The sequence below is a fragment of the Numenius arquata genome, chromosome 2, assembly GCF_964106895.1.
Source record: "Numenius arquata chromosome 2, bNumArq3.hap1.1, whole genome shotgun sequence".
NCBI lineage: Eukaryota > Metazoa > Chordata > Aves > Charadriiformes > Scolopacidae > Numenius > Numenius arquata.
The window spans coordinates 103,092,752-103,236,930 of NC_133577.1; the positions used below are offsets into that span (position 1 = coordinate 103,092,752).

The 144,179-nt window shown below is 40.4% G+C and overlaps 2 protein-coding genes across 2 annotated transcripts; both read right to left on the minus strand.

Annotated features, from left to right (window-relative positions):
• Positions 1–19,006: 19,006 nt before the first annotated feature.
• Positions 19,007–43,282, minus strand: TMEM168 (transmembrane protein 168). Its single transcript, XM_074168517.1, has 4 exons — positions 42,015–43,282; positions 30,184–30,326; positions 27,728–28,002; positions 19,007–23,735 (listed from the first exon to the last, which is right to left on the minus strand). Exons 1-4 carry the CDS (start codon positions 43,149–43,151, stop codon positions 23,188–23,190), a joined length of 2,103 nt encoding a protein of 700 aa, XP_074024618.1. The 5' UTR covers positions 43,152–43,282; the 3' UTR covers positions 19,007–23,187.
• Positions 43,283–54,402: 11,120 nt separating this feature from the next.
• Positions 54,403–86,228, minus strand: SAMTOR (S-adenosylmethionine sensor upstream of mTORC1). Its single transcript, XM_074168518.1, is given in 6 exon segments — positions 54,403–55,032; positions 58,533–58,647; positions 64,902–65,075; positions 73,476–73,617; positions 85,980–86,171; positions 86,174–86,228. Coding segments are annotated over 6 exon segments (1,308 nt in total).
• Between the last annotated feature and the right edge of the window lie 57,951 nt (positions 86,229–144,179).

The window sequence follows — 144,179 nt, forward strand, 5'->3', positions numbered from 1 at the left end:
CTATATATGTAGAGTTCTTTTCTGTTTGAAATTTGTTTTAAAACATTTTCCATCTCGAAAGTGAAACTGTCTGCTTTCATATTCCTGATTCCAAACTGAGCTGAATGCCCCAGCTTTCTGCAGCTCTTAGGTCTTGTTGCTGGAGCAGGAAGAGCTCTGCTTCACTAGAATATTAAGCCCTGGCTGTGACCGAAGGCAGCGTGACTGTACCTTGGCTCAGGGCTTCAGCTGAGGACCTCCTGTGTAGTATTTGCAAGATACTTCGCATCTTAACTCACACCTGTATCAACATTTGCACCCCTAAAATGAGACTAGTAGTTGGGAGAAAAGACTATTTGGGGTGCTAGAGAGCTGATAGCAGCCAGCATCCTCTGGGAGGTGCTAGTGCTTTACGGTATTGCATTCCCAGCTTGTGCACTCTAGGGCGTAACTTCCTAAGGAGGCACTGCATGCTGTTTATTCCTATTGAACTTGGAGGAAGCTGAGGAGGAGCCGTCTTGAAAAACTGGTCTCTTAAAAGCACTGTACTGATTATATTCCAGGCCTTAAAACATTATATTTACTCATTTTAGATCTGTTATCCGTGTGGCACTCTTAGAGTATTTAGAATTACTGTTAATTAAAAAAAAGTATTCTAGCATCTGTTCAAATTTCCCTTTCCAGTACAGAATGAAAGATTTTAACCCAAAACCCAGAACATTATTTCTGCATTTAACAGTCCCTGTAACAGCATGTCCATCTAGGATGATACTAAACAGGAAAACCACTACAGTCCCTTGTTTTTATCCAAGCCTAGTCATACATACTTTGTTTTAACTGGCATAATTATGACCATAATGCAGCAAAATCTGGAGGTGATCCTCTGTTCCTTCAGAGGACAAACAATGTAAAGAGAAGAGATTTACCAAGGCCATATCAATAAAGTAGGTGTCTTCATATTTTTCTTGTCAGCCTTTCATATGCTTAGCAATTATTTAAGCCTGCTAAAAAGAGCCATTATTGTAGCACCATGGTATTTGATTTTAATTTTCTCAGTGTAAATACTTCAGATATAACTACTGTAGCTACCTTGGTACCTGCTTTAGATCCCGCAGGGACAGTTACTCTTTGCAGGTGTTGAGGACCAGTTGCTTCCTTCTGTGCTCTCCCTGCTTTTGCCCTGGAGAGCTCTCTTTGCTCCAGGAATGGCTGGAGTAGCTACGCTTAGACGTCTGTCACCTTTGCATTAAAAAGCTCCTGCTGCCTTTTGTGCACAGATTAGAAACCAGTTTTGTTTATATGGTAACCCTATAGTAGAAAAAAAAAAAAGAAACAGAGGTTAAATTGAATTTTGGCATAGTTCTGTTTTTCATGCTTTTTTAATACTTAAAAAAATTAGCAGACCTATTGTATCACCCCAATCCATTTCAAGTATTTAGTTGCTTTTTTAAGCAGCACTAAAACTTTATAGTAAAAGAACTTTATCTTAGTATTGTATTTGAGTTTCAGGCTTTAATCCGACTTGCCATAGAATAATATTGTACTTGATAAACATTCTCAAAAGACATTTCTAGTTTACATTGAAGTTCGTTTTATCTTTTAATTGTATGACATATTAATGCCAAAGTTTGGGAGATATTTTTTTTTAAAACTATGGTTATCTAAAGACAAGCTACTGAATCTATGATCTGATTCTTAACATTGCTAGGTAGCTGCAGCGCCCAGAAAACACAGGACTGCAGAGTTTGGTTCAAAACCTAAATTTAACAGATCTATTAGCTAGGAAGCTTCCAAAGCTCTTGAGGTGAAGATGAGCTCTTTTTTTTTTTTTATGTAAACAAAGCACAGGAGGCAACTCTTGGGCCAACTAAGTGTCTGCATGCCGGCTTTCAGTCTGGGAATATATAAATAGCAGTCGAAGTAGGAAGAAGCATTTGACTGGCTGCATAGCTTCGTGCAATTGCACAACGCTGCATTACTGAACCTTCTCAGCAAAGCAAATTGCTTCAGACAGAGGCATTGTGCAAATTCTGAAGGTCTTGGTCCTGATGTCTAATTATGTGGCTTTGCACCGTCCCCTTCACTTTACTGCCCTGGTCACTGCATCACTAGCGTCTGGTACAGATAATATGGCATTTTACCTGTTCGGGCCTGCCAAGCAGACATTTCTGAGTTTAGACATCTACATCTTGTCAGCTTCTAAGACTCACCTAAAACCATTTCAGCCATGCCCTCCTGCAGCATGCCCCGATTAACCTGTAATAAAATCCCCTCTGATCTCCTGCTGATTTGCTCAGATTATGGGATTTGTACACTAAGGATTTCTTGCTCTGCTCCCTGAATGTATAGAAATCCCATTTGCACTGGGGTATTCCCAAAACCAACAGTAATACAGGAAGAGCTGGCATCTACTGTAGAGGTCAGGTTTTTGTAACTCGCAGACCACAGCCCTTGATTCTAAAAAGGATCAGTTTCCTGAATGGTAAGACTGGGGACAAGATAAAATGTTACTCTGCCAGAATCAAATGCATCTTGGTATATGAACTGTATTTCAGACAATATTACTAAAACAACTGAGGTCTGAATCCTCCCAAGAATCTAAGTTAAAAATAAAGAGAATAAAGATGATCTTGCAGCACTTGGTTTTTGGCACCGTATAGCAGAATCCACAGCCTGAAACCCTGACTTGCCCTAGGTCTGAGAAGGAATTTATGTGCCAGCAACCTTGTTGAGCCTGAAGTTTGCTGTCTTGTCCCCCAAAAGCTTAATCCTGACTCTTGTAGCTATGAGCCCTGGCTCCCCAGACAACGCATACGTAGGTTACCCAGACCTACCCAGGAAAAACGAGGAGTTCTTGTGGTCCTGCAGGATCCCTGTCCTTCACTTCAGAGTCTCCCCACCTTCACTCAGGTTTTACAGTGTTTTCTCTTGGGTGCTGAGGGACCTGGGAAATAGCTACACTGTGCAGTGGAATTTGCTGCAGGAATATTTGAAGTCTTTCAGGCAAGAGAAATAAAAAATATAGGCTTTACAGAGAGATTTTGAAGCAGTTATTCTATATTCTTACAGAAGTCACAAAGGGCACCTGGAGCTTTGCGAAACAGTAGAATTTATGCACCTGATTTCCTCTTGAGTGTTTTGGGGGGATTTGATCTAGACCTGGACTCTTTTGACAATCAAGATGGTTCTTCTACCTGAGAAAGCATGTCCTTTAAACCTGTCGTCTGGAGGTCTAAATCCCAGCTCTGACACTTGTTTTCACCCTCTCAGCTCTTTAATTTCCCTCTTTTATATCTCTACAGACAACGTAAGGAGAAGCAATTTCCCAACCTAAACTCCCTGCACAACTTTTTCAGTTATTGATTGTCTCATAAGGAGAAGAGCTGATTTCCAATTTCCTGTCCTGAAACATGCCAGTTCTGACTTTAAAAACACTCCAGAAAGCAAAAATGGACGATCTTAGGATTGCATATATAACAGAGAGTTCCTAACATGCAGTTTTCAGAGCTTTTAACATGGAAACAGCACACCTGACTTTCGCTGTAGATAAAACAACTCTATTCAGTACTGGATAGATCAAACCAAACTAGAAAACAAATTTATTTCCTTTTTGTGCATCATTAGTCTGGTTTGGCGAGATCAGGAGGAGAAAGGCCTAAGTCTGTCAGAGGACATGGGGATCAGGGTATGAAGTAAGTCTCACTGGGTTTTTCGCATGTGCTGGTTAATGCTTAAGCGTTCTACCAGGATATGTCCTGCTGGTTGACACGTAAACTCCTATTCAGCTTCACCTGCTCCAGAGGGGATCTCAGAGATACAGCTTGGAAATTTTAAACTATATCACAGAAATTTTGGATGTAATCCTAAGTCAGCCTGTTTTCAAAAAATGCAGCCAGAGAAGGCAGTCTTAAGACAGTAGCTCTGTACTTGGCTTGCCTAGTATAAGAAGGTAAAATTTCATGGCTAATTTAAGTTCAACCGAAGATTTGCATTCTTAAATTGTCACTAAAACATGTGGCCTATTTTCAGCGTCTCTTTTCAGAGACTCTGCAGACCCAATTGGATTTTTTTATTAAGAAAATACTGGTTACATTTGTAATATAGAAGAGGCATTTAAAGGAACACTGATGTGTTTCTTCCCTCTTCAACGCAAAATCCATGTTTCAACTTAGATGATTTGTATAGCCATAACAGGAGACTTGCCTGCCTCATGCGCTGAGTCCTTACAGGAAAGTTGCCTATTGAAAAGGTTGTGGGGGGATGTTACTGATAGCCAAAAAAAAAAAAAAAAAAAAAGGTATAGACAGAAGAGGACAGCAAAATCCCATTTAGTCTGATACAGCAGGGAGAAATTAAGAGACCCCTTGTGACTAATGAGTTCAGGAGCAGCTTTGACTCGGTGCAATTACTAAAAACTCATTTTAATCCAAGGTATCGAAGACTTAATAGGAGTGCAATTCACCTTATCAGCTTTAACAGATAGTGGTGTGTACTCCAGAAAAGTCCGTGACTGTTATTTACTTCACTGTGGTGATTTGTTGTACCTTTAAACAAAAAGAAAATGCAGAGTATGATGAGGCCAAGCAGAATCTCTTGCAGTGCACCGTGTCAGCTTTACAAGAAGACCTCTTTGAAATGTATCTATCCCTTTGGGCAATATAATCCAGTTTTTCGTTGTAGTGCAGAGGAATTGTCATGTCCCTGTTTTGTGGCCTGCTGCTTCCATTTTTATTGCAGTCTCAGATGTGTGTGTATGGGTAGCGTATGGGTAATCTTGGTAAATCTTTGGCGTTTTAGCAGCTGCTGCATGAAAAGCAGAGGCATACCTGTAGCAGGGGTAGGATTTTCCAAGAGATTGAGGTCACCATAACAGGAGTTCTTCGGTAATCTCTGTGCGTTCATGAATCACAGCTTTCAGCTTCATCTGGGGATGATATTACAGTGCTGACTTTGCTAGAGTGACGTTGATATGCCCTTCAAATGTATAGATTGGCTCTTTTGGATGTCTGAATTACACACATGTACTCAAGATTACCATGAAATCTGGCATGTCCTGTGCTGATGTGGAATAGCACTTGTGACTCAAATTCAGGCAGGAGTCTTGAAATTCATTTTCCATTTCATAAAACAGGGCTTTTTTAGTGCTAGCAAGTGAAGGCCACCTCTTTTGGGAAGATGTGACCTGCAAATTATTAATCTGTTTGTATCTCAATTGTTCTTAGTTATTCGACATTTACCCTATCCAGAACAAAGCACCTTGTGCATCTCTGGGGGACCTGTGTGGAGAGCTTAATTCTCTCTTTAGGGAGACTGGAGGGGGTCTCCCGGGGCAATAAAATGAGGCCTTGTGAAGCTGCTATTTGAGTATGACTCTTGGTGGGGACACGCTGCGGCCACTGAACTGCAGTAAAGTTTATGCTTGTCATTGGCAGAAATCAGTGTTGAATTTAGAACCGACTGGTGGAGGAAACCGTGTTTCTCTTCCTTCTGCTTAAAGGAAATATCTTATGAAATTATCTGCTTTATATGGGTGATAGTTCAGAAAAGAAATGACGTATGTTTGTCAGGGGCAAAGACTACAGGATGAAAAGCTGGGGAGGTAAAAACTTGGGGTTGCAATGAAGAGAAAGGCAAATTACGGTAAAAAGTGAAGTATTGGGGCAACTGTGGGAAGAACGGCTGAGGGGGTTGAAACTGGAGAAGTAGGAGGAACTGAATTTATAGGGGATAGAGGTCAGGTGCCTCTTACTGTGTACCAGAATCTCAGAGAAACTCATCTCTCGTGAACCTGGGGTCCTTCTGCAAGACCTGAGGTTAGGCCTCTAAGCTAGAGGCGAGGAGAGCCACTTACCCTCTAGTCACCTCCGTCTTCTTGCCCCAGTCTCCATCCTGAGCAAGCTGAGGAGGACGTTCGACACCGCAAAGCAACCTTCAACTTTTGCCAGCCACTTTTTTTTGTTTTGTCAGTAAAGAATAATGCTGGCAGGCTCCAGCTTCCTGCTTCCCTTGCAGGTGCTTGGCACAAAAGCAGCCAGCCAGTTGGGGGGGCAGAGGGCAGGGGTCTGCTGTGGAGTTATGGGGGCTGTTCTGGGCTCTCCCCAGCTTGGCCTGTGATACTGCATTACCCGCTCTGTGAAAATTCCCCATCGGAGGTGGCCATTCTGTTCCAGCTGAGTCGTTTCACTGCCCTAACAAAAGTGTCTTGAAGGTTACTTTACAAAACGGATCCAGAAAGCGGTATAGAGAATGAATTAAAAATAGCTCTTTTCCTTTGACACTGCAGCAGTTTGGATGAGATGACAAGTCCAAAACTAAAGATGTGTCTTCACAGGGGTATTTATTTCACATTAAGCTTATCTACTGCTCATGAAAGCAGCTGCAGCTAACAACGAACAATGCAAAATAATTAGAGTGTGCTGACTGCCAAGACAGTGTTTGTTCCTTAGTCTGTTTTGAAGGTGCTTTAAGTTCACAGCTTATTGATGTAGTACAGACAAAGATATGCTTTTAATGTACGGCGGTCCCTCTGTTGTGTTTCCCACCAGGACCAAATAGACTTTTTGCCTTCAGGCCTTATCCAGCTGCGGAGAAAATTGTGAGCATTTTTACCTGCACATCCCTGGCATCATCATCATCAGAATACGGCTGTGGTACTCCAGGGCTATGGCAGCCAGCGAGGGGCAGATCTCCATGACTTTGGGGATGAAGGAAAGGCTCAGGATGGGCTTGAGAAGTGTCCCCTGAAGGGGTACCTGAACCAGGAGATATCTGGGCTAACCTGTTTTCTTAACATAGTGAGGTAAAAGCAAATTGTAGAAGACCCAAGGAACAAACAGCAGGCTTCATGAGTGGCAAAACCCAAAGGAAATTAATTACCTGTGGATTTGAATCTCGTTCACTATGTATTCGTTTCTGCATGCAGTAACTAGCACCTGGAGTGGGTTCAGCCGTTCATTCGAGAGGGACTCCTATGGGATACTCTGCATTCTTCCATGAAACTTGCAGGAACCTAACATCTTTAACATCTCTGGCGTGACATGAAATGAGATTTATATTGATCACTGCGTTCCAAAGTTACTGGGAACATACGCGTGCACACACAGGGTTATGTGTCATCTCCATAGGAAACTGGGCAAAACCCAGACCTCCAGCATTATTTTTATGGTATTCTTGTTCTGACAAGCTGGATGGCATTTCGTCAGAGAGCAGCCCGCAGAGAGCCTCTCCTGGCTGCTGACAAAGCCAGGCCCTCAGAGCTGAGGACAGCTTCTGGTTCACACAGCTGACGAGAGAGAGGTCCAAGAAGATTCTGGCATCAGCAACCAACCTGTCTACCTTGGTGGTGTTTTTAGTGTGCCACGTACTAGATTTAGGGCAATAAAACCTTACAGTGTAATAAGTTTCTGGAGCAGTCTAGAAGCGAGGCGTCATTTAAAGCAGTTTGATTCAGTTTTATCATTGGGTTGTTGAGATGACACTTATGACAGATGACTCACGGAATTATGTCATGGTGATAGAGCATTTAATTGCCTAACAAGGCAATTCTACAAGGAAATCCTACAGAAGTTATTATAACTGGTGGATGAACTTTGTACCTATCTGCAGGATACACTGAAGGTACAGCTGTAACGCTGCCAGGCAGCACTCCCTTCTCATCTGCTCCACTACATCAAGCTACGCTCTGCATGCCAGCAGCATTTTGTGAGGGAATCAATCTGCCTGTGTCTTGCTGGGTTTCCATTTACCTTCTTAAACAAGTACATCTGTGCTTTTTAATACTAGATGCAGCCTACCAGTGAAAACCGCTGTGTGTCTGTTAGCCTACTTCCTGCAGGTATCCAAAGCATGACATTTCTTCTATGGTTTTCCCAAGTATTTCCCTGTCAATGTCCTCTGAATGTTCTTCTTCCCTTTCCCACTGCAGTGATGGGAACCATTGCTGCTGAGAGGCAGCTCTTCTCCATCAATGGTCTGCAGCAAAAAAAATCACCCACCTACTCCCATCACAGGAGTATAGAGAGAGGACTCTTGACCACATGGTGTCATACTTGGGGAAAACCAGGCGGGGAAACAACTTTTGTCTCCAGTCTAGGGAAGATGCAAACATCTCTTAACTGAAGGCTGTGGGAAATTGCATCTTTTAAGTCATCCAAGTAAGAAGTTCATGTTAAACCTACCTGCCTTCCACAGTAATGGGATATGAGCCATTGGTGCTGTCAAGGACGATTTCCTCCTTCCTTGCAATTCTGAACCAGAAGGAGAGAAGAATCAAAGGAGGAAGGGCTTGAACAACATCTAGTAGTTTAAGAAGGCTGACAGCAAGCCTTTTCAAGACTGTTTTCAGGATTTCTCAAGGTTGGAAAAAGAAAGATGGGGGATTAGCCATGTTATAACTGAGGAAAAGCTCACCATAAGCAACAAGACTTGGGAAAACAGGGACGAGAGAGTATCATTCCTGCAGATAAAGAACAGGCAAATGGCTTCGCTGGAAAGCAGACTGAAACAAGGTGATTTATTTTTTTCCCCTTTTTTTGCTCTTATCACAGCTTATATTCTACATAGGTCATAGCATAGGGCATTAAGAACTGAAGGTTTGTTTTGATGGCCATATGAAAGAGGACATCCAGCTGAGGGTCATCCAGCTCCCACACAAGATCCTGGTCCTCAAGATACCTGAAACAAAGTGGGTAGCTAATTGTAAAGTTGGAAATTTGTGGTCTCTTGGACCTTGACAAATTCATGCAATAGTTTCCGTAAGCATCAAAATTTAATGACTTACTCGTTTTAAGTTTACAAGCTTTCCTCGTTGGTGTAATTTATTACAGCAAAATTATATATATATATATATATTTTTAATGAAGAAGTATTTGGTATCTGTATAATTGAAAAAAGTTCTATTAAAGCATAACTTTCAGCCAAAGAAGTTCTGCTTTCATATTCAGCAATTTTCATGAAATATCTAAAGTATTTTAAAAAGACTCCCTGATGTTTTCATGAAATATAGAAGCCAGTGTTTAAAGAAAATAAGTTCTCAGTGAAATGTCTTGTAAGTTAGGCAGACTTCAAGACAACACACGCCCAGTTTTCATTAAATTGTATGTTGCATTTCATGAATTGTTCAGACCCTGTATTTTACAATATTCATTAAGTTTCATAGCAATATTCATGACATTTAATAGCAATGTTCATACAATATTAAACAAAGCATAAAAAAACCATCACAGCCACAAGCTTAATAAATCACAGGAGTATAAACTTCTTTCCGAGCTGTAAGAGAACAGTCATCTTGCTTCATCTTTCTTACATTTCATTAAAGAAAGACAAGCAATGTTTCATGGTAGATTCACAAAATAGGTCTTAAAAATCTCACCAGCCATTCATAGGCCAGCCATTCAAAATTGCACAAAGCATGAAGACAGCACTGCCACAGTTTCACTAGAATTTATTTTAAATTATTAATAATAAAAAATAGCCTCCTCCTGTCATAGCAGGAATGCTGCTCTGACAGCCGTCATCAGAGGCTGCATAATGGACTTCTGGATAGAGTAGCTTTCCAGTTGCTCATGATTTCCACCTCTGTGTCTTGAAGTATAGAATCTTAACACTAAAAGGCTGTTAAATGGAAGACTCTTGCCTTGCAGCTTGCCCTTCAGTTTTCCAAATTCATACTTCTTCCTTACCTTGCAGCTAATTAGACGGTGGCTTAACAGCCATTCAGGAAAAGGCTTTGTTGATCAGGGAAGCGGAGGATAAAGTGGATCTCCGGGGAGAAGACCATCAATTCTACCAATTACAGTATCTGTGGGAAGAAGTGGATGCTTTACAGCGCGGGGCATTAACACTGACAAACATACTGCTGTGCTAAACCACACTTTGGAGCAAGGGACTCTACTAACAAAGACAGACACAGAATGTAACAGCAAGGAGGAGTAGATAAGGTCCTTTAATCACTTCCACCCTCTTGAAAAGATATCACGTCCTACCTGCACCAGCTGTACTTTCTTTACCTCAGCAGAGCACAACCCCTGTCACCAGCCCGCAAATAACCTGCTCAGGCCTCACTGATGGCTGATGAGCAGAGGCAGCAGGTTTTGGGGCAGTGCTGGTGACTGGCTTTTGCAGAGATGATGAGTCTGGCATTGGTGTGCTGCATCAAGGGCATCCAGGAAAACTTGTTACTGGACACAGGTCCACGGCTCTTCATCTATGATCTGGTGGAGCTGTTGGTGATGCTGCTTGTTGATAAGCAGAGCGGAGGTTACAAGGAGCAGGCTGTCAAGTGTGTCTCTGCAAGACTGTGTGGGTGCCAGCAGGGCTGTGGAGTGGCTCACTGTGTCTGACACACACACTGGTGACGACCTGGAGATGACTGGCTGCCTCAGGAGGAGAGAGGCCATGGAGATGTGTTAGCAGCTTTTGAAACCCACTGCTCGGTGCTAACTGGACCTTCATGTATCAAGCTCTCAATTAAGAAGGTAAGAGTTCTCTTCTGGGTTGCTTCTATTTTTTTTTTTTTTTTTCAATGTTTTGCTATACTGGGCTATCGGTGCCTGTACAAAACATATCAATGAATGTGTGTAACTACTCCCGAGTACCAAACACTCAGTACACCTGGACTGTTAAAGCACTCAGGCAGTATGTTTTGCTACGGCAGGGATGCGTTGTGTGTGCTGGGCAATGGGGAGAGACACTGAGATTTCTTCTGGAGTTTATTCAGCTACTTCTTAGGGAAAGCTTCCTCTAATGGGAGTTTGGAAGAAACTAGCTTATAATTTGGCTCATGATGATTAAATTAATAGATAGAAGGCAGTGCTTTGATCTAATTTTTTGGTTCCTCCTGAGAGGAACACGCTTATTTGTCAAGAGAGGCCTTAAAATATTCTCATATCCTCAGCTCCCGCTAGGCCAGTAAGTGAAACCTTCAGCTGCTCCACAGACAAAGAGCATTTGGGCTGAGCAAAGCCTTCAGGATAATTCATGTAAGCGCTTGAAGCAACTGAATCCCACATCAAGTTCTTCTCCTGTCTGTGTATGAATGAGAGGTCTATTGTTGACATTTGTCAGACTCCCAACACTGACCGCTTTCTCTATCAGCGACAGAACTCCTTTGCTGTATAAATATTTAGTAGTAATATTTCCAGACGTGACAGAGCTGAAGTACAATATACTGAAGTGACCTGCTTTTTTAATGTGTGTGATGGCTGAGAAAGGAAATTCTCATGCTTATTACTTGCAGAAGGGTAGAACAAACCGACAGCCACATGGGGAAAAAAATGGGTCATCATAAGGTACCGGTAATGCCTGGAAAGCACTGCTGACAGTAGGATGTTCCTGTGAAGCCATTTGGTGCCAGCTCATTAGAGCGCTTTGGCAAGAATATTTGGCATAAAATAGATTTTATTTAGAATTAGGGACTCTGCTGCCTTGCTCTTGGCACGGAACAAACTTGCAAATTAAGCTGTCTTGTAATATAATGACATTACCTTGTATTATGAATCATTTTAGAATTAGAAACATTGATCTGAATAAGAAATGAAGACTTCTTAAGAAGTGGAGAAACATGTAGAGCTGACGTTCAGGGCCTGCACGCTTATGCACGTGAAGAACGCGTTGCAGGCTGTCCCAGCACTGCAGGACTGTGACGCTTCAAGCCCGTGCCCAGCACCTGGGTCCTTTTTCACTAAGGTTTTCAGTTACTTCAGTGGTTATCTTTTTCTCTTATTCAATTTCTTTAAAAACTTTTATTCTTCACTGGACGTCTCAGGTGGCTTCATATTAAAATTTTATACTTGCCAGGGGCTTACTTTTCAATTAGGACAAGTTTGAAAAGTCTAGGTTAGGTGGAAGAAAGTTTTAAATACAGGGAGATGGTGGCTGGGCATGTGATGCCTCTCTAAATGTTTGATGAAGCGCAGGACGCAGTTCTGGCTGCCCATACTCTGCACGGGGCAAAAACCATGTAGAGACCATTGCCCATTTTTGGAGCAACTGACTAAGTATAAGTTTGGCCTGTTTCCTAAGGTGAATTCAATGCTTAGAAAACAAAACCAAGCAAAAAAAACCCTAGAACAGTCTTCAGCTTTGGTGTCCTCCTTATAAGTAATGGATATATTCGTGGTATGATCAGCTCATTTCCCTCAACATGCCTCAAACTCACAAAATTACAAGTGGAAAGAGCTTCCTTGGTATTTCCTTGCAAGTATTTCTCTCTCAGATCAAAGGCACCATCCAGTCCTCTGAAGAAAGCTAAGTTATGGAGCTCTACAGCTATTTTCCTCTAGCCTGAGCACACAAGAATGCAATATGCTTTCCTGCATGTATTGTGCTTTAGCATTCATGAGCATCCTCATGAAGGCAAGTTTTGAGTCACATGCTGTGTCACGCTACAGGGAAGAAGAATATCAATTATATAGCATGCTTAATCATGAGAGGAAATGGATTTGACTAACTGAATATGCAAACGCCATTTCAAAATAAAATTATGAGCTCTTCCTGATGTGCAAAATGCCACTGGTGAAAAACATTTTAATATATTAGTGCTTGACTTCAGGAGAGAGTGGTTTATGAAGGGAAGAAAGAAAAAACATAAGTAATTTAATTTCTTCTTGCATTGTATTATTCTTGAAGCTGCTGGTATTTTTCTAGCTTGGAAAAGCATAGTTGACATGAAGCTTTTAAAGCATATTTTGACATTTAAAATGCAGCTTCCTGTGCTTATGTTCACGCATGGTTTCCTGAGACGAAGGGTGGTAAGTAAATACTCACTGCTGGCTTTCCTGCATACACCATGAGGCTGTACAGGATGGGATTTGTTGTACACAAGGACAAGCTGCTTCTGGAACCTTACACCCCCTTGCTCTAATAAATCAACAGCTGTTTGGCAGGGAGACAGGAATTTTCTTATTTACCCAAAACTTGGTATTTACAGCTATTCCCCCATGGCGTGGGTGGTCACAGTTCACTTCCCGTGGCTGCTCAGTGAGAACAGCACCTCCCACGCCGTGTTGAAGTAGTCTCTGGTGGAGCACCTCTTCCAGTCCCCACCACAGAAGTGTTTCACTTCACGTGGTGTGGTGGGCTGGCTCGGAGAAAGGTGATGTGGTGTACTCCAAGGGTATCACACTCTCCTGAGCGGGGGAACCTGATCCCAGACAGCTTTAAATACCATTTAAAGTAGCTGGAGTGTTGGCAATCGGGGCCAGATTCCAATGTCCTCAGTAAGTTCTGGAACCAGCCGTCTAGTTAAATGGGAATGTCTCTTTCCAGCTCTTTCTTTAGAGCACGTTTGGGTGTCTTGTCTAATCATACCCACAAGGTCAAGCTCTGCAAGGAGATGAATAGGGAAAAAGTTGATGGACTTAGAGGTGCTCGTAACCCTGAGCTGGGTAGTTTGCTACACAGCCGCCTGTGGACTGCAGGCTTCCAGTCAGTTCCAGAAACAGAACTGGGGGGACACCGGCATTTCACTGAGAAATGCAGGCACTGGCACAGAGTTCAGACCCTGGGGCTTTGGGAAGATGAGGTATCAGCACTGAAATCACCTCAGGGATCTGAACCTTGTACCTGTTCACTGCAAACTGCTTCGACCTTAGTGCCAACAAACAGCCTTACTGCCGGGAGTGCCAGCTGGGCTTCTTGCCGCCTTCTCTTTCGCTCGGTATGTTTTTAAATTAGCATTTTGATGGTGAAACAAGAGTCCAGAAATTAACTTGAACTTTTAACTTCAGAACGGCTGTCACAATTCCCAGTCACAGTTCCCAGTTCTCCAGCTGCTCACCCATCTGCACCTGGGCTTTCAGCTGATATTACTGACAGTTCATCAATGACATCCTGCCTTGCTGGTGGCCTGGCAGGCCTGCTTGCACCCCTTGCCTTCTCCACCTATCTGGGGCTCGAAATCCTGGCTGTGGGGCAGCACCGCACCTTCACACCACACACCCATCGTAGATGGAGGCTGCCCCCCTGCCCCCCCCCCCCACCGCTGGCTTTCTCCAGGGGCAAGGGCCATGGCCAGCATGGTTTCTCACGAGGGTAGCTCTTCTGCAGTGTTGTGCACACCCAAAAAACGCACAAGCTTTCTAGCTGAGTGGTAGCTGATTCCTACTGTGTAGCCCCTAAAATCCCAAGGTTTAAAGGTATGTTACATCTGCCCTTTGACTTTCCAGTAAATACACCAGTGTTTCTTAGAGTGTAGGATACAATGGAGTGGCAGAAGCACCAGTGCAGGTGTCCAGAGTGGTGCAGATGCTCCCACGTGAGCGCTGGGATGCCTGTGTGCTCAGTGGTTATTCCCCAGCCCTTGGGTGGTACCATTCCCATGGTACCTGAGTGGGGTTTGGGGTAAAGCTGATGGCTTGAACAGGAGCTGTATCTGAGCTGTGGGACTCAAACTGGGGATTTCTGCTGTGGAAAAGACAACCCATAAATAAATGAAAAGCGAAAGATGGATGAGCTAGAATGAGCTGTGAACTGACAGCTTTGTGACCGGTTTTGACTTATCTCCCTTTTGCGGTCTAAAGCTGAGTGCCTCATAAATTCTGAAGACATCAAAACTGTAACTAACACAACTGAAACCATCCTAGGATCTCTGGAAATATAAAGAGCAGTGACTGTACCTAGAAGAGAAGAAACAGTGAACGGGGAATGAGTTCTCTCCTCTAAGTGGTAGTTTTGGGTATTTAACTTCAGTTTTGACATTATAGGTCAAATCAGCACACTGACACAATTGTGGGCATTCGGGGTCACACACTGGCTGTCCTACAATCTAATATTGAGATTGAGAAACCTAGAGATTAAAATAGTTTCACAGCTTATGGTTCTGGGATATTTTACCGACTAATCTTAAAGATCTTGAGATCCTCAAATCGATACCTACTAACCCTCTTGTGCTCTGTCAGCCACGAGGTGACACACAGTAGACACCATTTGGCAACCACAGGCCAGCGTGCTGTGCTCAGGGGGTAGAGAAGAGGCCTTTTTAGAGGGAGGAAAACATAACATCAGAGCAGCCTCATCTGGTCTGCTCAGAGCCCCATTCGGTCTGGCACCATGTTTCTGAGAGTGGCCAAAAATGGAATAAGCCATAAGAACGGGTCAAACAGTTTGTAGCCAAGAGAGTCCTGAACTTGGGTCTCAGAGCTTTGTGTCTCAGAGCCCACAGTGCAGCTATCTCCCCTGAGCCTGTCCTAGATCTCTTTATCCATGTAAGCATCTGCAACGCCCTCTGGCAGGACTCGCAGCTTAACTCTCTATTAAGGTTACTTAGTGAAGTGCTGGGGAAAAAAATAGAAAATTAATTAGGGTAACAGTATTCCAGCTGCAACTCGGTATCTAGCATCACGCAATGACCAACAAACCTCCTCTCCAGGGTATGCGCAGGCGAGAGCTCCAAAACTTTCCAGTGGCAACAGTTCACCGTGCAATTGTGCACAGCAATTTCCCGGCTGCCATCAATTCCTTTTCATATTTCCTCAGCAGAGCCACAGGGCAGCTGATGGCCTCGCCATAAATTCCAGAAAAGTAATAGCTTTTCAGATGGTTGGGTTCTGGGGTTTTTGCCCCTTCACAGAAATTGTCTCTAAATAATACGCTTTTGTAACATGCATTAGAAGCTTTGGAGTAGATTCCCAGGAGCCCTGCTCTTGCTAAGCCGGTCTGGCATCCCCAGCAGGACAAATTGCTTACCCAGAACTGGAGATGTCTGAAGACTCCGTATGTCCATTACAAGTCTCCTACAGCTAATTCTGCTGTTTACATGCACATTTTTGTCTATCAAGAGCAGGCTGGTCCAAAGGCTTACATCCTCCTGTCTGTGGGTGGAGCCAGTCTGTTCTGGCTTGTTCAGACAGGGGTGGGCTCCTGAGTGTTGGCCCCAAACGCACTTTCTGTATTTGTAGATTAGGTGGGTTGTAGCTCAGTCACCTGAATCCGTCTTGGTAGTTATCTTTGTTTTACTCTCTTTATACACCTATGCCAAACAAGCAGGGATTAGAAAATATTTGACGTCCTGCCCTCATCAAGCAGTCTTGTGGTACGCCTGGGTGCAAGACAAGCAGGACCTGGTTCCTTTCTAGGGCTTCCTGCTCCCCTTCCAGCCCTGCTTTCTGTCCTGTAGTTCAGTTACCTCGTCTGTGTATGCCAGCAATGTATTCTGACTGCATTCATCAACTCTCTTATCAGAACACGCTTGAAACAATCGATTTCCATGAGTAATTTTAGATAACAGAAACCTGCTTCAAATGTAGCAGGGAAAACAGCACATTTCCTCATCCAGAGAAGCATCTGGAACCTCACCTGAGGGTAAAAATGAATCAAAGACAGAGACCTGGCTGAAGTGGTGCGAGCCATCTTCCTCACCAGTGATGGCAGAAGACAGGGAACCTCGTTCAGTGCCACAGCAGATGTTTCATGCACAAACGCCACTGTGGCAACAGGCCTGAGGGTATGTAACGTCCATTATCGCCTCCATACTATAAAACCCCCACTACTCGGCCAGCTGTAGCTCTACAGCATTATCTGCTTTCAGGCACTGTATTAAAAATATAATAATCATAATTTTTTAGAAGCCATCTTTATAAGGGCACATTAAATGCTGCCAGGACATGAGCCCAGAATGGAAACCTGCCTGTCTATGCTGTCTGTTTTTCAGGATGGGCCACGTCCATCCTAATGGGTGTACGCCTGGCTGGGCTGACAGCTTTCCCTGGCAGGGCTTGGGAGGTGGTGTGGGATGCATTCGGTAGGCTGTTTGGATGCCGCTGCTCTGGTTTGGAAGATAAGACAGTCTGCTGGTAGACAAAGGCCCCCTCTGTAAGAAACAAACTGTTAAGTTCTAAGTTCTAGTTCTAGGTCTGTGAATCCCATTCTCCTGCACTCTCCTGGCCACAGCGCTGAATCTGACCCATCTGATCGTATTTCTTTTCCTCTTGGCTTCTTTTTTTTTTTTTCTTCCTTGTCTTTTGCCCTTTCCTTCCTGGGAAAAGGAGTAACCTTTCTTTAAGGATAAAAATCTTTATACTCTTTTTCAAGGCAAAAGAAATCTTTAGGACTTTCAGCCATATAAACCTAATTTGTCAGCTTTTTTCCCCCTCGTCATCTCTCTTAATGGATCTCTTATGCATTTACAATGTACTCAGTACCATGGTACCTAGAGACTCTTATACACAATTTATAAAGCAAACATTTTTTTTGCAAGAAGTTTCTGCTTCTCTCCTGGCTATCGCCAATCTCTGGATCAGGCTGTTCTCTCTGATTTGCAAAGGAAGCCAAGGTGTCTGTTTTATACTCCCGACACAGACTGTCTCACAGCATTCTGGCTTTGCATTTGTGGGATGGCAAAATCAGGCTCACGTTGATTTATTTTAGCAGCTATTAACTACAGAGCTGCCTGTAATCAACAGAGCTGGTCGTGTTTCTCCATCAGCACCAGCCCCGGCGTGACTCAGCACTGGCAGTTCCCCAGCTCCACGCAGAGTGGTATCCAAGGCAAGAGCCCGGAATGTTTCCATACACCTTGAAATGACTACATGAAAGAGAGAAAATAATTCAGTGCTGATGAGGAGCCAAGTTTTAAATTTCCATGTCGTCAGCTGTAAGCAGCTGGATGCTGCAGGCACCTGTTGGGAATAGTTTCCTATTCAGTATCCCGAGGAGTCTGACGGCTGCCTTGCAGGGTGACCATCGGGTGACCAACCCTTCACAAACGCCCAAGGTGTGTGTGCACCTGGTTGTGCAAGGCCGTTGTACTGAATCTCTAAAGGTGAACTCTATAAGACTGGATCCTTTATTGGATCCAGCTTTCCGGTCTCCAGTCTGATACGGTGGTAAGAGCGTATTTATATTTTACTCCACAGTGGTAGTGGGCAACGTATTCAAGAGCCGACGGAGACTGAGTGCAGTGCTGGAGCAGCAGGTAACACTGAGCAAAGCCTTCATGCACTCCTGGCTCCAAATCAACGTGCTCAAATTTTTTTCTGCTACAAAGTGTTGTGGACATTTTTTTTAAAGAGTAAAAAAAAATACTGGAATTCTGTATTTTCCTTCCAATATATTACTATATCTCATCCTACATACTAGTCAAGTGTAACCGAATACTGTATTTTCCATGAGTCTGTTACATCTTCTTTCCTAACTGACAGCTGCCTTATTTCAACAACAGAAGGCTTTTCAGAAGCAGGACAATTTTCAGTGAGAACTGAACTTGAAAAGCTTTTTTAAACTAACTCCTTACCACAGTAATACCATCAATAAAATCTCTTCACTAGGTGTGCTTAGGTTACACTTGTTTTCCAACAAGCACCTAAGAAGAAATTTTATTTGAACATTCATATGGCCATTTACACTGACTTCTACTTCCTGGGTCATCAAAAAAGTTAATAAAAGAATACCCAAGCCCTGTGCCGTGGCTGCAGACATACCTGGGGCTGCCCGATTCCGGTCGGAGAGACTTAGAATGGCTGCACTGGGGGCGAGCTGTGTTGCTCTCTAGGGTTTCCTCTGAATCTGAGACTGAGCAGAAAGTATCTACAGAACTTCAATAAAAAAAGGAACACCGATTTTAATAAGGGGCAAAAGTAACAAGTTCAATCATGAATTAGAAGGATAAGTCTAAATTAAATTTCTTCTGGTTAAAAAAGAAACAAAGAAAAGAAAAAAGTGCCAGTGCATCTTCACTGTGCTCAGCTAGTCGGTGTGTCACCAGCACTCCTAGGCTCGATCTAACTCAGACAGGGACCCACCGTTAACTTTACAGTCAGACCTTACTGGAGGTGACAAGTTCGACTAAATACAAATACTCGTGTAAATGAAGTCTTCAATTAAGTCTCTATAAAATAATTTCTCAAAGCAGAAACAACATTTTTACTCATGTGTTGACTGATAAAAAAATGACAAGGTGAAAAGTATGCTAATAATTTAAGCTAATATTTCTCATTTCTATTAAATTGTTAAACTACAGATAATCCTTATAGTATTTTCAGTAAACCCTGTTGCAGTTTCTAGCTGAAAAAAATACTCTGAAACAAGTGTACAGAAAAACCTCATGTAATTCAAGAGGGAGCACAGAAATTTTGGAAGTGATCAAGGTATAAACAAAAACATGAAATGGAAATTAGCATCCAAAACAGCAAAATATATTTAAGCAATATCACAAATACACGCAAAAAAAATCTATTTACAGATCTAAAATCGGTATGTCTGGTAAAAATCCTGCCACGAAAAAGTATTTATACACAAGAATTTTAACCCAGTTACACCGTCTACTGCTGGCAACAGAGCTGCTTTACAGCCAGCACAGCATTAATTATGCCTTTGCAAAGTAAAGGGAAAACTTAATAAAGGTGAAGAAATTGTTTCCAGGAAAAACTTGAAGGCTGGACAACAACAATGGCATAGGCATACAAAGCATAAGGAGCTGCAAATACGTAACTCTGGTAGTGCAAAAATGAAGAATGGCTTTTTTCCACAATACTTGTTCAGAGAAAAATACTACTCTGAATTTGCAATTCGAATTCCTTTTAAAGACTTAAATTTGTAGGACTTAGTGCATTTGCACGTTTCAGCAAGGCTGATATTATACAGGAGGTAAATGAAACAAAGTCAACATAAAATTACTGCAGTGATATAAATTTATAACAAGCTTTATAACGAAATGTCTGAATATACAGTACAGAGACAAGCCTCAGAAAAAAAAAAAGAGTTTAGATATTCGCCATCCAGACAATTCGCAGGCATGTTACCGCTAAAGAAAAACAACTTCTATGTAACAATAGCCCATGTAACATTCTTTGGAATTGGATTTACATATCTCTTTCAGGGAAGAGCAGAGGGATAACTCCTCACTCCCCACTGGGATTAGGAGCTCCTGGTGCGTTGTCCCTCGGGCACACACCTGGGGCTGGGCAGAGACCGGTTGAGGGTGTGCGAGTCCCAGGAGCCGGAGAAAAACTCCCACCTGGGAACAAGGGTCAGGTTAGGATGCCTTGGTATTAGTCGGTGTAGAAGCAGGGAATTAATACTGTTGAATTCCTGAGGCTCACCATCCCACACCCTGGGTTTTATGGTGTTTTGAAACACTCAAGACAGTGTCTTTGTCCAAAAAGGCCTCACAGTTTTGAATGGCTGTAAACATTTCTTTTAGTTTAAATCAGCATTTTCACCATGCCTTTGCCATTTAACAAAATAATAAAATCAAAAGCAGCAATACCTTAGCTCATGTTAAAACTATTCCAAATTCAGAAAACTAGACTACTTTGAGAAAACTGAAACAAATCTGCAAACATGGGATTAGTTTTGCAAATAATCTTTTTGCTGTATTTTTAGCTGACTCTTTATCTAACTTTCAGCAAACTGCTAAAGACCACCCGGTCTATCCTAGAGAAAATTCAACAGTTTGATCAGTAAGCTGAAAAATATTTAATAAACAGAGGAAAAAGATTAGCACCAACTGGTTTGCTCTGCCCAGATCCGGGCCCATCACTGCACTGCAGAGCGGACACGGCTCACACTGCCAGGACAGGTCAGGAATCCCCACACTTTTCCTCTTCTCCTTGATGTACAAAAAGAAAGATAACGATGATGTCCATAAAAATGTTAACAGTAACGGGTACAGAGTAAGATTTACCCGTTATAATTAGCGGGAAGTGCTACGGCTGATATTCAAAGCTTTTCCAAAACAGAAAGGACTAACTTCTTAACTTCCAAACGTTCGCAGGGTGACTACCGGGTATTACAGTGTTGCTTTACAGGGACTTTGTTGAAAATTTCCAGTGCTCAAGCTGGAACAGTTTATGATGTGATCAGATGAACTTTTACTGAAATAGCAGTCAAAATAACGGTGATTTTACAAACCAAATGTTTGCCTTTATGAAATCTTTTTTCTCTATACTCAAGGGCTGTTGACCAGAAATGGCTGAAAATGACTTCTGCAGAGGAGGCAGCACTGCTTTTCTACAACCTGACGGATGCTCATTCAGCCTAACTTCAAGTATCCAATGTACGAGCTTGAACGAGGAGCTTATGTACTCAGCCCAGGCTCCAGAGGACAACTTAGAAGTGCTCTAAGGTCATTCAACAGACATAAAGGATTTGCTTGCTTGACCTTTAGCATACGAAAGCAAAACCAAAACAAATCTAATAGGCACAATCACAGGAAAATTAATCCTAAAATAGAGATCAAGTTAGTCCTCCTCTGGAAATATTTATTTCTCTTTGTTAATGAGCAGTGGAGCAGTTCAGGTCACTGGTATGGACTCAGATGTCCAGCTTTCAGATATCTGAATTTAAAGGAGATGACTCCTTAAGGAACTTAAGTTGGATACCTGAAGTTAGACGGCGCGATTACCCTCTGTCCTTACTGAGAAGAGCCACCTCTCAAATCCATGACAGAGCTGCAATTACAGCATCTACTTCGAGACACCCCATGGACCTGAGTCATGGTAGGATACCTCATCTTATCTCTCATCTTTACCCTCTTTTCACTTTATGAAAGGGGATAAAGAAAAACAAAGTTGTGTAATATACACTAAAGAAGAAACTTAGTAGCTGTCACTTTTAAATCCTGCAAAGTCCCCATTTTGAAGTTGGTGGGCGCAAATTACTTTGGTTATTGCAGATCTCATAATTTAATCACACATTTTATTTTCAGGAGTTACTAACGGGTATCAGTATTAGCAGACTCTCTAACTTACCTGGCTAAAAAGTTCAAATGGAATTAGAAAAAACCTTGACGGCAAAGACTTAAAAAGCTCCTGAAGTCATTTCAGTTCTTTAAATAAAAAAATTAATAAGTTATATTTTAGGCAAATATCAGCTAACACCTAACATTTTTACTAAAATACTGATGGAAACAGAAAAAAGTAAACTCTAGGTCTACTGGATTGCACATACATATGCAAAAAAACCCACTATAAATGGAACTTAGTCGATTAGTTGTTTCACTCCTTATTTTCTGCACTTGAGAAAACAAGACCAGAAAGCGATGCAGCTTCTCTGACTGAAGAGGAAAGACGGGGGCAGGACTTCTAGAGTCCCATCCAGCTTTGTAAATTGAAGGATTAAGATTAGGACCTTGGGGCTGGGAGAAAAGAACTGAGGAATACTCAGGATTCACTCCAGTCCTAAGGGAATAATCTACTCTTTCTGACAAACTTTGCTCATGATTTTAATAGATAATGAACACAGCGGTCTGATCCTGTACTCAGCATTTTACAGAATCAAGGTCTTAGGCACAGCAAAGACTTCAGACAAACATGGAAGCAAGGCAACACTTGTATTTCCATCTTTTATGTATGGATTTTTTTCTTTGTTAAATTCCTTGGGGTTTGTTTTTTATTTTTTTCTTCAGGGTAGCTTTTCAGAATAGAAACTAGTAAACACCTGGAAAAGACAGAACCACCCTAACAGGTGAGGGAAAAACTCTCAGTGCACTTTTAATTCTATATATGAATTAACTACTGGGAATATTTACAAAAAAAAAAAAAAAGAAAAGATCACCAGCAAGATACTGAATTTTGAAAGTAACACTGAAAGTTTTTAAAACTGCACTTCAGAAAACATTGTGCAAGCAGCATCAGAACATTAAAGATTGGTCTGATTTCCTTGTTTTCTGTGGCAAATTTCCACTGATGGCAGTAGAGAACTGAAGCAGGGGCTGAAGATGTAAAAGGAAATAAAACTAAAGATTCTTGGTAGCTACTTACCTACAATTGGCTAGTCACTCGTCTTTTTTTTTTTTATTTATTTTTGGCTCAGTGCTGTTTTATAATACCCTTGACCCCACCATAAAATTTCATGGACATATACATTGATTTGAGTATTAACTTGGTTCCTTTCCTGTATTTGAACCTTATAGTGGCTATAAATGGCACGCTGTAACATTCACAGGAGCTGCTGTCCATCAAACTGCTGACTCTGAACAAAGACTGCTTTAAGTAACGCATGTGAACATGTCAACTGTCTCCAAAATGCATGGTCATATTAAATAAGTCTCTTACACAGGTACATACAGACCAGTAACAAAACTCATAGTCCTACCCTCTTCTGTTTACGACTGCAGTTTCTAACAGTTGCATATACCGTAGCTGCTCAAAGAGCTGAATAAAGTGAGTGTAGCAGACTTTTTCAGAGAAAAATAGTCATATAAAAAGTTGCAAGTATAGTGAAGTGAGAAAGTTCCCAAAGCTCTCACTTAATTTCCTCTTTGGTTCCTAATTAGGATTTGACGAGTTTGAAACCCTGTCCTGTGTCCAGCACTGTGGGAAGAAACCAACTCATTTTCAATCTTTTCAAGCACCTAAAGCAGGCTTTACAGACCCAGAAGAGATTGAGACCACAAAACCAGTTTGCCAAATGTACTAACGGATAGGTGATTCGTGGGAAGTATATCATCCAGTGCTTGGCAACATCGCTGCCCGTTGGCAAATGCAAAGTGTAGTCGCTCCAGCGTTTTGACACACCATACATCGCTTTCACCGTTCGGCCCTTTTCTGACCAGCTGATGTTGCTGTCGGGGTTACAGTTGTACTCAACCCACTGCCTGGTGAAGTCCCCAAGCTGTGGAGGGTCCGCTTCCTCGATGTCTACAACTCTGGCCATCTCTGCTCCTTGCACGGCAACATACTGGTCATTTACTTTTCTTACTTCTTTAACCCAAGGCTGAGAATTCTCACAGTCTAAAACGATGATGAGTCGAGAACAAAAAGTGCTGTTCTTTTCTCTCCACCACTCCAGAAGTGTGTCAAGTCGTAAAGCATCACCTCCTGCCACAAGGAAAAAGTATTTAAGATTAGCCAGAAGAAACAGAAACCTCTGTAGAATTTTGACTGCGGGTTCCAAAAATTCCTTATTTTAACAACCTGGACAGAGATAACAGAAGTTTTCAACTGATCCTCCCTGCTTGTAGATGTTGCAGATCTCCAGAGAGATATTAACTGATTCCACCTGACTTGCTGTGGCAGATGAGGCCTTTAACTCACCCTTGATTAAAAACAAAACCAAAACCCAACCCCCTCCCCCCGCCCAAAAAAGAACAAAAAATCAAACATCAAACCAACCAACCAACCAACAAAAACCCCTAAAAATCCCCCCCCAAAAAAAGAATTCCCTTACAGGGTGAAAGAAATCACAGCCTGGTGAAGGAATCTGGAAAGAGCTAAACAAGGGAAGAAAACCTGAAATAGAGTTTATTTTGTATTCAATTCTTAATAATTTTAATTGGAAAAAACCACTCTTTTTAATATGTTTTTATTAATATTAAAAAGGACTCCTCTTTTAAGGAAAATAGAGGACTTTTGAACACAGCACATGCTAACAGTTTTGAAGCACAATGAGAAAGTCACCTACAGGCATAACCATCGCTTTGGCTTGAAAAAGTCATGGGACCAGAAATGGAGAGATTCACTCTACAGACACAGATTCACTCTACAGACACAGCTGTCTTCAGAGCTTCAAGAAAATTTAAATTGGCATGGATTTACAACTCAATGAAACAAAAACCTCACAGGAATTTTTTCACAATATTTATTTCCTATCAGCTCAGAAAACACTTGCAACTAGAGTGCCAAACTTCTCACGTTCCATCTCAGCTCTTGCTCCAACAATGCTCTAAAAGAGGAGATTGTAATTAAACCAAGTTAACTGCAGCAGGGAGTATTTCTGCTTAAGTGTAATGGATAGCACAGGGTCTATGTAGCTTTGAAAAGCAGGCTACTTGCCCAAGTGCCTTGCAAACAAGCGAATAAATCTCCATTGGCTCCATAGTGACTCCTAATGTGAAGAACTGATATGGCCAGATGTTGGCAGGTTGGAGGTACGATACAGATTTACAACTAAAGCACTCTAGTTTGAAAATATCAACTTTTTTTTAAAAAAAAAACCATGAATTTTAGAAGAAATGTAGAAAAAAGTGATTAAAAATAACTGCATTTTAATTTTAATTTATTTTCATTGTGGAATATAAGTACATTTAGCAGTGTTTAAAATCCTGTTAGTAGGCATTTAACTGCACAGATGAATCTCAAATGGAACAGCTGCATATTTCAGCATTTATATTTTTACCTGTAATGGGTGACAAAAAAAAGTGCTTCAAATTAATAGCTCAGAGTTAAAGCTTTGAGCATGCTATCTCAGTCACAGTAAAAGCAAAATTACTTTCTCAAAAACAAAAAAAGCAAACTTGGAAAATTCAAAGAAATTCTTAATATACAAACCCACAGTAATGACTTGTCTTGGTACATGATCCCCAAATTGCTGTAGTTATTTACAAGCAGAGACTTACATAGAAGCAGTTTCCCTTTTGTAGGTAAGCCTTCTGTGCCAATTAGCATTAAAAATGTTTTTATTTGTTCATGTTTTAAAGGCTTATAAATAAACTTTATTTTAGTGTAACTATGCAGGGCTGCAGGCGATTTCAGAACAGTGGATAGAACTGCCCAAAGAAAACCATCTCATCCTTCACACACAAGCACATGCTCAGCTTCTAACCCTACTGACCTCAAACACATGGAGTCATCAGCTGGCGCAAGATTTACGCACCAAGCTGTGTCAGAAACCCATGCGTCTGGCCACAGCCGGCTCTTTGGCAGGTTTCGCAGGCAGCCAAACCCACCGTTTCAGCAACAAGAGACAAAGCTTCATCAGCCCAGCTCTTGCCTGTGCCTTCACTTGGAAAATGTGACCTCCCAGGTCGTTTGACTGCTCATACTTTATGCATGGCTAGTTAACAGTTTCTTTTATACACCACTGTGTTACATCTCAACTTCCCACAACAGAGAAACATCACTAGTGAACTCATAAATCCAGTAAGCCTCCTTTAAAAGATGTCATGACAAAGCAAAGATGACATTGCTACTGCTGTGTCACATCACTGCGTAAGCTGGGGGTGAGACACTACTTTTTCTATTAGACCCCAACGTTGTATTTCATTGTTACCATCTCGCTTCATCCTCTCCGGAAGTCAGAGGACGGTACACATTCATTACTGGAGCTGATGACCAGATGTTCCATCTGGCACAAAATGCCACCGTCCAATAAATTTGGTACAATTACACAATCACCTTTTCAGTTTATGCTCCAGGTTACATTCAGAAGCAGTGCTATCTGGACGGAGTATCAGGTTGCACTCCATGATTTATCTAAAATTAATCACAAAAAAGGATGCAAGACGTGTAGGACGTGTCAGCTGCCTGTTCCTCTCCTTTATGTGGCTATACATATCTCCAAGTAGAAGCTGAAGATGTGGTTGGACAGAGAACCAAAAGAGCTTTGTAAGATAGTTGAACACCATTGCATTTACACACTGTATCTTTTAGCACAGAAAGTTTCTTTTTATTTTAACAGTTACCTTGACCCTTATCCTAAAAGTGAACCAAACCAGGTAAACATCCTGCAGATGGAAGCTGACCTGTGCCCCAACATCTCAGCACGACCACACGCAAAGCTAACATCTCTCTGCGCTGCTGAAGAGCACATGCCACTGGAGAGAGACTCTTGACAAGTAGCCAGGAGCTGGCAGGCAGAATGCTATCCAAGAGAATTAACTCTGCCCCAGGAAGAAAAAAGGTTGCATCTTTTCAATGTATTTACTACAAGATTCACTTTCTGCACACAGCAACCTGGGAAGGTCAGCTCCATACAGCCGGAGAGGGAGGCTAAACCGACCAATGACTCGAAAACTTCAGTAGGTTTACCAAAGAATACAGTTGAGATAGGACTGCCCGTTATAGAGAGATCAAAAATGGGCCAAGAAAAGTGGAAATGGTGAAGTCTATGCCAAGCCTATGATGAGGCATTAAACCGGCCCTTTATACAGGGGGTCTGTAGCCTTGAGGCCACATGGTGACTCCCAAACTCTAGGATGTCAGCAAACCATAGCTGTTTTCATGATACAAAGTTTGCTGTATGTTTGAAGACCTGCTTTTCTAGTGTGGATCGTGTAGCTGTCTCCTGTTTCTTTTACTGATTCTATATTTTACCAAAAAAAACAGAGCACATGACACAGTGACACAGAACACTGTATAATTCACTCTGTCATGTCCAGGGAATGAGAAGAAACTATGCTTGTTCATTACAGTGAAAAAATATTCCTCAAAATACAGGGGAAATCTGTCTTTAGAGCAGGAGGGGATCATTTCCACTTTACTTTTCCAGAAAAAAAAAAAAAAAAAAAGTGATCTTTCAAGTTAACTTGTTGACTTGTAAGGGGAATATGAAACCATGTTTAAACTTGTTTAAACTTTAAACATTTGGGGTCAACAATATTCAGACAATTTTGAGGACAAGTGCAAGATTAGTTAGCTGGAAAAGGATTTTTATCAAAGTGACTAAATACTGAAATGAAACACAAGTTCATGAACACACCTGACTGTCATACAGAGCAAGGTAAGTAAAGAGCTGCTTCTTTACATCAAGTGAACTGGATACAAAAGGGTCCTCTGCGTTTCTCCGTTCTCTCCACGAGCAGAGGTAGTCAGCCAGCACCCTTGCCTATTTTGATGATTCCTTGTAGCCCCTGAATCTCCTCACAGCCATGCTCTTTATATTACCCTTTCCTTTCTTCCTTCCCTGCCAGGAGCTCGTATAAACCTGTTCGCCAAAGACTGGTGGTTCTTTGCCATTCTGGACTATCAGATAATAAATGCGACCAAAACTTCAAAGTTTTGCAAAACACCATGATTTTTTACAGAAAGAATTAATAGCTATGGAAAGTTTATCAATACCAAAACTATTAATAAAAAATTCCCCAAACAGTTACCTGCCAGTGCCCATTCACCAGTGCCATGTGAGTGACCACTGTAGTATAAAATGTAGGTATCATGCCTGGGTCCATCTGCCGTCCGAAGTTCAAGAAAAGACTTGATTTTGGAGTGGAGGGTATCAAAGGTCAGTCCGCTCGTAGAGTAATCACAACCATAGGTCTCAATCATGTGATAGGCAAAAAATCTTTGGATGGCGTTAAGCATGCCAGTAGACCTCAGATTTAACTCTTGTACGTGCTCAGGTGGAAGAAGAGTTGGCTGGCCATCGGGACTAAAGAAAAGGAAAACAGCTACAATTATGATTTGTAACTATTTCACGCGTAGTGGACTTCTAGCAGTTGATGATTATTTTTTTCCCCTGTGCATATTTCCTCTGCTATGAAGCAGCACTGTTATAAATTCAAATTTACTTGAAATTTAGTTTATAAACAATTCAAAATACTGTATTGGAGTGAGGGACCCTATCTCCCCCTTCCTTCTGTCACACTTCTTCACTTCAAAGGGTAGTCCTTACACAGCCCCGTGTTATTCCTGCAGCTGAGATGCAGAGGGAGAGAGGAGCTGTGATGTGAACGTGCTGGTGGGCTCCAACGATTTCATTAAGTCCCACTGAAAGAGCACTGCCTTCAGATGGGCATTTGTTCACACACAACTGGAAAGAAGCCCAGGGAGAATGAATGTTAGTCTGCACAAAACATCATGCCAACTGGTTTCCAATAATAGACTAAAGAGAAATCCAAGTAGCCGTTTTGCTCAGATATTTTGAATTAATTTCTCTCTATTCCAAACTAGCTGTTATTCGTTATGGTACTCAGACAAATACAGTAATTCTTACTTGCGTGTGCTGTTCAGATGCTGATCTTTCAGTATAAGAAATATGTTTCAAATGATGGTATTCCCTGCTTATAAAATGAAAGTGCTACGAAAATTACAAACTAGAATGGAACAAACCACGTACGTACAGATATGTGTGTGTGTATATATGAATATGCATATATAACAAAAGAGTCCCTGGGTTCCCTGGGCAATGGACAGATTTTCTGGATGAAAATACGGAGATGGTCTTACTCTACTAATACAAAACATGACTTCTGGTTTTTATATATATCTCTGTATGTATATATGTATGTATTCTTCATGTATTTTGTTTGCCAGTCAGAGTGTAAAGCTACCTGCTTTCTTTTTCGGTCTTGCTAATTAAATTTTGTACCTCCTCACCTGTCTAGTGCCTTCATGAAGGCTAACGTTCCACTACTACAATTGTATTGAATACATCCTCATTACTGTTTGTCAAGCAAGCGAAGACTGGGCCCATTACTGAAACAGTCAAGCTTTGTTAATAAGGAAGCTTAGTTCTGTCAGGTCCTAAATAGTTGCTCAAGGGTATCTCATTCACTCAGAAATTAGAGGGAACTGCCAGAGCCAGAGTAAGATAATACAATGAAATAATGAAATTATTGCCATGGAAACAAAAATAATTTATTTCTATTGTAATGTAAATTTGGAACATTTATTTTTTTTATCCCTAACAATAATTGACTACATAGATATATTTTTTGTAAAGAGTGCACAGCTGAAGACTGTAGATCAAAGCTGAGAAAATTTCTTTTTACATTATTTTACACTATTTAAGATACAGTGATCTAAGATCAGCATGCTACCTTCTGTTTCTTTGCCCATTAATTTTTTTTCCCTGTCCACCGAATCCATCACACATACTGCAAGCTGGGCAGTTTTCATAAAAAAGGCACTTCTGTTTTTAAGCCTCTCGTTTCAACTTACCACTCCGCTTCTCTTGTAACTCAAATAGATAACTTATACAGCTCTTGTTTTATCATTTAGCAAAAAAAAAGGCACACACACCATTTTCCTTATACCGCTGAAGTAGTATTTGCAAGATTAAAGCTTCTAGGAAAAACACACAAATGGGCAAATAATAATAGCATAATCCCTCCACCCCCAAGCATTTCTCACATGCTAACAACTATATTGCAACATAAATCAGCTGTAAATTCACTACCAATAACTGACATGTAGTCCACTCACAAATCCAAGTTCAATGTCTTAAATGTAGATATCATCTCATTTAATAGAAGTCAAAATTGTTTTAAACGGATCTGTCTGGTTTATTAAATCTGTTATAAGATATCTGCACTCCATCAAATGCCCCAGTCCTCCTTTGCATGAGATACGGAATGTGGAACATGCCTATGCATGATTGGTGCGTGAAGCATTCGTTGGCTTTCAAAAAGCAAATTAGATACATATAAAAAGGTGGAGCTGGAGTTACTCATTCCTTTTGGAAGGTGAGGAAAAGGAAAATTACAGTATCTGCCTACTATTAAAATCTGCATGTTAATTATTGAAAAATACAAGCAACAGCACTGCACTGCCTCTACGAGCTAACAGTACACTTACACTACCGTGAAGCTGAAATGGGCGGTAACTATACCTGCAAAAGTTGGTGGGAATGACGACAGCATACCCAACACATGTTCCGCCCAAGCAGTTTCCCAGCTCATGGAAAAGCCCATGAGCCATGGACTCCAGAGGTAAAACGATGAGAAACGCGCTCATGAAGATCCCATTGGTTGGCTAAAAAGAAAACAGGCAGATTTAGGTATTGCATGAAAAATCCCTTCTATCTGTTGGTTACAGTTTTATGAATAATTCCCTGTGTCTGATCAAACATAATTGGGTCCTGAAACATGCAAGTTATTATACTTAATGTATACTTATTTTTTCACATATTACACTGTGAAGTACTTTAAAGACACATGAAACGCCAATTTTTAGGGGTCTGGGTAAAAGGTGGCTGGTGAGCAGGGCTTACTCTTCTGAAAGGAATGCATTTGAAAACACCAACAGCACAGAAATTAGGCTTAAAAGCCCTGATCATAGCTTAGCTTTACCCATTTAAGCAGGAAAACTGAATGCCACAAAATTATTTACAGGCATAAAATAAGTGTATCTGCAAATATCTGCAGGATCAGGCCTTAATCAGTACGTACAACACAGAATATTACGTACCTAGCATCAGATGATAGCATACTATATTGAATCATTAAAATATAGATTTAACTATTCCTGCTTTTTAATGCCAGGAGTTTCTAAAATATTCTTTGCGGAATACTATGTATCACACAAAAGATGACTTGTGAGAACATTTATGAACATTACTGCAATTAAAGACAATTCTTTATCAGCTACATAAACATCAGATGAGAAGAGACATCCGCTACGTGACTCTGTAGCCTTCACGCAGCTTTGTGCACTGAGCTTTCCTGTTTTGTAGGTAAAAAGCAATTTTGGAAAGGATTACACTCACTGATACATAGATGATTTCTGTAAAAAAAAAAGTTTCAAAAGTTCAGTTTCAACCACTAGCACTACTATAATAAAAATGGACTTCTGAAATGCCAGCTGTCAGTGAGAGGCAGAACAGATACAGATTCATTTTAATTATTTTAACACGATGTGACTGGGTTTAATGAGGCATTGAATGCTTTAGGGAAGGTAGAAACAGTATTATAATATATAATTAACCAAGTATTTTAATATCCACGGTGCAGCTATTAAATATTAAAGTTTGTTACGTAGCAAATGAAATAAATTCACAGCTATGGATTTTGGTGTTGAGAAGAGTCCTGTGGCCTCTGACCACAAATGTATTTTATTTGCCTTCTTTGCATAAACCTATTATAATAATGTTTTTTTTAAATCTGGATATTGCCCTATTGTTTAGCACTCAGTGATTTGATGTGGACTAGTAGTTCGCTTAACACATAGACAAAGGTAAATAACTCATCTATATTCAGTTTTTAAACATGTAAATATTACACAATTTAGTCTGAAAGAACAGCTTTACCCATCTGATGTGCTTCCTGCCCTAAGGAAGAATACTGGTTGCCATTATACTTCTGCTAGAAGAATTTCACCTATGTGTCCCCGAAATGGTGACAGCAGTACTTTTAACCACAGTACTTTTAACCACAAATAAACACCAGGATATGATATTAAGTGATAACTATATTAACTGATAGCCCTATTGTCAAATAAGTGGTAACTGTTAACTGATAGCATTATTCTCAAATTCCAACATCTGAAACCACTATAAAACTGTATCTAGCTCCAATTATGCTTTATACAATTAATGACAAACAAAAAGTTTATTTATTTATTTAGTTTCTAGCTTTCAAGGACACGAGGATGTGACATTGATGCTGCAGGACATTCATGTTACAGAAGCAGCACGGAGAGTCTCCCCTTACCCACAGCCCCGCACGGCTTAGCACAAAAGTGCAATTAATACCCTCACTGACTTGCCAACATTTGAGCTACAAAACTGGTTCAGATATAACAAGTCCATCCAGAGGTGACAATGCCAGCCTTAATTTCATGTGGTATAACGTATTTTGATATTTTGTGCTAATAATCTGAATCTACAAGGAGCAAGGTGTGCCTATGAAGCGCAGATACATTATGGGAGATTCACAATCGCTTTTACACACATCATTTTCTCAGCCATCTCATTTTCTTAGCATCATTCCACATACATAGAATAGAATCACAGAATCATAGAATGGTTTGGGTTGGAAGGGACCTTAAAGATCATCGAGTTCCAACCCCCCTGCCATGGGCAGGGACACCTCCCACCAGACCAGGTTGCTCAAAGCCCCATCCAGCCTGGCCCTGAACACATGCCTTTCCCTGCCCAAGTGAGGACAAGCACAGAGAAGCATTCACACAGCGATTCTCCAGTTTTGTGTCAGAGAACAAGGATTTTCAGAATTAATTTCCCCAAAATCCACACAACTACCTGAAATCACCAGAAAACAAGAAAGCTTGAAACAGTGTAACAATTATGGTGCAGCCTCAACTTGTTTGTCCATAAGGAGAAAAAAACCATACAATTAGGACAATATAAATTTTGTTTCAAATGTATCAGCAGAAAGTGCTCATTTTTGTTGCTCAGTTTTTGAAATGCACTCTGAAAATGACAAGGACTCAAGAGCAGCAGCAATAAAAACTTTCAAAGATTTGGTTAGCTCCCCTTCTACAGAAACCTTGTAAAACATACAACTTCGATGAAATAGCAGAGCTCTCTAGCTAACTTAATTTCAAGATTTGGAGGCTTACTTTTGCAACGCTAGATACCAGAAGGATAATTTGCTTTAAATTAAAAAAAAAAAAAAAAAAAAAAAAAAAAAAAGGAAGACTTGGATCCTGCAGAAATTGGAGTGCTTGTCTGGAAAAAGCTTCTATTCGTGATTGGTTAGAGGATTTTCTAAACCTTGGAAAGACCGAACGCCTGGACCAGGAAGTATTATAATGCATTTTTATGACAAATTCAGCTTTTCCATCATATATAAATATGATTTTTCTTGGATGTTGTTAGAGCAAACTGCTCTTACATTGCATTAGTGTTTTGATCCCAGTGAACACATTACAAAATAAAAAACACTTGCCCATAAAAACTACAGCTATCATAATATCCTAATGAATACTACTATATTATTCCTTTATATAATTTTATTGTAAGAGTTTTCTACCAACATACCATGTTGTTCTAAACAGTCCCTGCATTTTCTTAATCCCCTAAAACACACACAAGTTATTAAGCCTACAGAGTGTTCTGCAATAACACAACTTGAGATCATCACAAAGACGAATACTTTTCACCAAGCTTCTGACTGAGTCTGACTTCCAAAGAAAAAAATAATTACATTTAATTGCTGAAATTACTCCTACTAATATGAAGATGCTGGCAAGAAAATTCATAAATACTTGCGAGATAGGACCCTACAGAGAAACTGTGAGGATCACCTCAGTGATGCATCTTGCTCTGTACCCTGCTTTTAGTTCATACCAAGTATTAAAGAGGAATGGGAAATATTATAGTGTTATGAATCAACTCAGCTCCATCTGAAAGGTTCAACTTCATTTAGTGACCATCTTACACTATGAAGTAGGAAAGTATTGTTAGTATGGATATTTCACATGTATAGACATCTATCTAATGTAAAGATGCCGGCACTTGCTGTCAGCACCTTTTCAGCAGCTTTGATTTAGAAGAAATACATCACTAACAAATATAAGAATGATTAACGATGTTTAGAGAAGCTCTTTAGTAAGACAATAAAGTATTTTAAATCTGTGCTGCAAAAATAATGGCTGGTGGCGCTTTAAAATACCTAAACTATAAGAACTTGAAATGGCAAAAAATAATATCTAATTAAATTAGTAATTACTGTAAATCTGCAGATTGGTCCCTCTTTTAAGATAACAGCTAAGATGCCAGGTGGAGACTGTCAGCGCTTCAGTAAATCCAAAAGATTTGGTGACTGGGCCCTACTGGAGCAGATGGCCACGGATGCATAGGTGAAGCCAGAAAGGGATTTTGTTCTTTCATCTGTTCAATTCATTTTCATTCTGGTTTTGCCTGCGCTGGCAATGTCAGCCTGCGGTACATCCCTGTCCTCTGAAGCGCCCGCCGATTCCAGACAGACCACTCAAAAAGCAAACAGAAGACGGAGACCATCTCAGCAAACCCACCCAAAACACGAGAAGCCGTTTCATCTCTTAGTCTTTGGGGTTTTCGCCTTTGTCTGTCTTCTAAATGAACAGAAAATACGCAGCGTGTTCTCATTTTAAACAATGTAGAAAAGGTAAAAAAAATCCACTTCTCGCCTCTGATGACTGAAATGACCGACAATAAAAGCTTGGTAAGATTCACTACTAGTATTATCTTTCCACTTTCTTTAGCTTTTCAAGCAACATTTATTGTTAAGTGTAACTGTTAAAACACCAGAAGAATTTAGAGGTATTTTACAGCCAAGATACATAATTTTATATTCACAGATAGGACAACTCCAGTCCTAAGGAGTAAACCACGACTGGAAGTGGAACCATTCTGGAACTGTATTTAAGAATGGAGCATTACTGATGTGTGACTGATGGAAATAACGAGGAGGAAGGAAAAAGAAAAAAAAAGAAATGCTAGTTTAAACTGGAAGCCAGTTACAAAGACCTATATAAATGCCCTTCTGATTAAAACAAATAAATTACTAAACATATGTCAACTAAGCTGATCACAGAATCACTGAATGGTTGAGGTTGGAAGGGGCCTCTGGAAATGGTCTGGCCCAACCCTCTGCTCCAGCAGGGCCACCCAGAGCCGGCCGCCCGGGATTATACGTAACAGACCAACCACTGAGGAGCCGTACAAGCATGTCTTTGTGTATTTCCAAGGAAAATTTCTGCTCTGCTTTCCATTATCCAAGCTCAATAATAGTTACCTGTTTTTATATATCCATATACACACAAAAGTAAATAGAAAATAAACAGTTTTGCTTAGCTCCTCTGCAGTTAATTCTGCAAAAGCAAAGAAGTACATGCTCCATGATGGAGAAGGCTCAGGAGAAAAAGGATAATGTGATAACTAATCTACAAGTATTTGATGGATAGTTTATTCCAAATGAAAACGAGGTATGTATATTACAGGTCAAAAGAAGCTTAAAGACAAAATTTGTAAAGTTACAATGTAGATCAACTAGCAGAGGAAAGAGTCTTACAACAAGCTATTGAATGAAAGAATAGTCTCTGGAGAACAATAAATAATCCATTACTCTGACTATTAAAACAGCACTGGGAAAATATAGAAAATAGTTCACAGAAAATAGTTGTCATGTTCACTGGCAGACGGATTTAATGTGTTACGTTTCCCATCCCTGACTCCTGTTCTAACCACGGGAAAGCCTGTGCTTTAGTCTACGTGCATTTGTCCCAGCAAAACCAGAAGTGGTTGTCAATTAAAAAACACACTAAAAGGTTTTCTGATTTTTTTTAATATAAAAATTTGAATTCTGAAATCAATGAGACTTTGACAACAAGCTCAATACATAAATCAGATACTTGAGACTAGCAATGAAGAACATTTTTCTCTTGTCACCTGCAATCCCCTTTGTGACCTTGGGCCCGGGGCAGGGGTGGTGACAGCAGCAAGGTGTGATGCCACTGGGGACGTGGGCAGGCAGCCAGAAACAGCCTCCGGCGGCGATGGGAGAGCCAGAGCCAGGGAGGGCTGAGCACTTACTGCAGAGAGAAAGATGGGCAGCAAAAATAAACAGGACAGGCGGCGAGTTTGAGAAAGAATGCTGAGCAGTGAGCAAGGGGGATTTAGGACCCGGCTTAAGAGATGATGAAACAGAGGGGAAAAAAGGGAATAGTAATATTATTGCAAAAGAAACTGAACAGTGTGGTTGGCGAAGAAATAGTGAGGCACAGATATGCAAGTCAAATCGGCAAGGAGGGGAAAACTGACAGTGAGGAAAAGAAAGGAGGGAATGAAAGATGACCAGGCAGTGAGGAGAAAAAAAAAAACAACAAAAGTGGCGACGGCTATTTGAGAAAATACAGAAAGAGACCAGAGGATGCAGCAGGGCCTCTGGGGGGAAAAAAGAACAACAAAAAAATAAACTGGACAAGCAAAGCTCGAGGGGGACTGGATTAAAAATATAAGTCAGGAAGAAAAGCAGGGGAAAATGAAGAAGAAAGACTGCATATGATTTTCATTCTAAAAGGTTATTTAATCTGTGATGTGTATGTGCAAGTAAATATAGATGTTACTTAGAAAACTCCTTACTATTCTGAAAATAATCTTGTTTTTAGAGAAATTAAAAAAACTCACCGTCTTCAATTTTATTAAGGCAATGTAAATTGATCTTTCAAGAAACACCAGGCAATCATACCACAATAAAGACTACAAAATCACTAACTCTCCCCAAAACAAGAAAAAACTCATACATACAACAAACTAACTGTCTGTTTAAGTACAAGTACTCCAGCATATCATGAATACTATTATTTTACTAACCGATAAAATTCACTAAAAACAAGAATAATGTACTGAAAGTACTTCATTCCATTACCTGCCGCTGACATAGTTCATTTTTCTCTTGGTAATATTAAATATAAGTCTTCCAGGGATAATAATTCTCTTTGGCCAGTAATTCGGAAAAACTGTACTGTTACTTTAACACAGAGCACTTAACAAAATCTGATTTTAAATTTCTGAGAAAAAGATTCCTACAAACCTTTCCAAAATCTTTGCTTGCAAATTCCAAGACTCCCATCTGCAAATTTTTCCTCATTTTATTGGCTTCTGAAAGAAGTAATGGCCAAATCATTTGCATGACTTCTGCTGGATCTTGTCCCATCCAAGAGCCTAATTATGGACAGGCACATGTGTAATCGCTGAAATGAGTAAGCTGGAGTTAAAGAGTCTATTGATCTGACTGAAATTACTCACACAAATGTAAAGGCAGGTGCAGAACACTTTTCTGCAGGAATTTTGCAAGGAAAATTTCAGTGTATTCCCACCAACAAGTCAAGGTGTTTTTCCATTCCAATTAAAGCAGGGATTATTCTCAGAGGCAGACAAAGCCCCAACTGAAACATGCCCCACTGAAAAGCTGTTACTCTACTTGTGAATGCAAACAGCTTTAACAAATTAATTTTACACTTCTCGTGCTTCCTGAGCTATCTTCCAGTTTCAGACAGACCTGATGATTCTATTCTCCATATTTAAAGCTTGATCTGTTGGAGAGAGACTTTGCTCTCAGGAGCCACAGATCTTCCCAAGCACATACTGAAGTACCAGGAATAAAGACTTTCAACCCATGGCTTATTACAAGGCCTAAGCTCCCTGTAAAGAAAGGTCTTTGGCCAACAGGGCTTCCAGCCTCGATAATTCTGCATGAGTCACAAAACTACTGTGTGTGCAACAGTGAGTTAATTGACCCCACATTAAAGGCCCTTCCACAAAAGGAGATTGGATGTTTTTCTGGCGATTTTAATCAAATAGGATACTTCTAGCCACCAATTAGTAGACAACTATCTCTTTAGGTCTTGACCTTCCAGACACTTGAGATTTCTACGATGCACAGATGTAACAGTTATTAAAAACATTAAAAGTGCATATATAATGTGCCTGTAACAAAGTTTTCCATGAAACAGAATCCCTCCCACCACTCCATTTCTGGCTGTAACGTTAACACACACAACTGAGCTAGACTTTTTAGGTGCTAGGGTGAATTATTTGTAGCTGACTGTTAGAAAGTACCTTTCCGAGGCTCGGGATTTTAGCCATTATATAGGAGGTCAAATGGCAGACCATGAAGTGATTTCAAGCCACCTCTCTTATCAAATGCAGCATCATTAAACAAGCTTTCAGTACATCCTCAGAGTTTGGAAAGGTATAAATAAAAAATGCTTTACCTTCCAGGTGACACTTAACAGATTTCACATATAATTGGCACTTAGTAAAATGACTACACAAATCCCAACCTGAAGTTGCAAAGACTGAAAACTGTTAATCTTACACATGCAAAAGATGTCTTAAACAAAAAATGTGAGCAAACACATTTTTAGGAACAGGTGACTGAGGAATACTTGGCATTCCTAAGAGAATGTAAGGAAAAAATATGGTGAAAATTTAAGTAAAAAATTTTTCCATAATACAAGAATGTAAGAGTGGCTGTATTAGGCTGCACCAAAGGTCCATCTAGAAGAATGTCTGGTCTCCAAAGAGGCCATATGGATACCTAGGAAAGACTGTTAAGGACAGGCCAAGCACATATTTCCCAAGTACTCCAGCCACTGGTGGCTCAAGGACTTCCTGAGCCAGACGCGGTTTCCATATAGTATGTAAACCTCAGTGAATTTGTTTCCATGACCTTGCCCAGCTTCCTCCTGAGCCTCTGCAACCGCTCAGCACACACAGCCATGACGTGCCATGATACACAGCCCCAGAGACAACTCAGCGCTGCTTGAGGAACTATTCCCACCTCTCCGGATCCAACCTGCTTCTTGCCAACCTGATTCTTCTCAACTTCTGCACTGGAACTGATCGTTTATTGTCTCTTACTGTTTACCTTTTCCCACATCACACATATGTTATATATTCATCATGTTCTCACTTAGTTTTCTCTTTCCCTGACCGAAATGTTTATTCATTCCCTCCACATAAACTGTTACTGTGTCTATAATGAATTTTGTCACCCTTCTCTGAACCTTTGCTTGTTTTCTTATCTATAGGATGGCAAGTAAGAATTGCACAGTTACTCAAAACGGGGAAGCTGTGGATTTATACAGTGGCATAATGATACCTCCAGTCCTTTCCTAATAATTCCCAATATATAATTTGCTTTTTTGGCCACTAAAAAACATTCAGCTGATGTTTTCAAGAAAAGGCATCTAGCACAGCCCAAAGATCTCCTTCTACCACGTACTGATGTCACCAGCTTTTTTCTGCAGCAAAGTTTTCTTAAAAACAAAATGAACCCAAACAAACCCCTGAAATCCCAACCCACTAAGTATTTAGCAATAACTATTGCTTTTTAAAGAGGAAAGGCAGAGAGTTGTCTCTAACAGTCTGTTTTGCTTCTTTAACTGTTACAATACATAATAAACCACCATAAAGAAAGTACACATTCACTGGAGAAACTTGCTTGCTGCATTACTGTTGAGCTTGTTAGATCTCCTGAAACAGCAGACTCAAAAATCCAGCAAAGGATTCTAAAATAGAGTCTTGAGGCCTTGAACTTCCCCTGAAAAGAAAAATAAACACTAGTTTCCTTAAGCCTCTAGAAAAAAAACCCAAATGCCCTGCAAGAGGGTAAATTATGTGCTCATGTACCATTGCTTTCTTCTAATTATTTTGAAACCTGACACTATCCAGAAAAATAAAGAAAAGGCCAGTTTCCTGCTATCACTATAATAAATGATACATCCATTTATTAAATTATATTCTGGCCAGGTCTGATAAAGTATTTCATCTTCTGACAGTAGATTATATAAGCACAGTGATCTGCAAGGCAAACATCACATCTTCTGAAGTAGGAATTATTTTAGCTGGAGACAACCGCATTCATAATCTTAATCTAATTGATTACTAGAAATACTTGATGAAAGAAATATAAATACAGTAAAAGAAATGTAAATGTAATTATCTACTAAAACTAAACTATTATAATAAAAACCTGAATTTCCTGACAATTGTAGGTATTTTGTCTGATGCCTTTCACTTTTTGCAACTACAATTACTCCTTTTCCCACTGAATAGGCAAATACACAAGCTATCAGACAGAGGTGATGAGCAACACCTTATCTTATTTGCACACAGGATGCCAGAAACTGAACTCAGCCAATAACAAATATTAAGATTTTAGATGCATTTCCAGTTTGCTTCTTTGTGAACGGTTCTGCACAAGGCATTCCACAGCACCCCAGCATTTCTTCAGAATTAGAGAGGACTGAAAATTATCAGACATGTTAACAGTTGCAGTTGTTTTGAGGCAGTGGACAGAGACAGAAAAAAATTACAAAAATTATCAACCAACATGAAGAGAAAAAAAGTAACAAGATGGGTGTGAATCCAGTCCTCCTTGCTTAGGGACACAACTTGCAGGAATGAAGCAGTCCTTCCGCAGGAAGTGCCCCTGTGCTTTAAGCAGATGGATGGAGAGAGTGAGTCCTTCTCCTGAAGATTCTGTCCAAGGCTGGTGGGTGTACCTCCCTGCAGACAGGTTCTGGGGGCCACCATAAGAAACTGCCTCTCTCCAGTGGCTCTCTGGGCAGCTTACCCACTCGATCTGTTCCGACCGCTTTGTTAGGAGCAACTATGTGGAGTGAATCCACGCAAGTAATTTTAAAACTATGTAATTATTAACTAATATGTCTCAGGACGTTAAAGGAGGAGAGCAAGGAGAGAGAAATTAATAAGGCTATCTGATAGAGATGGTAAAAAATTGCTTTTACTGGAAAAAATCATCTAGCATATAAAAACTAAAGACTAGCATTTTGATAAAATCACACATTTCTCGTAAGAGAAAGTATGGAAGTTAGCAATATTAGCATGTTGATATTCCATCTTTATTGTTTCTGTCTCCCAAACCACTTTCCCATTGCATTGGCACCTTCACTTTCTGTAAATACATTTTGGGGATTTTTCCTACCTACTTCTTTTTGGTTCTATTTCTTCCTTTTGTTCTTTCTGCAAGGCCACACACTATAGCTATGCATGCTGATATTTTTCCAAAGAAAGAGCAAAATTACTTAGTCTTCCTCCCATGCTTGTCTGTTAACCTCTAATGCTCTTCATGCAAAAAAACAAACCAAAACCCCAAACCAAAAAATCACAAATCTGAATCCATACCAAACAAAAAAACCAACACAGAAAACCTCATAAAATATTTGTAAATCTTCTTTTCCACCAAGTTCTGCAACACCTTTCATCCACAACGTTATTCAATCTAAGAAAACCTGCAGGAATGGGCAGTAAAATGTTTTGGAAACACTATGGAGACATCTCTGTAAACTGGATCTGCCATAAATAATATATAACTTTTATGTGTTATTATTTTATATATACATGTAATTCACATAAGAGATGCATGGGTGCAAAAACGATTGAAACGATTGCTGTCAGTTTTTAGATAAGCTTAAAAAAACCCGCATACACTAAACTCCCTTTTCACCCTACTGCAACTGTGACAGTACGCAATGTACTTTACCTTGGGCACCGAACAAACATTTTGAGAGAAACATATGTTTTCTGCTAAAGAAAAGACAACGTCCCTAATTCAGAAATGGAAATAAAAGTCAAAAACGTTGTGTGGTTTTAAGAACTGGTCTTTCAGAGGACATACCCTGCGGTACACTAACTAGATTTGAAAATAAGACACTTGGAGCACATACTAACAATTTACCACTTTATCACCTGACCTCTAACTCCACATTAATGGTTAAATGCAAAGCAAATTTATTGAAAATTACATTCTTAAAATGTGAATTTGCCTTGATTCAAATAAAATTGTCCATAAGAAAAGCCCTCAACATAGCGAGCATTACTAGGGTTCAACACAGTGATTTACTCTGAAGACAAGTTTTATGGCACAATGAATTCAAAAGCAAAATAATTTCCCAAGTTAGTAAACTTAAAATACTTTGCAAATACTTTGTAAAATACTTCTTTTGCCCCAGAAGCATTAATTCTTCCCGTTCTGCCCACATAAAGAAGCTGGTATGTTCCGGTTGCCTAACCAGCCACAGACAAGGCAGAACAAAGTGCTAGATTTGAAGAGCATGCTGGTGAAATCAAGGGATTTAACTTCAAATTGCTGAGCCACAGCACGCCATCAAATGTCGCAGGAATTTTAAGGAGCCAACAAGTCTCAGGAGCATTCTCAAGAGGGAGATTAAGATAAAGAGATTATTATTTACCTGCCAAGAAACGGCTCCCAAAACAGCGGTCGCGACAAGACTGAAAAATACGAGCTGTTCCGAAATTAAACAGAAGTGACGCATTCCTTTAGATGCCATAATTCTGTCAAGGCTGTTGTTTTCTGCGCGGTGGGTATAGTATACCTTGTGACAGTCATTTAGTTTTGTGTGAAATCCCCACAGGGTTATAAAAAAAATCACATGGCAGATCATCCAGAAAATTCCAAAAATAGAAAACCCAGGTATCACAAAATACCAGAGATCCAAATCACGTAGTTTAAAGGCTGCAAGAATGAAAAAGATTAGTTCAATGACTCCAACTGAGATGACAGAAAGCCTTCTGCAAATTTTACCACGGTACAAGTAGGGCTTCCATCGTTCGGTAACTGAGAGTCCACTGAAGTAAACGTCGAGAAGGGGATCTGTAATCAGGCAGCTGAAGAAACATGCCAAGGCGAATGGGTTTGTGGGGATCTGCAGTGATGGAAAAAAGAGTAAGGATACAATGGCTCCAAAAATTGCCAAATTTGGAATTGCCAAAAAAGACTTCATACGTAAGTCAATAATCAACATGGCCAAAGCCATGACCAACAGAATAATACTCATAGATTTTTCTACCAGCATAGTTGTGCTGGCAATTGCAAATCCAACTAGCTCCAAAAATTCAACTGTTGTCAGCAGAGTCGGTCGATGATGGATGCAACCACAAATCCTCTCAACCAAAGCACATAATATCCTTAAAACAATGGCGGAGAGGAGCAAATATTTAGTAGCTTCTTCTTTCACATCTGTTTTGAAGGCAGAATTATTAAGAAAACAGAGAAGGCCAAGCAAAAAACCAAACCAGAGATTGGAGAGACTCAAACTTGCCGTTTCCATTGAAAAATAGTAGTACAGTATGCTGGCAATTCCAAGAACAAAGAGCCCCAGAATAAATATTACCAAAATCAGTGCATCTGCAGTTTTTTCCCACCTGACGTAAAGGCCCATGCAAATGGCAACCAGTAGGTTGATTCTGGCAAGATAGCCAAGGTATCTGACGGATGAATGCATGTTCACTTCTCTGTTTGCTTCTTCCAGCCTTGTCATTGCTGCATAGAGACAATGACTAACACAGTAACGCAGTGACCTACACATGTAAACCGCAGTTCGGGGGTTCTACCCACTTGACTGAAAGTAAATATTTGGTTTCATCCAACAAACACACTGCAGTCGTCGCCTTCTGTAGTATCATTTCAGTAACAGTGGTCCAGAATTACCAAAGTCCTGGAAGAAGAATTAAAAAAAGCTTTAGTGGCAAATAATTCCTTTTAATCATATACAGCATAAACATGACACAGCCTTTCTCACCAAGGAGTTTAACATTTAAATTAAAAAACACATTGTAAAGACCAAGTAAGGGTGTTGTTAAAGGTCATTCAAATTGGGGTCATTATTAAAACCAATATAAAATGGGTTCTGCATAAATCTTATTTCATAATTTAAATGAGAGGAAAAGGTAAACCAAACCTGACCTGTGCAGTTTTTCCATAAAACCCATCCATTGGGTATTTATATTAGATATCTATGGGTATCCAAAATATTGCTATTATATCCATTACCTCCTAAAATAGTTTAATATTGTTTTAACACATTGTTTTACCTTGTTTTACCATTACATTTGGAACATTCTCACTTTATACTAAACCTTTTCAGTACGCTTTGCAAGACTTTTTTTTAGTAGTCAAACAGCTACAGGATTTACAAAAGAACTTAATAATCGGTTAACAAGCTTAACCCACAGTAAATAATGAAAAAGGTTATTATCATCATCTCCATTTCACAGAAGAAAAGTGGAGACACAGATGTATCAACTGCTCTGGTAACACTTTCAGAGAGTTTTCTTCATGTAAAATCGAAGCCTTCATTTTCAACCCTCCAAGCCACTTTTTCCCACCCTTCAAAAAAAACTCAAGCAAAATGACCAGGATAAATATTATATTTAACACAAAAGCACCTCCTACTCAAATCCATTTGACCAACATGCTTTGCTTTTTAATATAGTATAGGAGCAGATAGTCGTGTGTTTAGGGGAATTTTGTAAGAAAATGGGGCTAGGCAGATTGCACTGGAGATCATTACTATTTTACAGGATAAGCTTGTGTCCTGGTTTCAGCTGGGATAGAGTTAATTTTCTTACTAGCAGCTGGTATACTGCTATGTTTTGGATTTAGGATGAGAATAACGTTGATAGCAACAACTAAAATATTAGCGTGTTAAGTAGTCAAGGACTTTGCAGCTTCTCGTACTGGCCTGCTAACAAGAAAGTGTTCTTGGGGGGCACCCAAGAAGCTGGGAGGGGACACAGCCAGGACAGCTGATCCCAACTGACCAATGGGATATTCCATACCATATGATACCACACTCAGTATATAAACTTGGGGGAAGAGGAAGAAAGCCAGGGGGACATGTTCAACATGATTATGTTCAACATATTCATCAGCGACCTGGACGAGGGGACCGAGTGTATCCTCAGCAAGTTTTCTGATGATACCAAACTGGGAGGGGTGGCTGACACCCCAGAGGGCCGTGCTGCCTGGAGACCTGGACAGGCTGGAGAGCTGGGCAAGAAAGAACCTCATGAGGTTCAACAGGGAAAAGTGTAGGGTCCTGCACCTGGGGAAGAAGAATGTTAGGCACCAATACAGGTTAGGTGTGGACCTGCTGGAGTCAAGTTTTGAAGAGAAAGATCTGGAGGTCCTGGTAGACAGCAAAATGACAATGAGCAAGCAATGTGCTCTTGTGGCCAGGAAGGCCAACGGAATCCTGGGCTGCATAGGGAAGAGTGTGGCTAGTAGGTCAAGGGAAGTCATTCTCCCCCTCTACTCTGCACTGGTGAGGCCACAACTGGAATACTGCATCCAGTTCTGGGCTCCCCAATTCAAGAGAGACAGGGAACTACTGGAAAGAGTCCAGCGAAGGGCAACGAGGATGATTCAAGGACTGGAGCATCTCCCTTATGAAGAAAGGCTGAGAGCTGGGACTCTTTAGCCTGGAGAAGAGAAGGCTGAGGGGAGACCTTATCAACGCTTATAAGTATCTAAAGGGTGGGTTGAAGGAGGAGGGAGCCAGACTCTTTTCAGTGGTTGCCAGTGAGAGGACGAGGGGCAACGGGCACAAGCTGGAACATAGGAGGTTCCACTCAAATATGAGAAGAAACTTCTTTACGGTGAGGGTGACAGAGCACTGGAACAGGCTGCCCAGGGAGGTTGTGGAGTCCCCTTCTCTGGAGATTTTCAAGACCCACCTGGATGCAGTCCCGAGTAACATGCTCTGACATGCTCTGGGCAATCCTGCTTCGGCAGGGGAGTTGGACTAGATGATCTTTATGGTCCCTTCCAACTCTAAAAATTCAGTGAAATTCAGTGAAATTCAGTGACATTAGAAGTGATAGCGTTTGTCTTCCCACATAACCGTTAGGCGTGATGGAGCCCTGCTTTCCTGGAGATGGCTGAACACCTGCCTGCCCATGGGAAGCAGTGAATGAATTCCTTGTTTTACTTTGCTTGTGTGCACGGCTTTTGCCCTACCCATTAAACTGTCTTGATCTCAACCCACAAGTTTTCTCACTTTTACCTGTCTTATTCTCTCCCCCATCCCACCGGGGGGACTGAGCGAGCGGCCGCAGTGGCTTAGTTGCTGGCTGGGGTTAAACCAGGACAGCTTCTTCCTGGTCTGAACTCAAGTCTTGAAAGACAAGGACCATGGTATTTCTATTGGCATTTAATCTTACAGAGTTTACAAATAAACAATACTACTAATTGCTATAATCAGGAAAAAAAAGTTATTGAGGAAAATCTATTTTCACAAAAACCTCCATTTCACTGTATTTATATAATTTTCTACTTGTCACAAAGTTGTCACAGGCACACTTCAGAGCTCTCCAGTTAAAGGCAAAAAAGGTTTCTACTTTGAAGTCATAACCCTGCTCTGGATGCAAAACATGTTGTAAGTGACAAATTGATATGAATTACTCGAAGAACAAGCTTTCTGTGAAACTACATGTAAAGAGAACCACATGTACTTCTGATTTTTGATCCTTTTGTGCCTAGAAACTCTAAACTAGGAGACGCTGAAGGAACAAAACAGACCCTATACCTCCAGAGAAAATAAGGCAGAAAACAACAGGTGGATCACAAGAAAGTACAGAAACAAGAAAATCAGCAATGAGATTTTTTCGTCTCTAATTCTCTTAGGAAGTGTCACAAATTACAAAGAGCCCCAAAAGTTGTCCAAATTCCCTTACTTAAAACTTAACTGAAATCCTGTATACTATTTACATTTGCTTTTAAAGTTATTAATGAAAAGTTTATCTAAGAGTATGATTATAGAGGTTATGGGCAGAGTCCCCAGCGTGTAAGAAGACTCATAAGTAACCTCTAGCATTTTTTAAGTAATTACCTAATTGCCCATCTCACAGAAACTTCTGAAGAGTTACTGCTATGACAGGGCAACCAATGTGTCAAGAACACTCAGAGCTAGGTTATAGCTTACAGCTTTTATTTATAATGCCGGGGCAAGTATGAAAGGACACCTTGACTGAAACTCAAAATGCAGACTTTATTCTCTCTTGACTTTCAAATCCTCATTTTTTAAACCAGTGAACAACAAAAGAAAAAGTGAACTGATTCGCCCATAAGCTTTGCTGATTTGAAGACTGACACCCAGTGTAAAACCTGTTTAACTACTTGATGCAGAGACCAACTAGGCCTAAGAAATCCTATTGTTTAAATTACTTAAGTTTAGTGACACATATTTTCAAATTACGTGAAATAACTAACAACATGGCAGATACTACTTGGAAGAACTATGCATTAAAAATCTGTTTAATTGAAACAGAACGCATACCACATACTTAAAGCAAATGGTCATTACATGATGCTGTTGCAAGTTAAAAGTTGTTTGGGTTTCAACTGTGCATTTTCATAGTACTCATTGTTATAAATATTATACATATAAACTTAATTCTGATTTGCCTGGATGCTTAAGATCCCGTAATATTTCTCCCCTCACTTGGTAATATACTTACCGTTCCTCTCGACCTTTCATTTGTTTCTGCTTTATATAGATAACACAGCCCAAAGTTAGCTATCATATTCCAGGTCATGATATATCAGGTATCATAGCACTGTCCGCAGACTCACTGCTTCTTGTACTACAATTAACGTTCACTTTATGGACAACTTGAGCCATTTATTGCAACTCCTATACACGCACACACATACCAGTTATCGCTTGCTCAAACCATGAGCAGAATCAGAATCATTTAGGTTGGAAAAGACCTTTAAGATCATCAATTAGAGAGGGAGGATTTCACATCTTCTTCCAGCTCACAGCACTGACGTGTGACCAACTGCTACGCTGAAGCACATCTGCCATCCTGTCCTGTTATCTTGATTCCCGAGCCTTTCTGGATCCCCTCCAAGTCGAGGGGCTAATACCATACCTACTCCCTTGGACAACAGCCTGTTGGAAGCCGGCAGGCGGGCTCACACGCAAAGGGCGGAAGCTCCCACCTAACGTCCAGCTGAAAATTTTGCTATGGTGGCTAAATCATTGTCTGCTGGGATCATCACACCAGCAAATTCCCTTGGCAGGCAGAAAACTACCCTGGACTGGTGAAGCTCGTGACAAGCAGAGTTTTGCTGCCATCACATCATGAGAAGTAGGAAGGAAAAGCTCCTCTGCTGCCGCCCCACCTGCAGAGCCGGGTGTGGAACACTCCTATTCCTGGAGGAAAGACACAGAGTCTGCTCCAGCACCAAACGTCTGCAAAATGATACAGCCCGGACCGTGAACACAACCTCCTCTTCCTGATCCTCTAGCCAATTAGCAAAAAGGTGCACAACTAAACCACACTATTAATCAGTAGTATTTTTCTAACCCAAACACAGAGTCAGCTTTTTGGGGAAAAGAGGAAAAGGCGCATTTTCATGATTAATGTATCCCATCACGCAGCTATTGCCAACTAAATGTAACACAGCAATTCAGATAATTTTAATGAGAAATTGCTGATTTATTATCCGATTTATTCTTTAAAACATAGCTATTTGTTGCTCATTTCTGTTAAGACTTTGACTGTTCATAGGCTATTCCAAGTCAGGGAGGAGGATGTGGCATTTGTTTGTCTTTTAAACCAATGGCCTTAATGTTTCGGGGTTGCAACATCCGAATTGCATTTCTGAGCAAACCACGTTTAGATCCAAACCAAACAGAATGCGCATGCCCACTTCTCAACAGCCATCAACTTTTGCAAACACAACTTTATAAGCAAAGCCTGGAGTCTAAGTAGAGATTTAGAGACTGAACTACCCAAGAGCTTTCCTATCCGTAAAGGAACAGCATTCCCAAAATAGTTTTTAACCGAGTTTGTCTAAAAAAGTAGAAAAAAGAACCAAAACCCAAAGGTGGTTCAGTAGTTTAACTGCTGCTGATTTAATGCCTAGGTGAGGCCTATCAAAAGCACTAGTCCCTCTTTTCCTTCAGTTTTATTCTTTCAGTTTAGTGCATTCCTTTTTTTTTTTTTTTTTTTTTTTTAAAAAGCAACTCTGTGAGACTTTGTTTTTACAGGAAAAGCTGTATTTAGCTAATGCATTAATACAGCAGGCTCAGCCCTCGGGTGAGGCGCCCTGTGAGTCGGCAGCCCTGCACCCCTAGCCCGGATTTCGGCGGCCGCTGTCAGACACCCGGAGGGCAGCGCCCGAAGCCCCAGCTGCCGGGATGGCCCGGCCGGACAAGTTTAAGGCCGGCGTTTGGCTCGGCGGCGCGGGGGCTGCCAGCCGCGGGTCCGCCGCGGCCACGCCGCTCGCCACAACGCTGCCCTGCGCAGCCGGCCACGGGCCTGCGCGGGGAGGCCGCGTCCCCCCGGGACTGTCCGCCAGTGCCGGCTCCCCGAGCCCCCGCAAGTTCCACCCAAGCCTCCGGGGATGGCCGCCGTGCCCCCCGCCCGCGGGAGGCGGCCCGTCCGCGTCCCCGTCCCGCACTCACCTCAACAGGCGTCCCAGGAACTTCCCACCCCCTACGCAGAGCCGCCGCCATGTTGAGGCTGAGCCAGGCGTCCCGCCTACGGGCCGCGCCGAGGCTCAAAAGCCGCCGCAGCCGCCGCTGCCGGAGCCCAGCTGGCCGCGGTGGCCAGGCCGGGCCAGGAGTGGGACGGTGGCAACGTCGGTAGGGTTGTACCAGTGTTCCCATCGGCAGCTTCCAGCCCCGCTGCTGGCTCGCTCTCCGGGAATTCAGCAGCAGCTGGGTGACAGGCAAGAGCGAAGCCTTGGCCAGCAGGTCCAGGGAGGTGATTCTGTCCCGCTCTGGTGAGACCCCACCTGGAGCACTGCGTCCAGCTCTGGGGCCCCGCGTCCAGCTCTGGGGCCCCCGACATAAGGAGGACATGGACGTACTGGAGCGGATCCAGAGGCGGGCCAACAAGATGATCAGAGGGCTGGAGCACCTCTCCTGTGAGGACAGGCTGAGAGAGCTGGGGTTGTGCAGCCTGGAGAAGAGAAGGCTCCAGGGGGGACCTTATAGCAGCCTTCCAGTACCTCACGGGGCCTCAGGAGGGATGGGGACAGACTTTTTTAGCAGGGCCTGTTGCAATAGGACAAGGGGTAAGGGCTTTAAAGTAGAAGAGGGACGATTTAGACTGCATATAAGGAAGAAATTTTTTATTACGAGGGTGGTGAAACACTGAAACAGGTACCCCCGAGAGGCAGTAGGTGCCCCATGCCTGGACACACTCGGGGTCAGGCTGGATGGGGCTCTGAGCAACCTGATGCAGTTGAAGATGTCAGGGCTGGTCTAGATGTCCTTTAGAGGACCCTTTCAACCCAAACTATTCTATGAAAGTGCATTTTCCCCTCCACACACACACAAAAATATGCAAGGTCAATAGGCTGGAAGAACAAATTAAAAAAAAAGAAACCAAAACAACCAAACAAAAACCCTCCAGCCTTACAAATGTTGTCTACTGGTGCTTAGGACACAGAAGAGGGAAAGCTCTGTTTGAACCAGGACTGATGCCTCTCCAGCCTTTCCCATCATTTGTGAGCAGGAGCCTTCTGGGGAAGAGGACTCTTGTCCCGGACCGACTCCTGCTTCCCAAACAAAAGCTGTCACCACCCTGGCCTTCTGCAGAAGGCAGGCTTCCAGGCCCATCAGCGTGTCACAACGCTTGGCGTTGGAAATGTAGGTTTTGAACTGGCCCTTGCCGGCAGGTGGGCAAGAACAACAAGTTTCTGAATCTGAACAGCTTAGATGGGCAAAACGAGTAGTTTGAATGTGAATGAAGTTTAGACAGCTGCTGCGCAGGGGCTCTTTGAACTGCAAGAGGGCTGGGCTGCTGCGGGTTTATGTCCTTTGTCCCTGTAATCCCTTCACCACAACCAGCCCCTTCATCCCCTCAGTCAAGAAGCACCAGTGTGGACTGGCTGCAGCTGGATACTTGAACATCTGAACTTTGACTGTCTGTCCTTTCCTGCCTCAATCATTCAGACAACTGATTCACAAGAACCTCAGTCTTCTCCAAAATCCTTACCCCTCTTCAATTTCTAAATTAAACTGTCCAACTTGCCTAAAAGTTACTTTTTTAAAAAAACAAAACCAAGCTAAGAAGTTTTTCTTTAACAAGCAAAACAGCAGAAATCTCAGTTGCTTAAATGTCACTGGCTTCATATGCTTTACCAGCATCATGGACAACACTTGGTTGGTACTGTATCCATCCAACTGTGATTGAGGAATACTCTTCAAGCAACTATTTTTTGAACTTCTTGGAGAATATTTTATTTAAAAAAGTAAAAACCAACTAAGCTTCTGTGCAAGTTTGTGAAATGCATCCCTTCTAAAAAAAAAATAATCTATCTTCCTGCTATTCTACAGGTACAAAACAATGAATTGAGGAAAATTGAGGAAACAAGGAAAAGGGAGCCGAAAACCTGAATATATACATATCCCAACTGCAAGGAATCAAAGATATGCTGCTGATTCATGAAGATATGATTACAATGACTTAGAACGATCACACTTCTAAGGCAAGTCAGCAAGCCTCCCTGAAACAGAGAAGCGCAGAAAGATTCTGCAGGAAGCAATACTGAGAACAGCTGTGAAATCACGTTTTCTGATCTTCACTGTCAAGTACGAGACCAGAATACACCACCTGGGTCTGCCGTGCCAGGGACACACTTCAGTTCTGCTGAAATCTAATTTGCTTACAATCTGGATCTGAGTAGGAGCCTTGCATTTTCAGTTTCTGTGGTTTCTTTTCCCATTGCCATCCTTTCCCAACACCTCCAGTACTCAAAATCACTGTGTAGAAAAACACAGCTCAAAGCGCCAATGCACAACATGTGCTGCAAAGATATTTCAGGGAGATAGAGGACAAATTAAGAACATCTGGAAAGCGAAGAGAGGAACTGCATTAGAAAGTGGCCGCATCCAAATTGGGCAGGCAAAGAAACATCAAACAGAATCCACTGGAGGAACTCCAAAAAAACATTCTGTAAAGCAAAGACCACAACTGAGATGCAGAAGCTGAAATTGAAGTACCAAATTTAACATCTTTACTATAATGCAGTTGTTTATAAAATGAACCCAACACAACTATTTTCTTGACAATAAGGAAAGTAACTATGCATTGGTTTCACTGGATTTCAGCATAAACCGACTGCACAGGAAGAAAAAAGGACATGTCCACCCCAAAGAAACAATTATAAAAAAGGTTTTCATATTATTTTTTTTTTAATAAATGTGCTTTGTTCACAAAAAGTAGTGACATAAAGACAACACAAATGCAAATACACATTTTTTTCCTTTTCCTCTCCAGCACCTTAAGAACAAGAGATCTCTTGCACAGTCATAATTTTCAAATATTTCATAACCTAGAAACATTCTTCTTGCACCAAAGCCAAATATCCAACAACTCCTGATATCACCAGTTATTGTTCAGGGAGATATAAGTATTTATGTAAATCCCACTTTCCTCCTTCCCCAGAATCTACTGTCCCTTGTTAAAAAAAAAAAAAAAAAAAAAAAAAAGGAAAAAAATTAAAAAGAACACTTCAGGTATTTATAATGAGCAGCAAGAAAACCAAGCTGTTATGAATCTTGCGTCCCTAAACCACAAATACAGTTGTGTCACCAACCTGCCAAAAAGGCTTACATTTTAAATGTTAATATTTTAAACTATTTTGGGGGGGATAAACCAATTTCCGTTAACCAATACCAGCAGATGTGTTAGCTGGCATACAACTTTTTTTTTTCAAAAGGAATTGCAGTTAAAGTGAGAATAAGTTTCCATAAACAGCTGAATTTATAGCACCAATATTTTAACTTTAACATGAGCACTGCTGGAGCCAGTGGTTAACTGGGAAGAAGAAAGGCTTTGATTGACATTTTAGTGAAAGTGAAGTGGTAAAGCATTAGATGCAAATACTGACTAATAGCTGATTTTGAAGCCATTGTTTTATTTTATTAGACAAATATTTTCTGTAAAAAAAAATAAATTAAGAAGTCAACCATGATACTTGTATGTCTAAACTTAAATTTTTATTCAAATATCATTGTTTGGTTTATCATTCAGATTGGAACTGGTTATTATGGGATGCTTTAAATTTAAGAAGAGAGACACAAAAAGCTTATGTTAGAGAATAAAGCATTGCAGCCCAGAACATGTTTAGAGTCTAAGCTGGACCAATGTGGGATGACTCTATGTAGGAAACAGTATAAAAGAAAAACAGGTAGGTCAAACTGTGACACTTTCAAGTGCAAAACTTCAGTGGAAGGAGTAAGTTTGATTTTTGTAGCAACTGCTGTACAATCCACATTACAACTTCAGTTTATCTGGTTAACTTCTGTATTATAAATACAACATGGCAGGTTAATATGGTGTAAGGTATATTTCAGCACAACTACCTGTGAAACTAGTATTTTCTACCATTTTGCTGAAGTCAGTCTTAAAACCATGATGTGGCACCTAGTTCAAATCATTTATTATTAGGCACTTACATATAGATTTAACAGCCTAACATTAAAATCTGAAAATTCTGGCCATTATTTTTAAATGGAGGGGAATCTAAGCTAAACTAATACCAAATCCTCTATTTTTACCACTGAACAGAATTGTTCCTTCCTGCAAAAACTCACAAATTTATTACACAAGTGGTAAAAAACTTAATAGATGTAAACCACTTCTCTGTCATCTCCTAACAGTGCAGGTCAGTTTTCAGACAGGTATGGAGTTTTCATTTAACTAAACAGAAGATTTTTGGGTCCAAATAAGCAAACAAGCTGTGTGTGTTAACTTCATGTGTGTGGTCTGAATACACGGCTTTGTGCAAATACGTGTATTCTTGAAAAACTTGTAAAATTATGTTCCTTTTTAGAAAATCGGTCGGTAGTTACTGTATGACTTGGGAGGTCTACAAATAAGGACAATTAAAGAAAAAGTTGTTTGTTTTTAAAATGCATAAATAATTTACTTTAAAACATGACAAACCCCACCCTGTCCCCAAAAAACATATTTTGTAGAGAATACAGAACACCATCATTGGGGAAATACTGATATATGTTAGTGCTTGTACGCTCATAAAATTGCAAAACCATGTTCCAGCTTTGAAGTGAAACATAATTGTCTAGACGTACCATACTCCTCTGGGGGGGCAGGGAGGGGGATAACCTCTTCAGAACTTTTGTCTAACTACTATTTATGCAATGAAATTACACAGTATGTATAACTATGGATGAATATACTCCAGTGTTGTGGTGCTATCTCGATTTGGTGGCGTCTCAAGAGGGCTGCAATAAACATAAAATCAAACGTGCAAGCGTTATAGTTTCTCCAGCCCCAGGCTTAACCAGAGTGAAACAAATTTTGGAAAAAAGTTTTGTTCCATAATTAAGAAGGGACATGTGTAACCAAGTGTCTTAACCTATCTGCACATTTAATTAAAGTGCAAATTATTTCTTCCTACATATACTTCTCAGAAGCCCACCAACTCCAGTGCCTTAAGCTCAACCACATTGAGTTAAAATATTGAAACAACATTTAGCAAATTAAATAGAATTCACACTTCACAGCACTAAAGAAAAGAATGGTACCTTTCTGGAAAAAAAAAATTAGTGATACAAATCTAAAGAAAGTAACAGCAATTTATGCTATGACATGAGTCATTTGCATAAAACTTGTATTTTTTCACTTTCATACAAGAATAAATTTTAAAATTCAAAAGTAGAAAAAAATAGCAAACTCTGTAAACCTTTGCATTTTCTTTATGCAAACCATTTTTGTGTGTTGAGCCCATGTTAGTATAGCAAAATTAGTTAAGCGAGAGGTTTGACTTGAAAGGGCATTTCAACGACTACATTAACTTAGAAGCAATATAGGATCTTCTAGCTCGTAGAAAGGAATTGAACTAGACTGGCTTTCTCCAGAGTCCGAGTCATAAGGAGCATCAGGTAGCTCCATAAAACCATAAGCTAGCTGTTCATCTTCCATGTCTGATCGGACATAGCAGGAAGTGTTGGAATACTCCTCATCCTCTATACTGTTGAAATCCTGTGGGATGTACAACATTCCTGGGTAGTTCCTGCTAACCAAGTCACTTGTTGTTTGCAGGGAAGTTTTCCTAAACGCCATCAGGTGCATGTGAGAGAACTTGGAATACTTGAAGCGTTTAAAACCCAAGGACTCTATGGCAATTTTCCAGCTTTTCATCATCATAGCCCGGCGATTCTGATGAGATGAATCCGGAGTTATTACAAGCAATAAGCCATTTAGTACGAGAAGTTCATGTGCCTTCTTGCAGCATATCCATCGTTGATAAGGTGATGGAAAGTAAGAAAGGAGGAGTGAGAAAACAACGACATGGAACAGTTCTCCAGGGAGAGAATCAATGGGATTTTTCAGTTGCTTAAGAAAGGCATCTATAGCATCTTGTGCCAGTTGAAGAGGTTGCTGAATTTGAAGATTTAAGAAGTCACATTTGTATACGCTCTGGTGGAATAAGAAAAACAGAAAACCAAACAAACACCAAGATTAAAGAGAAAATACAATCCAAATGCACTGAAAATCAATAATAAACTCTCCATTCCCTTGAGATGTCAAACCTGTTGAACATTCCTCTTGCTATTAAATCAAACAATCTGAAATAACAATTTAACAAATATTTCCAGCTTTCAGAATGGCAAAGCAAAATTTTAGATGTGCAGTAATTTACTAGAGGTCTGATAGCTCAGGATTGTTAATTAAAAAAAAAATAAAATAGTTTATATGATACTTTGTTCTATTTGGGCTAAATTTCTATCTCACAAATGATTTAAGAAGAACTCAGATAAGCCTACATTGCTTTTGTTTCTCCAGATGCTGGAAGCCTTTTATAGGTTTTTATAAACCAGAAATCAGTAATTAGAAAACAAATTTGATACCTCAGTATTTCTACCAGTTCTTTGAAAAGAATCCAAGAAACTTAGTAGTTTGGTCACTTGGAAAAAAAGTGTCATTCTCTATTGGTACAGAAACAAAGAAACTCCAACGGGGCAATATATATTGGAAAGTTAGAGTACACCAACTGCTCTGCAGCAGTGATGCAGGTCTATATGCTAACCTTGCTGTAAATGCAAAGTGTGGTGGTACATATTTGGGTAGTTGTCAAAGTAAGGTAAGGGCTGTAAATTCATCTGTTGGTCGTTTGTACACTCAAGCTGTCAAAGGTGGGAAATGGCACCGCAATACAACATACAGAAGTTGTTCTTAACCTCCTTAATCAGGCAGTGTTCAAAAAATATGAATAGTATACTATTCACTACATTTAAGTTTTGACACTTTATATTAATCAAAACCTGGGACTGACTTCTTTCATAAAAAAAGGTATTAAGATACAAGGTTTTGACATGATAGCAACAAAAATTGTTATTAGTGCCTAGAGAAAGTGCAATGAACAACAGATACTCTAAACGGGTAAGTGAACGTGAAAGCAGACACAAAACATTCTGTGGAGCACATGTGAAAAGTGGAGTTAGATTTGTTGCTTTTTCATACCACAAAAATATTTCCAGTGTGTTTTATAAAACAATATTAAAAAAAAAAGATCACTAGAACACTAAAGGTATTCATAAAGCAACTGATATGCAAAAACCACATTCTCTTTCGAGAGCATGCCGTAAATGACATAAAATAATCAATGTTCAAAAAAAAATCTCTGATTTGTTTTTCAGTAGCTTTAATCTTGGCCTCCGATATGCAAAAAAAAAAAAAAAACCAAAAAAAAAATCAAGACAGATTTGCATTATGTGGCTATAATCAAAAAATTTTAATTGCAACCATTATACCTGTAGGGCTATATTCTGCTTCCTTGTAATATTTAGAACAGGAAATTAACAGTAGTAATTTCATGATATCCTCTAATAAGTTTTAAAAGAAAGAACTGCTTTGAAGAATAATTATTCATGGTAACATGCTAACTTTACTTAGAAGCAAGACTTAAGAAGTCAGAGGTTATACATACACAGTTGAAAAAACCATTTAGACTGCAAGTATTTCTCAGTAGTGCAAAAAAACTGATAAAACAGCTACGTATAACGTTAAAGACAATTTCAGGACTAAAGTATGTTTCAAGTGGAATCTGAACTGCACAGGCAGTTTTAGCACAAAAATGCTGCTAAACTGGAGATTGCTACTAAATTCTAGATATACAAATCTTGAACTGATGTTAAAGTCCTTCTAGACACTGAAACAGCAGTTATATTTTAATGCATCCACTGACATTTGAGAACACAATTGTACTTGTATATTCTAATTTTTAATTCCAGTACTTCTCCAGCCTCTTTTCTTTTTTTTTTGTCTCAGACTATATTTACTCCAATACAACATCTACTGCATATTCAGCGTTTCCCAGCAGTACATAATTGCATTGGGATCTTCCCAAAGTTCTCCCTTCATTCCAAATTTGCCATCTTTTTTTTTTTTAATTTCTTTTTTTGTTATGTAGACAAATTAAACTCCTCTAAGAAAATAACCATGGCTAATTATACTCTGGAATATCTGTGTTATAAGCAGAATGATTTGAAGAACGGGCCAGCAAAAACACCGGGTCAAGAAGAAACCTGTTCTGCTTATCCCAGTCTCAGTTTCTCTCCTAGTTTCATAGAATTGATTGGGTTGGGAGGGACCTTTAAAGGTCATCTAGTCCAGCCCCCCTGCACTCAACAGGGACCTCTTTAACTAGATCAGGTTGCTCAAAGCCCCATCCAACCTGACCTTGAATGTTTCCAGGGATGAGGCACTTTGCCACCTCTATGGGCAACCTGTTCCAGTGTTTCACCACCCTCGTTGTAAAAAATCTCTTCCTTTTATCTTCCCTCTTTTAGTTTGAAGCCTCTAAACACACCAAAGTATGGATGTAAGAGAATGGAATGGAAGTAAGAAGTGGAAAAGAATGGAAGTAAGAATGAAGAATGGAAGTAAGAGAAGCTGGTGGGCCCAAGACAGGCCTTACAGTAACTCTGTTGGTCTGTACAGTAGCACTCTGGGGAGTTCCTGTCGTCAAGCTATGGTACTATGTCAGATGACAAGAAATTATCTTATGATTCCCTTGTTCTGGGAGAGAGCCTGAAGAACTGGTTAGTACACAGAAAGTGCAGCTACCTGACTACTCCCTCTCCTGTTGCCTGGCCTGGATTACTCACATTCCTCCATTACATCCACTGAAGTAACCCTTCTGGGACTCTTACAATAATGGTTTTGGTCACTGTGCATTTAAATTGATTTTCATGAGAACAAAAGTAATTTTCTTATGAAAACAGCAGGACAGACTAGATAGCAAAATATCAACTATGCATATCCAAAATCTAATTGTTAGATTCAGCTCGTGTACCTTCAGATGCCCAGGCTCCCATTATAGTTACTGGAGAGGTAGTCAATATAGCCCATGAGGTCAAAACAGAGTTCACCTCCCAGCAGACATTTAGGATTCACTATTTTTTAACTGATCTCCATTGACTGCTGTTATTGGAACACAGAACCTCAGATGTAGACACCCGTGATCTGTGTAGCTTAGAGGGAAATTTACTTGCCTCGTATTAGCATTTTAGATGCCACAGGCTGCCTCTTCAGTGGCATGTGTCTCCTTTAGATCCTGTGTCATGCCCAACAGCTCTATGTAGATGTCCTACAGCCTCTTAACTGGTGGAAGGCAACCACGTTTGGGCAACTGATGCCTATTCTTCAAATTAGGCAAGATGGAGTCCACTCAAAGTTTCTTTGTGTTTTAGATGAAACTAACATTGAATTGCTTTAAAAAGCAATTTATCAGACTCAGATTTTTTTTCAAGAATGTTGTAGGAGGGCCACAGTTCCTATTAAAGTTCCTATTAAGCCTCCTAAAGATACTTAGGACACATACTTAAGTATTAAGCATACTTTTTTTACAGTCATTTTGAAGCATTCTAAAATATCTGAGAATCAAATTCATATTAACTTCAGCAAACATTACATACCTCAACAGCTGGAACAATATCTATGCCAACTGTCAGAAATTCTTCAAACTTCAGAAATGGATTAAAGCAGCTACCAACATCAAGTAATCTGATCTTCCCCAAGGAGTGGAGCAACCTAAGAAGCAGCAAGAATTCAGCTTTATCAAATGTTATTTTTGAAGCTATATTCTGAATTAAAATTTCAAATAACTAATGCAAAAACATTTTGTCATAGAACACCACAGTAGTGACTAACAGAAGTGAATGCCTTACTTGAATTGCTGAGATACCTAAAGAACCAAGCTCTATCAGTAAAGCAGACGGTCCTCAAGTGGAAGAGTTTATGTTCAGAGCAGCTGTAATACTATTAACTTGTGTACTTGTAGTAAGAAACTAAACTGGCAATTTGTATGCCCACTAAACAGGCTTTCTCTATAGCTCTGTTTCCCACTTACCTTTTTGTGGAATTTATTGGTGGTGAAGTCACACATCCATTTGTAACCAACTGCAAAACCAACCTGCAGTGCCTTTAAGAAGACATTGTTCCTCTTTCCTTTAAATTACACATATAGTTTAAAAAAGAAAACAAAAAATTATGCCTGGCATCTTTTGAGGCTAGTGACTGCTGCCTTGCGTCTGAAAGCACTCTTATCTTCCAAAGGATAATTGCCTTGACCAATGCCTGGAGGAGCATTTGTGGTCTTCGAGTTTGCAACCATAGTAATTTTCTTTATGACTAAGGCAGTTACCAGTAATGTAGCATCAGATAAGATCAATGCACCTACAGAAGTACTGGCAGTCAGCTATCTTGCCATCATTTAAAGGTTTTACCTCTTCCTGGCACTTAGTCTGTCTAACCTGATACGCTGCCCCTCTTAAAAGAATTAGAATTTGCATGTTGCAGTCAGTTGCCACTAATATCAAGGAATCAGCTGTTGAATACACCCTACAATCAAAGACATTGTTCTTTAGTTTTTTGGTTTCCTTGCATTCTGAATTTGGAGACCCCTGCTGTTTATTCTTTCTTTGCAATTGCAACAGACCAGTAAATGCTGGAGTTAAACAACTGTGTTCAAGTCCACTAGTACGGACTTTACATCTGCCTGTTCCTTAAAGCACAACTTGATGAGTGCATCCACATATCAAAAAAAATAAAAATACAGCACCACTAGCATCCAAGAGTTTGAACTCTTTCTATTGCATCCTTTACAGGGCTGCATCTAAAGATTTCCATCATGATTTGTAAGATCTTAGAATACTCCAAATCCATTAATAGAGGCAAACAAAGGCGAACTCACAGCTTTCACAGGGAGGAGAATGGTAACTTTCCAACAAGCAAACGTTGCTTTTTGCTTCAAGTTTCTGTAGCAAATTTTAATTGGCATCTCCAAAATATAATTTGTCATGTTTCTGGGAAAGATTCAGCCCTAGAGAGGCAGATAACTGCAAGAACTTTCAGAAATAGATCTGCAGGGCCAATGGAGTCCAACAAAACCATGGTCACACTCACAGCAACAACAAAGCAGTAAAAAATACTGCAGTAAAAAAAAAAAATATCTTTAAGCAGCAATCAAGAGAGCTGTGATTTCTGTGTTCCTCCTAAACTCCCAGTGATCTACCACAGAGAGGATGCTGGAGAAGCGAGAGAAGATTTCTTGTTGCATTCAGCAGACTAATAATGCCAAGTTCACGGATTTTGTTTCAGCATGGAATAGAAGATAGCCAGGGGATACTTCTGTCAAAATACCAGCATCACCAAGGCAAATAGTGCAACAATTATCTTTAAGTTAAAACCACACACATTACCAGGCAACTCTAAGTCAATCAGTACTGAGTGAGATTTCAGAACGAAGATGATAGCAACAATTTTTTCCCAGCTTGGATGCCAATCACAATGTGATCTGTACATCTGGAATTCGAACACTGCAGAGTGACCGTTCAGATCCTAGTGGCCATAAATCACAAACATGGGCTGAAGTAGTGTCTTTTTTTTTTCCACGTAAGGTTAGTATGAGATTGCTCAGACCAGCACATGTCCGTGTCGAGCAAATAGAGACACGAATGGCAGAGTCTCTCATTCAAACACAAAAACGTATGTCTGTACGTACAGTTGCATTCTATATGAGAGTCCAACGGTAACAGCAAAAGAATAGAAGACACGTGGGACCACAGGAAACACAACAAGAAGGAACACGACTTTATAATGCAGATAAAACTTCCTGTAAAGAAGAGTGACAGCCTCTAGAGATCTTGACATTTTCCATTTAAAATGTTCGATGAGATACTTGTACAGGTTAAAATTAAGCAGCACAACCCAGAACCCTCTAATCTCCACTTCACCTACGGTAGGGTGAAAAAAATCACTGGGATGTATTCTGTCTTCCTATCTTACAAAACCTGTGTTCTTGGCTGCAGCATAATTTTTGACTGGGTGAAGGGGGACACAACTTCAGACTAGTACAGCATTGGGGCACACCTCTGGAAAGCTACAACTTCGGATTCCAAGCTGAGCAGAAGCCAGAAACTCTCTTCTACACTAATGGACAACACATCTAAGGCATTTGATACAGGGCAAATTCAGTCTGATAAGTATGCCACATCTAAGGGGCCTTGTAGTCTAAATTCAATGCAAATGTACTTTGAAACCTTAAAAGTAGCAGAGATTCAGATGCTCACTTGTGTCTTGGCTTCCTGTTGCTTATCAGGTTTTGCTGTCTCTCAGAACACAGGTGCAATGAATCGCTTAGTAGCAATTCTCAGGCTGCCAGTTATCAGTAGGAACAGGATCCTAGTTCAGTGCTTGAAACAATTTTGGAGCTCTTCAGAAGCACTTAGATTCAGTCACTGTACATATACAGAGAGCACAGACCACTGTGCTCTGATGCCTACCGGAGACCACTGGTTCAGATGCCTACTTTTTCAGCACTGTAACTCTTAAGTCAGATTCCCCAGTGAGAATATAGCTGCGACAATCACTGATTCAGTGAGCCTATGACTTTGTTAGAACTACAGTCTTGCGGAATTCATTGACAATCACCTTCAACCCCCTGTTTCCTAGTGATTTTCAGTCAAGGCAACATTAAAAGCAAAGGAAGTACTTTGCCACCGCAAGCAATCTCCAAACACACCTTGAATCCACAGTTCTCCAACACATTAGTGTACATGTAGAAAAACAAAATGTGAATAGTTACAAGATCAGTAACTGGTAAAGAAGTGTACATAACCTGGGAAAAGAGTGCATTTTGAATATATCCCACACTTGTTTATTTCAAGAACTTTATTAAATGGACTGCAGCTCTTGATTATTTGCCACCTTACAAATGCACCTATTCAACTAGGTGTTGTACAGAGAAGTGACATTTTCTTTTGGAAGAGGATAGAAACAGAGCACAATTATATGACCATAAGGAAGGTCACTTTATCACTGAAATTAATCACTTCAAGTGCTGATCTCCTGGTTTACAGTCTTCAATTACTCTATAATTTATCAAGAATGGGAGCAGAAAAAAATTCAGAAGTCTTATGCTGTTGTCAGAAGAGCAGAACAAAACTACACATCTGGTTCTGAGTGGCAACACTGGTTTGCCTCAAATCTTTCATAACATCCAAGCGTAAAGATACCCACTAGGAAGGTCTAGCTTGCTGAGCTATATCAAAGAAGGAATGATAGGTTGAACTTTAAGAGACAAACCAACACATGAGAACCAACACATTAAGGATAAAAAGCAAGACTGCTCAATTTGACAGAAAAAGGAGAGAAACAACTCAAAAGAGAACAAAGGGGGGACTGATTTATTGAAGGGAGGAGCTGTTAAATAGCAGATAACAGCCGTTTTTATCTTGCAAGACTGAGCCACTTTGATGTCCAGCTTCACAACATGTGCAGTTTTAATGTTAGAGACTAAGAATGTTGTGGGATGGAATGTACTGTGGACAATACATTACTTTTCATACAGACAAAAGTAAAAAAAAGACTGTTCACGTTAGTTATTTCTGTAAGACTCATTAATTTTAACATGGCAAAGAGATGAGCAACTAGAAATGGGTTCATCAAAGTAGCTGAGGGATTTTCTGAGTTGCAGTAAACTTTGTCCTTCTGGTTCCTATGATGTTTCCTGACATCACCTTTAGGAGCTGGCTGAGTGCTTCCTACTTGCCTCTACATTTCCCAGTGTCTTTTTTACTACCTGTACTACCTTTTTATTCTTGAGCTAACTTTGCTCCTTACTAAGCAAAGTACAGTTTCTCTACAATGGCTTGTCAGTAAAGGTAAGCTCAGAAAGAGCTCCGGCATAAGCAACCTCTTTTTAATACTACTTGAGAGAGGATTGCATATGGGAAGAACAAAGTTATTGTCTTTACACTTACCAGAGTAAAATAAAAAGTCACAGGCTTACCTACACCTATAGACAAGCCCACAGTTCTTATTTGTAGCATTACATGACCAGCATGGAGTGACAGTATTTGAAGAAGTGTGTGTGTATGGGGAGGTTCCCCCATATCCCTGGTACCAAGACCTCACCAAGATTCAGAGTTCACTAATTGATCAGTGCAGACATGGTAGAAAAGCATTTCAGGAGGAAAGTATGCTTTGTGTAATACACAATCCATTTTCATTCTGATACTCTGTAATTTCCTCTATGAGGCACAGAGATAGAAACCGAATTTTGATCTCTCTGGGCAGTAACTTAAAACAGCTATGTCTTGTTGCTTTAAAGTCTGTACTGCTATGTATTTTTACAGTTTTGAGAAGGAAGATAAAAATCATCATCACTCACTGTATTAACAAATACTTTAAAAATTATTTAATAAAAACTTCTCTATTACCTGCTTTGTATACACACTAGTCAGAACAAAAGGTAAGGCTACAGACTACTGGTAGCAAGAAGAAACTCATGTGAAGTTAGCTCTGCAATGGCCATTATAAACTGTACGAAGTATGAAGACAGAGCACATGCAAAGACAGAGCTAATGCTTTATCATGACAAGGCCTCCCACTGGAAGGCAAATCAACTTTAAGTAGTGTATGATCATCAAACCTATTGATGTAAACAAACAAATACCAACAAACTGCTATTTATAGTAATGCTAAAATTATGTGTTAACAAATGCCAGAATTATTGAGATGTTATAAGGTATTAGTATCTTATCAGCCCTTTGTACAAAAGTGCCTGGCAGTTCTGTTTAAAAACAGGTATCCCATTTGAGGCTGACTTAGCGAAATAGGCACTAAAAAGAGGAGTCTGTGGGAGAAGCCAGCTTATAAGAAGCTACTACCTTCATTTCGGAAGCATCTGTTTTGTCTTGTCATAATAGAACAATAACAGGGAGAATGTTTTCATTTTGCATGTAACTATTGAACTACATCAGCATTTGGGATCTTTATGCCTTTTGCAAGATACTTTACAAACATGAGAAACCACAAAAGATACCAGCTGATAAGGACAGACACATCTGCTAAGAACATTAGTAACATGCTCATTCCTTTCCTAACTAACGCTACAACTTAAAGTAAGTTCTGATCACAGAAGACATGCTACAATAATGAGAAAAATCTCTTCACAGAACAAACACTATTGCAGATAGTTGTAAGAACTGGTCTATAAAGAATATGAAGCAAGTCATAAGTGTAATGTGCTTATGCATTCATCATTCCATTATACTTGCAAAATAATAAATTCTTTCCAACACATAGAATAGCCACAAACATGACCCATGTCATTTAGGAAAAAAAGGAGGGTGGGACTGTAACTGAAATAATGAAGCTACTCCTGAATGCCAAAAATAAAATTCTTACTTGAGTGAAGGTCAAAACCAAAATTAAAACTGTTGTTAGGAAAACACCTCAAGGATACTACAACTTTTGCAGAGCCAGTCATCAGAAAGCTAGCACATGTAAAATTAAGGGTTATAATTCAAAATTGCTTTTGAAGTGCATAATTGGAATCAAGAGTTTCTCTGCAATTATTTATGAAGAGAAAGTTTTAAGTACTGTGATATTTACATTTGGCACTTAGCACTTACATAAGCAATTGACTTTTCAACAATGCTGAACAGCCATTAGATTCTAACTTAATTAACGTCTCCCTTATTTCACCTCAAGGTTTAATATAAATTGCATTGCACACCAATGACATACAAAAGTTAAATTGACAACTTAGTCATCTTCATTTAAGAGTTAGAGCATTCTCAAGCAATTTTTTCATGGCATCCACCAAAATATACAACATAAATATTTCTTGAAACGCGTATATATTCACATGAAAATACCCTTTCTTAACTATTAAAAATACATCAGGCTGATCTAACATCTTATGGGGAAAAAATGCCCAGGTAAGTCTTGTCACACAGAGTGTGGGGAAAAAAGTCTGGAAAACAAGTAAAACTTACTCTTCTGTTATAGCTTCATGATTTGTCAAGCCAAGGTTTGGCAAAGGATCTTCAATCTTGGGAGCCTGGGGAACATTTAAAGCTGGAGTGGTCTTAGAATCAAGAAGTGCTCTTTTTTCATCTTTCTCAAGTGCTTTTCTTTTCCCACCGTTCTGAAAATATTCTCGGCATACACTGAAAAAACAAAAAGAAAAATTCCCCAGAAAAACAGAGTGCTATTTTTGGTCATTACTACAGATAAGACACAAGACAGAGGTTTAAGAGATACAAGTGATGTCAGCTTTTAAACTAATCTGGGTTTTACTGCAACTTCGGTAAATCAGCTTTAGGAAAGATGCAATACAGCCAAAGACACACTTGAAGTCGATTGGTGTTTTACTTCCAGAAATTAGGCTTTAAGTCACAGTTGAGTAAAGAGATTCAAAATAGTTTTATCTGGATAGACTTTGAGAGCAAAGACAGCAGGAGTCGTGTCAGAACATCACCAGAGCGTAGACTTCAGCTGTTACCTGAGCACCACAGTTCTCCACTAAGAGGCCAAGAGTTATTAACTAGCCACCCATAAATTAAAGGGCTTTTGAAACATCTATGTCTTGCAACACACGTAATGTTGGGGAAAAGAAACATAATCTAGGCTTATGGGCTAACTACATACACCAGTTTTTAATTTTAGTTGAGTTTGCCCGGGATGTTTTTTGCTTTTAAGTAACAGATATCTGCAGTAGCTGTGGAAGACTTACTTTAGTTTTCAATTTTTTCCCCAGACTTATTTTGCTGATAGGAACCAGAAAAAAAAATGATCTGGTCATACTAGAACAGAAATGTATACCAGTTTAAAGGAGTGAATGTTATAAAAAAAGTTAAATTGCACCTGCATGCTTCATCCAGTAGTCAGCATTAGGGTAAGAGAAGCAAGCATTATGTTCGAAAATAACTGAATTTTGTCCACAAAATAGAACTAGAATTGGAAACAATTTGTTGCTGTGAAATTAAAAAGCCTGACTCACCCTGAACAAAGCAGTATTTTTAATTAGATGTGCCAGCCAACTATTTGCACAGAAAGTTTAACAGAAATAGTACTTGTTTGAATGATATTTTCATAACAACCCATTTTTATGATGCTTTCTTGAAATTCACTCAATTTTCCTCTAATGAAGCTGCAGAGGTTTGAAGGAAAAATTTCAGAAAACATAAATTCACGTGTAGTTTAATAACACCTTATACAAAGCAGTATCAGGATAACATAGTATTTCACATCACAGATTCAGAAAAGTATATGTTGGTATCATGCTGCATTTAAATCACAAATAGAGACAAGGACTTTGAATACGCAGGCTTCATCTAAGGGCTGGTGATGATATTGTAGGCAACAAATCTCCATCATATAAAATATGAAGGAAAAAAAAAGTCATTGGAGTTTCTTAAAGGGAAATATACACAATCAAACAGGTACAGGTAGAAGTTTCTTTACTCTGAGATGGTAGGAAATGACCACCTTGAGTCAGTAAATCTGTAATTACAGGAGCACATTACGTCCAGGTTACTAATTCTTGCTACGAGGGGTGAAAAAAAAAAAATTATCCTGGACACATTTCTGTGCTGACATGCTTATCGGACCTCAAGATTAAAACTGACCTGTGTCTAACAGTTAAAGCATTTGAGCAAGTAAAACTTGCTTGTAGGCCCCAGGCGTTCTTGCACAAAATATAAAAAGTCTAAAATGAAGACAGTATCCTTAGAGCAGAAAACATGGCTATATAAGAAATAAACACACTAAACATTGTATTTATATAATCAACAAGTTTATAATTACAATTCCTCAGTAACCAAAACTATTTTCAGACCAAAGAAAAGCTTGGTGGAATAAAGAAATAAAATCCACCTCTTAACAATATGGAGCAAGATCACACGCAGATGCATGAAGAACAGTCCAGGCTGCAGTACTCCCAGATATATAGACTGTGAAACCACACCAACTCCATCCACTAGAGCTTGCATGCATGGAAAGACAACTCTAAAATTAACAAAGTTAAAGCAGAAGGAGCCAGTCATTTAGCTTAGCAGGAAAGAGATTAAAAACATCAGTAAACAAAAGAGAACCCTAGAAAAACACATGAATTATTGCTGGTGTGCTAATAAAACTGTATTTTACACTGAAGCATATTATTTGTTTATAAGCATATGATAAATTTACAGCTATTCAGTTCTGTATGTCATTAAGTCAAAGAAATTCAGAAAAAAAATGGTTTTCCTCACCGTTTATCAGCTACCTTACTACTTTGTGAGCATCTTGGAGTCTCTTTACTTTTATTGTCTTTTTCCTCATTATCTCTCCTAAGACAGCCAGAATCAGCGGTAGTTTAAATAGTGTTGCACTGCCATTGATGCTGACATGTAAGTCAGAACACATCAAAAAGTTCACAACTTTGGGAAAACATAGTGGTTTTTCTCAACTATTGATGTTATCAACCTTTTAACTCACTAGAATCACAGAATGATAGCAGCTGTGTTGCCCAGTTTAATACTTAATGAGCTGTTGCACAGAAGAACCATCTACTTGTAAAGTGTAGTATAAGCTCCTCTTGTGACTGAGATGTCATTTCTTCCTCATTCCTGGTACTAATCAGTATTTTTTCCATCCTTCTACCCCTGTCTATCATGTCAAGCCAGTTCTCGTAATTCTCTGTTCTTCTTAACTGACCTTCCTTGTCTGCACATAAGACACTATCGAAGACAACCATGAGGACAAGCATCTTCTTCTCCTGGGTTTTCGCTGGTGGACGAAGGGGCCAGAGCCACAGGATGGCCCAAGACTGGGTTAAATTCTTCACATTCAGATCCCAGTCTGCATACCTGTGCAGTACCACCAGAAAGCAAAAAAACCAACCCCAAACCAAATCCACCCATCCAAATACAAAACCCCAGGAAACACTGCACTTCATAACCACTGATGGGTTATTTTACACCTTTCTGAAGTTACAATAATTCTGGCAGGATTACTACATGTTGCCCTTTTGGCTCCTGTGGCCTCAGAAGAGCTGTCTGTGTACCCCTCCTCATGGAAGGGGACCTTACACCTACTGTGGGGTACAGGGAGCACCTGGGCAGTCACTGCACAGCAGCTAACCAGAGGTTACCCCGTGGCAACTTGATATAGCCACGTTTAACTTCACTGCCTTTAAAAGCTATCATTGATCACGCAGTGGTTCTGAGTATGCAGCTATATACAACTACATTTAACAATTGTCTCAAGTAATGAACAGAACATCCCTTAATTATCTACAAAGAGAAATAAAATTAAGGAATCTATTTTATAATTCTGAGAACTGACATGGCTCCATTTTGAACTGGCATTTAAGCTTTCAGACTTTGATGATACAATAATAGCTCTACAATTAATGTACTTGTTTGTGAAGAATTGTGCAATGTGAATGCTACATGAGCTAACACTTGCTATGGTTTACACAAACAGCAAAATAAACCTTTCAGGTCTAAACTGTTTAAGTTTGCTGGCAGAGAGACATGTGAAGTGTCCAGTTCGTGTCTTTGCTTTAAAAAAGCAACACAAAACCCCTAGGTATTTCCTCAGTGAAACTTGTTTTCCATACTTCAAATCTCAAAGTTGACCCCCTGTTCCGCCATTTAGGCTGGACACGTATAGGAAGTTTTAGTAAAAACCAATATGATATATATTCATTTGTTAATATGCTCCAGCAATGAAAGAGAAGCTTCATTTTCGAATACAGTCACCAAACCCAAGGTTTTCAATAGAATATATAATTTAAAGAAAAAGGCGAGAGGAATTGCTAAAGAAACACCTTATGAAGTTTAAAACCCATGAAAGAATCAGTAAGTAGTTCTTCTCATCAAGTATTAATGAACAACTAAATTAAAGCTGGTGTGGTCAGCTTTTATCATGGCCAAAAGCAGTTTCTGATAGCTGTTATCAATGCTCAACAGTTTCGAGCAGCCAGTTTTACAGGCTAAGAATTGACACAGTCCATCTCTTCTCTTCTGCTTTATAATGAAGAAGAGGTGAGCTTGACTATGTCCCTTACAGTATTTACTAACCAAAACCTAATACTGGAGATGAAGTTCAGTGAGGGTACAGAGAAATAACATACTTCCCTTCAGAGCTGAAGGGAACTCTGGACTTCTCATCATGGTTTCTGTCTGTAAAATATTTCTCCCCTCCTCCCACACATTGAGGAATAAATTTATTAATGTCAACTGACAGAGCCGCTGGCCTGAAAAAAACCCAGAAGTGTAAACTCTTCTACAGGTTTAACCCACCCACCTCCCAACCTCCAAAGAAAATCAAGGAACGGAGAATTCTCAATTTCCCTTGTAGACATTAATCATACCTAGAAGAGCAGAAAAGCTTCCTCTGGACTGGAAAATACTTTGCTATTGTCATGCACACCCAGCTTTAGGTTAAGGAAATCCTGTATTCAGTATAAGTGTGAGAAACCTAGCTCTCTAAAGTATCATAACTTTTTATTATCACAATTACATTTTGTTAAACTTCAACTTGAGAAACCTGTATACAATACATTTTTCCATTTTATTTTTTAATACTTGCTCTCAGTTCTAGGGTTTTGAGATATTTTTCTTTTGAGAAACACAATTAGGTCTGTAACCAGATGCTTCCCCGGTGTTGCATCCACCCCTCCAAGCCAGCTTCTGGAAGCAATATCCTTCATTACTGGAGGATTCCAAGAGCTTGAAAATAGCCAACAGTTATCATATGATCACTGCTCTAATTAGCTCTAGTGTTCAACAAACAGATAGGTTTTGTCAGAACAAAGTATTATTTAAGAGCAAAAATGAAGACTGTCATACAAACATGAACAATGAACATTAAGTCTTTTTTCTATTTTAAATGGTTTCCCTCCTCCCTAATTCCATTCTCCTGAAAGTGAATTGCTTGACTAACTGCATTCATCAAGGAAAGCTGCAAAACAGCGTTGAAAGGACTTCAAACATTCATTCATTCAATCTTCCAGACCCAAACAGGACCAGCTTTCCATTTCTAGCAGAGACCTGTTATTCTCAAAGATCCTGTGAGAGATCACTCTGCCTTCTCTTCTTTTGACAAGACAGTATCAGCCAGTTTCTAGGAACAATCATAAAGCTTTTGTGGAAAAAAAATATTTGAAGATTTTTGATCATTTCTTTATTTTTCTTGGAGCTGAGCTGCTATTTGTTATTTTTTGAGTGCAGTGGCCCAGGTGATGTTTTGGCTGAGAGCAACACTAAATAAAGTCAGAGGAGTACTTTGTGCATCTTGTGGATAATCTAATTAACGCACTCCAGTATGTTATTTGCCTTTATTGCAAAAGCATCCCATGACTGTTTCATATTCAGTTTGTGGCCTGCTACAGAATCCAAATGCTTTTCTAAAAGACTGACACAACCAATTACCCCATGGCCTCTATTTGTATAGTTGATAATATTTGGTATAGTTAACAACACTGTTAATTTTAATCCTGCTCTCAGAGTGACAATTCTTTTCTCTTTGATCTCATTTGCAAATTTAATAAATAGACTTTATTCTAGCAGATTGCTAATGAAAATATTGATTAGTAATGGATGCAGGGACAGACACTGACAGAGTCCTTCTCAGTAAGTCACATTTTTAAGATAAACTTCAAACATCTATTCTCTGAAAGTTTCTCCAAACAGTTCTGCCCTCACCTGACAGCAACTTCATCAAGTCCGTATTTCTTCAGTTTGCTCATAAAAGTCAAAAGACTTTATAAAAAGGTGCAGGTCTAAATAGTGCTTTATCATGATAGACATTTTTAGTTAGAAGAACAGATTTTGGCTTTTATTTTAAAAAATTGCCAAGTCAACACAAGTCTTCATACTGATGCAAAAGCAACAGGAAGAAGCAAACCTGCTGGGCTAGCTTATTTTGTTTTAACTAGAAGCAGAGCAGGCTGGCATTCATTGTCCATACAAAGGTTCACCAGCCTACCTATGCCAGCAAAAAAATCAAGAGACCAGACAATTATTCAGGGTAAACATCATCTTACCCCATTTTGGTTTAAGTACGTGTTGCAATATAAATGAAATGAAAGAGAAACAGAAATATTAGTTTCCAAGTACCATTTGCTACTGTATTCTGTTTTCTAAAGATATAAAAAGAACGTAAGGGAAGGACAGTTGAATGTTGCAGGCTTTTTACACCACCACTCAGGGGATCACTAAACTACATCTGGAAGGGACAAAGTTTTAATCCTTTTTCCCTTCCCTGCTCCAGCCCCAGCTAACAGTTGTCTAATGTTGCACTGAAACAATAAATAAAACTGACCCTATACAATGCAGCATATGATCACCAGTACAGCCTTCATGTACTGCTTTCCATCTTTTACAGTTTCTAAAGTCCGGATATGTGATTGTTTAAATCAACAAATAATGAAGTAGTAAAATAAAAATAAGTTTAATGTCATCTGGTTTAAGAATTAATGTCAGAATAAGCATTTTTCCAGTGGCTTCAACTAAATAGCTAGAAAGGCTTTCAAAAGGTGAATGCTGCAAGAAAAGTTTTATTCTCAATCCTGAGACATACACATGGCTTCTCTAGTGGTTATTCTGCATTCTCTGATTTTCTTTATCAGGTGCTGTTTATAAGAGAATATAGGAAAAAATGAAGAAAAGATTTTAAAAGAAACCAAAACCTTTTTTTAACTAATAGAAAAAAACAACTTCTCAGTTTCAGATCTTAAAAAAGATACTTATTCAAAGAAAAACATAAAAGCCTAGACTACCCTTTCTTCAGCAGGGATACATCAGTGGTTCCCAAGTATTTTCAGCATTCCACTCTTAAATTAAACTTCATCTAATACATCAGCTACTTTCCTGCTGTCATGGTGACACAGTTAAAGCATTGAGCAAAAGCTTTCAGTGAAGTCTCATGCAAGTCAAGTTCTCTTGCATGCAATTATGCACCCAGAGACAAGCAGCAGCAATGGGACCTGCCATCTGCCTGGCACACCTCACGGCTCTTTGAGAAGGAACATAAAATCGCAGAACACACAGTCAACCTGAAATGTTCTGGTATCTAGCTATCCAGGCTGGGGTTTAATCCAAGACACACAAGAGAAAAGCACCCCTCTTTTTCCACTGATGTAAAACTCCTGACTCCTTGGCTTTGCAAACTGAAAAGATACGTGCTTTAATTGAAACTTTATACTGAAACAGAGCATTTTAATGTCTCTTACCAGGTGAATTTTTTTCTTAATATGAGTTTATTCTGCAAAGCCCAAACTGGACACTTATTTAAATGTTTGCTTTCTAAGTCCTGTAGGAATTACAAACAGAAAACAAGTGAGACACAGAGCCAAATAACTTCAATGCAAAGGCCATCGACTGTCCACATGGAACGTTATCCTGTCTTACAGGGTAACAGATGAGCTTGCCACAAGCTAAGGAAATATCATTTAGCTGATGTTACTTTAAAGGAAGTGCATAACAGCTCTGTGGAAAAAATTTCACATATTCTTTGACAATCAAATTGTAAGAAAATATCGAGCAACGTTCTATTGGAGTCTGTCCTGGGTCCAGTACAATTAGTATTTTCACAGATAACCTGAACATTGGGAACAGTCAGTGCTCCTCTTAACTGATCTGCAAGCTATGCCAAGCTGGGACTGGGGGAAGGGGTAAAGATACTGCAAGAAATCACAGTATTAGAATTCAATATGATTCAAATAAATGCAATTTAGTAAAGAGAAGTACACATATCAGCAGTTCCATAGAAGTAATGAATAGCACAAATAGAAAAAAACAATTAGCAACTGAGGAAGCCTGTAAAAAAGAAACAGGCAGTTGGGGATCACACATGAGCATAAATCGATGCCCGCACCAACACAAAAAAAACCCACCACAGAACAGCCATCAAACAAGGTCAGGAGCATAAGAAGTTTACTACAACCTCAATAATATTTCTTCATTTTATTTATTCCTGAAAAGACCAGGGAACGCTGTGTCCTTTTTTGGGTGTAGTTCTTTCCAATTGATTTACCTCTCTCGTAACTGGGATAAGGATACATGAAACATGTCCAGAAAACAATCTACAGAGAAACACTTAACTATTTTGGGGTGGAGAGGGAGGGGTGTCACAGAGGTTAAAGTCAAGATTAAGACTTGAAAATTAAGCAGCAGAGATTTGCATTTAGACATCACACACTATTATACACACAAATCAAACCAAAGCCCTGAAAATTGAACTTGAGCTACACTGTTATTTGTTCAGTTTAGGTTCAAACATACAGAAAATTACTTCATAGGTTTATTTGCAAACAGCAAAATTTGAGGGGAAAAAAAAAAAGTTGTTTGTTGAAGATACTTTAAAAAAAAAAGGGCCACCTTATAACAAAACACTTCATAAGCTTTTTCTTAGTAAGCTGGAACAGTACAAAGGTACTTGTTTTAGGAAGCAATAAATCATTAACACGTTATAGAACAAATCCTAAAAATAGCAAAAAAGGCAAAACACACTTAAGCCTTGTATTATAAATAATTGTGAGTAGAAGTGTGCAATAGTCTTTCAAATACATTAAGATTTACCTGCAACACCATTCAATTCGGCCTTCCCCTTCACAAGTTTTTGCCCAGTGATTATCTGCAAGGTTTTTCATTGCCACAGCATATTCACACAGAGTTTCCTCATCCTCACAGTGCTCACGCCAGATCTTATCAAAGTCTCCCACTAAACAAAACAACAACAAAAAAAAATTGCACATTAGGTACAAAGTGTCTCATTATCTCCATGGCAAAATCCCCATCTTCCAATTAAAAGAAGTTACGTAACACACTCAGAGGTTACTTTACCTGCCTGTAACAAAACAAGGTCCCCTTTCCCTAGTCAAACACAAAATTTCAGGTCTTGGAGAAGGAAGGGAACTATCGGTACTTGAGAAACTAGCAATATTCTCAGTATACTGATTTTGTTCAGTTTGTCTTGTGAAATTCAAGTCCCTTGGAAGTTTTGCTTGCAGATTTCTGTCCAGGAGCATTAACATGACAAACATTTTCGAAATGAAAGAATGAAAGGTTTCCAAGTAGCATTCACGTTCATGGCAAATACTGTGGTTGATATTACATGTTGGAAAGAAAGTTTAACCCAGAATATAGATTTCTTTGGATACATTGGAAAAGAAATTCAAGCCGTCACTGAAGTCTGCCTAATCTAGCCAGTCTCAGTGAATTAGATTCCAGGCAAAAGAAAAGTACTGAAAAATCAAACCAACTACCGTCAGGAAATCACAGATAAGCTTGCCTACTGATCTCCAAGGACAGATTTATTTCCGCGCTTCTCACCCTGCTAGAAAGAAGTCTTGCGAGTTAAATTCTGGCACTTCTAAGTAATTAAACATGATGATTTGCCCTCTTTTGCTGCTAAGTATCCACTTCTTGTAGCTTGCTTTACATAATGTAGTGCTAAACGAAAACAAGATAAATGCTGATCATGGCTAGCCACAATTCCTGTTGTGGTTTCTACAGCATGCAAACCCTTGGTATATCTTACTAAAAGGACATTTCTGCCCTAAGAAAGAAAAATACATACTCACTGGTATGATCTTCACTAATTCCTTTTGTGTTTCTTAATCACAAATGTGTGCACGCATCTAATATCAATATATATATATAGAGAGAGAATAAAATTTATCTACTGATTTTGCACCTACAAGCCAATACAGCTAAGAAGTTTTCAAGGGCAGAGCTCTGACTTCAAGCTTTGACTCAGACAGCTAACACACTTTCACAACATGGTTCCAGAAACAGTTTTGTAGCACCTTCATATTACAAAGAAGTATTTTAAAAGTGTATCAAGCATAAGCTAACTCATGTCTGCTAAAGCCTTAAACTAGGCTACAGCATGACCTGTCCTCATATCAGTAAGAGATTTCTGTTTCTAACCCACTTAGGGCAAATTCTTTGATGTGCTTTGTTTTAATTAGCAGGAAATAACTAACAGATTTCTTCCAGTGGCAACTTAGTTTTTTTTCCTCCCCTCATGTGTGCAAAGCAGTAACAATCCCTCACCTCACCTGTCTTCCAATTACAGCAAGACTGGGTATGATGGACAAGTACAGATAGTTGTATGCTTAGAAGATTTAAACCAACCATCCAGGTTACTCCCTATGTAAGTTTGGTTTAGGGATGTCACAGCAATTTTCTCTTCAAAAATAATCATCTAGCACACTCGTACAATCACCAAAATGAGTCATGTTTAAAATTAGGTGTTTATATTCCCTTGTGCGAGATCACACTTGAGATGGCAGTAGGCATGGTTTAGTTTTAACAAAATAGGAAAGCTATGCAAGAAATCATGTACTCTGCTTGCTATTCAACAAGCATATATGAGAAAGTTATTAGACTGGACAAAAAAACCCCAGTATTATATTGGAATGGTATCCCTCATTATTTCCCAAATGACCTAATTTCAGAGGGATGTACTTGATAAGAAAAGGTGCTAGCGTAGTTGCCAACTGACCACTAGAGCAGACAAACACCCAACTCACAGGCAGGCACCCACAGGGGTTTCTGATAAAAACTGTGGGTCACTTTTCTGGAACTTTCAGGACAGTCTTACGTAGAAAAATTCATGCAGGACAGAACATACTCTGCTGACGAAGGAGAGCAAGAAATAGTATAGACAGTGTCCTACCAGCAAAGGGGGCAAAACGAGCAGAACTCTTACAAATATTTATTTCTTGTGTCAACAAAGTGCAGAACGCATAGAGCAGCAAGCCAGAAAGCTCTGTTTTGAGTGTGGTCTTCTGTTTTGAAGTGTATTCTCAAAGCAAATCAATTCTGGTGCAATTTAGATAAAGTTTCATAGTTTCTCTGCCACAATACTCTGAATCTAACTGCATGCTCCAGACAACGGAAATGTTAAAATGACATGCAGTTGCTAAATTTTTGTTTGAAGAATACACAGCTAATTAGAAAGGAAAAAAGTAAACACGTGAACGCGTACTGAGGGAAAACACCACAAATACAAAATCCCAAGTTTAATACTGTTCTTCTTTTAGTCCCATTACTTCATTTGGTCTATTCTTAAGCAACTACTCTATTTTCAAATACCACTTTTTCTTAAAACTTAAGAAATAAGACAGATGAGGAAGAAGAAATATGCAAAGAGCAGATGTTCTTAACTAGCCAGTCCTTTCTTATGGCAAAGTAGTGATGCCTCCTAACGCTGAATTTTGCTCTCATAGCAACTCTTCTTACTTCCTTCTGAACCAGGCAGATTTGTGCTTCTCCCTGAAAGTCAGAGGAGGGGCAAAAGAGTCCACAGATAAGGGATCCTAAATTTAGATACATAGCAATAGACCCAGAACTGACTACCAGCACTCTGAGACGTGAACTTTGGGTTACAACAGAGCTGCCTACAACAGTAACAGCTTCTTGGCACTGAACTCACAAGAAAATAAAGCAGAATGATACAGACGGGTAAGAGAGACATGTAGAACAACAGTGAAAAATTCATCACAAAGTAATTCTGTCACACATCCTATGTAAAATCAATTCTGTGTGTACCTCTGATTTGTTTTCATCTACCAATACTGACAGAGAAAATGGCAACACGGGACAGATACAGCACAACTTCTGTATGAGGAACACCTAAACACAGGTGAGAAAAAGTCAGATGAAAGCCAGAGAGGACAGACATCCACAAGGCCACAAGTGACAGAGTAAAGGTAAATACGGAACAATTTCTGGGTGTTCTAAGAGTAGGAGACATTCAGGAAAAGCATAAAGAGACAGCTTCAAAGCCAAAAAAAAAAAAAAAAAAGTTATTTCTTCACAAAAATGTATAATTAAGCTTAAAGTTCATGTAGCTGGGCAAACTAATGGAAGAAAATCCATGACAAATTCCATATCCGAAGATGCGATTTCTAACTCAGGAGCTCCTAGACCATGTAACCACTGAAAGACCAAATGATAAACAACCATATAGTGATACTCCAGCAGCACCTCTCATACATTCTTGTCTCAGCAACTGCTGTTGACCTACTCATCAATACTGGCTTTGATAGGATGTCTATTTATCTGCCCTTTCATTAACGTAAGCTCCAAAACAACTGCAGATGAAGGGTTTTCTTAAGACAGGGGCACCATTGTGCAGGGACTTTCAAAGAAGCGTCTGAGGTTCAGTTTCCCTTGAGCAAGTACCATGGTAATGAGTTGTCTGGGGTTTTTTCCTCCCATTCTTCTCCAGGGTGGGCTTTGAGAAGGCACAGATAGGCACATTAGATTTACAGGAACTGTAATGCTAGAATCATGCTCCAATACTTAGTTGAAAACGCAAATAATGCTTCCTACCTGTTGAGATTTTGAGGTAGTGACTACAACAGGTCTTTCAGCATCCAATTTCAAACTGATACCCAGAACACAGTAGAGATATGAATTAAATTTTTAAAGCAATACATTATAATCCACTGTGTATTAATTTTTCAAGCAATACATTATAATCTACGCACAAATACTGCATTAACTCCAATGGAGTTAAACATCTATTTATGAATCATTGCTTGTGTAACCAAAAAGTCAGCGAAATATGCAGAAAGGTTTTGCTGCAAAACTAATAGTTTAAACTAAAGAAATAAGATAAATAAAATCTTCTGTTAAGCAATCAATAATGCTGTAAATTAAACAGAAGTTTGTGGTAGGCTAATCTAAAGAATAAAAAAAATATCTTGCATGTCTGATCACATCTTAAAGTTAATATTTAATTTTGTGCATTAAACTTTTCATCTCACATACTCGTGACCATATCATAATATAAAGTTTAAGGCTACTGGATCACTTTTTATGGGATTTAAAACCTGGTTAGGGCACTGACTCTTCAGAGATCTTCATATACCTCAGATCTCCATCAAGGAACCAGTTATGACAACATCCAGCTGAAAAGTGTGATTGGCGAGACTGGCTCACAAGGATTTCACATACCTCTCAAATCACTACAGTGACATTATCTTAAAATGGTTTAATGTTTACTCTTCTACCTATCCAGAACTGCCTAGAAAATAAATAAATTACCTACTCTTCACCTTGAAGATTAACTATTCCTTTAAAAACAAAAAAGCCCAAAGCTCACCTCTTTCTAGCAATTCTGGCCAACTAGTTGGTTCTTCATAACAGTCTTTACTAATGCAGTAACAAAAATCCAATACCCTTTACCTAGAATAGATTAATCCCTCTAAATAGTTTCCACCCACATTAATATTGCCTGCAAAATAGCCAAATCATACCCCCAAACTCAACCACAAAGTAATCAGCAGGTGCTGAATCCTGTCACAGACAGAACAGGTCAGGCACGTAGAAGTTATTTTTAAATTATCCTAATTACAAGATAGTTTTAATTGTGGGTAAAAGCAGTAGAGACCTAGCGTTAGCTATAAGTTTCAACAACTGAAAACATTTTTAATAAAGAAAGAATCACACAAGCTCACTTCACATTTATTTACAAGCTGTCATCAAAGGTCCCCAGCACAGTGTGAGAAGACCAGGTTTGCCATTCTTGGTGAGACAATCCCACACCGTAACTGTTCTCTCCAGGAAGTCTATTTTTAAGAAAAAAATCCAACTTTCTTGCATCCTGTTTTTTGTCTTTTTTTTTTTTTTTTATAAAAGACATTTCTTCGTAGCGTGTTAAATGGAACTGGCATTTAAGGTATGTTTATGAAATAAATAGAAAAATTAATTAGTCAATTATTCTTCAACTTCTGACAGAACAAATCATATCAATTGGTACATTAAATAAAACACAACCCTCTATATATAAAAGAAACAGAGTTCAGTTTTGCTAAATGAAGTATTTTTCATTTTGGAATGGGATAAAACCCCAAACAACTTATTTGAATCATTCTGGTTTAACAAGCAACAAAATAGTGAAGTCATATAGAGTTAAAAATACTACAGCATCCACAAGACAAGTTTTGTAACTACTGTTTCCCTTAATTCCATCGGTGCTCTTCAGAAAGACAGTGCAGTCACCTCTGACAATCTCAAAACCAAGTATGAAATACTTCATTGATCACCAAACAAGATTTTGCATCCCAAAATTTATCTAATACCATCCACTTAAGCTTCACATAGATGCAAGATGGGTTTAGCTCTTAATCAACAGGTCCCCTCAAAAGAAACAGTTTTTAACATTTGAAGAAAAATGGAATTAGAACAGCCATTATTTCCCTTTGGAAAACCACAATTTTATGAAATCAAAGTAGCTGTAATTAGGAAAAAAAAAAAAAAAAGAGAGAGGGGAAAAAATAAGCAAGGGTTGAGAGTTTGAATTCTTGGCTACCTACATACCGGTATAAATTGCTAATGTAAAAAAAACAGATTAAATCCACTCTCCACTCCCTTTTCAATAGTTCTATTTAAGAGCTCATAGCCTTCCTATGTACACCTTTGATGGCTCTGGCAGAGGAGAAAATAAGCTCAATAAATTGACAAATAATGAAAGCCAGAAGCAAAAGTGACACATTCATATTTGTGCAATAGTTATTAATAAAGCTCTTTGAATTGCTCATTGTAAGAAGCAAACCTATCCCCACAATTAACAAGTGCCCATGACAATGCTGGGTAACTTCAGATGACAGGCTGCTGGCCATAGCAACGCCTAGCAAGACCTTTCAACTTTCTTTTTTTGTTGTTGATGGCAATGCACTGTGGAATGAAAAAAATCCATCTCATTTTTAGCCTCTTAAGACAGCCTCTCACTTACTTGCTCAAAACAGTAAGTCAGCTTCTACAACATGCTAAGCAGTAAATAGGAAAAGCAACTCTACATTGTCCACTAGGCTAAAGCTGAAATTAAATTTCTATGAATATGTGACAAAATTTCCTCAACAGTGACTTGTCAGCTGAAATTTAGCTGTACTACTAAATGTCTGGATAGTGTGACAATGATTAATAAAATTATATGAGGAATATTAGCTAATACTATGCTATCTACAGTTTTCAGTGTATACAAGATAAACTTGAGATTTACTGAACGTTGGTCTTACTAAAACAGCATATCCAGTATTTCTTGTGAAAGACATTAGGTATTTTTGGCTTCACTGTTTTCCAGTTTTATTTGTCTAAATACATAACATGAACTTCAACTCGGGCAAAGTTCAAGCAATCAGAGCTAATATTTTCCTTCCCTTGTCTGACTAGCATTTGCTTTATGGTTCTTGGGATTTATCTGAAATCTCTCACAATAAAAATCTTTTTTTAAAAAAAAACCAAGAAAACAAAACCCAACAAAGTGCAAGAATCTAGTTTTTCCTACTTATCTCAATATCAATGTTCCTCCCTTCTACTCACATAGAAAGGATCCATTTGACCAAACGCGGATTTCTACATCTGACCTGTCAGGTAAACTTCCTATCCATCTGTTTACACTAGACTCCCAGGGTACAATTCATCTGCTATTTAAAGCATCTACTGGGGGTCAGCTTACATCACCCTGAAGAGTGATCTGTGTCTCCAATCTGCTATAAATCTCTGATGACTGTCACGCAAACAGCGGGGAGCCTATTTGTGAGAGTTTAAGCAATTACTGCCCCCAGGTGTTGGACCTACTCTATTAGAAAGTATCACCCCTCTCTCCTCTTCCCCAAACCCGAATTTCTGGGACAGACTCTGTGCTGCACCTCAACACCACCAACACAGAGATTAACAGAAACTCCTGATTTTGGTAGATCTGTGCAAGCAGAGGGGCAAAAAAAAAAAAAAATAAAAAAAAAAAATCAGAAGCAGTCGAGGCACAGGTACAGGCAGCAACAATGTTATTAGTTAAATCCCCCAAACTGTAAAATGTTATGGGATTTCTAGTGGAAGTTTCACTGCAAAAGTGTGGTGTGCAAACTGTAAGGACAAGCATATCTTAATGCCTAGGTTATAAAATAGCATCAACTTTAATTTTTAATGAAATGGTATTTATTTTCTGTTGCTTGAAAATGTAACAGCTACTGTTACCCAACGTTTACCTCTTCCAAGAAATTAATGCAAGTGGGGAAAGACAAATAGAGATCTAAAATATTACTGGTTTACTGTGTAGAAATAAACCTAAGTTTTCAACAAAAAGCAGTAACAACTGTTACCTTATCACGTAGAGCTAGTGACAAAGTTTTCCTGTCCTGTGAAAAATGCCACTATTGCCAAATGTTTCCTGTTTCACATCAGGAAGAACTTAAACTCTCTCAAGGTTTTTCATGAAAAACATGAGAGAGGAAGAGACCATAAAGCAACTGACTTCAGAACGACTCGTCTCACATGAATGTCTAAACCACTTACCTACTCAGAATACTTGTTATTGTCAGGCAGTATTCTGTAAATTCTTCTTAATTTTATTAAGAGTTTTTTCAAATCCAGAAAGTTATTACCCATTTCTTTGAAGTTTCAACAAGTCTTTCTTTTAATGACTCAAACTACCATCTATCAACTTTTGTGATACAGTACCTAATATCAGGCCAAACATCAGTTGTGTGTGATTTTAAGCCTGAACAGTATGGAAGGAGAAACAAAACACACAGCAAAATATTTCATAAAATAGGTTTACAGATACCTCAGCAAATTTTTTCCACCGGTACTCAATACGGGACTTCCAGGGAGAAGTAGAGGGTCTTGCAAATCGTCTTTCCAGACTTGTATTTAAAACCATCTATATAACCAAGGGTTACACTGGATAGAAAATGTTTACTTGATAAATACATCTCTGCACAACTACAAAGGTAGCAAACAACTCGGAGGAAAAAAAAAAAGGGTCTCTCTGTACCAGGGGAGGGATTTTTATCACAATAAAAATTGACCCTACTTGGCTGCTACAAGCAACTGAAAACAAAAAACCAAATATTACACAGCAGATGTTCAATAGATCATGTCTATTTCCCTACGAACCACTAAATCTGCTTTAACAAGGCTGTCTGTCAGGCCCGACAGACACCAGCGTAGGTGCAATATATGCAACATACAGGCATATACACGACCAACACATGTTCCAGTCTTTGGCTGCAGGTGCCTAAAAGATGCCTAGTGGAAAATCCTGTAAAATCTGAGGTCACCTATTGTACCAGGCAACAGAATCAAGAGCAAGAGACTAAATTGGTTTTTTTCCCCTTCCCCATGCTGCAACAGGCCAGTAGAAGGCCAGACTCAGGTTTCATGATTTCCATACTTTCTAAGTGCTTGTGTCAAGCATGCAGAACCCTGAAGTTTCTTGTAAGCAAATAACTGAGCACTTGAGAGCTGCTGTTTCAGCTTTTGTATTTTACCCTGGTGTGAAAGGTAATTAAGAATAAACTAATCCATTTGAACAGGAAACAGAAGTAAAACTTCAGAAAAACATTAGTCTTATGCTAACAAGGTACACTCCTAAGTGAACACATTACAACTCAGTGTGTTTTGTTCTCACTTAAGAATGTTTTCTTCATAAAAACAAAGTTTATAGGCTAACCTGAGGAATGGAGTATCCCACAATAACAAAATACCAAATCTGCCATGGCATTTATGGTTACATACTACCCTTCTATATTTCCTAATTAACAACATGGAGGGCATAAGGGGAATGAAAGGAAATTGAAAAGAATGAAGAGAAAAGGAGATGAAAAAGGGAGGAAAATATAAATATTCCCACTAGGAAGTCACACTAGATTAGTAATATCCCAAAAATAGGAAAAGGTTAGTACTAGTCATATATTAAAAAGTTAAAATTGTTGAAGAAAACAAAAAAAGCCATTCAATGGTAAAGTTTAAGCCTAAACATTTTGAAGATGGCAAATACCTGTCATAAATACACTGGCATGCTCCGGGACTATAATATGACACGAGCTACAGTACAGAAGTAAAAACAAAATCCGTTCACCATACTTAAAAGTAAATGTGGTTCAAGAAATACAGAAATTAAAAAAGCCAAGATTCAGCTCTGATGAATCTCAAGAGTTACAGTTTTTCACCAAGAAAAAAAAATATAAATCAAACCCTTTAGATGACATCATGCTGACTAAACTTTACTCTAGTAATTCCTTCGTAACTGCAAAACATTTCTTGTGATGTGTCCCTAGTTAAGAAATACTGCTTTTGCACTTTGACAAGCGTGCAACTTCTTCAGAAACATGTTAGCTTGCAGTTTTGAAGCATATTGTCACTTTTCCACTGGCTCATCTTCAAAAAAGAGAGGAAGCATTGTGGGAAATGAAACAAAATGATAACAATGGTGCTAGTTATAAGCAAGTCAGATAATACACTGGCTTGCCTTTTACAATTGCTCATTGAAACTCAAGGCTTGCTAACATCAGCAAGGCAAATGAATTCTCAAAGAAATCAGCTTATTAAAATCAAGCCTGTATAACTTCTATCAACAAGCATCTAGGTGTCTCAAGGACGCATCTATTTCCCTGCAATAATTCTAACAGAAGAGAGTAACTTAAGATCATATTACAATACCAAAGGCTTTCTTAGACTTATTCACCCTGCGCAACAGAACCAGACAGCTTTCAGAAGGACACTCAACAGGCTTTTGCCTCTACCAACAAAATTAATAGCAATTCTATTTTAGTATCTACAAACAAAGCACTGAAGTCCATGCAACAGCAATTCTAGTACTGTTTGCTTATTTAGACAAAATGGAAAAGCTTTGTAGAATTCTAGTAAATGTGAGGAGAGGCAAAGTAAAAAAAAAATCCCCAAAAAATTTTAACGGACAATACAAGATTCTGGAATAATAGAGATAGCTCTGTTTCTGCATCATATGGAGGTAGGTGCACTGCACTGTGGAGACAAGAGGCTTGGCCTGTGTAGTAAGCTGTTAAGCACATAACCATAAGCTGTAAGCACAAAACCAAGGATGCATTTTTTACCTTTGCTTTTTCATAACCAATTCGATTTGTACTGAGGAATACCAGATGATTTGTTGGGTTTTTTACTTCTGTTTTGCGAACTGTCAACTTTGATTTTTTTCAGGGTAACATACTTGCCAGTCAGTGTCTCCAAGTATTTGAAAACAAAACAAACAAACAAACAAAAGATCCTTCACAGGTCAAGAACATACTAGTATTACAATTTCAGAATGAAATTAAAGGCATTTAGGAAGGAGATTCTCAAGTCTGCTTTTAGAAGCACAGAGAAATGTAGGGAGGAAAGACTCCAAAAATAAAATTCTCAAGTTGAAACAACCTAACACATGAAGTACTGTGAATACTAATCACTAGTAACTTGTAAAGACCACCTACTCATTACCGACCATGAGTAGGTAATGGGTGGAGCTCTCCTTGTTGCATAGATGTGATGAACTGTTCAGTTTTTAACTCTCTCCATGAAAACACATAAAAATGTTGCTAATTTAGAGTGACTAGAAAAATCACTGTAAAGTTTTCACTAACAAATGATTTACAGAACATACAAAGTAAGTTGAGTGCTATTTGCTGTTCTAACTGTTCAGTTACACTGAACTAGAGATTAAAACACAATTTACCCTTGCACACTGACTTTGGTTAGAAGTAGGCTTACATAGGCTTCCATGTAATTTAGGCTCTCATGTAAAAAAATTCAGTTGTTACATAGATTGGTCACATTTTTTCAAAGTTAACAGTGCCAGTGTTTGTGTGCCTTAATCTTCAAGCACTCCAAAAAGACAGAGAAATATGAACTGCTCAAAACTGGGCTCTTTTGGCAGGATCTCACTGCTAGAACATACAATGTTCCTTCACCTATGTCAGGAGAAGAAGGAAGATCCTCCCTTCAGTTTTGGCTCTGGCCAAAATAAGCAGTGACTCTTGATCATTGTCTACATCGGTAGATACCTGTGCCCAAATCCCATGGATAGGCTCCCATAGAGACTTCTTAAGTCCAGAAAGCAGAATGACCTTGTTACTTTAACAGAATTGTCATATGCAGACATAGAGGAGAGGCAAGAACTAGTGCCTACAACAGGAAGAGTTCCCATTCTATGGGTCCTTCTTGAGACACGCACCAGGTCAGAAAGAGCTGTGGACTCAATGAAAGAATTAATGGATGAATTTTTTTATAACCTGTGTTACACAGATTAGGCAGACCATTATAATCAACCTGAAGAGGCTACAAATTTCAGCAAACAAATCTCAACCCTGACACTCATCTGAAAGCATTTCTGGGAGGTTTTCAGCATTCCAATACCACCCATAAGAACCTTGCATAAGGGCATTAATACTGATGACGAAGTAGATTTTTTCAAGGACTCTGAGCGATTTATTTTACAACAGCTTTTCCCAACTCTTTTGCTTAGTGCTGCTGCCTGAACTATCCCTCCACAGCTGAAAGACAGGAGGCACAAACAGTTCACAAAGACCTGCGCCTCTCCAAATCACCATTCAATCTCTTGGTAATCATGACCTACTGTCCTCCCCACTCCCGCAGATTCCCAGTTTGGAAAACATCACCGTATGGCTTGGAAGCAGCCTGTGGTGAAAGGCCTCGCTGTAGTTATCGGCTATGAAGTGTCACACGGCGGTAAGGCAGGACCACCCGGACCCATGTCCATACACAGCACACCTTTAGTCAAGCACAGCATTATGCCTGCACACCAGTCCTCTTCTCCTACATCCCACGGGAAAAGCTACTGGAGATGCGCCACGAGCCCTCCTGAGCCACGAAAGGGTCTCCACTGCCAAGGGCCCCAGGAAAGGAACAGAATCTCGGCAGACCCCACCGGGGTTCCGCCGGCAGCCGACGGTAGCGGTGCCCCGGTGGCCCGGGGAGGAGCAGGAAGCGAGCCCGGCGCTTCTCCCAACCACCCCCCACAGCCGACACACCCCCTTCACCAGCGGTCCGCGGCCCAGCCGGCCCGCAGCCCTCCGCCAGCGGCTGGGGGCGACCGGGCCGCCCCGCCACACCTCGCCCGCGGGGGGGACACCCCGATCCGCACCGAGCCCCCTCGGGGGGCGGCTCCCCTCCTCCCGCCGCGGCACGGTCCGCCGCGGCGGCTCCCCGCCGGACCGCGCCCCCTCCCCGGTCCGGTCCGGTTCCCGCAGCGAGGGGAGCGAGGCGGCCCGGCCTGGGCGACCCGGAGGGGGCGGCCCCCTCCCCCGCGGTTACCTTCCCGGTACTTCTTGCGCAGCCGCCGGTGGACGCTCTTCACCACCCCCGACAGCTTCTCCTGCTCCAGCTTCCGCTCCTGCTCCGGGGGCGGGGGCGGCGGGGGCGGCAGGAGGGGGGCGGCGGTGGCCCCGCCAGGCCGGGACCGTGGCTGCGGAGCGGCCTCCATGGTGTTACCGCTGCTCCGCCGCGCAGCCCGGCTGAGGGGGAGGGAGGCGTGAGCGCCGGGCGCTGCGGCGGGGCGGGCATGCGCGCCGCGAGGCACCACGGGAAATGGAGTCCTCAGGGCCCCGGCGCAGCCGGCCTCGCCGCCCCGGGTGCCCGGCGCCCCGTCAGTGGCCTCCGTCGGCCCTGAGGGCAGGGGTTTGGCCGCACCCCGGAGGTGTGGGCTTGGTTATGCCCAGCAAAACTTCCTACCCCTCACACCTAGAGCAGGTCACCCTGCGGGGCTCAATAAACTCGTGGGAGAAATTAGGTGAGAAACAAAGGAAGGGTCCTGGGGCAGCACGACTTGCAGAGTCATAGAATGGTTAGGGTTGGAAGGGACCTTAAAGATCATCGAGTTCCAACCCCCCTGCCATGGGCAGGGACACCTCCCACCAGACCAGGTTGCTCAAAGCCCCACCCAGCCTGGCCTTGAGCACTTCCAGGGATGGGGCATCCACAACTTCTCTAGGCAATCTGTGCCAGTGCCTCACCACCCTCACAGTAAAGAATTTCTTCCAGATAGCTAATCTAAATCTCCCCTGTTTGAGTTTGAAGGGATTACTCCTCATCCCATCACTTCATGCCCTTGTAAAAAGTCCCTCTCCAGCTTTCTTGTAACCCCCCCTGCAGATACTGAAGGACTTCAGGGCAGCGCTGCAGCAGGGGTTCCGCTCTCCTCCCTGTGTCACCCCAGTTCACCTGCTGCCCCAGGGGACCCCATGACACATCTGGGTGTGAATTGCTTCACAGTCGGGTGGTAACACCCATTCCCCACCAACAAAAGACCTTGCGGAAACAAACTGAATTCAAAATAAGGTAAGGTGAACCTTGGTAGGTTGGTGTCTGTGGTGTGGATGCGGGCATTTGAAGAGCACAGTTTTGTACTGGCTTTTTTCTGTCTTCATGGAGCTGCTGCTGGGCCCGTTTCTCGGCAGAATACAGTTTCTGATGTTATTTGGGTGGAAATACACCACTGGAGCAGGAGCAATGCCTGCAGCCAGAAAAACTGCCCCTTTGAGGGGAAGACCTTAATCTGCAGCTCTGCTCAACTTCAACCTTCCCCCAAGCCCGAAGTGCTTCAGTTCTCTCTTTCAGTCATCGCTGGAAACAGGATGGACAAAACCACTCCTCCCGAGATCACGGCGGGGAAATCTGCCACGAAGCTGCTTGCTTGTTTGACTTGGCCAGAAGCAGCTAATTGCCTTCTCTGAAGTTGTTCAAAAACATTAAGGAGGTGATTGCGGCTGCAATTAAATCAGTGACAAATCCAACTTGGGTAGGGTCAAGATTTCATCTTAATGAGAAGTCAGTGACACACGCGGCTGTGTGCGGTGGGGTGTATAACAGGTCCTCATCAGCACTGTGTCAGTCCTGCCAACAAAGATTTCACAGCCGATCACGGAGGCTGGTGTTGCTCTGCTTTTCCCATAAACTTCTTTCTGAATGTGCCATTACCAAGATGAAACAGCAATGTCCGAACAAAAAGCTTTTCTTCAGTAGTGGACTGCAAAGACACCCCCTTTTCACTTCGCTCTGAGCTACGCAGGTGAATATTGCATCGCAGCCATTGCCCTGAAAGTGGGTTGCACATTATGGCTAAAGACCCAGCTTTCCGGGTACTGTTATTTTTCAGAAAGTGTTTAAAAAACCATCAATGTAGTTTGGATCTTCCGTCACTATATTTACACGCCACTATGTATTTTTATTGTCAGAATATTTCAGTTTGGTTTTTTCCTCAAAATACAGGAGAATGATGGAAGGAGAATTGACATTTTTGCTACTGACATCAGCACTAAGAAAGAAAAGAGAAGTGTAGTGATTGAGTCATTCTTTTAGCTACATTTTTCTTTTAATTTTGAAAAAAAATGAGCATGGGTCAATTAAAAAAATACCAGTATATATTAATTTTACTTTGACTTGGAAAACATCCAAAAATTAGCTTCTCATGTGGGTTATCGTATTTCATATTCACCAAAATGATCCAGGAAGTAAAATCTGAATTAGAAAGAAGACTTGGTGCTGGGGTTAATGACAGCTTTCTGAAACATTTCTGTTTCTAGTTTTATACGCAAGTCCACATAAGAAGAACTAAGATGTTCTAAAAAGAGATTACATTGATAACTACTAGGAACCTTTCGTTTAAGAGGCAGTTGACATAGTGGTTAATCTTCCTTCCACTTTTACATTGTGTAGGATTTGGGGAAGCACAGAAAGAAGAGGAAAAGCATGAGCCAGTCTTCTGTGTGCAGCGTGATACTGGGAGAGCACTGAGGGAGCTTTCTCAGAAGAGTAGGAGCAACCAGAGTGACAGAAAGGAGATGGAGGCATTTGGAGGATGCCTGGAAGATACTGCTGTGGCATCAACCCTCTGCCCCCAAGTCAGGAGCCTCCAGACTTGGAAGTGCAGGGTACACAGTCAAAATATGAGTATATCTATGGTTTGGAAAACTGGAAATCTAATTGTCTTTGTGAAATACACTCTCTCAAAATAATAATAAAATAATAAAGAAATAATAATAAAAACTTAGTATTTGAATGATGTTATAACTGTTGGGTTTCAGTTCTTAGGAATTCTTTCTAAAATGAACAAAGTGGTTTTAAACACAAAGTGGTTTTAATTCATCACAATTATTTCAAAACTTACAGTTATTTAGACATACTTTATTACTAAGACTACCCTGTACAGTTTTTACATGACTCTTCTTTTTTTATAAAAGTTAATGGTGATGTTGCTTTATATTTTCAATATTTTGATTATTTTCTGGTATTTTAGAAATACGTCAAGAAGGGAAAAAATCCAACTCAGTACATTAATGCACAGACTACTTTCATATCTAGGTGTACAAGCTATTATTAAAAAATAAGAAATAGAGAAGTATTGAATTTTTAACATAAGTGGTTCTATATGAAAATAGACCAAGATATAAAATACATTCTTAAAGAAGTAACTTAGAAGTTTAGTTTTCAATAAGCAAGTAAATGGCATTTACCAGTTGTCAAGTTTTTCTAGGAACAAAAATGAAAGAATACTCGAGGAAGAGGCTTTATGCTCTCAGGACACGCAGATACTTACCTCAGAATATGCGGTGAGAGTTGGCTCCCAGCAACAGACTCCCAATGCAAAGTGGTCGAAGGAGGTGCTTCCCCAGAGCGCTGCATGGAGATACCAGGGGGTGATGGGGCGGGTGAGTAAAGCAGGACCGGTTCTGGCGGGCACTGATGACGCAGTGCTCTGTCAAGGTAGAGAAAAAACATCTGTGCTCAGTACATTTCTTGAATGCAGTGCAGGAAGAGTCAAGGAACAAATGAAGATGAACATAAATCTTGTGATTGTCCCTGAGGCACGAGAGCAGAATGAGTGATACGGATGCAGGGGGATAAGACAATAAACTACCTGTGTCCTGGTGGGGACCGGGGAGCTTGATCATCTGCAAAGGAATCATTTTTAGCATTTGGGCTTTCTATCTCGGATGTAGAAAATGGCCAAATGATCCTCTGTGTATTAGTTACTTTCTGAAAAAAGACCAAAATGATTTAGGACAGACTAGAACACGTTCTTTTGACATTTCTGTAATAGTTCAGTGCCCAACACTTTTCATGAATAGCTTTAGAAACAAAAGTCTAGGTTCGCAGGCCAGGAGGACGAATAACCCCAGCCCTTTCCAGTACTTGGGTGGCTGGGACATCCACTGCGGATGTGGGAAAACCAGTTCACATCCCTGCTCTGCCCCAGGGGATCTGAACCCACATCTTCACTATGAGATTATACAAAGTGGAAGTGCTCTTCCTTCCTGAGGGAAGGGTGACAGCAGCATATATTTTCAGCCTTTCTCCGCAGGGAAACTGTGGAATAAAAGTAACATAAAAACTTTCTGAGCTGCGCAAATCTGCTTCCTTCTCTATTTCACTGGTACTTTTCAAAATTAAGTCTTCTCAGCCTCTTCATCCCTTCTATCTTATAGATGCTGGTTGTTTGAAAAGGAACCAAAAAGATGATACAGCATCAAAGAGAAGAAACCTTTCTAGACAACACTCTCTCTCCAGTGTGATGACATCATCGTAAGAGTCTCTAATGCAATGTAATCTGCAAAAATATCACCAGAAGCATGTCATGATTTTAATGGAATACTGAAACACTGCGGTAATTTAAAAGGAATAAAAGGTTAGATGCAGAACTGTTTTTGCTATATGTATTCAAAGGGAAGACAAACAGGCAGCAATACTATGGTTTGAATTTAAGGTTTTTCTTCTTCCTTAATTGTGGAGTGCTATAAGCCACGAAAAAAGATGATTTGATTTTAAAAGTGGGAGTCACATCCCTGAATTTGCACCGAGGTAATTATTAAGAGCTGGTCCATTATTACATTTCTCCAGACTACACACTTTAGTAATTTAGTAATTAAAATTACATAGTAATTAAATCTGCTACCCCATAACAATAATTTTATAACTACAGATGCTGGATTCCATTCCTGGAGGTTGATACCTTTAAAAATAAGTTTACATCAGCAGTTCCATTACTTAGTCCCCTGTGTATTTTCATGGAAAAATAGCCTTGATATTGACCTCGGTTTGCATTTGAAGTCCCAATATTTACAGAAATAAACAATTTCTTCTGGAAAACAGAGGATTCTTCTATTGAAGGACCAGTTAAAGTTGCTCCTCAAGGAGGCAGAGACACTCAGCTTGGAGAAGGCGGCTGGAAAATCCTTCATGCATGGGGGTTCATTAATTATTACTAATTATGTATCCTCAAGATCATGAGAATTAGATACTGATAGGAGACTTTATTTATTGAAATCATGTCTTTTGCTTGTTAGCTGTGTTGCAATAAAGCAGGAATAATTTTAACAGTAGCCAGCATTTCTGATAAACGATACATTTACTGTCTCAGCTGTGGCCAGCAGATACCAATTGTGTCTGTCCGTGGAAAGGAGCTGTTTCTTTTGATGCAGGAGGGAAAAGTTAAGACTTTGTTAAGCCCTTCAGTCCGTCACTTGTTTAACAGTAAAGTGGGAATTAAATTCTGTGGAACTACTGAAATGTTTACCAAAAACCAGCGAAGCACTTTATACCCGAGTTATTCTGAATGTTATGTGTATGTGTAGAAAGTAAAACCATCCTTTAATACTGAGAACAGATAATGCATTTTTTGAATAAATGATGTACTTTATCGTGCAACTTCTTTGCAACATAAGCATCGCAAACATACTTAATACTCTATTAACAAAGATCATTAAATTTAAACATAACTTATTGAAAAATAACCTCGAATTGCCTTAAAAATCTGGTTTTTCATTGATTTTACTAAGTACATTCTTCTGTTATTTGCAATGTATGAATTATTAAATGAAGAGAGTCAATATGATGAATGCTTTAACAAAGACTACTAGCTACTCTTTCTAGATTGAGTTTCTTAGCTGATTTCCTGCTGCCATAAAAGATTAACTCATAAAATCACTTTGATTTAGCAAGAGATGTCAAAACATCCAGCAGGTCTAACTGGTTTTCTTCCAATGTCAGTCAAAATAGTATGTGGTTTTAGCACTGATTCATGTTACTGTCAGCTGCTATGCATAAACTTGCTGAGTAATCAATTCAGACACAGTAACTTCAAGAAAATTCAATGCTAGTAGGAAAGCTTTTATGTTTGATTATTTGTGCCTCTGTGGAACCTGATAGCGTTAAAGATGTTCTCAATTCTTGGCATTCAAATTCCAGTCTTCCTGTGTGAGTCCAGTTTGTATGATTCCAGTTCAGCTCAATAGCAATGTGGCTGTACATTAAGTCATTTTCAACTTGAGAAATACAGCAGTACCCCTGTAATCTTGTATTGCAGGTATGATAGCCTGACTCATAAACTAAGATGACCTCACAGTCTGATTGGAGTTGCGGGTGCTAAAAAGCACCCAGAGAAACATTAAGATGCATGTGAATTTTTGAAACAGAAAAAAAATAATCTATGGAAAATAATCTGTGGTGCTGTGGATAGATCAGGGCATGCTGCATAATTTCACTTTCCTCTTTCTTTCCCCTCCTAAGTCCTGAGTGGGTGTGGGAGAAGATATTTTGGGTATCATTAGATATGACCTATAAAGGAATACATCTCTAGTATGCATAAACTATTCTTGTCTATTCCAAAGATTGCCCAACTCCTTTTAATCTCTCCTGCCTCTTGAATCCTGTCATGTGGTTTATTTGGGACTCTACTGAAGTTGAAGTCAAGTTTTCAGTTAAGAAGATGAGAGAACAACAACAAAGACTATTCATACAACATCAAAAGGAGCTCTATCTTTGGGACAACATACTGCAGGCAGTATAATACACTTCAGGAAGCGCAAGGAATGCCAAAGCTCTTACCCTGCACACAGTATTCGGTGTAGAGTTCATGTTTTAGGTTTGGGTAAGTCTGGCCTCAGTGATGCCAATGCCTAAGATATTATCAGTAAAACTAGAAGGGTTAGTACGCTCTTCGTTGGTTTAAAGAATCAGGATTAGGAGACTAAAAAATGGTGGTAGGAGAAATGAAACCATGAATACTAATGCTGTTTCAGAATTTTTCACAGGAAGCATGCAAAGACACGCAATAGTTTTCCCATATGAACACCACAGATAAAGGTTATCTGCTGTTAAAAGAATGGTTTCTCTTCTCTTCTCTGGAACATCTAATAAAACAACTGTGACACAAATACCATGAAGTGAGCATTCTCCACACTAGATTTTTTTTTAAATTTTATCTCCTATTACTACGGATTAAGAGTGATCTGATAGCAGCTGCCCTGGGGTATGAATGAGACTACAGTCTGCAGAAGATGACAGCAGTTCTGAAATGCTTATTTAAAGATAGGTAGTGTGATAAAATTAAATAACCATTTCAATTTGTTGAGGATACACTGATAAACTGTTATGTTCAAAAACTAGGAAATAGAACAGAAAGGTACTGTAGCAGTTAATGGAGACGTACATTTTATACTGATGTTCAGATTTTAGTTAAGACTTGAAGTCTTTCAGATTTCTGGCTAATAAAAACCTCTCTCTGCATGTAAGAGTGTTTTTGTCCGAGATTGAGATTAACTGTCTTGTTAACTCCTAGAAAAACTGCAATAATTATGGTTAGAATCTTAAGTCTTGTTGAAATAATGAATTCTTACATACTGAAAACATTTCAAAAATAATTTAAGATATAGAAACATAGAATCATAAAATGCTTAGAGTTGGAAGGGGCCTTGAAGATCATCGAGTTCGAACCCCCCTGCCATGGGCAGGGACACCTCCCACTAGAGCAGGTTGCTCAAAGCCCCATCCAGCCTGGCCTTGAACACTTCCAGGGATGGGGCATCCACAACTTCTCTGGGCAACCTGTTCCAGTGCTTCACCACCCTCACAGTAAAGAACTTCTTTCCAGTATCTAATCTAAATCTCCCCTCTTTCAATTTAAAACCATTACCCCTCGTCCTATCGCTACACTTCCTGACAAAGAGTCTGCCAAAAGAGTCTTGCTGTCAAAGAGTCTGTCTTCAGCTCTCCTGTAGGCTCCCTTCAGATACTGGAAGGCTGCTATAAGGTCTCCTTGGAGCCTTCTCTTCTCCAGGCTGAACAACCCCAGCTCTCTCAGCCTGTCTTCATAGGGGAGGTGCTCCATCCCTCTGATCATCTTCGTGGCCCTCCGCTGGACCCGTTCCAACAGGTCCATGTCCTTCCTGTGTTGAGGACTCCAGAGCTGGACACAGTACTCTAGGTGAGGTCTCACAAGAGCAGAGTAGAGGGGTAGAATCACACAAATCATTAAATTAAATGCAGGTTAAAAAAGATAACAAAATTGTGAAACAGCAAGGAAATAGGCATCTTTGACCTTCAGACACCCCTTCTTTCAATCCCGGCGGGATGTTTCAATGGCGGGGGGCCTCAGCAGCGCCCTGCCTCAGCCCCATGAGAGACCAGGGGCTGTCACGCAGAGTCTTTTTTGGTTCTGCAGTGCTTTCCCTCCCCCAGCAGGTCCTGTGTGGCTCCTGCCTTCTTCACCTGAGCCCCCATGATGGCAACGCTGTGCCAGCCCTTGGTCCTCCCCGTGCCTCAGACCCCGCGAAGCCCTCCAAGCCCCTGGTCTGGCTTCTGGCCCCAGCTCCTGTCACATTTTCCTGCTTTCCTGTAGGACTTCCACAACTCCACAGCTTCAGTCTCACTAACAGCAGTGGAGGGCAGCACCTGTGCTGAAGCCTGGCAGCCATGCAGAGAAACACACAGAGGTGAAATGGCTGCTGTAAACCCCTCTGTCCAAAATGGAAGGTGGCAGCCATGTTGAGGAAGGAGGAGACACGTGAGGGAAGGCGGCCATCTGCCTCATGGCAAGGTTCAAACTGCTGCCCTCAGGAGAGATGGCAGGGCTGAAAACAAGAACATTTGTCAGGGAAGGATGGGGTGGTGTGGAAATGCAGGCTGAGAGACACGTCCAGCAAACCATGGAGGAGGCGTCTCCTCCTGCAGGCACACACAAAGCTAGGGCAGCGACCACAGAGCATGAAGCGTTGGAGTCTGAGACCTACAGCACTTCTGTGCTTTCTCCCCGGGCAGCTCCCAAACGTTTCAGAGCAGGTCTGTAATCTCACTGGCATCCTAACAGGAGGGGGAAGAGACACCTCCAAGCCACAGGGCACCCTGTGCCTTCATCTGGCTTTGGCAGAATCCCAGCTGTATGACCTGAACGGCTCCATAATTACAACCACAACATATTTTTCAGCCCCTACAGGTGCCGTGTCTTTTTCATTAATTAAAAAAGAAAGTGAAGGGGAAGAGCTAACCGTGAATACTTAATTTCTTCAGAGTTGTGGTTGTCAAGTGGAACCTATGTCTGTACAGGAAATGTAGTTCTGCTTTTCAAAAGCAGCCAAATTTTGCTGGTAATCCCATAGTGAAGTGCTCACTTTTGCTGTTTTGACTTGTTCCTCGAAACACATCGCACGTAGATACTCTTTGTCAGAAAAGTTTTCAAACCAGTGCAAACCTTACTTATAAATGTTGGTGGTTTCGTTACAGAGAAATGATGTCAATAATGCCTTTATAATAAAAATGTCTATTTAGGCTACTCGCTTTTCTGCATGGTCACCAAGGAAAAGACATCATTTTGGAAGTCATAATGACAACATACTACAAAATGGGGACAGTGTTTTGCCAGCACACTTGTAATGTAAGGAGGGCATAAGAGCCAAAGGCAGAGTTCCTGCTTGCTGGGATGTGAAAGGTGGATTTTGCTAAATGACTCCTTTAAATCCAGGTGAAATGGCTCCCAGGTCATATGCTCAGCAGGAACATAATTTCATATTATAAAGTTATAACATTTACCTCTTTTGGAGCCTGACGTGAACAGCAAAATGCAGCATGAGGCTTATCACGCAGCCTAACTGGTACTTGAAGCATTGCTGTCCTTGCCTTTTCAGGTGCCAGAATGGTCTCCTGGAGGCTTTTCTACTTAAATAGAAACAGCCTTTTCTTAGAAGACATAGAAATAATTGTGAAGCATCAAAAAAAGTAGTTGTGGCCAATTTTCTTACATAACTCATGACCTTTCAAGCCCGATTTGTACTCATAAAGGTGAATTTTATCCATCATTACTTAAAGGTCCCTGAACCATAACTAAAGACATGACCAAAAATACATTTTAAAAAGTAATTTTGAAGTCTGCCTTTTCACTAAGGTTTTGTTGGGGTTTTTTTTGGGGGGGGGGGAAGGGGGAGTGAGTGGAGGTGGGGTTTTGTTTGTTTGCTTGTTTGTTTGTTCTGAACACTACTGAAACATATGTGAAAAGGTGAGAAGAAATGTTTGGTTTAAAAGTATTTCAGGTTTTACTTCACATTGGTAAAAGGTTACCTCCGTGTTTTTTTACCATTCAGCTGAATTCCAAAGACCCATAGATATATAGAAAAGTCTAGCTGGCCTTACAGTTGTTGGAGGGTTGTCCATGTGTGTAGTTGTTTTTATACAATTTGCTAATGCAAAAGAAGTTGCCTGTAAAACCAATTGAGTGGGACAAACAGAATTTTGTTGGTCAGTGAAAACTCATTTATGAAAGGAGTAGCTCAAATTAGATGGTGTGAAAGACATTGTTTTTGTTATGGCTGCCAGTTACGTTTAAATCATGTTTGACAAGGACTCCTGGGAGCAGTCGGAATTTCACCCTTTTCCCCAAGCCAGCAAGAGGCATCCTACGAATCCTTGTTGACAGATTTTTTTCAGGCTACCTACAAATCTCATTTATTCTACAGCCTTGAAGTTGCTTAGGGTGACTAGGATTACCTAGGAGAAGGATGCCTTCTTGGTCGTGTTTTATGCCTGATGGATTTCCTTAATTTTAGTCTGTAATTTGTGGCAGCCCAGCTGCTGCTTCATGAACCAGACTTAGAATGGAGGCAGAAACCTCTGAACAAGGGACACGCGTCCAGCTGCGAACAGCAGCTTCTGTAGCCACCCCAGTGTAACCTGTTGGAGCCAGAGCGCTAAGAGAAACAGGACAAGTGCTTATTGTACTTTAAATTCACACCTGGCTTGTTTGTTTTGCAATAGCTTCTTCATGCAGATGAACATGAATGGGACCTTGACCAATTTTCTTCTGCTGGAGGAACCTTTTGCTCCTGGGGATTGAATGGATCTACCTACATTAGCGGTTAAGAGCACTAACTAAATGTTTCTATGGTGTGAATTGCTCTTGCCTGTGAATCTTCTTCTTTAAGTTACATCACTAAAGGCCTTCGGAGGACAGGAACTGGATTTCTTCCTGAAGAAGCTTAGCTGGAAATTGCATACCAGGGATTTTTCTAACACACCCCAAAGGTAATGGGAACATGTAATCTTTGGTCTGTTGAGAAACAATACAGAGGTCGATCCTGTTATTATTTTGAATTGTACTCCAGCATCATTTCCTCTTTTATCCTGAATAAAAGAAATACTGACACAAAGGTGAGCTTTTAAAGCTCTCCATTGCTGAGACTTCTATAGAAATGCTAGAGTTTTCTTTTTTCAGTCTGAGCAACTTGATGAGATTTTTGAAGTTGTAAAGAGAGGGGCTTTCCAAAATGCCTGTATTATTGGTACGGTGTAAGAGACTTCCAAAAGAGTTACCTAATCCTCAGTGAGTCATGTTTTTAATGGAATTTTATTTTAAATAAATTATCTTCTACATTCTCTCCACTCTGGGGTATATGCTCAGTGACTGTAATACTTACTGTTCTGATATTTCAAGTTACCAGGTCATCTGTGAATGTTTCTGAATCTCCTCTTCCTATAGAACCCGGCACCTAAATGAAGGTAACAAGCAAATGGCTACGGCGTGAAGTCTTCTCTTGCTACTGGGGATTGCTGAATTCACATGTGTGTGCTGGGCCTCAGAGATGACGGACATAAGCAGCTACTGCTTCTGACAGCAGTTGCTTATCAGGTCTAAATTTGAATCTCTTAACCTTACTGACAAGGCTTGGGTCAATTTGCTTGGTAAGGGATTTGTGATCACTATTACTCTGCATATACTCTTTTTGCAATAGTTTTACAAACAGTTGGCTGCAGACTAATGTAAGCTGTCTTGCTTCTGACAGAAAACCAGTAATGGCCATTGGATCACATGTTGGCATCTGGAATGTAAACATGCAAATCTTGATTGATAAATGGTCAAAATAGCTGCATAGTTTTGGAACAGGCTGTAATTCTGACTGCAGAAAAAGTGGTCGGTGTGCTCAGAGGAAGTATTTTCTCACTTCAGTCTTTCGCTGTTTCTTGTGTGATTTTATAATTTCACATAAGTAGAAGTCTGATGTAAATTTATTTCTAAACATACTTGTAGAGTTGAGTACTTAAATTTGAAGACCAGACAAGATTGCAACCAGAAGAGATTTGTAAACTGAGTAAAGCCAAAAATAAAGAACTAATTTTTGGATCCTATATATAAATTCATTGGCACATTACACTATTTTTTACCGTTCATATAGTTTTGTTGAATGTGGTCATGAGTGCCATAGGAGCAACTTGCAAGCCTCAAAATGGGCATCTCAGCCAGTGTGTGAGACCCCATATTCAGGATCATACGGTGGGGAGAATTCCTGATGTGTAGGAAGTATTCTCTGGTTTTGGTCTCACTAAAGGATGACCCCCTGTCATCCTATTGTGATCCTTCCCTGGCTCCACCACCTCTTATGCTGGCACAGCGAACACAGCTTGCCCAGCTCTGTCTAACATGGAGGTTAACAGCATGGAAGAACAGCATTGTGCTGTAAATTAATGAACTTTGGACATCAACACAAGGAAGTACGAGGCAAAGATCCATTAAGTGAATGCCACACACAACCTAGAAAATCTGGCGGGTCCATGAATAAATTGAGATTTACAGCCAGAGCAGGATAAGGGCAAACTGGGCGCTAGGTACACTACAGCCCAAGATTAAGCACAGATCCCCCCTTCAGTACTGTCCTTTGAGATTATTTCCAGGCAAAAAATCAGATCTTTAATTGTATCTGGTTCAGACTTTGAAGAATTTCTTAACAAAGAGCAAAACTATATTTTAAACGATATATTCTTGAAGAAAAGATGTTGATGCAAATGCATCACCTCACAAGCTGTATGTAAATTGGCCTGTAGCATCTATGCCTCAAGCTAATGCTGATCCGAATATCACTTTTAAGAAAGGAGATTTCTTTAAGAGTAAACAGGGAGGAATTGGGTCCAGTTCCATCACCTTTTATAACTCAAGAGAACTGAGTAATTTGTTTCTTGTCAAGTCACACACTTTATGCAGTCACTTGCACACAGTTTACATGCTAAGGAAAAAAAGACCCTTTGCATTATATAGGTCGTTACACCTACTATCTCAGAGGACTATTTATTTAAGTCCTCAAGTTTCTCTTGCCAGCTGGTTTCAATGTGGAGATGAAGTAACAGACACTTATCCTTCAGCCATTTTGGCACGGGGTAGCCTCTGCTAGGGTGCCACAGATGATGTCCTCTAATTCACAGGACACCCTCCAAAATTAACCAAGGGGCCAAACCTGCACTGCAAGTTTTGAGCCAGCCCTTGTCATCTTTGACAAAGAAGCTGCAGCCTGCTGATAGACCCTTAAGGCAGAGCAAGGTAATGAAGGACTGTGCCATGTCAGGTTTTTTTCTTGATACTTAATGGTTCCAGGCTCCCAATTCGATATTTTAATTGCAAAATAATACTTTGTAATTGAAGAGTGTGTACTTTGAAATGGTAACTTTAGCCAAGTATTGATTATTTTTTAAAAATTTACAAGATTCGTTGTACTTGATGGGAGGTGACCTAATGAATCACAGGAGAAAATAAGAAATTAAAATGTATACTAAATATCTGTCTTTCTAGATTTCACCAGACTGATTTTAAGTCTTTATGTTAAGTGAAGATAATATCTATGAGACTGCAGTTTCACAAATATTGTTTGATTTATACTAGCGAAGCTGAATTGTAGTAGTTGCAGATTTCCTGTATGTAAAAAGTGCAAATTTCTTACAGGAACCAATTAGCAGTAAATGGGAAGTGACCAAGTAAATACAGCACTTAGAGACAGAAAACATGATGGAGGAATATAACATTGTTCTAAAGCTCACAATGTGTTCAAAATGACAAGAGATATGTGTGGTCTGCAATCAGAAAAAGAATTGTAAACTGATTTTTAATAAGCTCTAAAAATTTAAGAAATACAAACTAAGAGGAGGAAAGGGCATATACCAGCAACACATTTTAATCCAATCAGTCAGTTAGGTGATCAATTAGACAGCATAGCAAGGGCAAACAGATCAATGATTCCCTCTTCAAATGAAAACAAATGTGTTTACTTACCAACACTTGCATCTTTAAGATAAACGTAATCTCCTTTCACGTCAGTTAAAATTCCAAAGCTTGTTGATATTGCCTCTTTTTTCCCTAAATAATTACTTTTGCATTCACTTGTTTTGCCCTTACCTGACCTTACCTGAGCAGAAACTGGTTGTCCAAAAGGAGTCAACTGCTGACGTCATGCAGCTCTCCTCAGAACATCTTCTGGTAGGAGATTTTGCTCACAGTACTCATTTTCCTTCATCCTAAAGTCACAGATTCAGATCTGTCCTAGTCGGAATTAAATAAAATTAATTTCTCATTAATGTTTTTCAGTAGCTTCTTATTTGTCAGGGAGAGTTCCTAATGCATAAGTGCCTACGTGGCAGCTAGGTCACTAACAGCATCTGCAGGTTGTTTTAGGAGTGGTGGAAGAAGCCATCATGTTCACTAGAACTAATCCACCACAGTCACAGGAGATCCTGTGGTATGCGTGTACTTCACAAGCATCCACAAAATGTCCTGCTACATGTGCAACTGCGAGTTTGCTGCACTTTGAACTGAACTAGACTTGAAGTAGAAAGTCAGGAAGCATAAGGGAGGAAAAAACTTCTTAGGAAGGACTGTTTCAGCATGGAATAGAAGTACCTCTTCTGTAGTATCAAAGGACTTTATTCTTTAAAATAAAGGAGGAAGACCTCAGGAAAGAGGAAAACACATTGCCACTTCCTGAACCCTTTCCAGAATGCGGCCAAGGAGGATCCGTTCCCAGGGTATGAACCTGAAAGCTTCCACCAAACCCACATTTAATATTAACAGTCACTTTGGTCCTTGTGCTGGTGAATTCAACAGGAAAAACTTCCAGTCATAAAGCCTGTGCGATGTGGAGATGGTTCTTTTTAGCCTCAAGCTGTGCAAAGCAGGCATAAGGTGCTCTTGTTCTGCCTGGTGTACAAGGAAGCAGTAACACGTTCTGTACAGCAAAGACAAGAAAAAACAGGTTTGTTATTCTCAAGCTTGAGAAATCTTGGGAATGCTTCTTAAATCATACTTCTTGTGAAGCAACTTGTTGCAAAAACAATAACTGATATGATTGGCGGTTATGATGATATTGTCTACATAAACTAAACCCCCCTCAGAACCTAAGTATTGTGCTGTTTGTTTACCCCAGGGAAGAACACCAGCTGGAGCCACAGCTGCACTGGCAGCAGATGTCACAGCCGTAATGCTCATTGCCTTTAGGTGTAAGGTATATGGAAAAACCTATTTACATGGAGAAGCAAGACACTAGCATAGTGCTGAGCTACAGAGACTAAAAGCCAGTATCCATAGCTGAAGGTCAAATGAAATACAGTTCAACTTTCTGGGTCTACTAAACGTAATAGTTTAACTGATATACAAATCCATCGGTTCTGCAAAACACAAGTGAAAGTTTAAAAGCAAATCTTTACTGCAAGGCTTTGTCTTCCTATTACTCTGATGGAGCATGAACAACCTTGTCTGGGTATATAAGCGCTGTGAAACTGCATGACACTTTAAGTGAAATATGCCCTGAATGCCTGAGTGCTTGCGTGCAATTACAGCATATAGTAACCGGACAAAAATAAGTTAATTGCAAAATCATCCTCAAATTCTGTTTCCTGCTCCCCACATGAAAAAGCTGCCTTTTTTCAATCTTTCAGCTTGGATCGCAGGTTAGAAGTCACAAGGAAAACTGCAATTTTTGATGGGAAACTTGGGTGATAGAGAAGTACAAGAACACGTATCATACATTTTCTGGCTGGCAGTGGGTAGGTGTAAAGGTTAATGGGATCCAAAGGCACTCTGAGTTCTGGGAAGAAAAGTCTGGGAGAGACTCAGCTTACTGCAGTTCAGAGCAGCTGTGGGATGTGAGAGTGTGGGATTTTCTCAACCTGCTTTCCTGCCACTTGTTTTTTAGCTGCTTTGCAAAGTCTAAGTTTCAGTGATTGCTGTCCTCAGCTGTCCCTAGCATTATGTCTTATTGACAAAACTGTTAGGAAGAAGCCAGGCTCCCTCTTTCTGTCTGCAGCCGTATGGCCCAGGTCAGGGCTCAGAAGGCAAATTCACTTGGCACTGACAGGAGCAGTATGCAGGGAGTTCATTACTTGCCGTGAGTCACCCACCCAAGCTGCCAGAGAGAAAAAGATCTTTTGTATTTTCTGCCTGCTCCTGGCTCTTGTTGCTGTTGTGAGACAGGAAAAACAAGGCATCCTTTGACTCTGTTTTTATTTTTATGTGCATTTTCTCCTCTTCCTTTATTCAGTATTTGACATCTGAAAAGCTCTGACTTTCCTGCTGCTTTCACAGACCAGATTCCCAGAATGTTGTTTGGAAAGAACCTGTCGACGTCATGTACCCCATGTCCTGCTTGAAGCAGAGCTCGTCCTGGAACTAAATCAGATCAGCCATGGCTTTGTCTAGCTGAGCATGGAAAACTTCCAGTGATTAAGGTCCCGTAGCCTCTATCAGTAAGTGCAGTGCAACACGAGTAGAAACAGAAGCTGACCATAGGCTTTCCTTTTTCACAAGGTTGCTGCTTGGTAGGTGCCGTGGTTTTTCCCTAATTTACCAAAACCAGACCGACAGATGGCCCTTCCCCCGCCTTCTCCCCCCCCAAAAGAGGAGAGAGGAGGAGAAAGAGATAAGGAGATTCAGAAGTTTAGAATGAACTAAACTACTTTAATGAAAAATTAATATTAAAATAAAAATAAAGAAGAAAATAATGAAATAGATACAATATATACAAAACCGTATCAAGCTCCCAGGATGACAGTCACGTCACCAGCAGGCACTGGGGAAGTCCCAGACTGGACTCAGCGACGGATGGGAACTGGATTCCAGCTCTGGAGTCAGGAACACACGGATCAGGATCAAAGGCAGATGAACAGACAGAGTCCTCTCTGGACGTCGGCCATCGCAGGAAGGGGGCTGACCCTTTGATCCCTCAGCTTTTATACTGAGCATGGGGCAGATGGGATGGAATACCCCAGCTGGTCAGGTTTGGGTCACCTGTCCTGTCCACTCCTCCCCACCAATGTGACCCCTCTACGTTTTTTCCGTTTCCGACCCTCTAAGGGGGCAAATAACAAAATTGGCTGACCGTGGTTGCTATAGCAATAAGTATAAGCAAGGGCCTCCCTGCATACCATTCCTTGGCATGGAGCACAAACATTGGTCTTATCATTCTGAGAACGAGCAGTTTTGTCCACAATATGCCATTAATTTCAGAGAGTTAGAGGAGGCCTAGCTAGGCCTTACCTAGACAGGCTGGAGAGGTGGGCTCGTGCAAATTGCATGAAGTTCAACCAAGCCAAGTGCAGGGTCCTGCACCTGGGACGTGGCAACCCCAGGCACAAATACAAGTTGGGTGGAGAATGGCTGGAGAGCAGCCCCGAGGAGAAGGACTTGGGAGTGCTTATGGATGAGAAGCTCAACATGAGCAGGCAGTGTGCACTGGCAGCCCAGAGAGCCAACTGGATCCTGGGCTGCATCAGGAGAAGTGTGGCCAGCAGGTCTCACGAGGTGATTCTGCCCCTCTACTCTGCGCTCGTGAGACCCCTCCTGGAGTACTGTGTCCAGCTTTGGAGTCCTCAACACAGAAAGGACATGGACCTGTTGGAACGGGTCCAGCGGAGGGCCACGAGGATGATCAGAGGGATGGAGCACCTCTCCTATGAAGACAGACTGAGAGAGCTGGGGTTGTTCAGCCTGGAGAAGAGAAGGCTCCGGGGAGACCTTATAACAGCCTATCAATACCTGAAGGGAGCCTACAGAAGAGCTGAAGAGGGACTCTTTGTCAGGAAGAGTGGTGACAGGACAAGGGGCAATGGTTTTAAATTGGAAGAGAAGAGATTTAGATTAGATATAAGGAAGAAATTCTTTACTGTGAGGGTGGTGAGGCACTGGAACAGGTTGCCCAGGGAAGTTGTGGATGCCCCATCCCTGGAAGTGTTCAAGGCCAGGCTGGATGGGGCTTTGAGCAACCTGCTCTAGTGGGAGGTGTCCCTGCCCATGGCAGGGGGGTTGGAACTAGATGATCTTTAAGGTCCTTTCCAACTCTAGCCATTCTATGATTCTATGATTCTAGGATGCGAAGTTACAGAACAGAAAATTGGTTCGGTTTTACTTCAAACCGGGACAGTAGGAATGGAATCAGCAGAGGAGGGACTGAGTAACCTGCCTTGCAAATCAGGATGCTAATTTTGCAGCAGTCAACCTTGTTTGTGCAAAGTAAATCATGCTGTAATGTGGTCCATGTTTTTTGTTTCATTTTGGTGATTTTCAGGAAGCATCAACTTCTAGAATCATATCAGCTAAGAATGTCATCTTACTCTGCTTAATGTGGAAGTTTCCAGCGGTGTTGATTGCAGAAATATGATGTAAAATGTAACTTCAGCGTACCCCCATATTACATAGCTTAGACCCCCTTTGCCATGCAGAAGAAGATACCCACTTGCCATCAAGCAGTAGTTTTCCAGCTGTGTGGAGCTTTGAGGGAAACCAGAGATGGCAGAGAAATGCTTCAGAGAGGTGTTGCTAGTGAGAAGATGCTGGGGCAAAGGTGATTGCAACAAAGCAGCAGTTCTTGTTTCCACCCTGAGGTATAAAGAGCAGTAGGCTCAAACCAGGTGCTGGGAGGGACACTTACCTGTTCCTGATAGGACTGGAGCTGCTGGCACAGTCCTTTTTTTTCTTTTCCATTTCCTCTCAACGCACAGCAAAGGTTTTCTGAGAAGTAATTATAATAGGATTAGTGTGTGGTGGGAGTAAATGTACTTATTTGCAGTGTGTCTAGGGAAGATGAAATTAGGAGAGTAGAGGAATATTCTGTTGGATTGTCTGAATTCTCAAAATTCTTGGTAAGGGCTGATCGAGCTGGTTATTTTTACTTAAGGCCAGATCCCTAATCACAAGTTTTAAAACGCAGTAAGGCCAAGGAGGACCTGAGGGTGATGGAGAGCAAACGAGACAGGAGTTCACAATGTGATGAAGTCACAAAAAATGAGTACTGTACCAGATATATAAATAGCATGTGACTTTTAAGGACAGGAAAATAATTCTGCTTCCTGTAGCTTTGCTTACACTTGGGAATACTGTGTCCAGGTTTAAAAAGATTTTGAAAATTTGATGGAATCGTAGACAGCCGACAGTACTCTTAAGGTTTTGGGGAATCATTCCTATGGAAATCCTAAGGTTTTGGGGAATAATTCCTATGGAAATAACAAAGGAATTTAAGTCTAGGAAGAAAAAGCTGAGGCTATAACCTGTTCCTCAGCCTGGAATAAACTATGTTATTTCAGTCCTGTGAGACAATTGCAGGTATAAACCAAAGGGAATGTCCTGAAATCAAAATAACTGTCCTGCTATTTAATTCTAAATGAGCTTTTGGTGATTTGCCTGCTTTCAATAGTGGCCTTACGTACCAGTTTAGGCCAGTAAGGTATATCCTGCATCACAGAAAATTGTCAGATGCATCAAAACCAGGATGGTGGTAGGCGCTAGACTCCCCCATACGAGCTTGTCTGCCAGAATTTCTTAAAAATACAAGTGATTCTTTTCCAGAATTTTACAGCATGTGAGTTACTACTTCTGAGCAAACATAAATGAAGATTACATATTTCTTTCCATGTATAGCCATGCACGGAGATATCAGTATATGAATCACAAAATGTGCTTTATCTGAAAACACAGGCCTTAGAATAAGTATTAGTAGACAGGTAGGCTTCACAGACCAATATGTTTGCTCGCTCAAGGTATCTGGCCATTTGCTTAGTATAGGAAGATGTGAATATACTGGATTAAAACCAGGCAAATAGCTGATAATGTAATTTGGAGCTGCTAAAGTGCATGCATCTACTAACTCCAAACAGCTTCAAAGTTTTCACAGGCTGCTTGTTTACAGCATTTTTAGTATATGCTGCATAAAAATGCTGGATTTGTCTGTAACACGAGCCACAAAAAACCCAACCCAGCATAATTATTTTATGTAAGTGTGTATATGAATTTTCTAATCTCTGTATTTGTCCAACTACTTTGCCTAGTCTGGTCTCTGTCTTTGGATGTTACATCTCTAACAAATCTTCTGTAGATAGAAACATTGTGGATGCCAAATACCAACAGGATGTCAGGTACATGTTGACGCAGCTTTAATGTATGAGTAAAGGCTGTGTAGCTAATGCTAAGAAAAATATACAGTGTTTAAATTGTGTGATATCATAACCCAGTTTTGCTCCAAACCATGAGGAGACTAAGTGGCTGAAAGTGTTGATAACTGGAAGTAAAACGTTTTGCTTCTAGGCATAAGTAGTTAGTAAATAATTATTATCTCTTAGTAAATATCTGATGAGAAAATTTAAAAATACTATTTTTATGGCTCACTTCTGCATGAGAAAAGCAGCATTTGTCAACAAATTTGAAACAAAGTTGAAAAGCTGAGCAAAGTTTCAATTACTGACTGCTCCTCCTGAGAAAGACTTTTTTTCCCTAGGAAACAAATATTTATGAACACAATCAATTGTAAGCTTTCTTTTATGTTACTTGTAGAGAGAAGCAACATTGTTAGGTCAGATGCATTCAAGCTCTACTGCTGTCCTTTTCCCAGCATTTCATCTATTACACACAAGCTGCAAGAAAGCCAGGGATAGTGTGGGGAAAGATCTGTTTCTAGTGATGCGAGTGGGAAAGTAAAGTGTGTTGCTGCTCTTCAGTGTTTTGCGCCCTTGAGGGGCCTTTCCAACCCCGCTGATGGCTGAATCCGAGACAGGGGGCCTTTTATAGCCCAGACTGGGTTGTTCTCCTGACTTCTTCAGTGCTGTCACAAATAAATCTCATCAAGTAAAGAAATTTCCCTGAGCACGTGACCTGTCCTACCTTCACAGTTTTACTCCTCTTTGCAAAATAAATTCATTATGTTCAAGATCATCTTCCTCTTCTATAAGGCCCTTAAAGACATTTTATGGTATGTGTTTGGATTAAAGCAACAGCTGTCATCTCAGGCACAATGAATCTGACTATCACAAGAGAAAAGTCAGGGGATGAGGCAGCACTTTCCTGGAGACTGATTCAGGGTCACTTCTGATCTCATTATTCTCTGTGCCAGGTAGAAGAGGAACTCGAGGCCTGCCGTCGTGTATAAAGGCTCACGGACTTGATGATGAATGAACGCATATGCAACTTTTATCAGGAAAAATAGGATGGGATCTGTACATGACAGATGCTGTGTTGTTTTCTGGTTGTTTTTTTTTCTTGCTGTGTTATGATTTGAAAGCGTGGCATGAAAATGGCACAGAAACCTGAATGGTGCTGCATAGCCAGGGCCACTGTTAATGCAAATTGTCTTTTTCCAAAGGCCTGGTTCAAGACAGAAGTAAGGGTTTTATACAAACATACGTATAAATGTTTAAACATCTTCTGTGTATGTAGCTGTACTTTCCCCCCTTCAGTGTTCATTTTCGTGGTGGCCTTGTGCCCTGGGAGGCCATTGCAGATGAATACTGCAAGGTTCTGTTTCTTTGGTTTTGTGCCTTTTCATATGGATGTTTTTCTGAACATTGGCCTCAGAGTAATTTCTTGTCCTTTGGCACAAAGGATTTGCCAATATTTGGCAGCTCTTCTGGCTTCTCTCTATCAATAGCAGAATTTGATCATCCTTGGTATTTATTTGTTGCAACTTTGTTTGCTTAATTGCCCTAACAGTGTACAAATAGACTTCCACGATCAACTTTTTAACTTATGGTAGCCAACTCTGGCTTTCAACTGGTCCTGTACAACACTGTGCCCTGCATTTGCTCCCGATGAATATGATTTGTGCCATCTGCTGTGCTGCTTTTAGTACTTTGGTTTCCCTCAGCGTCTAATAATGCAGAGTTAAAAACATCTATGCCTCAACCCATTGCCTTGCAATCAACTGAGAAATCAGAGAAGCCTATTGACTGAAGTGGCTTAACTGCTTACCACACTGGCTTTAACCTTGGGCAGGAGTTTCTGTTTCAGATGTCATCACACATGGGAATATTTAATTACTTTAGTCTGAATGAAGGGTGCTTACCAGACCTGTGTGAGTAATGGATTTTGTTGTGGGGCAACAAAAAAATCTGAAAAACAAAAATTGAAAAAAAATTGTTTGGATTTACTCCCCGTTAAATGTATCATTCTGACTGGAAATGAAATTGTCAGTTTGGAATGAAACTTGTTTTAACTAAAAAAGCATTAAAAGTATTCACTTAATTCAACCCCGTTGTAATTCTTTCCAGATTCATCTTTCCTCAGCATAATTTCTGATCTCTGAAAATGTCTTCTACTTCCAGTGTTCAGTATGCCCATTTACTTTAACTGTGCTGGTAACTCAGTGGCAGCCTTTTTCATGAATACTAAAAATAGATCTTTTAGCTTGAAAGTGTCTTTTTCCACCTGACACTAATTTTCAAAACCATTTTTTAGGGGGGTTTATTTTCTGATTCCTCCTTTCAGTGATTGCTCTCCCCAAATACCGAGCAGTGCAGAAATCAGCCTAATGCTCTTTTTCCAGCACTTCATCTAAATGTGAAGGTCCTCATGCTTTCCTTTACTTGCATTTATCTACTTACATTAATGGCTCATCTTCTCTTACCACATGCTTAGACTTCCAGACTGCGTGCAATATTGTAGTCGTTTTTGAATTGCTGTTAATTTCTGCCCCAATCCTAGACCTAGTACTTTTTCACATATGTGCTTGGTAAAGCTCTTCATAATCCTCTTACCCGTTTGCCCAGCATTACTAACATGGATTCCTTTTTTGATGTTCTTGCTCTTTCTGAAGTCCTTGAAATTCACTTCCTGGAATATAGCCGTTTATGTTCTGAAAAAGGTCTTCTCATGTTATGCCAAGAAAACTGTGATCATTTGGATTAGTTCTTCAGAAAGGTGCAGTCTCCTGTGCATGACATCTTTGATTTCAGGATCACAAAATTGTAGCCTGTGTAATATAGTCTTCTCAGAAAAAACATACAGTTGGTGAACCCACATCTAATGCTAACTTTCACAGCTTTCCAGGGAAAGATGTGATTTTTACATGTTTTAATAGATTAGACTAGATAGTGCTGACCCATGCACTTAAGGCCTATGATGATACGGTTATGTTTACTGGATTCTGTTGATGGTTTGTCAGTGCAGCCATGGAGCCTTTCTGATATGCAGGTGAACTCCTTGTATTTTTTTCTTTTTGAAGCTTTAAATGGTTTCTCTTTTTGCAAATGGTATAGCTATATTCTCTGAACATGCTATCTGGTGCCTCTGTTATGTGCTCAGCAAGCCAGGCTTTGGGTCACTTTGCATGTTAAATTCCGCATAATCTTAATGTACTCTATAAACAACTCATAATCTAAAAAGAATTGAGACGTATAACGTTGATGTATAATTCATGCATTCATTTATAGAGGGTGCAATATGCACATGCTAGCAGTTTCCTCTGGGGCCTGCGAACTGAACTGAAAATTGTTTTGACTTATGTTCAGTGTAGTGTATAGAATAGTAATTTTCCAAGATATATCTTAATTGTCAGAGGAAGAGGTGAATTACTATCCAAAGTAGAAAGTAGGACAAGAAAATCTGTGTCATGTCACAGTCATTAGTCCAATCAGAATATGAACAAAGAGGAGGGACCATGGAAGCACTAACCTTGTCAATCATAAAGGAGAACAACCTCAAAATTTAGATTAATCTCATAGCAATTATTTAAATGTTAAGAATATCTTTTTTTATCAAGTGCTGTCAGCTCTTATGAGTGGTGTCTTACAAAATATATTAGAGTTACTAATGGATGATTGGTTAGGAATAAGAAGGAATAAAATCCTTATGTATTGGAATCATATTAATTTAGTCTTCAAGTCCATGGGGCTAATGGCAAAAGCAGATACCCGTCCTATCCTAGATCTTATATGTTATTTTTCCTGGGCTTTTTAGCGAGGATGATATCCATATTATACCTATATTTGATTAATTGGGTCTTGTGATTTTAAAAGTACATTAGGAATGCACACAAAGTGTTAATGGGAAGAATCAAGAGTAGTGTTGTGGGAAAGACCTCTTGTAAATGTTTTGGGAGTTTTTTATTTCTGTTTTTTCCTCTGTTGGTTTTGTGGGGTATTTAAAATTTATTTGTGTTGATTTTCCTCAGCCTGTTGGCTTTTTAATTTGTAATTTCCCCTCTGAAAAGCCTTTCCTTTTCTTGGGTTTTTTCCTTTCTTAGTTAATTTTTCATACTTTTTTTTTTTTTCTTGTCTCCTTCCTTGTCTCTGTAGCATCGCCTCTTTGAGGTCAGGCATGACCTTACTTTCCACCGCTCAGTATTTGTAACAATTTAGAAATACTTTTCCATTATGATTCCATACTTTTCTCACATTTCCACTATGATTCATGTTAAAGTGATTAGGGTATGACAGGGGTATACACTGCACTGTAAGTATCACATTAGCCCGATGTGGGCAGATATATGTCTGGTTTGGATCCGAGCACCCTGGGACAAGAATTTCATCCTTTCAGTCAGTGGCAGAGTCCAGTTAGAGCTGGGCTTGGTGTGCAGCTCTCCCTCGCTGAAGTTTTAGTCTTTATTCCTTCAGACTGAGCTGTGTCTTACACTCTCCTGGTCACCACAGAGATTGTGGACAATCGCAAGTGGCTCCTGGCAGCTTTAGCAGGGAGCATGTGGTGGCACTAGCAGCCCTGGAAATTTCAGAATTGGTTTCAAGCTGCTCCAAGAGGCAGAGAAGTTGTAGCCATAAACTGACCTTCCAGCCCTGCCTCGCTACGTGGAAGAAAACTAAAATTAATTGTCCAGAGATCTCTCTGTCTATTAAGTACAGAACATTATGAGAGCACCTGTGAACGTGCTCAGAGTGAATTTTGACATTTCTAGCAATTCCAGAGCAGCTGAGAAACTGGATCCCAGAAGTTGGCTCTGAAACAAGGAGTCTGGCTTGGGGAGGCTTTGGGACACCAACCTCCTCTTATATGGGCTCATGTGAACCGATGCTAATGCCACGATCATCAGCCAGGTTTCCGACACCGTAACAGAATACAAATGAATATATCCCAGTGCTTTGGAGGCGTATCCCTGGGGAAGTTTTGTCCCAGTTTTGCTTCTGTTGTCATGAAGGGGCATGTGAGTGCAACCACTACAATGAGCAAGGTGATGATGTTTAAGAAATAAGATCCCCTTTGTACACTTTTCTAAAGGGTTTCTTTTGACCACAGACTTTCTTCCTCCTGCTCGTGCCAGCACTGGCAGCAGGAGACCACTAGTATTAGATAAATATGTTAGTATGGTGCATTAATTTTAATAAGAAGGTGAATTAAGGGCAGCATATGACTACAATAATTTGAATGAATTCGGAGATCTGAACCTCTTTGTTGGAGCCCTGTCTGAGGCGGTTCCTGTGCCTGTGTTAGTCGAGCACATCTGGACTAAAGCTGGAGCTGTGCTGGCTCAAGTCCAGCTCTTTCGGCTCTTCCAGCACTGTATCCTCTGTGCTTCTGCCACCGGAGTAAGCATGAGGGGAGCCAATGCAGATCTCCCTGCACCTGTCAAAGCAGGCACAGCCTAAGCAAACTTCTGCTTGCACTAGCTATCCTTTTCAAACATAGCTTGAGAGTGGTCCACAAACCCCATTGTCCTCTGAAGGGGAGCATCGAGCACACTGCTGATGCATAAGGAAACGGTGGGTGGTAAAATCCAGATGTTTCATAGCTGTAGGTACCTTAAATCTATATGATTGAAACAGCATAAATTCAGCTGCTATCCCACGAATTAGTTCCTGTGTAAGATGAGGCACAGCACAGAAATAAAAAAAAAAAAGAGGAGCAGCGAGCACAAGCTGGCAATGAGAAAATACTAATTAGCGTGATGGACAGTGGTGTGACCACCAGCCAAACCTGCTGCCCATCTGGGTTCTGTGGCCATCACTGCCGAGGAGAAGTTTTAGGAGGTTTTAGAAGACTTTTATACTGACACGCACTTCACCGAGGAGGAGAATTTTCAGAGGATTTTTGAAGACTTGGAGGACTTTTATACTGAAATCCACTTGTGAAAAAAAAAAGCTACATAAACCTGAGATGGAGCTGCACAAAAACTGCTTACAAAGTTAAGAAAGGGAGGGGGAAGTAAACCCTGGGCGCAGTGGTAGAGCAGAGGGGTTCAAGAATTTAGCATAAAAAGGATGTTAAACAGGGGAAGAGCTGGTATTAAATCAGCACTTGTCATCTGCCGCTGTCGTAAGGAGGGCAGCAGGATGCCAGCCCTGGCAGAGCTCTCCTGCAGGTATCCTGGGGAGCGCTTTGTGCCCTACAGCACAGCGGTGGAGGAGTGGGCAGGTGGCAGAGGGCCGCATTTCTTCCCTCCCCTCCTCCTCTATGCTGTCCACACCAAGGTCTCAACCACCTCTAGACTCTGCTCCCACCCTGACTTTGCTTTTTTCACCCTACAAAGCCAGTATGACGGCCCCACCACCTGGAAAGGCTTTGGCAAGGTATTTTCCTGCTGTTTGCAGCACGATCTCCAACAGCAGTTGTCAGATGCTCTCTTGCCCCTTTCATGATCCCTGCAGAGTGGTGTGAAATACTGTCAGGCAGAATAGCACTTTATACCCACTTTACCCAGATGTAGTGACTGTGCAGAAGTCACTAAAGTCCACAGAAGCAGAGAACAAGTACACAGTGTTCTGAAAAGTAATTAGTCACTGTATGCGAAATATCAGTGAAGCCTTTGAGGGAGAAATTGCTAAATGAATCAGTCTTGAAAAAGTACACCCATTTAATCAAGTGGATTTAAAAATCAATCTGGTTCATCTGGTGCAAATCTCTAATGTAGATTTCCGTTAATCCTTTTAACCCTTGTGTATATCAATTTTGCTTGTGTCAGTAAGTTACTGATGCAGAGCAGATATAGTAAAGGGCTTTAGTACCCATGAATTAAGTGCTCCAGTGCCCGAATTCTAAGTGCAATCATACAGTAAAGCACATAGGCTCCCTGTACAGACAATGGGAAGAATTAAGTGCCTGGGAGGGGGTTTGGACCAGCCCTTGTGCAACAGGAATCTCCTTGGAGTTAGTAATGAGGGATGTTGAGCACAGGGTATCAGGGTATCTGAACATTTCTGAACATTTGCCATTCTGAACATATCTGAACATTTTCTCCTTTTTGGAGTTTTAATGCCTAGCCTGAAAAAAGGGGTTGTGAACCTGTGTCAAGAGCTCAAACCCATTTTTGGACGTGTGTGAACACACATAATTTTAAAAGCTTTGCCTTCTGTCTGGTTATGCCTCCCAACTTCTGCATAAAAGCCAAGCAGATGGAGCTGGTGCCCAGGTCAGGGGAGCAAGCCACCAGCTTTCCTCAGCCTGGGAAACTGCCACTGGTAAGGGCCTGTTTCACCAGGGGAGGCACCTCCTACCCCTTCTGCAGATGCAGGCTAGCAGGGAGCAAGGAGCACAGTCACCACATGTCTGTAGAGCAGATAGATGAGAGTCTAAGGTGGTAGCTTAGGGGTAGGATGTTTCCCCAGAGCAAGGAAATACTTGTTCCATAGCAAAGTCACAGGGTTTTGGCCAGTGAGTGTAAACCAACGTGCAACACATCAAGTTTTCAGGGAACAGGATGGCTGGGTGGTGCTTTGGAGCCGCCTGCCTCTCCCCATGCACTGCACTGTTGCCTCTCTGCCTTATCCTGGGCTCCCTTTAGAGGCAAGAGGCTAAGGATTCGTGTTAGCATGGTCCCAAGTTTATTTGGACTGAAGTCTGCGGCCTTATCCGTGCTGATTTTTGGAACTGCCCTTTCTAACACCCCCCTCTGTGTTCATGATGTGTTTTTATATATGAAGTAAGGCCCTGCTTCTGCCTTCAAGCAGCAAAGAAGGAGTGTGCAGAAGAGGAAACAGAGTGAACTGCTGAAACACAGCTCAGGATTGCTTCTACTTGATCTGTTGTGCTTCACATGCTCAGTGCCTGGGAAAAAAGCAAGACTGAAGGGAAACAAGACAACAACAAGGTCTACCTCATACTACACTGAGCAGATCAGCAGAATTTGTGGGTCAGAATGGATGAGGCATCCAACTGCCAAGCAGAGAGAGTTTTATGGCATAAACAATGAGGAAGTGTTTGGCCTTCAATGAACAAATTTAACTCTTGATTATTGTAAGCGTACGGTATCTGACCTCAACAAAGCAATCCTAATGCTGTTTTCGTCAAGCTCATGGAGAGTTTTGCTTAGAGACCTGCTTGAAGAGCTCTGGGTTAGGCTGGTGTCTAATTGAGTTACCTGAGTCTAATTCTGTTGTCATAATTGCCTGGGGGAAGCAGAAAGGGGTGGTTACCAATTAAGATTTTAATGGTATTAATTTAAGAGAGTTTGAAGGGTATATGTAGTCTAAGGAATCTATCTAATTGATAGGAAAACAAGTTAAATATCCCCCTGCCTCAAATTCTAGCTGTGTTCTCCGTCCAGGGAATTCAGTTTTCTATTTTTACATTTGAAAGGTCAGGCCTTCGCAGCCTGCGGGAGGGCTGGCATAGCCATGTCATGAGAAGCTGAAACCCAAGCTGCAGCTCTGCCTCCCCACAATGAGGGGCCAAGTGATGAATGGGGAGACGCCCTCTTCTGCAGAAGAACAGCTGTAACTCGTGTTTCAGCCTGACGTGACATCAGTGTTTAGGTCTTCCAAAATCTAGCTGCTGTCCTCTAGCACGAAGAGTAACAGAAGGAGAAAACAATCTACTGGAAAGGAACAGTAAGGACTAAAAGATTGCTTTTTGCTTCATAGCTCTTCATTGAGCAGAATTGAACCCTCTTCCAGCAATCATGAGTGATGTTATACAAAATGCTAGCTACAAGCCCCCCATCCAGTTCATCTTTGTGAAGTTCAGCTCACACCTGACCTGAAGTAAGGATTACTATACAGTTACAAGGAGTACTAAAATCTGGCAAACCTGCTTTGGCAGATGAAGATTAAGTCTTCAGGACTGAATGGTTGCTCCAGATGTTTGTCATAATGCAAAAAAGTAATTAAATATTAAGCAAGCTCCTATTACTACTTCTATTTTTTTTCTCCTGAACTTTTTAAATGAGAGGGGAAAAATTGTGTTTTGAATGACTGCTAGAGCATGTAAACTGTTATCTCTTAAGTTACATAAAGTGCTGCCAAAAATTAATCCTGCAGTATGTTTTGGGTTTGTGTCTGTCAGCCCTGTAAACAGCTCCTGTAAGGTCAGTGCATTCACTTAGACTAGAAAATCTTTTGCTATCTGGGGTGGCTTCTCAGATGCTGAGGCTTGTTCCAGTAAGGTAGCAGTGACTTTCTAAGGAGCAAAATGGCAATTTATGATAGAAGCTGCAGATTTCAATTTCCCAGAGTGTGACATAGGGCAGGTCTGTCTCCGTGATCCAGAGGGACTCTGCTCATATGACCTGGAGGGCAAACCATCGCCTACCCATCTTCAGGAATGAGGTTATGGTATCAAAGCAGCGCTCTGTGTCCTTAATGGGCTCTTTGAAGCCACCATAGCAGAGAAGGTGAAGTACTGCAGCTCCCTCCCTCCTTCTGAAGAAAATCCAGCACCGTATGGCTCTCTAGAAGTTAGGTGTATAAAGATAAAGAAACTAAATACAATTTTGTGGAATATGCTGCTCTTGGGGAATTCCTGCTCCTTTTGAGTTACCTTATTTGTCACTGAGGCTTTAATTGTAAAGGTGCATGCTGCTTTTGATAGCACTTCCCCAGTCTGCAAGTGAAGAAACCTTGTGCTGCCTTCTCTACCACTGCAGTCTTCGTGTAGTGATAGAAAACAGAAAGTGATACCTCCATTGGTACCTCCATGTTGTTCATGTAAATTTTTCTGTGTTCAATATGGGAAAAAAAAGGATTAATTTAACTCCACCGTGAATAAAGACTGTGTGAGGCTTTAGCTTCTCTGTTTCTTAAGAAGCTCATTTGGCCTATTTTCATACTGTTTTGGTGATCGCATTCTGCAAGGGTAGCAAGTAAGTTAGTGAGTAGGAGTGATTGCCAAAATGGAGATTAACTGAATATTACAAAATATTGGTGAAACATAGTACTGAATTCTTGTCTTCACATGGGAAAATTTATCGTCTTATTTACATCACTGCCATCAAGTTTAAAAAAAAAAAAAAAGCCCAACAAAGCAACATGACTAATCTATTGAAACAGTTCGTTTTTAATACTGACTACTGGCAGCAAACGACTTACTAATGAGGTTCAGGATGGGAATTATTGTTGAAATGAATCCTTGAATACTTTTGTATAATGTGTTGAAGAAAATCACAATCTGTTTGCAACATATTTCAAAGTAGAAGGAGATTAAATTAATTTCACGTTATATTCCTTATGAAAAAGCCCCTGGCCCTAATAAGCATTTCCTACTGGCCTTTTTTTTTCCCGACAAGGGAAGACCTATCTAAAATAGAAATGGAATAAGCAAATGCAGTGAATATTATACTAAGTACTGCAATAATAATATGGCTTCTTTCCCTTGAGAAATAGCTACTAAAACACTAAGGACTTCGGTTCTTTGGTGTAGGTCTGCTCTAACATATACTCAAAGATAAATCAGCCACTGATAATCCTGTCACAAATCATAATTTTCTGTGTATTGTCAGTATCGTCTTTACTCATTTATAGTAGTACCTAGCAGTTAAATTGTTAGAACTTGTTTTCAGAACTGTGAAGGAAAAAAAGACTCTTCAGTTTTCTCTCTGGTCACGTTTCAGCCTGGTACAACTTCCTGATTTAATATAAAAATACCTTGTAAGTTCAAAAGAAACCTTTGGGTTATATTTATGCCTGTAGACTTTATGCTGGATGAGATAATGTTTGCCTGTGCTACAGTGGTGCAAGTTGTATAATGGTCTGGAGAATAGCCCGTAGCTTGACTCACAATCAGACTTGTAAAGTTATCCTTTCAATTAACAGCCGAGGGACCAAAGTGCCTGTGGGAATTCTAGTAGCTGCCCATTGGCATCACCGAGCACTCAAAGTTTACTTTGAATATTGTGAAAAGTATATGCCAACAAAATATATACTATTACTGTCCTTTTTGTAGCTTTGTACAGGAGGAGTCTGATGAACTGGGATACTGCATTTCAGACTGGAGCTGCTAATGTTAATAGTGATGGGGCACATACATACATTAATGACACACTTAAGTGCTCTGATGGCGAGAGCTGTGGCAGACAAGGGCCTCAGAGTCAGTTGCTTCGTAGAAGTCACGTTCATTTAAGTGTCCGTGTTTCTTGCACATGGACGAGTTGCCTCAGGAAATATACACAAGAGCACATGACTGTGGACATGCCTAAATCTTCCAGTTAAAAATTTGTAATCTTTTGCTTTCGTCTTTGGCTTGGAGTAACTCACATCAGTTATTTCTGTTATGGCAAGAGTTCCTGTATCTCCAAGCTATGTGGCAGGGGAAAAGGAATCTTTGGTCTGCTTGGGCGGTATGACCCTGCCTCAATCATGACTTTGGCTTATTCCTTGTCTTCATTTGTCATTGCTCAAGGAGCTGTAGGTGCCATCTGTGCCACCCTGACAGGGATGTGCTCCATGCAGGGGCTGCAGCTTGGCCACTTCGTCCCCAGCACCCCAGCAGCTCAGGCCCTTCCTCTGTCCTGCAGCTCGGGGTGATGCCCAGTGACAAGCAGAGGTGACCAGGCTCTGGTAGGACTCCACCAGCACTTTCTGGTGGCAGCGGTCCCAGTGTAAATGCTCCTCATTGGAAGACAATGGAGTGGCAAATGTCAAAGAGAAGGCGAAAGGGGACAGGTGGAACTAACGGTTAAAAGAAGACAGAGAAACTCAACATCCCCAAGTCCCGAGCGGGAGGAAGCATGGTGGGAAGTGCATGCACCTACTCGGACAGGAGGGCTGCTGGCAGAAACCCTGTAAGATCTTTTGGCTGTTGTGTTGTTTTGGGGCCATTTAATGCATTTTGATTTGGTATTAGAAATCCTTAAGCCAGCTTGATCAGCAAAACTGCAGCCTGACTTGGCTCACCTGTAGAGCGCCTGGCCACCCACTGCAGGGCCATTAACAGAGCAAGAAACCAAGCTTATAACCTGGCATCTAAAAAGAAGGAGTTATGTTACCTGTCTTTCTGTGGATTCAGTACCCCAGAGCCCTCGCTTTCCTCTGCTTAACAAAACCCAGATGGTTTTATGCAGAAACCTATTCAAATTGCCAATACATTTTCTGTTCTTCACCACCGAAGACTGAATGTGAAGCAACCCCACTCTAATTGTTGATAACGTTATGCTTTTTTTTTAATTTCAGTACTTCTAATTGCACACTGAAAACAAAACCTTCTTGTAATTTTCTCTGGCTTTTGTAATTTGTTATTGGCTCTTATAGATTATTCAGTAAACTCAAATTGCTTTTTGTCTTAATTGGGTCTTGCCTGCATTCTGCCCTGGCCAATTTTCAGCCTATCACCTAAATTGCTTTGTGCCCTAATAAGATTGACTAGTTGATACAACGTAGTATAACATTTATTTTACACCTCATATTCCCCTCAGCTTGCGTGGAAAAAATCATTTTAGAATTAATATATTTTGCAGTTGATTCTAGCAGCTGCCTGCTTCCCAGAATGTCTCACTAGCTAAAAATACGGGGAGAAGACTCTTCAGTCAGACTCTTCCTTCAAACACTTGGTTTTTTTAGCCATCCCCCACCTCATAGTAAACTTTTCTGAAATCAGCTTTTTGAATTTTAATGCTGCTTTTTTTTTTTTCATTGACATACAAATCAGAGTTTGCTGGAGTTTTATGGTTCTGTTTACGCAGCAGTTAATAAACAAGTGTTCAAATACATCTTCAGCTCAGGCCTCTCCCACTCCTGGTTCTGTGTTCCTGGTTTGTAATGCGGTTAAGTAAGCTCATATGTTTTATTAAAATTAAATGTTATATCATGGGTAATAGGCACTTTGGACAGTCCTTTTTAATGATAACAAAACTGCTTATTCCCATTCTAAAAAGGACATAACCTTGTTTCTAACTTCTCCCAGGTCATGAGATACAGTAATGTGAAACTGGAAAGGGATACATCAAAGTTTTTGTATATAACTTCCATAAAAATTATCCAGAGAGAATTTGTGTGTGTCACACATCAGAGATGAGGTGCTAGAATATTAAAATTATTGTTTATTTGCTCTCAGTCATCCCAGAAATCTTGTGAAAGGTTTTGTTTTTTTTGCAAATGAAGTAAAACTGTAAGCTTACATCACAAATGAAAGTTTAAAATAATATATATATATATTTATGGGAACAGAAAGAGTGTGAGGTGGGCTACACCTTGTTGGCTCTGGAGAGGTGGCTTACCTGTTCTGCTTGGCTACCTCCAGCCCAGTTGGTTTATCTCCATAGGCGGAATGGGTGTAAGGGGCCAGTTTTAGACAGGTAGTAGGTTTCAGGGCGCTCTGACACCAGCCAGCTGAAGTACGGAATGGGTTAAGCCATGCTGATATCTCCTTAACAAGGGAAAAAGCTGCTGCTCAGGCCCTCTCCTGTTCTCCTGTGCGTGAAGAGCCCTGTGCAGCAGCATCTCGCTGTCCTCCGCGTCCAGCTGTGCTGCACAAAGCAGCAACTGGCGCTTCAGAATGTGTAAAAGGCACGCGGGGCTCTGGGGGACCAAACTGAAATTTTCCATCGTTTCCTGCTTAGCAGCAATTCTGCTTTAGCAGGGAAGATTATCAATGTCGCCTGTGGTTTCTGGCTCCTGACAGTTCCCATTAGCTGGGACTGAGCTGAGCCTTCACTGGGTCTTTCAGTTCAATAGAAATCTGCATGTGAAATCTGTCTCTTTTTTGCCAGGCGTGATTACATGGTAATGATCAGTTATCTTTCCTTACATTACCTTCCCTTGCTTACTTGTGGTGTCAGGTTCTCCTTTCTTACTGTTGTTCCAGCTATTAAACTGTCAGAAAAAGCTAGTGCTTTCTGGCAGTGATGAAGCTGCATCTGGGGTTTTATGTGAATGTATTTTTATGGTTTTGGTTTTTGTTGTTTGGTTTTTGTTGTGGTTTTTTTTTTTTTAACTGTTAAAAATTACAACATGTATCTTTTGATTTTCATTGCAGTATCTTATACTGCAAATTAATAGGTGGATGCATGGCTGCCTTCTTCTACAACCTTGTTAGGAAACATGAAAAAATGAAAATTTTACAGTAATTACTTGCTCGTGAAAACTAAGGTCTAATAGAAGAGTAAGAAATGTATATGTAATTTACTTAGAAGTATTATCATCACTGAATATTCATAACTAATAATATATACATCTTTAAATTGGTGCACACGATATACTTAAGTACATTTTTTTCCTGTCTATATATCCCTACGGTAACAAAATGAAAAGTGGAAAGTGTCATTATTAATGACCTGTAAGCAAGTACAAAGGTTATATTTGTATGGCCCAGAAATAGGATTAAAAAGGAGATCTAATTTTATAGTGCTGATACAGAAGAAACTCATATCCATCTTTCTTTGGCAGTGCACCATCTCTATATAGATTCATTAGGAAGATGTTAAAACACCACTGTTATCGAACAACTTTAAAACCAACGATATATCTAGGCTGTGTTATTACTGCCAGTCACTTTAATAGAATATAAATATCATTTAAATATCATACAGGGTGTCATCACTGTACACAAAGCCAGCCATCCTGTAAACCAGTGTAACACACCAGGATGTTACACCTGTATACTTTATAGGAATTTTTATATGCAAGCTTAAATTAAAATAATGTGTCTTTCTATAATTAATATGTCCAAATATGTGAGAAACTGAAGTTCAACTGTAAGAGTATAATTTCAAATATTATTTTAAATTTCTGTCACTGTTCTGAGAAAAAGTATTTAATGTAAATATTCCCTTCCATTCTGTCTGTCCCAGCCCATTTTCCATTTTTCCTTCTAGACCTGAGGGGAACAGCTATTTTTTAATTTATTTCTTGCATTATTATGGATTTTGTGCAAATATGGATTCTTCTTCCACACTATAGGAAACTTGCACTAGTGCAGTATGGAGAATTTAGAAGAGTATAAGTTTTTTCTACTGATGTCTTCCTTACCCTTTTATACAAGTAATAGGCAAATTTATAATTTTAATGTCCTGAACTGGCAGAAGCATTGATTAGATGGTGAGAAACAACAAGCCATATTTCTCCTCCCAGTTCAAACTAATTATAAAACTTCATGTTCTAACATACTGACAATGTGGTCCTCCCTTTGAGGGAGGAGAGATGAGATGCGGTGTTGAACAGATGTGCTGTTGAATACATTGTTATGTTACAAAAAGCTTCAGAATCATTGGGGAAAAGTGGTTTTATAGGGTCTGTGTTGGAGCTGTGGAGGGGATTTTTCCAAGCCTGTCCTTCTGAATTCCCTTTCAAGGCAGTTGCTTTAAGCAGTTAAATCTGATGTCGTTATGCAGAACCTTCCTGTTGAAAATAAGATATGTAATGACTACACATCAGAAGATGAAACTATTTTAATAGCTTAGTTTTCAGCTATTTCTCACCATTCAGAGTTTGCAGAGAAGCCACTTGCTTTGACCAGACCTAGATTTCTGCTCAGCAAGTTGGAAAGGTTCCTCCCAGACCAGAGCTTCTCTGGTTTCTACTTTCCCGCTTTAGCTCATGCAGTTATAATGCCTTGTTTCATACCTCAGACATGAAACAGGGTGGCATGTAACTATCTGGTATTTTAATCCCAGATTTGGCTGCCCTGAGTTTAGAGGAGCTGTTGGGATGGAGAGAGAGAATTGTCGCTTGCTCTGCCCCTGCCCTCTTGGCACCCAGCACCTGCCTGCACCCTCGCCGGATTTTCAGGGCTCCTCTTGGTTTGCAGTTTTTTGTGTCTTCTTTTGTGTCTGCTTGTCCAGTTTCCCTTCACTACTGTTGGCCCTATGGTCTTCAAGAAAGACTATTTCTGGGCATTTTACTTAATTGCTGATCATTAATGGTAAGATAATTTCCTTGAAGAGGGATACAAAATGATAAGATTGTTTGACTAATCATCTCTTACTCAATGTTCTCTACTTTTCAAGTGTGAAACTGCGTGTTTTGTGGATCATTTTATTGACAAAATCGCCTTTTTACTAAAAAAAAACCAGAAAGCAGAAATCATCAATGTGAGTAAAGTAGCAGCTGTTAGTGGTTTACTGTGGGATTTATCACTACAAATAAGTAGAACACTTGCTTCCCTGCCCCCTCTTAGCAAATTTCAGCTCTGACACCCATCTTTCTCAAGTGTATAATACTTGCTTGGTACAAAATCAGTGTGGCTTGACTATTGAAGCAATGAAAAAAATCTGCCCTATTTAATAGCTGTTCCGTGGATATTAATTTTTCTGTACACTGAATGAAGAGGCACTCCCTTGCTGCTTATTCACATAATTCTTTATTTCTGATTGAATTCCTCCTGTCCACTGAGCCTCATAAAGGATTGAACAAAATTTAAATATCATTTACATCAAAAGTGTATATAAAGTATTTTAATAACAGAAAAAAAAAGTGTAGAAATAAATAGTGCAGGAGCTACAAGATTTCTGGAGGGAATTTTTGTAAAGGATCTATTTTTCTATTGAAGATTACAGTACAGTTTTAGCTAATTATCCTCAGACATCTTTTTATTATCCCCTCTTTAACCACAGCAAGTGCGGTTGTATGTGACGGTGTTAATTCTCCCTTTATTCCTGCGAACCTCAAGCCTACAGACTTTCTTTGGCTTTCATCTATTTTTTGGTATTCTGTAACTTCTTCAGTGCAAGTTCCCAAATGAAAGGTTCTGCTTCGGCCCCTGAAGACTCCAACACAATATTGGAGGTGGAGGCAGCGGAGGCTTGACAGATCGTGTTCTTTGGTCCGTTGGAACTTGTATTGACTTCTCATCCTTCCCCTGCCTGACAAACTAGAGTAGGGGTAGAGAGGAACCTCTGAAAGAGAGGTATGAAAGCAGGGGTTTATAGTGCCCTATTCAAATTTGTAGAAGTACAGGGATGCACCCTTTATTAAAGGTAGCAATTGTACTAAATAAAAAAATAATAAAAAAAAGGAACTTTCAGCAAAATAAAAGAAAAGGCTAAATAATTGATCAAGGGGGAAACCTGTTAAACTGCTGGTGTGCTCAGCCTACATTTCTGTGAACAGCAGAGGTCTTTGAAAGCAGCTACAGCACTGCTTGCTTGTCTTGCTTGAGGTCTTGTGCTCCTACACCTTGCTGCAGCGTGTGAACTTCAATGAAATTGTTTTGTTCAATTGATTTTTTTTTACACTGTTCTGTCTTGCTTTGCAAATAAATTAAACAGAAAATAGCTGAGATTTTAAGAAGCGCACATCTCTCTACAAGCAACTAGAGCAGAAAATCTTTGTAGTAATTGACCTGCTGAGACTAATTCAAACATTCAGCGGCTCAAATGTCTTCTGCCTTACTTCACCAAAACCTGCATACAACAGTCTTCAGGAGTAACTACAGGAACTGCCCATTTTTCCAGGCAATTATTTTTGAGTAAAGGTAGAGAGGCAGGAAAGAGAGAGGCAGGAAAGATACTGTACTTGAGCAGCAGTTCCTTCTGATAACCATTTTCAAGGTTGTTTTCATTACAAAGCTTTGGGGCAAATTTGTTTGGTATTTGAGAGCGGCTGTTACATTTGTTTCACCTTTGTAAAAGGAAAAAAACATGCTGGAGCACTTTATCTGGGATGGCACACTGCTGGTGGCTGCGGTACATTGCTTTTGTACCTGCTTTTATGACTTTTTTGCAAAGTCTGAATAGAACAATGTCATAGTTTGGGCTGGACTGGTCACCAAATGAAGGACAGATGCTTTTTTTAACCTCTCTCCCTTTAGAGGAGGAAGAGCGTCTCCCTTCAGAGGAGAGGAGAGAGAATGAGAGAAAGAGAGAACTCCTGGGTTGAAAAAGAAACTAAACTACTTTAATGAAATATTAATAATAAAATAATAAAAAGAAGGGATAATAATATTGATAAGAAAATAATGGAATATATGCAATACACACAAACCCGGTATACAGCTCCCAGGGTGACGACCATGTCACTGGCAGGCACAGTGAAAGTCCCAGACTGGACTCAGCAATGGACAGGAACTGGATTCCAGATCTGGATTCAGGAACGCACGGATCAATATCAAAGGGAGGGGAACTGACAGAGTCCTCCTTGGATGCCGGCCATTGAAGAAAGAGCTGACCCTTTGATCCCTCAGCTTTTATACTGAGCACGATGCAGATGGGATGGAATACCATGTTGGTCAGTTGTGGGTCACCTGTCCTGTCCACTCCTCCCCGCAGGTGTGATCCCTCTACACTTTTCCGCTTCTGACCTTCCAATGGGGCAAATAATGAAGTTAGCTGGCCTTGGTTGTTATAGCAATAAGTATAAGGAAGAGCCTCTCTGCATACCGTTCTTTGGTATTCACCATAAACATCAGATGTTATCACTCTGGAAACAGACACTGTCTGAAATTTTTTTAAAATTGTTTCTTCAGGTTTAAACCCAGTTTCTACTTTTCTTTCTAAGGAAATTACAATTAAAACATGTTCATTGTCATCTCCACCAACATGGTTGATGGTTAAATTTGGGGCCTTGAGTCCATGGGGAGTTCATTTCCCAGATCCTGCGTTTAGGAGGTTTCTGCCCTCAAAAGTGCACGTGAAGCATAGGACAAGTGCAGCTGATGAGATCTTCTCTAGCTCTTCTCAGGTTCCTCATTACACTGAGTTTGTTGAGCATTGGACCTCTCCCTGGCCATGAAGCCCTGTCCTGCCTATCCCTGGGTGCTGCTGCTAGCCAAACCAAGCGTGCCTCTGAGAAGAGGTGCGTGAGCTGGTTTTGTACATCTCACAGGTACCAAAACTGTTCCTGTTGCATCCGTGATGCACACTGGGCTTTGGAGTGTGCTGGACCCCCAGCCCTGGCTCCGTGCCGCATCTGCTACCATTAGGCATGACTCCTGTGGGGTTTCTGCTCCTACCCTAGCCCCTGCTCCCCTCCTGTCCTGTTAGGAGCCATCTGTAGCTTCATTCCTTGGTCTCTGACCCAAACATCATTCTCTCTTAGACCTTATCAGACACTGGATGCACTTCCAGGCTATAGCTGGAAGTTTGACTCGGACTTTCTCAATGATATGTCTGCACCAGTATGTCTTTCAGTGCCACCTCAAGACCCACATTTGCAAGGTCCAGGCTCTGGGTACTGACTTGGCAGGGCGTGCACGGCAGAGCAGCTGCTGCTAGGGTTGCCTGGTGTCAGAGAAAAGGTAAGATTTCCTCTACTACATGTTTGAATCCCATGGACTGCATGAAAAGCATATGAGATGTGGTTTTCCCTGTACTTCTGCAATTGCAAGGCATCTAGAAAAGGAGCTTTTATTCGCATGGGGCCAGGAGACCCTCTCTGCCTGAAAAAGTGGTTTTTGGGTGCCCATGATTGACCTGTCTGCTGGCAGCAATGGCTCTTCCAATTTTCTGTGATAAATCACACATCTGATGGGGACTGTCCCAGACTGAATAGTGTCATCTGTGTCCCAAGATAGTGGCTCCCAATTTGCAGTACATTCACCACTCTGACAGATTTCAGACAGCCAACCTCTGGTAAGTAATGCTCAACTTGAAGTCATTCGCCACAACTTTCAGAGTTTTTGAGAACCTCAAATTTCACTTTTTGCTCAGGGCAAATCTGGATGCTTGGAGGCACGTGATCCTGACAAGTTGCAGGTGGGATTTTCCATGTTCTTCCTGCTTGATATCAGACACGACACAAGGAGTGCAAGGAGTGAGTGTTTTCATCAGGTGAAGGGACCATCGTGTGAATCAAAGAAGGGACAGAAGTGATGTGGAAAGGACAGGAAATGTGGAAGAGCCAGCTGATTTTGCACTGACAGCTATATTTGTAATCAACTACTCTTCACTATATATAATGTTAGTCTTTTTGTTTCTGTATTTGTATTCCAGTTTCATATGATGCTTTCTGTTTACGTCAGCTCCCCTTGACCAGCATTTGATCTGTTGGACCAGCATTAGCCACACCTGGCAATGCAATCAGTTTAATGATGTTCGCGGATGTTGAACTCCTACGAAGGGCCAGAACACAACACGTATTGCTCACAAAGCCTTCTCCTCCCTGGGATGAGCAGAGCGGTTCTCCTCAGCTCACATGGACACGCAGGGGCAGAAGGTCCTCAGTGTGTTGGTACGCATTCCCATGCCCAGCCCCCTGCACCATATCTAAGTGTGACAAGTGAGAGCTTTAAGAAGTAACAGAAAGAAGGTGAGGCTAACACAATTCAATTGTGAGATGGAAAAAATAAATATCAAAGACAGCCATTCATTCTGCTGCTCATAAATGGTTTCTTTTCATTTTCCCTTATAAAAAAAATCTGACTTCATTTTTTATTGTCTTCCCCAGCTGCATGTGAAATCCACAGACACAGTAATTGTTCCTCATTTCCTCCTGTCAAACAGAAGGTGATATACTGAACAATTAGGGTTTTTTGTTCATAGTAAGCCACGATGTGTAAAAAAAGAGAAAAAGACTCAATTTTAAAATAGTCTGGAGAGTGAGAGGACAGTCTGCTGTCTCATAGAAACCAGGTCTTAATTTGTAGTAAAGTAGAAGCCTTTTCTTCTTGAGGACTATGAACTAAATTTTATCACTCGCTGCTTTTGATTTTCAGCATTAACACTTGCTGTGGGAGCTAATCTGCTTTCTACTGTCCCAACCTGAGATGATTAGTGGTATACCATTAGCTAAGACATTTTTTTTTGCTTTTAAAAATCCTATCCTCAATGAATACAACCCTTTCTCAATGAAATCAGTCTCAGTAGTGCCCCGGTTCAGACTGCCTGCGCCGTGTGTCACTCCAAAACCAATTACGAAGCTGTCATCAGGAGACAGGCTACAAAACAGAACCGCATGTCTGCTGCTAATTCTCTGCTCCTCGGTACTCTTTGCAGGGCTGGATGCTTCAAAAATGCCTCACACATAGCCCTGAAAGGCCAATTTTACTTATTGTTCACTTACTTGAAGTCTTAAACAGCTGAACACAGTCGTAACAGTCTAAGTGAAGCTATAATGTATGACATATATAGGAAATAATATTCTACAGGTTAGTCCAAAATATGTTTTGCAACTCGGTTATGAACATTTGGAGACATGTCTTCCTCTCAATTTGAGCATGAAAAGGGAAAAAAAAAAATGACCAAACTTGAAGTAATCTTGTATGAATGGCAGATGAGAAGCAAGTGAAACATGTTGCAATAAATAAATATACAGTTTGGGTCCTATAATTTTCCATTGCATTAATTTGTCTGAATATATTTAGATCAGTAATTTAGACTGGAAATTAAGGCTGTTTATGGCAACTGCTGTATGTTGATGGAAATATCGTTTGATGTGCTATATTTTAAAACCATGTCATTGACTTTTGAAAACTGCTTCAAAGTTAAAAGCACAAAATTACTTTAACAAAATACTGTTTTACCATACAATTAAAACATAAAAGATGAAAAGTTAAAGGTCTTGCATATTTTATGCATAAGATTTAATTTTTTCTAAGAGCAATTTAACTGACTTGGAATTACTTTTATAGAAAGACACTGATGTAGTCAGAATATCCTAGCCAAATTTTGCCCTTACCATTCTCTCTTTAGTTTTTAATTCTGCATTTATTAAACTATACACTAACAATGTTTAGCTTTTTAATTTTTCAAACCCTAATTGAACCATCCTGTAGTTACAGAATAAAAGCAGAAGTCTCAGGAAACTGTGTGGGAGCCCTGAATTAATGTTCCTTTCCTAGGAGAATATACTGGAATTACAGATTTTCCTTCGTAGCGCCCATGGACCACTTCTGAATGGCAGCATCCTTTGCCTGTGCACTTGCATGTGGGTGACCTTCGTTTTCCCACTGGCTGCCAATTTTGTCATGAGCAACCCAAAAACCTTCACAAAATCTTCACTTCTTGGAGGGGCCAGCGTAAGTTCCGGTTTTATCCCCATCAAGGATGCATAGCACAGCAATGGGTCAGGCTTTGCCAATGTCCTGAGTGTCCAGGGCAATCAATGGAAACAAACGATCACTTCCTACCAGGATATCCTGCCTCAAGAACTGTTGCTCAGCCTCAGGAGAAGACAGACATGTTTTACCTGCTCCTAGAGATGAGTGGTGGTGAGGAGGAAGTAGGGGAGCAGGTAGCAGGGATACTCGTTCCTGCAGTTCTTGGTGCTGGAAAACAACAGGCTCCAAATAGAGCCCATGGTGGCAAAGGGATGATTCTGGCAGGGAGGCTGGGACTGTCTTTAAAGGGAAGATCAAGAGGGTGGGTATATGGGCATAGAGAAGGAAACGTAGCACAGGTAGTGGGGGAAGGAAGCCAATAATAAGAATAATAAAACACTCCGTATGAAACTTCAATAGTTACAAAATTGAATGCTGTTTTTAAACTAACAAGTAAGGCTTTGGTATGCTTAAAGATTTCATTTCACTGGGAGAGAAAAGTAGAATGGAAAAAGTAAATTTTCATTAAATACAGAGGGAGCTCTCATCCTGTATTTTCAATTGTTGACTCTGAAGTGGTGCTTGGAAGAAAATGAAAACCTGAATAACTGCATGAATGCTTCCTGAATCCGCATCTCCTCTTTCCAATTGAAAATCATGCATGGCAGAGCCCCTGGCTGGCAGGCAACACTTGGAGAAGTGGCCACTGATTCTGAGTGTCTCTGCTCTTGATTACCTCTTCTGATATGCCTTACACTCTGCAATAAAAATAAATGCATAAATGGGCAGAACTGCCCAGGCTTGTAAATCCACTAGCTGCAATTGCATGACCACCGCATTGTTTGTAAAGACACTATTTGCAATTGTTATCCATTATAACGAGCACTACAGTATTTATGGAAAGGAAAATGCAGATATCACTGTAGGCATTTAACAACTATGCCACTTTCAATATTTCCATTCAGTTCAAGTTTAACAGAGACATTATTCCTCATTCTAAAGAATTTTTTTAGAGTGAGAAGTCAACTGTATATTTCTCTCCTCTTTTTACACTTAAAAGCACTTAAAAATGACTTGAACCTGTTTAAAATGTGTTTTGATTACAATAACGGAGAACTTAAATCAGTGCTTTGAAAATATTTAGGAACGAAACATCGCTTTCTAACAGATTAAGCTGTCAGATTCTGACCCCTACACCTAAAAGCAGCTATATTATACAATTCCTTCCACAAAATGCATTTTAAAAGCATTTAGAGCTCTCTTAAGCCCTGATATTCCAGTTTAAAGGTTGTTCCAAAAATTCAGTTTTGTTTAGGTCTTCCTTCTAATTTCTAGGATATGAGCAATTAATGCTCACTTGTTTTTCTGTCAGTTTGTTTTGTGACTTGGTAGTTCTTTTCCCTTCCTGTTGTTTATCACTGAGTCACATCCTCCCTAAGCCTTTGGTCTAATTAATTACCAAACTAATTTTTTCTGGTATGATAAGCTGTGCTTCCCTAGTCATCCAAGTAATCTCCTCTGCATTCATCTATCTTAGAAGTGGTGGTGCTGAGACCCAGTGCCCACACATTTAGGAGATTTCCAGTTTGGACTTTCATCTAGTCTCTGTCTGTGAGCTGACAGCCTGTTAGCAGTGGGTGTACTGGAGAGTGGGTGCCTCTGGAGAGTATCTTCCAGTTTAGTTCCTCCTAAATGAATCTGGTGTGTGTGGTCTATGACTACTTTGTGGTGTGAACCAAGGCGTCATCGGTGGTGATTCACTTAAAAACCACCCTCCTGGCCCAGACTGAAATGCTGCTGTAGACAATCCCCGATAACACCACGGCACATCCCCGAGGAACTGGGATTTATGGCCAATGTCCTTTTCCAAAACTCTTTCTTTTCATTCCGTACACTGAGGGTCACGTGTCATAATTGATTGTCACCCTCCACTGCTATCCGTTATAATGAGCACTACATTTTTTTATGGAGAGGAAAATGCAGAGATCACTGTAGGCAATTAATAAATATGCCACTTCTTTTTACCCCAAACGTCCTGATATTATTTTTTTCTCATAGGATAAGTCAATTAAAAGAAAACCCATTTTTAATAGGAAATAATTTTAAAATGCAAGTACCAAAAGGACTGATCATTTATACACTTCAAATAAATGTACTTCTGAGTTTTTGTTTTAAATGTTTCTTAGTATTTTTTGGCTATTCCAAAATGGCGTGATTTTACTAGGATCTAGATGTGTTGAAAGGCACATTAACCAAGGGAGGGGAAAAAAAGGAGCTATATATAGTTTTACTGTCCCTTTAGGGAACCATTGCTTGAGCTTCATTAATATGCATTTTAGCACAATCTAATTTACTCATATGGCTGGCCCCAGGTGTTTGGAAAGGCAACCAGAGGAAAATCAGATCATACTAAAATTAGAGACAAGAAATATTGAATGCCTTCCCTTTTAGGTCCTTGAAAGGCACATATTAATTATAACTGGGTGAATTTATGAAAACTAATACTATGAACAGCTCCAATAGTAATTATTTTTGAAAAATGATCTCTACCAATAAGTGTATTCCACTTGAAGTGCACGGAAAATGTTCTGTTAAAGAAAAAATATATATGCTGCCCCCCCAAACATTCAGTATTTAGTGCAGTGCCCCCGTGACACCTTCTGATGTATGCTTATTCACTGAAAACCACAATACAAAGCCCCATTTCTTTTGTGCAGCTTCTTGAGTGGCTTCAAATGGGGCAGGACACTAGATTTTGATGGATTTGCCCTGTCCTTCTAAGAAGAGTGCATCTCTGCCGGGTTACAAGCCAAGGCCAGCAACACTGGGGAGGGAAAAGTGAGAAGGTGTGGGGAAAAAAGGTTAAAAAACTGTCTCCGTATGGTTCGATTACGTGCTCTGTGCTTTCATGAAGTCAATAGGAGGCTTTGGCAAGCAAGCATTCACAGCTGGTCCCTGAACTGCTAACAGGACGTAGTGCTGCAATAAAGGGGCTTTATATATTAATTTCCTAAGTGTCGTCTTGATTTGCAGCAGGAAACGTAAGCAAAACAATGTCAAACAAATTAGCCCTGAAGGTGCCTTTGGAGCAGCACTGAGCCGTCTGCCCTTGCCCGGGTGCTCTGAACTCTTCAAAAGAGGAGGTGCCCGCCTGGGGAAGAGGCTATTTCAGAATAAGTCTTTAGGGCTGAAACAGCCCGAATTACAGCAGTGGCAGGCTACTGAGGGATGCATATGTTATGGAAACACTTAGTCATCTCCAGTGAGGTTCTAATCTGAAATATCTGACCTTCCTATGATTCAAATTAATGAGTGTCCAGCAGAGAGGAGGGTAACCGCACAAGTAGTGCAGTGGCCAGTGCTTGGAGAATAAACGCCAACAAACATGACTGATCCACCCATCCCTTCCCACCCAGGAGTGGGTCTACGAGGCTTTGGAGGAGTTCAGCTCTCTCCAGGTTTCATAAAGACTGTGAAGGAGCCAGGAGGGTATCTATCTCCCCAGAGCGTGCTCTGAACAGTTTCAATCCTCTTGCTAGAAATTTGGTGAGAGATCTTGTTATTACAGCGTGGAGCCGAGTTTGCTTATTCATAAATAAGTGGAGTTAGTTCTGTTTCAGATAGGGTGTGATTTCAGGAGAAACCACACTGAAACGTACTCACTTGCAAATCATCGGGTGTTTGTCAGATACAGTGTGCATTACACCTCAGGGAAGCACTATGGACAAACATTACTTTGACGTGATGAGCAGGGTGACACTAAAGGTGAGAAGTAGAGTGCACTGCTAGGATGGAGGTTAAAACGTACTTACAGAAAGGAATAGAGTCTCCACAGAGGGTGCCATTTAAGAACAGTCCATCTAAAGAACATTCTCCTAAAGCAAAACATCAAAGAGAGGATAGGAAAGATGTTTTAGGCCAGCATTCTGGAAAGAAATCAAAGACATATGAATTTCATTAAATCACCAGGGAGTTTAAGAAGTAGATTCAAAATGTACATGAAGAATATTGCAGTAAGTGAAAAGGGAAAAAAAAAATGTCCAGTGACTGGAGAAAAATAGAGAAAATAAGAAGATGAAGAAAGGATAATGCAGAAGTACCTTAGGGGAAGAAGTTACACTGGTAGATAGGAAAACGTACGTATGGGAAGCAAATTTTGCTCCTATCTGACCAGAAAAGCAAGGAAAAATTATTCCCAGAAGCAACCTGCACATAGATATGCTCCTGCAAACTTTACAAACTATTTATGGGACCTTGGATAAAGAAAACAAAGTGGTTGAAGCCTTCTCTTCTCTGTACTCATTGTTTCTCCTGGACTGAGCCAGTGAGCAAGTTTACAGGAATGAAAACATTGCCTTTAATCGTTTAACTACCTGTTAGCAGAAGTACATGCTTTTGCAATATGTCAATAAATCTCCCCCTGCCGAGTGTCTCAATAATGTTGCTACATTAGTAGGAATGACCACTGACCTTAATGGGAAGAAGTTTTTCTCTGCCCTGGTGCTCCGGCACCCACGCGTGACTATGACCCATGGCCGCGTGTGCAGGATGAGCCGTGGAGCTCGTGGAGTTAAAAACCCAGCAGTGAAGAGGACCCAGGGCGGGAAGGCAGCATCCTGGTGCCAGCCTGCAGCCTGCCCAGAGACCAGGCTCTCGGCAAAAGATGGCGGTTCCCAGCTGAGGGAGCAGCAAGGAAAGAGAAGGAGAAGGGATGCGGGGGTGAAGAGAGATGGTCTTGGGGCTAGAAATAGTGACCGGGGTGTAACGTGACAAGGTTAGTGCTTTAGACCCAGAAATAAGCATTTTCCATCGTGCAGGCTTCCAGCACACAGTAAGTGGAACAGCCGCAGTGTAACACCGCCTCCGTTTTATTTCCTGCTCAGTCCCTCCCTTTCTCATTTAAATTACTTTCTTTATATCACAGGTTTGAATGTTTATTTGTCTGTTCTTTGAACTTTGTTTCCCTGCAGTTGAAAGCAGGCAGAATTTTGTAGTGCACGTGCTGTGGCTAATGCTGCTGCAAGGCTGCTTGGAGGTGGCAAGCGGGACATCTCACAGGGAGAGGAGCCAGAGTCTTCCTCTTCCTGACTGTGCTCTTCAGTTGGGCGCCGCAGGGCTTCTTTAGTGCCTCTTTTGTTCAACACTGTCAGTTGATGAATGCTGTAAGAAAATACATGAGCAGTGTTAATATCTATTCCACATGACTTTTCGATGAATAAAATCACAGAAGAGCAAGGGTATCATCCAGATGATATTCTATGTGTCTCCATTACAGTTAGTTATACGGTGTGGATGTATGTGTTTCTGTACAAAAAAAATTAGATCCACTAATAAGTACTTTTACCCAAGAATGAGTCAACAGCTGATGGCTCAGGGAGTTGTGTACATAAAACGCCAGATGGATCGGACCATGAGTCTATCCCTTGATGGTTGGTTAAATGTCTGTAATGCTGGATACTCTCGTTTTAGCTAAGGATGCACCACCAATGGATACTGTACTTAGAAACAGGGATGTTTAAGGAGGTTGTGATACAGACAGTAAACAGTTATGCTTTCTGTTCATTCAGACAGTTGAACTCAGGGAGAATTTAAAAGAGGAGCAGCTTCTGAAACACTCAGGGTAAATGCTGGACTGGTTACTAAAGAAGCAGAGCAGGAAGAAAAGGTGGAACAGATACAGGCTGCGAATATTTTGTATTACACAGATACGGAGAAGAATTTGTGCCTGAATTATATCATATTTAACCTGAGTTGTACACATTTACTGCTTGGATAAGACACTATTTGTCTAGAGTTAACTGTATATATTGGCATATGTAACTGCATGATTTTGCCGCAAAGCTGGGAAAAGAAAATTTGTTGGGTTCTTGACCTCACTGGCCCTGAGGAGCCTATGCAAATTTACATCCATAAATAAACTATGCAATTGTTATTATTAGCTAGTCGTGCTTCATTGAAGTCTAAAATTCCTTGCTTGTCACATGCCAATGTGCTGTGAATGGGTATTACTGTGCTCAGCTGTGAACTTTGTGTCAAATGCATCTTTTCAGAGAGATCTCTGCCCTCGCCTTATCCTGGAGACATTTGCAAGATCAGTCTGAAAGTTCCTCAGGCACCTAAATACAAGCAACTACTTCACTTGGGCGTGTGCAGAACCTATTTTCTGATGAACACCTGTTGCAATCTAGAGTTTAGATGCCTTTCCACCTCAGAGGTTCACCCCTTACATGTGCTCTGAGAATCCTAACACCTAGAAAAATAGCACTGAAAGTAAGAGCTAGAGGTCATCTAACTCTCTGGTAGCCCCAGGCTGGATGAGTTTGTATCTGCATCCAACCTGTTGCTCAAGACTTATGATGATGAAGTCACCTGTCTCCCCAGGTGAGCTGTTATAGTGCATAATTACCTCGCTGCAAGAAAATGTGCCTTAATATCTAGCCTAACTATCCTTTCTTTGATTGAAGACTACTGTTTCTTGTCTTATCACCGCAGACATGAATAGCAGATCCTTCTTACTTAGCAGCAGTCAGTCTTCAAGGTACCCAAGTTTCTAATCGTGACCTCCAACAACAACCATAACTCTTCCATAATCTTCTGTTCTGGATTTTAGCCCTTGCATCATTCTCACTGTTTTTGCATTTTCCCTGTTTGGTTCATGTCACCCACAGAGCGTGGTGCCAGTAGCTCAACACTGCACAGAGCAGCCCAGTTGAGGGCTCCCCAGTATTGAATGCTTGAGACAAAATCCAGAGTCTTTGCAGATGGTATTGCTGTTTAATTCGTTAGTTGACATGGCCATACTTACAGTTGACATTTGGGAGCACTTACCCAGGAACAAGAATCTCTGATTTCTACCCTTTCCTGAGCCTGTAGGTGTTCGGATCCACGCTGTCCCTGCAGCAGGAGAATGCCCTGGTTTTTAGCTATCTCTGCCATCAGCTGTAGTCGATCCACACTGCAGCTAGAAAAAGAAGATTCACTTGGGCAGGGGAAAAAAACCTCAGGAAGGAGAAATGGAACCAAATGGTTATGGCATTGGGATGGGAGTGGCCTCCGGTGTTGATGCTTTTTTTGTAGCTGGCGAGCCTCATTCTTTGGTATTATCATTGTCAGTCTACTCTAAGAAGCTGTAATTCAGGGCAAACCTAAACAAGGCAAAAAGCATTGCAAGGGTTTGCCCTCCTCTGTGAGGCAGGGACAGGAGTGATGTGTTCAGGTTCCATTTGCAGCATTATTCTGATTCCACATTACTGGGGCAGGCCTGCCTCTGTTTCATGGGAGGTGCAGTAGGTATGATTCATCTAGAAATGTAAAATTCAACCGTAAAAAGCCTATGCATAGGTGTTTACAGGATAAAGATCAGAGCCTCAGTCATAATGAATTCGCTAGGATCATGTAACTGGAACTACCTTTCTTCAGAAGAACAGCCTTGGAATAAGAAATCACTGAGTAAAAATTTCCATTTTAGGCAACGGAAAATTATGTCACATATATTGTGTACGTATATATAGGCAGGAAGGCGTGTGTGTCTGAAAGAGAGACCTGAATTCTAACCTGAATTAAAATGTTAAAAATAGTAGGATCCTGCTTAGCAGAGGTGACATAAGAGACCTCCTTAGTCTCCCAGTAATGCACCCTCTTCTTCAATGGCAGACTGCTCCATTTTGATCCCCAGTCCATCACCGTGCATTACAATGCTTCGTATCTCATTCTCCTCAGACATACCACGGTATCCTTCTACCTTTTAGGCCAGTCACGCTGCTTTTGCACATCATCCTCATGTTGTCAGCTAAGATGATTTACTCATTATGAGAGAAGAAATTCCATGTTTGGTGTGGGTATAGAGTGTGACTTACCAACACAGTGCCCTCGTGAAAACCCATCTTATTAATCTGTGTAATGTAACAAATAAAACACAGTTGATGTGACAGCAGGATAAACAGAAACATTTTTGTCTTCCTTTCAGCTAGTGGGTTTGATGATATTGATGATATTCTCCTGATATTTTAGCCACGATGGCATTGCTTGGTGAAAGTGAGGTCAGATGTGCACAAGAAAGGACAAGATGTAAGTGAAAAAGAGTTGCCACGCAATGTTTATAAAGGAATTTAGCCATCATTAAAGTGCCTTAATTATGTAAGATAATTTTGGTAATCGGTTTTCGTAAAGTTGGGTGATCAGACCACAATGGGTCCTCTGTCGTCAAATTCCTACCACGTTTTCCAGGATCTGGGTCACACAGAGACTGTCAGGCTCGGCTGCTACGGGTCTGGGCAGCAGGCAGTGAGGGACGGTCTGGTGAGGATGGCAGCAGAGAGGCGATGCTGTCTCCAATGGTGGGAAAAGAGAAGCCTTGAAAGTAAAAGCGAGTTAGTAGACATTAAGGTCATGCCTTTATATAATCGGGTGGTGTAAATCGCCCCAGGTAAGCAGATAATCCACGTTTAGTTTTCCCAACATGCCACTGACTTGGAATGTGGAACTGGGCAAAGCTCTTGCCTCCTTTAGGACACAGCTCCCCATTTTCGGATTTGTGATGCCGCTCTTTGCCTCAGCTGCCTGCCCTGATGCAAATCAGGACCATTTATGAGGTTTTTATATGATGAGAGACTACATGAAAGGGAAGTACATAAGCCAGAAATATTATTTATTTTATAAAATATAGATTTAAATTAATATTTTTCTGTGGTCTTTTCAATATTACACAGATTTAACAGTAGTTTGTTTATTCAGTTAAGTTGGTGGATATATAACTAAAGTAAGAAAAAGAGACCTTATAACTTGAACAAAAACTTTAATAATATTTCCACTGCCCAGATGAGCTGAGAATCCACCAGCATCAGTAAAAAAGAGGGAAAATGCTATCCTGCACCTGGGATGGAGAATTTTGCCAGCAGAGGGAGTCGTGTGAATACAGTACAAGTGGTTGCATTGGCACAGCAAAGGTCATTAGATATTTTAGTGGTAAGGCTCAACAATCAAAGCTTTCTCCTTGGCCACAGATAATTGTCTACCGATTCAACACATACTGAAAATTAGCTTAAAAGTTTGGGGTTTTGGCTAAACGTGCCTGGCTGCAAAATTTACTTGGTAAAAATGCTACCTTGGTGCTTTATACTCAACCTTCATAATTTGTGCAAAGAATGTGCTTGCTCAATAAAACAAAATTGCTAAGTAAGCCACCCAAATTTTATGCTTGAAAATACAACTCTGGGACTGAAAATCAAGACGTGCTTTAAATACCATGTACACTTTCACTGAATTAATATAAAAATTGTGGCAATCTGAAATTTTCCTGGCAACTGCTTTGCTGGTGATAGAGCAGATTACATCTGATTGCTGTAATGTCTCTGCATTGCTGATAGCAGAATGAGCTAGAGAGCATCATGCAACAAATACTTTGGCTCTGGAGTTGAGTAGAGGGTGGAAGAAATACACTGTTGTTGTTATAGAATTCTTCTTTTGACTAGATCCAGTGTTTAAAGAGGTATGGGATCTATTCCAAATAATACTGAAGTCCTTTATGCTGCCAATATGGTTTAAAAGTGCCTTACAACAAGAAAGAACAGAAGCTGATACGATCTGATGCTTCAGCAAGAAAAAGACGTCCTTTAAAGAAGTCTGTCCATTCAGCGCCTACTTTGGTCTTACTCGCTACACTTTCCCAGTACTTCTGATAAGTCCTTTAATATGGAAATGAATGTTAACCCCTCCCTGAAGTAACAAACCTATTAAAATTTTAGGAAGCTATTCACTGCTCATTAAAAGACAGGTTCCCATAGCTGCACAGGGTTAAACGTTGTGTGTCAGAAATATGAAGAAACAGCAGACTGAAAAAGAACTCAAATGGCTGAGAAATAGCAATTTCAATCCCTAAGGGTGCCCGCAGGTTCCCCACAATGCTATGTGGCAGGAAAGGGGTTGTATTAGGTTATTTTATATATATAATATAATAAATATAACATATATATTTGCTTCTGCTTTTACCTGCCTGCTGCCTATTCCCCCTCCCTACTGACCCACTCACTCCTGCTCCTCTGTAGCACTTACGCAATTTTTCTGCAGCTCTCTGCCAAACCAAAGTTCATTTTAAAGCTAAAGGATGTCACAGAAGGGGTCCTGCTGAGTCTTCATGTATTCTTCTTTTTTTAGTGTGGGTAAATTCTTTATAAGCTTAAAGATTTCCCGCCTTTCAGGAATTATGACATTTTTTATTCTACAGACCAAGCATCCTTATGATCATTGCGATTTCCACCATCTTTTTACCTTAAACTTACAATAAATTTGAGATACAGAACTGGCAAAACTCAAACCAGACCATGAGGATCTTGCTTTCTATCTTCTTTATCATACCTAGCAGAATGGAGCTGCTCTGGCAGCAACCTAGTAACTCTTTAAATTATGGCGCATATAGAATAACACCTGTTCATAAACACAAATTTAACAATTAAGTTAAAAATATTTATACCATTTTTATTTACCTTCATATCTGCAGGAAAATGTAAAAAAAAAATTTCAAAAAGTAATTAATTTTAAAAGGAAAAAATAAAATGGAATATATAATTTGGCTCAATGGGGTTATTGTTAGTATTTGAGACTGTTAATACTACCCTCATTCATTTTTCTGGGGAGTGAACATGGAATTTCTTGTAAGGATCCATGGAGGGAATTTCATCACAGTTTGCAGGAGTAGTGAATCTGTTTTACTGCTGATCCTATTTTGCTGCTATAACTCAAGCAAACTTTGTAGGTGTTGCTGTTCTTGCACTTTGTACTGGAGAACAGCAGAATCTGCAAAGATTCATTGATCCTGCTGTACTATCCTGCTCTATCCTGCTTTTTGTGTGTCGCTCCAACAAACTGTCATGGGATGTATCTATCTATACATCGCAGCTCCTGTGCTTAGTGTTTGTGGGGGCTTTTATAGGACATATGGAATGGAGCTGCAGTGTTGTGCCTTCCGGAGCTCTAGAAGGCAGATAGAATACTCTACTTGTGGAGGGAAGGAAAATAACTTAACTTTCCTTTAAAATCAGTTCAACACATTCAACAGTGCTTACATGGCTCCATAAAGCAATGTTAAACACAGTTATTGCCCTTACCTCCTCCTTTGGAAATGGAGAGGTATAGTCATGCCATTTTAAATTGTCCACATGGACAATTGTGGCCTATTTCAATTCATGGGTTCAAACTATATGTCGAAACTTGAAGCTGAGCAGGTATTTCATAGAAAATGATTTCAATGATGATTTCAATATTTCAATGAATATTTTACTTTAAAATTGATCAGAAAGGTTTTTGGTTAAACAACTTCTGACTATAGTTTTATTCATTTTTAAGTGTTAGTATTCTCCATCTTTAGCAGAATTTATTTAAATTGTTAAATTTAATTAAGTACAAGTGGAGAAAAATGTTTCGTTTTTATGAGATAAAATTCTAAATTCAACTATAATTTTGATTCACTCTAGACATTAATGCTAGAGTATCAGTTTGAATATGACAGAGTATTTTTATATGTAATACTTTATAATGTCCTTATATAAAATATTAAGCGTTCCAATATTTAAAAAATCATGGTACTTCAGCATAAATACAATTCTGCTTTTACATTTTTATCCCAGTTTGGAGTGAAACACTGTGAAATATTACATTTTCCACAGAAAGGAACGTTCTGTTTTCTTACAGGTTGTATTTCACTCATTTGAAAAATGGCACAAAAACCAGTTCAAGCCTGAAAATGTTTCATATCGTGAACAAGATGTTTATAATGACAAGCTCGGTGCCTTGTTAGCTTGAAGATAGTGAATTAGACTCTGTAAAATGCTTAGTTTGCTAAGTAATTCTTTAAAATATGACTTGGGCAAATCCTTTATCTTTAGTAATATTTTAGGCAACAGAAGAATCTCAGCAATTAAAATGTTGCTCCCAAAGCTATTTATTTCACCAAGTCAAATGAGAAATATACAGATTAGAGGTTTTTTGTGCGTTTCATTCTAATTTAGAAAGAAAAACAACGTGGAAGATGGGCCATCTTCAGAGCTGATTAAAGAAACCTCAGATGTTGGCTCTTTTAAGAAAAGAAGGCTATTAAGTAGCCTTTGAACAGCACTGCAATGTGACATTTTTACAAGGAACTCATTTGGAAAAAGAGTAAAGAGCAGATACTCAGAAGAGACTGAGACGAGAGCAGCCAATATGCTTTCCTATAATCTGGAAAAGGCGACGACTTCTTAGTCTTATCCTCAAGAAAGTATCCCTCAGTAGTACCAAATCCCCACAAAACAGATTTTTTCTGCTGGGCCTGTCTTCTTAATTCTCCCCCTTTATTTTCAGTAGCATTTATCGTTCCTAAGGCCTTGCTTCTAATCTTCTTGGAAAATTAACCAAGTTGTTAACAGCTGAGAAAAGATACAAATGCTCACAGGATGAGATAGGAACACAGTCATAGATCCACTCATGAGCAGCTCTTGGATACTAAAGAGCAAATCCCACAGGCAATGAGGTGAATACCAGTACATTGAACATTTTATGCAAGAAAAGCCTCTGCAGTGTTTTGGAAGTATTTCTACCCCGAAGGCTACTTGAAAAAAATCTCCATAAAGATGTTTTTAAGGCATTCGTTGTTGGTGTTTCCTATGGGAGCTGGATTTTGTGCGGCTCTGAGCATCCACGGGAGCCACTCCTATTTCTGGTAGGTCTGTTGGGGCACGCAGACGCCCATGGAGAGCTGGTGACTTCCCCCAGACCCTAAGCTGTTGCACTGAAATGCTGCTGTCACCCCTGAGAGAGTCTCATCTGGTTCCCACCTCCTGCGAGAAGGACCTAAGAGAAGGGCAGACTGGACCTGCACAGGCAGCCCAGTTAGATCCCCAGCCTGGCGGGAGAGTGGGAGATGTGCTTGTATACGTGGTACAATTCATGTCTCTCACAAGCACCACCCCGTTGTAATACCTTCCCTTACACCGACTGAAGTCATGTAGATATATGATGCATATATGGTATAGGATGCCCTGAAAAAGCATGCCCATTTTCATCACTGTGGAAAGGCAGACCAGCTTATTTGAATTCATGGCTGGTATTTGAAACCATGTGTTTTGATTCTCATTCAGGGTGCTGTAAGGAGAAATCCCACTGGAATTCCTCTAAAAACTGGGTAAATCAGAGAAGAATCAGGCTCGTTTTATGCAGTTATTTCCTGAATGTAGATAAATGCAGATCACCTCATGCTCTTTATAAATTACATTATTCAGCTGATATATAACTCCCTTGTGGAAAGCCGCAGCCTGCAGAAGTGAGTCTAGATACGGTCTCAGCTGTTTTAATTTGCCTTGCATCTGTTTACTCGCAAAGATATTAAAGGACAAAGTTTTACAAACCTAAACCAAATTCTTGATGGCTTAAGGAAAAGAACAGTTCCTGGGTCTATTTGCATAACCAAAGTGGCAGTATCTTCTGTCTGCCCACCTTGAGAGCTTTATATCAGGGAAATTGCCATCCCTACTCTAACGAAAACACTTTTCTGCTTAGGTGCCACCAGGGTTACTAATGGCTGCCTTCCTTCCCTTTGTTTCCTTGTTTTGTGTCCTCTCAGATGTGCACTGTCTGAGTAATGAGCTGTGAAAGTGCGTTTGTTCACAAAATGAAACTCAAGGGATTTGGTCCCAATGCAGCAGAAATTCAGACATTTGCCTTTACCTGTAAAAGAAGATTTGTTCCAAGAGTTACAGGCTGCTGTGGGTCTGTGTGGTAAGGTTTTGGTAGCAGGGGGCTACAGGGGCTCCCCTATGTCCAATAGAGCCAGTGCCAGCCAGCTCCAAGATGGACCTGCCGTTGGCCAAGGCCGAGCCCATCAGCACCTCTGTGATAACATATTTAAGAAGGGAAAAAAACCTGCTGCACCTCAATGGCTAGGGAGAGAGTAGTGAAAATATGTGAGAGAAACAATCCTGCAGACACCAAGGTCAGTGAAGAAGGAGGGGGAGGAGGTGCTCCAGGTGCCAGAGCAGAGATTCCCCTGCAGCCCATGGTGAAGACCATGGTGAAGACCATGGTGAGGCAGGCTGTCTGCCTACAGCCCGTGGAGGTTAACGGTGAAGCAGGTATCCACCTGCAGCCCATGGAGAACCCCACACTGAAGCAGGTGGATGCCCAAAGGAGGTTGTGATCCTATGGAGAGCCCATGCTGGAGCAGTCTTCCGTCAGGATCTGTGGACCCATGGGGAGAGGAGTCCATGCTGGAGCAGGTTTGCTGGCAGGACTTGTGACCACGTGGGGGACCCACACTGAAGCAGTCTGTTGCTGAAGGCTGCACCCCGTGGAAGGGATCCATGCTGGAGCAGTTCATGAAGAACTGCAGCCTAGGGGAACAGCTCACATTGGAGAAGTTCATGGAGAACTGTCTCCTGTGTGAGGGACTCCACGCAGGAGCAGGGGAAGAGTGTGAGGAGTCCTCCCCCTGAGGAGGAAGGAGCGGCAGAAAGATTATGGAGACACCACACTGATGGAACATAAAGGTTGACAGTGAAATAGCTTTCTAATTGAAATATTTAGTCCTTTTAATTTCCTGAGAAAATTTTGTATTTTAGCCTGAGTGTGTTTCAGAGTAAGTCAAACAGGTTTGCTGTTGGATCTACGAAGACAAAGTCTCTTGTGTCCTCTCATATATCCACTAAATGTTGTGCTGTTCCAGGATCACCAAGCAAAGATGTGGTAGTTGTGGCAATCTGATGCAGATGGCTAACTCCCACGCACGATGCCTCTGCATCATTTTTGCTTGGAGAGTAGACGGGTGTTTGGGGTTATGTTGCCCTGCAGAAGTATTCTTCCAGGAATGGAACAACTTGGTTCATGGCAGAAATGTGTCTTGGCATAAGGCTAGTTGGAAGCCTACCCTTCATACACATTTTGTGAATGAAGAGAGGCACAAGACTGTATTTGCAAAGTTAGATGTCAAAAAGCAGGATCTCTGAGCAAAAATTGTGCAAATTCCACCTAGAGTACTGCATCTAGCTCTGGGGCCCCCAACATAAGAAGGACAGTGGAACCAGTGCAGAGGTGGGCCATGAAGATGATCAGAGGGCTGGCACACCTCTTCCTGTGAAGACAGGCTGAGAGAGCTGGGGTTGTTCAGCCTGGAGAAGGCTCTGAGGAGACCTTATTGCAGCCTTCCAGTACTTAAAGGGGGCCTACAGGAGAGATCAGGAGGGACTCTTTATTAGGGAATGTAGTGATAGGACAAGGGGTAATGGTTTTAAACTGAAAGAGGGGAGATTTAGATTAGGTACTAGAAAGAAATTCTTTACTGTGAGGGTGGTGAGACACTGGCACAGGTTGGCCAGGGAAGTTCTGGATGCCCCTTCCCTGGAAGTGTTCAAGACCAGTCTGGATGGGGCTTTGAGCACACTAGTGGGAGGTGTCCCTGCCCATGGCAGGGGGGTTGAAACTCGATGATCTTTAAGGTCCCTTCCAACTCAAACCATTCTATGATTCTATGAAATGACCCAGTTTTCCTAATCACCAAGAACCTACACCTCTGATTGCCTCTGGTATGTTATCTAGTGAACAATTCTTGGGAAAAGCACTTAACTAGTGCCTTAATTAGACCACTTGTATTAAGGTGAGTTTCGGCAGGCACTCAGCTTGAATAATTTTTTTGCAAAGATCTAAGATTACCAAGGTGGCATTTAGATAGGAACATTTCATCAACTCTAACACTTTTTAAACTCTCAGAGAAGTTTCTCCCTTATTTGGTTGGAAGCTGCCTTGGGTAGAGTGGAAGAGAGGATAAGATGTTAGTGCATTTAGCTTGAGACCCAGGAGAACCGAGTTCAATTTTCAGCTCCACCATAATCTTCCCACATGACAGCTCATTGTTTCTGCTTCAGTTCATCATTTTTATTACTTTTGAAACAGAGCTGAATAACTTTCTAGATTTCTTTTCAGACCATGAGTTGTTCAGCTCAGTCTAGGAGTCACTAAAGGAAACTGAATGGTCTAAAAATATGTGAGGGTAGAATGGGAAGGTTTTGTGTCTCTGGGAAATAGGGTTGATGCTATTTCCTTACTTAGAGCTGTAAAACATACTAAGATATCAGTATCTTGGCCATTAAAGTAGG

Bases quoted from the DNA above. Each gene is read 5' to 3' on its own strand.
- TMEM168 (XM_074168517.1), bottom strand. From the start codon at position 43,151: ATGTGTAGGTCACTGCGTTACTGTGTTAGTCATTGTCTCTATGCAGCA. The intron at 30,327-42,014 runs GTAAATAATAAT...TTTTCTTTTTAG, and splicing joins TGGGAGCCGTTTCTTGGCAG to CCAACCAATGGGATCTTCAT. The intron at 23,736-27,727 runs GTAACTGTTTGG...TCCTTGTGGCAG, and splicing joins TGGTGAATGGGCACTGGCAG to GAGGTGATGCTTTACGACTT.